The sequence below is a fragment of the Camelus ferus genome, chromosome 9 (genome assembly GCF_009834535.1).
Source record: "Camelus ferus isolate YT-003-E chromosome 9, BCGSAC_Cfer_1.0, whole genome shotgun sequence".
Lineage (NCBI taxonomy): Eukaryota > Metazoa > Chordata > Mammalia > Artiodactyla > Camelidae > Camelus > Camelus ferus.
The window spans coordinates 77,892,619-78,030,974 of record NC_045704.1 but is presented as its reverse complement, the minus strand read 5'-3'; the positions used below and the strand labels follow the sequence as shown (position 1 = coordinate 78,030,974).

Genomic DNA, 138,356 nt, shown 5'->3' with positions numbered 1-138,356 from the left:
AGAGCAGAAAATTATTATATGTTAAATATTTATTCATTTGTTGGTGAGTTTCTTACTCATCTTCCTCACTGAAGTGTAAGCTCCAGGAGGACAGGGGTTTTTGTTTGTTTTGTTCACTGCTACATCTTAGTACGTGGAACGCTGCCTGGCACACGATACGTGAATAAATGAATAGCTGAGAGTCTAAAGCAAATTTACAAATAGCACTTGTATACAATGGCTCTTCAAGCCCCTTTGCAAATGAACATTCTCATTTTACAGAAGAACAAGCCTAGGCTCGGAGCAGCTGAAGGACTTGCCCAGACAGGCTGCTGCAGGCAGGGGAACACAGACCAGATCCCACACTCCTCTTACCGTGTCTTGAGGACACTCCACAGAGAAGACAAACCTAGGCCCTCTCTTGGCTTTCTCTGGCTTGAGGAGGGAGATGAGAGGAAGACTGAGGGGAAAAAAGAAATGAGAGGAAGAAGCTTTGATGGGGAAGGAGGAGGAACCTTGAGGAGCCAGAAGGGTGGGGCAGCCTGCCTTGTGTGGGAAGCCAGCACCCTGCAATCTCGCCTGGAAAGGGCACCTTGGATCCTGACAGCCCACTTATACCTCCAGGGGATAAGCAGGGACTTGTCTCAGGAGAGGATGCCCTTGCAAATGAAGCCCTGACCCTGTGTGGCCGCCCTCCCACCCCCTCCCCTCAGGCTTCTGGGAATTCCCCACTTCCTGGTAGGAACTGTGGAGCCTGGGGGCGGGGGGGGGGGTTCTCAGCCCAGGAATTCAGGACATTGTCCAACTTTTACCGTAACCTCTTCACCCTCAGCATGCCACCCCCTACCTCCCCACAACTGAGGTTAGAGGAGAAGATGAGAGTCTCCTGCAAACCTCTGCACCTGCCCTCTAGAGCAGACACTTCCTTCCCACATCTCCTCAGAGTCCCTTGTTGAGTCATTTTGGGGCCACACTTAGGGAACAGGTCCCCTCTGTCCTCTCCATAAGGTGGGTGACTCGACGGCTGACACCACAACTGCTGAACACACAGCCCCCCAGACCAAGATGGGCCCCCCCCCACAGGGGCGGGGAGTGGGGGAGATTCTGCCTCTCCATGGTTCCAGTCAGTCACTCCAGCCCAGTCCCCGTAGATCCTGCCCCTGCCCCTGCCCCTGGCTAGAAGGGTCCTTCCCTGAGCCTGACCATGTGCAGGAGAGAGTGGCTCTGGGGGGGATGAATGGTGCTGGGAGGTCTCCGTTAGTCAGCCAGCCTCGGGGAGCCCCACTGGGATGAACACTGACATGTGGGTGTCTGGGTCCAGACAGCAGTCTTGTGAATCGTGAGCACTTGTCTGGGCTGAGAGACACACCATGCCAGCTATTTACTCACAGGTCCCCAGAGCACCTGCTATTTCCAAGCTACTCTTTCTCTTAATTCATTTCAGCCAACGGCGACTCTGCCAGGCCCAGTGCAAGGCATTGGCTGGGAGAAGCACGGAAGAATGAAGGAGACACAGCTCCTGCTTTCTGGAAGCCTGAGGTTCATCCTAACAAATCACACAGGGTGGTTTTATGACCTGCCAGGCTCTGGACAAGGGAGTGGGGACTTAGAGATAAACAAAACATCTCTCTGAGCTCAAGGAACTTATGTTCTAGCTGGGGAGACAGACATAAACCAGTAATTCCACTACATGGTGGAATTATCGGTCCTTCGCCTATCTCAGCCGGCGCCACGAAGCTTTGTCATTGCCTGTCAACTGGCCAAGCACTGCAGCAACCCCACCAGAACATGAGCACCTAGAAGGCAGGACCAGTCTTCTCTCTTTGTATCCTCACTGTCTCATACAGCTACTTGTATTTGCAGAGTATCACAATAACAACTTCTAAACAGCTTACTGTATTACAAAACTGAAAATGCATGCTAAATAGAGATGCTGGTGCAGCCTCCTGGCTTTGTCGTGAGGAGGGGCTGATTAATTCTGAATAATGAGGATCAGATAAGGCGCTAGGAAGAAGGTATGATTACATTTAAGCTGTACAGGATTCAGGTGGAGAAGAGGAAAAGGGACATCCCAGGCTGAGGGGACAGCAGATTCAAAGTCCCAGAGTCAGGAAAAAACAAGGCTTATTTCAGCTAATGTAAAACAACCCAGAGAGGTTGGCACAGAGCACGTGGATGGAGGAACAGGAGACGTGAGTGGCAAGGAACATGGGTCAAGAGGAGTCTTAAATCCTATGCTAAGGTGTTTGATCTTTGTTCTGTAGACACAGAGATCCCCTGAGAAATTTTGAGGATGGGATTCCTCAAATTGCTTATTTATGTTGCTTCACATAAATAAGCATCGTTTTAGGAGGATGATACTGATGGCTGAGTAAAGGGTCTATTTGCAGAATGCATTGCTTAGAAGCATCCTGTCCCCTGGCCTTGGCCTCTTGGAAAGGGGTAGAAGCTGGGGGAAATTGGGGGGATGTTGCGGTAGGAGGGAAGCAGGGAAATCATGTAAGAAGCAATTGTAATGTTAGGAGACAGATGACAACAATATGAAGCAGAGCAGGGGCAGTGGGAATAGAAAGAGGCAGATTTAATGACCAATTAGATACGGAAGTGAGACTGAATTTTTGAGCCAGAGTGGCCAAAAGAACACAAGAGAAGGGGCAGGCTCTGGGGACTGGGGGAAAAAAGATGAGACATACCACTCTGGGGACATACCACTCTGGGTTATCAGCAGTATAATGATTCCTTGGGCTTCCAGAGTAACACTGAGAAGAGAAAGAATCTTAGAGATTTCCTCAGTCCTGCTGCATCTTGATGGCAGGCTGTGGATGCCTTGAGCCTAGAAGACTGAAAGGAATCCATTTTGTTCCCAGCTTACCTCCAAATCCCTTTCTACTATGGAAACATTTCACAGTCCCCTCCCAGTTTGAGCCACTACCACCTCCCCTCTCCCCGCCCACCACCATAGCAACCCTTGTGGCCTGACAAACAGGGAGGCGTTGTCAGGAGAGGTAAGACATGTGGAGGACCCAGGGAGGCCCTGCCATCACCATAGATGACTTCAGGGTCCATGGGAGTGACCCAGCCCACACCCTAGCCTCTTAGCTGGTTGGTTTCTCCATCTCTGACAGCCTTCTGTCCCACTGCCTTGGCTGCCCACTCCCATCACCACGCCCCACACTAAGTCACTACCCAGAACCTCCCCCCACTACCTCTGAAATGACTAATTCTGACATCCCTCTAGCCTCTCAGCTTCTTCACTCAATCACTTAGCCTACACCTGACCTTGGGCCCCACCAGGAGCACCTGTTCCTGGACCCCTCCCCAAATTCTCCCTACCCAGCACCCCCTTCTTCCTCCACTCCCTCTCTCATGCCTTAGCTTGGACAGCTCAGAATTTTATTCACTCTTGCCTTTAACATAAACCCCCACCCTTGTCACACCTCCCGGCAAAAACCCACCTGTGGATGAACAAGCTCTCCTTTACCTCCGGAACTGAGCCTATGTGGTGGGTGGTTTCTGCCGGAGAAGAATCACCACACCGGCAAGCGGACTGGCCCCGCCCCCATGGTGGTCACCAGGCTTGACTGGGTCCTCAGCACCGCCCACTATGTTTTCCCTGGTCTACATCTCTTCAACTCCTTGTACCACCACCTTGTAAAACCTTACCCCCTGGCCTCTAACCTTCAACTTCTTTTACTTCATCTTAATTCTCAGCAAATGATATCACCTCTCCCTTCAAAGATAAAATAGGAACACTGAGGCAGAAAATCTTTCAACATGCTGCCCTCCCTCCCACCCATCTGCCTGTATCCTCCCTCTCCACTTTGTCTCCTGGTTTGATGGAAGATGTTTATCCTTCTATCTAATCTCGCTACTTATGTTCTGGATTCCAGTCCTTGCCGCCATCTCACCTTGTGTGTCCCCTCTTTTCCTTCTTCAACTTCTCTCTCTCTATTCATGGCTTCCCATCAATGCTTAAACAAGTTCAAGTCTCTAATGTCAAATCAAGGCAGCCCTTGATCCTCCTTCTTCCTCCAGCTACCTCCTTCTCCTTCATAGGAAGACGTCTCAGACCCTCTCATCTACTCCTCAACTCACTGTGATGTAGTTTTCCACCATCACAAAGCAAAGATAAACTGCTGTCACCAAGGCCGCTAATGACTTCTCCATCCATCCAGTGAAAGCTTTTAACCCTTGTGTGTTTGATTTTTCTGCTGTGGGTCATTTCTTCTTTCTACTGCCCTCAGCTTCTGTGACACTCCCCTGTTTTCCCTTCTCCCTTCTCCTCTACCCAAATCCTAAACTGATTAGAATTAATCAGACTCTGTCTTGAGTCTTGTCTCCTAAGCTACCTCATACACTTCTGATGCTTCCAGTGCTGATCTATGCTGACAGCTGTCAAGCCTACACTTCTGTCTAGACCTCTCTCTTGTGCTTCAGGTCTGTGTACACAATTGCCTGTAGAGTTATCAGATTTAGCAAATAAAAATACAGGGTACCCAGTTACATTTGAATTGCAGATAAACAATGAAAAAAGATTGGTATGAGTATGTCCCATGTAATACACAGGACAGATTTCTACTAAAAAATTATTTGTTGTTTATCTGAAATTCAAATTTAGGGGGGAAGGATATAGCTCAATTGGTAAAGCACATGCTTAGCACACACAAGGTCCTGAGTTCAATCCCCACTACCTCCTCCAAGAATAAATAAATAAATAAACCTAATTACCTCCCCATCAAAAAAACAAAAAATAAAATAAAATAAAGCTAAAAAACAACAACCAAAAAAACCCCAAAAACACCCAAATTTAACTTGGCATTCTTATTGTATCTGGCAAAGCCTGTATGACTTGACATCTTTATTTGAGGCCCCAGATGTATCTCCACTCCATGTATCTAAAAACAATCTTCCTATGGCATGGACTCAACTGGGTACTGGGTTATACAAGTGAAAAAAGCAAAATTGTCCTCAACTTCTCTGTTCCTCTTTAGCCCCTGAATCTTCCTATATACCCCTGAAATCTGACCACTCCTCTCCAGAGATAGCCATCATCACCCTAGCCTAGGCCACCACCACCTTTTACCACCGACAGTGTCCTCCGTGGGCCCTAGGATATGATTGCCACACAGCAGCTCGAAATATCTTATATAAATGCACATTCCATCATGGCTTTCACTGATTTAAATTCCAAAGCCTGAAATCCTTACCACAGCCTGGGCCCAACTCTCCCTCCTCTTTATGGGCAACTTTCTCAATACTCTACAGCTACTCTGGGCTGCTTTCAGGTCCTCTGAAGTGCTGAGCCCACCTTGCCTTGGGCCTCCCCACATGCTGTTGCCTCTACCTGGAACCATAGCCTCTCCCTCTTCTCCTCTTTGCCCTTAATAACCCTTTAGGTCTCAGCCCCTGTCCTTCTCTCCCTGTCAATCCCATGCTTCTCTTTTGGGGCACTCATCACTGTCTAATCGCCTGCTCGGTGCCCCGTTCTCTGTTAGGCTGTGAGCTCCCGAGAGCAGGACCTTGTCTGTCTTCTCCATTAGATCCTGAGCCCCTTACACAGTCCCTGGCCCAGAGGAGGAGCTCAATTAATATTTCAGGGATGAATGAGAAAGTAATCTTTCTCCCATTCAGTTTGGGAGATTGCCTCTTATTTTCCTGTGAGCTCACAGCGCAGACCACTCTACAGAACTGATGGTTTCCAGATGAATTCAGAATGAACCCTCCACCATGTTCCCCAGTGGAGGGGTTCTCAGTCTTCCAGGTCTAACATCAGTGACTCAGACCCTGTCAGAGTTGTTTCGATCCTATGGGCAGGGGAAAGCAGAAGCCAGAGGGACCAGAGGTAAGAGGGAGGGCAGGCAGCTTCCTGCAGGATGATGGTGGATCTAGTGCTGGTGACCTGAGGTCAAGACCCAGCCCCCAGGGCAGCCTTATCTCCAGATTTGGCTCCTGAACTTCGGCCTCCAGCATGGCTCTCCGAAGTCCCATGGAAGCCCCCCAACAGTGGATGTGTTGAGCCTGGGGATTGTGGAGGGTTTCCAAGTGCCCTTATCCGTCAGACTCTTACAAATAAGGACCTAGAATTGAAGGGGTGATCAGAGCTGTAGGGTCACCAACAAATAAGTTGACCATCCAAGATGCACAAGTGGAAAGAGACCCCCAGGGAGACCAGGGGGATGACCCAGGAGAAGAGACCAATGGCAGAACTGGGGGACACCTGGCTTAAGGGATTCAGGAAGAAGAGTAAACTGTGTAAGAAGTGGAGAAAGAGGAACTAGAGCCGCAGAGGGAGAACCATGAAGGTGCAAAGGCCGGAAGCCCAGGGGATAAAGTTTAAAGGAGCAAGGATTGAGCAACTGTCAGCTGCCCTGAGAGGGTGAACTCTGAAAAGTGGAAGCTGGGGTTGGAAAATAAGACGTCAGTGGTGACCTTTGCTGAGAAAAATTTTCTCTCTGGGCCCAGGCCCTTCTACCTTCACTCTCATGGCTCCTCCATGGGCAAGGAGAATGCTATCCCCTCCCGGCCCATTTTCCTAACTGTTCATGACTTGGGGACTGATCAGGAAAAAGGAGAAAGTCAACCCTGGTTGAACAAGGTCATGGCTGTGTGTCCAATCTCCAGAGTCTGGGACTCTGCACTGAGGAAGGTGGGGGTAAGGTCCCCACTGTCCAGGCTGACAGTCTGCCAGTGTGACAGTCTGCTGCTCAGCTCTGCCCCTTCTCAGGCCGGGGGCTTCCTGGCTGATCCCCTTTTATCTCTGCACCCTTCCTCACCACCACCCACTCTTTTGCCTGGCCACGTGCTCCTTCTCAGACCCCAGAATCTGCCTGCAGAAAGGGCCACAGTCTCCCCAGTTTCCACTTCATTCTACCCGCCCCCCCCCCCAACATACTTCTTTACTTATATCCACTTCAAAGAAACAAACAGCAAAACAAGCGCCAGTCCACCCCGGCTTGGGAGTTAGGTTTGACAACTCTCCAAAGCTCTTACAGCTGTGAGTGGTTCCTGGTCTCTGCCCCGGATCCCTCCAGGAGCCTCCATGGGTCTTGACCTCAAGGCTTTGTTTCTAAGGGTAAAGCCTCCTCCTTCTCTCCACCCTGATTCATTTAGGCAGACGCCCCTTCCCGTGCCCGCCTCATCTGCAGTGGGTACTGTATTCCTAGGAGCCCTTGTGTCCAAGGAACTCTATTCCACACCGCTTCAGACGCATTCTGGATTGTCCCAATGGGAGGCATCCTCTCCCAGAAGGACATGGGACAGATTAATTTTTCATAATAATATTCTATAAATAACATTTCATCATAATACTCCCACACTCAAAAGCCTTCAGTGGCTCCCTGTGGCCTGGGAGCTGACAGGAAATCCTTCACTGGTGCCCAGTGAGCCACGCAGACTCCGGGGGGAGAAAGTGCATTCCTTTGGGAGGAGAGAGGTAAGAGGAAGTCAGCTGGTTTCTCTCCGCAGAGGCCCCGCTGAACCTGGGCGTGGCCGCCTCCCCAACATGGCCCCTCCATGGGCTTCTGGCACATGAGGAATGGGAGTTTGGGCAAGGAGGAGAGAAGGTGGGCTGGAGAAAACAAGGAGCTCAGAAGACCTTTGCCTTGGACTTCTATGTGGCCAACTCCAGATTTGTACGGAATTAGGTACAAACTCAGCAGCTGAGCTTCCAAGGCCCTTCTGAGTATCTAGCCCCAAACCTGTGGCCCAGAGGTCAGGAGGCTTGAGCGCCAATTCCTCCGCCAATAACTCCCACAGACCGGGAGCAAGTACTCTTTCCTCTAGCCTTAGACTCTGTAAGTGAAAATGAGGGAAGCATTCCAGCTGTGCCGTCCTGCGACTCCACGACTCTGCCTTTCCTCCCACTCCTCCATACACAAGTGTCCTGCCCTAGCCCGATCCACCCTGGGCCAGAAAGGGCCAGTGTGCTTATTCCCACTTTAACCAGCTGGTGATGGCTGCATGCAGAAGGAGCCCTTATTCCGAGCTAGTGGAAACAGTGCTACAATTAACCGCGTCTTCCATGGACAAGCGATAGCAGAGAGTGGTGTCCCGTGTGCCATCTATTTGCCAGACTTTATCTACACTCTTCTACCCTTTAGCTCGAGCGATTCCCTCTTCCTGGAATTCCCTCCTTTCTCCTCTACTTGTCCAAATTCTTTCCAGACCCAGAGTCTTCAAGAAACTGGGGGAATCTTCCAGCCCTCAGAACCCTTTTTCTCCTCTGAACTTTTTACAGGGGAGTGATTTGTGTGGGGTGGGGGGGGACATTTGGTTTGATTCTAGAGATAGCCCATAGAGTTGCTATTAATTAATTAATTAATTATTTTAAAAAACCAAACTGAGAAAATGTGATAACTCTTCTGCTCATTTGACATTGAACCCAGGCTGCCTTGCAAGGTTAAGTTCATTCTGGTGGGTTGATATGTTCTCACCCTAACGAGACTGTGAGCTCCTGGGCAGCAAGGCCTAGCTTGTCCCATTTTTCTCTTGCTGGTGTAGCCCAGAGCCTGGTATGGAGCAGGTGCTCAGGAGAGATTAATGAGTGAGAAACTTGCTTATACATAAGACAGACCCAGCCGTCAGTCTGACAGTTGGGTGCCTGACAGTTGGGTACCTGAGCTGAATACAGAGTGGTGGCAGATGCAGTGGCCTGAGTCAGACGTGAGACCTGGGGACTGTTTCCCTAGAAGTCGGTTTCAAAATAGGGGAGGGACTTGTTGGGTGAGAGGAGGTGGGGAAGTTCCAGCTGTGGGGAAAGTGTGAAGGTTCAGAAGTGGGAACCAAAGAATATGCTCTGGGAAAGCTCACTGCACAGAACAATGCTAATCCATTCCCTTCCTCGTACATGAGGCCATTTGTACTCTGCCAAGTTGCTCTGTGTTTTTTTCTGCCTGTGTGCCATCTTTCCCCAAAGCATGTGTGCTGGCTGCCCCCACGCTGATAATCAGTCCATCAATCAGTAAATTTGAGATGTTGGTGATGCCCTGGGGTTAGTGGCCAGCAGTGTGGGTGCCCAGAGAGCTGTAAATTCAGGATTGAAGCTGGGATGTTGCCAGGGCCTCATAGAGTTGTGATTTACAGGAAGTTATTCTCTAGTCTCCACTGCTGGCCCTGTTATATAGGGACGCTGCGAGTGTGTGTGCATGTGTGTGCGTGAGTGTGTGTGTGTGTGTAGGGGGGATGGTAGAAGGAAAGAAAGGAAATAAAAGACCAGATGCTTGATGTTTAGGAGCAGTGGGGAGGACCCTCCCCCCTCTGCCTCCTATTGTATTTGGTCACCCATGGTTTGCTATTTAACCATTCTAATCATGATCTGATTTGTGTGTGTTTGTTTGCTCTCCCCAATGATTTCACAGGCCCCTCGAAGGCAGACACTGGCTTCTATGTCTGGTGTCTGCCTCCCCACTCCACCCAGCCTCCTAGCACCCTGCTGGGCTCATGGGAAAGCTAGATACACACCAGTTACTGGGCAGATTGACTAGCTGGGTGGAGAGCAGCAGGGGTTCATTAATCCTAGAAGGAATAACTTCCAGAAAAGTCCCACTGCCCGTTCCCCAAGGGCCCACAAACCTCCCCCTCGCACCATCTACCAGCCCAGTGTCTCCTGTGCCTGATCCTGCCTCTGCGGGCTCCACCTGGCTTGTCCCCTTTGGCCTCTCCGGGGAGATGTCACTGGCTTTCAGTTCTGAGTATTCAAACTGGTTCTGTGAGCAGGGCCTGCTCCAAGGCCAATCTGAATAAATGTGGCCACCTCCCTATTTTACAAGTCCCGTTCCTACAACCATCTCCCTGCCTTCCTGCGAGACTCATTGCTCTGCTCCCTCCAAGGGAAAAAGCCTGATGTCCTTATTCTGTTTCTCCTCCAGGCCCTCACACAACCCCTTTCTCATTGAGCAAGGACTTGCTGGGCCCTGACTCTGGGCATGAGTGGCACAGGGACCTGGGCAGCAGGCAGGAAAGCAAGGAGGGCCCCTGCCCTCCTGCAGCTCCAAGTCCAAAGAGGTGACCAGAACACAGGGCTCATTGTGGAAACCCTGTGAGGCAGCGCTTGCTTGGTAAGCACTACATGTGTACAGAGAGTGCTCATCCCAGACCAACCTGGGTGCTCCTGGGCAGGCAGGGGTCTGAGAGGGACCTGTACAAAAAAATAGGAAGGGGATTCTTCCAAAAGCGTGGAGAGCCAACCGGTTCAGCTACTCCCCAGCTGTGTGACTTTGAGCAAGTCACCTAACCTCTCTGGATTCGAGTTCTTTATCCACACAATGAGGCTCCCTGATACTCCAGGATTCCGACAGTGCATGGCCCAGAGCTGCAGCCAAGTTGCTAGACAAAGAGAAGGGCTTTGAGAACTTGCTGGATGGAGGTGGAGGCCCAGACCAGTAGAGATGGGTGTGGGGCCTGTGACCCTAAACACGACTTCCCCTGACCACTAGGTACGGGGGGTGGGTCACACCTGAGAGGCCGTAGAGGCCACAGCTGCATCCTCTTCTGGGGACCAGGTGCCTCTGGCCTGGGCCCCACCTCTCCCCTGTCCCCCCAACCCCAGTTCCAAGGCTGCAGTGGGCAAGGAAAGGAGAACCCTAGCTGGCTGCAGGATAGGGGGTTGCAGGAGCCTCACCAGCACCAACCAGGACAAAGATGAGCTGATCCCCCCCGCCACCAAGAGTGAGGTGGTTTGATTGCAAACAACAGTGTTTGCGCTGGCCACTGTTCTCTGGCCTCCCAGGCCAACAGAGGCTGTCTGTGTGCCTTGCCCTGCCCCCTTCCCAGGCTCTGTCTCTGGCCTCCACCGGGGCTCACTGCATGTACAAATACCCTGGCTCTTTGCAGCGGCTCCCCACAGATGGAGTCTGAGCAGGCTCTGCTTCAGACCAATGGAGTGGTCAGTGGCAGTTTAGGAAGGAGTGCAGAAGGGGGACACCCAGCTTTGAGGGTAGCCAGCAGCATGTTAGGTGGGGAAGGTGTTTGTCTTGTCGCATCCCAGCTGCCTGTCCCTGACTACGCTCAGCATCTCTATCAACTTCCCAAATCTCAGAGACAGCCCCTGTCATCGTCCATCAGTGCTGGGAATTTAGGGCTCTGAATTGGCCTTCTGAGATCCTGAAGCCCTCAGTCCAGGAGATCCAATCTGCCTGAAATTTTGGCAAAGTTGGGGTAGGCTCTGGACGAAGTACCCTGCGTGAGGTCAGACAGCCCCACTCTAGCTGTTCCATCCTTTGGGATAAGCACCTTCTAGGGCTCATCAAATAGGCATCTACCTTTGGGAGGGGTGCCACAACAGCCCCAGTAACTGAACAGAAATATGTTTTCTCCTCTGATGGGAGGAACAGGTCTAAGGTACTGGGTAGGGTCTAGGGGCCTGGCCAGCGGGGAGACACTCAGGGCAAGTGAGAAAGGAGACTCAGCAGTGGGGCCAGTAGAGACATCTGGTCTCCCCCTTGCTGAAAGTGAGCCCTGAAAGATGGGTGCCTTGCTTTGGAGCAGAGACTTGGCCGTGAGATGGGGAGAGAATAGGTCTCAGGATATCAAAGGGGATGGAGCCCCAGAAACACCTCCTGAGGAGAGAGATGCCCTTTCCTTGCCTACATGCCCCATCCTTGTCTGCTCTCTGTCCCAAAGGACAGGGAAGTCAGAAAAATTCCGAAGACGTGTCAGCACAAACCCTCCTCCTTCCCATTCCCAAGGCTTAGGCCATCCCTGCAGGCTTACACCCATTCAGGGCTGGCTGGGAGTCTCCAGAGAGGGCACGGACTCTGGCAAGAAAGCCAGATTGATCCAGAACTGCTCCTCAGCAGACCCGCAGGCCCAGACAGGAAGGGGGTTTGAGAGGGTCTGAGGTATGGGTGCTAGAGATATTAAAGACCTTGGGCCTTTAGAGCTTTGAAGTCACTCAGCTGAGAGGACAATCAAGGACCCCAGCTGTGTGGCCTCTCTTGACCTCTCTGAGCTTCAGTTTTGTTCAAGTGAGGATGATCCCTACTCCACAGATAGAAGAACTAAAGCAGGTAATATATACGTGTGTGTGTGTGTAAGCCCCTGGCATGGGGTAAGCACTTACTCATGTCTAAAGCCTCCCTGGTGACTTGGGCAGGCAGCAGAATTTTATATCCAACTTCTTAGCACAACTTCAGCAAGGAACCCAGAATCCTTCCAGGAATCCCTAGCCTGGGGTCCTTGCAAAGCTGGATCTTAACAGCCTCATGCTGAACCTTTTGCACAGGGCCAGGTCCTAGATGGGCAGAGCTCTGCTCTGATGTGTAGGAGAAGCCCCTCTGGGTCTTTCTTGAATTCACCCTTGAAAGGGGGTCCAGGGTGTGTGAGTGGTGGTGTGCTGACCCCTAGACTCACACTGGGCTGGTCGATTTCCACTCATCCAATCCCTCCTCCCTAGACACGTGTGCACGCTCACACACACACGCACGCACGCACACACGCACTGCTCCCATATCTGAGTGAGATCAAGGTCAGCCGTCTGAGTCCACGAATTTTGCCTGTAAACTGAATCTGGTGATCCAGAAGGGCAGAGAAATCATAAGGGTGGAAAAGCTCCCCTCCAGTGAGGGCTATGATGGTGGGAGGGATGTTTCAGAGCTGACTGTGTTTACAAGAATCCCAGATTTTTATTGCGACAGCTGCTGAGTCCCCCTGTACTCTCTCCCACCTGTCGCCTCCCTGACTCATGGCCCACTTGTCAGCCCAAGGCCTCTGAGGAAGTTCCCAAACATCCTAGTTTGGTCCACCCCCTCTATACACACACACTACTTAATTTCAGATATCCAAATAAAGAGTTTAAAGTGTGTCCAAAAGAAGTCCCCAGCATCTAAAAAATATTAGGCCTTGGCAGCTCTGTAGCTTTGAGCCGGCTTGATGTAGGGGGAAGAGGGAGAGAAGTGCAAGGCCAGCAAGGTCAGGGGAGGCAAGGGAACTGGTGTCCTGGGGACAGGATATGCACATCCGCCAAAACTGAATGGTCAGACTAGCCTGGGGCATCCAGGATCTGCCACCTACTTACTGAGTGACCTTGGTCAGTTAGGTACCCTCTTGGGCTGAAGAGACTAATTCCTACTTCATGGGGTGGTGAGGACTGATCTGGACCAGAGTGCAAAGTGGATGACCCAGGACTTGGCCTGGAGTAGGTGGTCAGTAGCTATAATAACAGGCATGAGCTCAGTTAATGGCAACTCCATCCTTCCAGGTGCTCAGGCCAAAAACTGCAGAGTCCTCCTTGGCTCCTCTTTCTCTCACATCCTCCACTATCAGCAAATCCTGTTATCTCTCCCTTTATCTGGCGCCCCCACCTCTTCTCATCACTTCCTTTCACTGCGTCCACATCCAAGCTGCCATGACCCCGCCCTTGTTTAATTGCATTGGCTTCCCATCATGTCTCTCAGTGGCCCCTTTGGTCTTTTCTCAACACAGTAGCTAGAGGGATCAAACCATCCACGGCTCCCTGTTTCACTCACCCAAGTCTGTACAGTGGCCAGCAAGGCAGCTCATGATTTGCCCATCCTCTCACCTCTCTGACCTCTGCTCCCACCACTCTCGCTCTCACTTCCCCTGCCCCAGCCTCACTGACCAAATCCTGTTCCTCAGTACTCAGGACACAGTCTCCCCATACCTGGGGTACACATTCCCTGACACCCCTGCAACTCAATCTTCCCTTCCCTATGTAGCCTGCCTTGACCACTTCAGTTGGCATTGCCACCCACCCAAATTTAGCACCCCATCACCCCTTACCCTGCTCCCACAGTACTTAACACTGTCTAGCACACCATGTAATTCATTGATTTCTTGTTTAATGTCTGTATTTGTCTTCTCCCATAAGAAAATAATCTGCATGAGGGTGAAGATCTTTGTTTTGTTCCCTGATGTACCCCAGGAACCTAGAACTCAATAAATATTTGTCATTTGAATGATGGAATCTCACAACAACTTTATGAAGTGATTAGGGCAACCAACTTCTCTCTCTCTTTTTTTTTTTAACTTTAAAAAAATTGAAGTATAATTGATTTACAATGTTGTATTAGTTTCTGGTGTATAGCATAGTGATTCAGTTATATAGATTCTTTTTCATATTCTTTTTCATTACAGGGCAAGCAACTTCTTTTAATGACAGGAAAACTCAGGTTCTATAGTTAAGTTCTGACCTCTGCAGGTGCCTGGGGTCAGGATGGGGGTGACATTGAAAAATGGGTCCTTTGTCTCCTCGGCCCCTCCCCTTCATGATTTTCTTGCCTTAGGGTGCTGCCCCTGTCAACACTCTGGCTCAAGCACAAATACAAACCCATTCTTTGGGCTTCCCTCTGCACAGCTGATGTCAACTGGAACTTTCTTGAGTTTTTGCCATTTCCCACCATGGGAGAAAATCAGAGAAATTAACACAAAAAACACAAGAATTATAAAAATGGTCCAGTTTACAAAATGCAGGATTCTGATTAGAGTGTGTAGGTTCTGTCTTGTTTCCAGTTCCTTCTGAGACGTCTGTGTTCTTGTCTCAGGTGCCTGGCCTGGCTTCCCTCCCTCTGGGATCCCAGCCTCCACCCTCTAATGCCTCCCTCCTTCCCTCTCCTGCCCCTGAAGCTAGAAACCTAACCTGTTATATCCCAGCCAGGACCTCAAGAAGGTCACGTCTCAGGGACAGTTTCCTCTTCTGTAAAATGGGAAGGATCATGCCTCGGCCCTCAAGTCCTGTTGAGAGGCACAGATGAAATAACGGTGTGATGAGCTTTGAGAACTTTTGAACCTTACACAAACCTGTGATAGATGAGAAGTGTGCAGATGGAGTCAGGGCCTGCTCCAGAGCCAGGATGACAAAGGAGCCTGAAATAAGGGGCAGTGGGTGCTGTTGACACAGCTGGTGTCTGCAAAAGTCACCCTTGCCAGGTCAGGTCATCCTTGCCAAGAGACTTGCATTCTGATCACAGACAAAGGAGATTTAATTTCAATCAAACAATGACCCTTTAGTCTCCTGACTACCTGGCTGTACATGAGGCTGAGAGTTGGGGAGCTGGAGCCCAGAGAAACTGAGGCTCAAAGTGAGGCCACGCTGAGGTCCCATCAAATCTGGTACAAGATCCCAGGGGTGCTCCTGTCCTGGGAGGGGCACCTTTAGGGGCAGGATCCCTATACCTCCTTGGGAAACTTTGCTTGACATAATGAAATCCATAAAGTACCTACTATGTATCACGCACCGTGCTCGGTATTGGGGATTCAGCAGCGAAGACAATAGACAGGGCTCTTGCCCTCAAGGGGCATGCTGTCTGTCGGTGAGACAGACAGCGAGCAAATACAAAAATAGTTATTAACCACAGAGGCAAGGGCTCGGAAGGAGAGGTGTAGGGTATCATGAAAGTGTATAATAGCGAAACTTGATTTTGTACAAGTGATGGGGAAGTAGGGGGGATGTCGGTGTCAGGAAGGCTTCACTGAAAGTGCTGTTTGGGCTGAAAACTAGTTGCAAGACACAGTTCCATTATGTCAAGCAAGTCAAAACTGGGCTCTCCACATGTCCCTGCAGGCCCCAGGAAGCTGGACAGAGACTGTGGCTGAGACCCTGTGTGGAGGTCAGGCCTCGGGATAGGGGATGACTGGGCAGAGATGGTGCAGGGAGGTCCTAAGGGGTGCAGCCTGGGCTCTGCCTCTCAGTCCTTCAGGACCCCACCCGTCCCCCGGTGCATGGAGCCAGCACCGACTGCAAGATCCAGGCTGCCCTGCCACCAATGGATGGACGCAGCGGGGCAGGGCTCCATGACCTCACTGTAATGGTGTCCTACAGCCCTGCCAGCAGGAGGAGAAAACAAACACTGAAAAGTCCCCCAGCGCTCCCAGATGCCTGCCCAGGAAGACTTGGGCTCCAGGCTGTGGGCAGCGTGCCCAGCTCAGGAGGCCAGAATGGAATTCGAAAGTGCTTGTTTCTTGCTGAAAAATTCCAAAGATTGCTCAACATTCCTTTGACCCCAGGAGCCGGTGTTTGGCAGGAGATGCTGAGAGCTGAGGACCCAGAGCCTGTGGGCCTGCCCTGTGGCTCAGGACTGTCAGGGAATCACCCTTCTGTCCTGCTCCCTGGAGGGCAGGGGGAGGGGCGTGGGAGAGGGCCGTGGATGCACCTCCTCTCGCCCATACACAAGGACACCGATGGTGGAGTGGACATTGTGGGTCTGGAAAGAGGATGGGAAAACCAGCAAGCTTTAGCAGAAGGGAGAGGACATTCTTGTCCCCTGATGAGAACTGCCACGTTCCCAAGAGGCCCTGAGACAGAGCCCAGATTCTCGGGCTCTGGTGTAAAGGCCACTAGAGTAACTCACTGAGGTCAGCAATCTGTGGCCACCGGGAAGGTCAGCTCCCTCTTCCCAGCTCTCTGTCTCTACTTGGCTCAAATTCCCCCTCCTCTAGGCTGCCTGCTCCCTGCCTGGATTTGAATCCTCTCATCTGATAAGGCACTTATCATTCTGTCTCACATCGTAGTTGTTTGTGTCTGCTCTCTTGTACTAAGGAGGAAATGCTCCGGAAGACAGGCACCGTTTTGGTTTACATCTGTGTCATTCTGCAGAACCCAGCTGGCACAGAGATGTAGGTACCAAGATGTTCACCGCAGCATTGCTTACAGTAGTGGAAAATGGCCAATTCTCTAAGTCCTCAAGAATGGGGTTTGATTAAATAAGTTGGAGTGGACTCAGATGGTAGAATGCTAAACAGCCATTGGCAATTACATTTTTAAAAAATTATTTAAACACATGGGAGTATGTTAAAATCAACAAACTTCCATCCTGCAGAGCTAACCACTATTAACATTTAGGTATGTTTCCATCACATTTTTTTTTCTACTGTAGGTATTAAAATGCATTAAAATCCTACCAAAATGTGATGATGTGTGGGGATAAAAGTTAAATTGTAAGTGTGGGGTGTTTTACTGTGAAAGTAATGGGAGATAGCAATTGGGGGAGGAGTCTATATTGTCACAGAACGTACGACACAAAGATGTTGACAATTAAACTGCACTCAGAATTCTGTACACTGAACTAGAAAAGCCGCAAATGACCTTGAGGCTGTCACTTCCTAACCGCACCCACCCCGTTCTCAGAAGGGAACGGTGGTGGGCGGTGGTTTGAGAATGAGGGTGGAAAGAATGAAAGCCTGTTGATTATATACAATTTTGCATAATCACTGAATTTGACATATATTCTTAATGGCATTAGAATCATACTGTACATAAATATGTTTCATATCATTTCTTACTTAACATTGTATCTTAACCAACACTCCATCTTATTAAACACCATTTTAAAGTGTTATTATTGTAAATATTCTTGTTTTTAAAAAAGTGGCTCTGTTCTTATCTTTTACTGCCCCTTCCCCCTTATTCGTAGGATGCAATTGCTGGATCAAAAGGTAGAAATATTTTTAAGACCATTGAAATATATTTCCAAATTCCCCTCCAAAAAGTTTTGCTAAATTACACTCAGCAGCAAATGAGAGCCTTGCCTGCATCCTTGTCAATAGCTGGATTAATCATGGCTCAAGTGAGTAGCTGGATCTGAGCAATACCTTCCAAAGGTAGAATTGGTGGGATTTGATGGCTGCTGGGATGTTGGGGGGTGGGGGGTGAAATCATGAGAAGAAGTGATGATACTGAGGTCCTTGGCTTGGGTGTTTATAAAGATAGGGGAGCCTTTAGCAGAGCAAGGGAAAAAGGAAAGAGGATTGGGATTGGGAGAATAGAAATTGCGTTTGGGAATACTGCATATTTAAAAGAAACCAACAAAAAACCACATAAGACCCAGAAGATAGATAAACAAAAACATTTCCCCAAAGAAAACATGCAAATAGAGAATAACAGCGTCAATCTCATCATTCTATTAACTAAGACTCATTCAATTGAAAATAGTTGGAATTTAAGTTTTACTTAAGGGGAGAATTAAGGGAAGATTCACAAAAGACCAAAGGAGCAGAGATACTGCTAGGACCAGATCCTTCTCACAGATTGACAGGATTCTCTCTCTTATCTTTGTTTTTCTCTGCACATCAACCTTATTCTCTCTGAGCCTGGCATTGTCTACATGGCTTTGGAAAGTGCCTATGGCTCATGGCTCACGAGAGCCATTTCATATTAATCCTTTGCCTCCAGAGAGCTACTAGGACTTCCTGGTCTCAAGATCAAAAATCTCAAGGAAGGGTTTTTATTCACCTAACATGGTTCCTCAACCATGGCCTAGGGTGAGTTGTTATGACTGGTCATTTTAGCTTAATTACTGTTCCTTGGGCTCATAAACAGTGTCTGGGGCAGGATTTAGAAGAGGATGGAGCATGCATGTGGACCAAAGTGTTGGACAGGACAGAATACTTTTCAGAAGAAGAGGGATGCTCTCCTGGGTGTGCAAAACAATGGCTATTCGCTGGATTCCCAGCGTATCCACATGATTTTCTCTACATACAAATAATACCCCTGAGTGTCCTCTCTTACCATAATACAACCATCCTCTTCCCAGTGGGGGGTCACTCAAAGTCATTCAGCTACTGTTTCTCATTCCAAACCCAGAATCTACTAGACTGAAAATCTCTTTTTCCTCTGGTAGTTTTTAAGATTTCCTTGTTTACTCTTGATGTTCTACAGATTTAGACCAGCATATACAGATGTGGATTTATTATTTATTCTACTCAGCATTCAGTGGGTGCTTTCTGTCAGAGGATTCTGGAGACTTTTCACCATTATCTTTTCAGTCGTCTCTACCATTTGCTCTAATCCTATCTTTCTTTTTTCTTTTTTTTTTTTTAAATTGAAATCTAGTCAGTTACAATGTGTCAGTTGCTGGTGTACAGCATAATGTCCCAATAAAGTGTGTGTGTGTGTGTGTGTGTGTATTCATTTTCATATTAATCCTTTCTCTTGAATCTCCTCTTGGATGGAGCCTCTCAAACTCTTTTCCAAGCTTCATAATCACCCTTTCATCATTTTCAGTTTTTATATATTTTTTTATCTATTGTGCTGAGTTCTTGGTGAATTCCTCAGCTCCATCTTCCAAAACACTAATTATTTATTCAACTATATTTGGTCCAGAGCTTCCCCCATCTGTTCAGTTTTTATTTCAAGTAATGGATTTTTTTTCCTTTCCAGGGTTTCTAATTGTTCCTCTTTCATATCCACTTATTCTTGTTCATTTCTTCCTTCATCTTTCGGGGATTCTCAGCTTGTTTATTTTACAATCATTTTCATCTTGCTCTACTATTTTCTTTTCCTCTGAAGGGAGTTTTTCTCCTGCTGATTGCTTGTGCTGGCAGCCTTTCTTCACAATAGTCTTCTTATTTCTTTTCTGTTTCCTATCCATGTTTATCTTCTTTTGAAATGTGACTGTTTCCTTTTATTTCCCTCTCTCTGATATGTTTCTCTTTCACTGGAGAGGCAGCGAAGACTGATGTGAAGAGCTCAGGTTCTGGAGACTGCCTGTTTTCAGATCTTGGCTCCATGACTTAATAGCCATACAATTTGGGGCGGGAGTCTTAACTCCCATTTGTAAACTGAGAGGTAATAATAATAGCACCTACCTAATAGGGTTTTGGGGAGGCTTGAGTGAGCTAAGCTGATGTACATAAAGCATTTAAGCAGTGCCTAGAACATAGTGTTTAAACATGTTAGATATTGTTTCTACATATTTAGAGAAAATGAGTGAGTCCGGATGTGGATAGAAGTGGTGCTCAAAGGATTAATTTAGCGGGCCACTTGAGAGCAAGTCCAAGTCCAGGATTCCTGAGTGTGTCTGTTCCTCCTGGTCAAGTCTTCTCATGGCTCTCCAGGATCTTGCCTTCATTTGGCTTTACTACAACCACCCACCACCTCCAACGCAGCTCGTGTACAATGCCGGTGGGAAACAGGGTAACTGTTATAAATGCAACTGTTGAAAATGGGTGAAAAGGAGGCAGCACACCGTGGTCACTGATCTAGCATTTAAATCACATGCAGCTGGACAGGGATGGTGAGGTCAGGGCTGTGGCTAGTGATTATCATCTCATCTTGGCAGAGAGTGAGTTCTCTGGTCGCCAGCCTAGCTCTCCAGGTTTTGCCTTTTGGAAGCATTGCCCTTGCCCACATCCACAAGATTCCACATGAGCAGGTGATAGAGAGGTTTCCTCCACTCAGGGCTGTACTGCCTTACAAAACACTTCCTGTTGGTCTAGCTACCTGGAAATTACCTCATGATAAAGTTTTCCAGCTCTGTTGGATAATAGAAATTTCCCCGGGGAATTTGGTGAAAATTCTCGATCACATCCCAGATCCACTGACTCTCCAGGGGGAGCAGCTTGGGAATCTCTGTTTTTAACAGATGCCCCAGGTGATTCTTATTGTCAGAAAAGTTTGAAAAATAACTATTTAGTGGTTGAGCAATCACACACCTCAGTTTGGCAGACTTGGGCTTTCTTAGCACTTCAGCCTTGAAAACCAGAATCATTTGACTGTGAGTTTCACTTGGGGGTTCTCTGTTTGCCAATAACTAACCCTAGAAAGTTGTAAGGCCTGAGGGGTGTATTGACCTCTGCTCACATGCCTCCAGCCTCTTTCTATAGCTCTGGAGGCTCTGCCCTTCTCCTGGGACTCAGCGGGAAACTGGAGCGAAAAGGCATGGCTGTCCTGCCCTCACTGTCATCCCTGCATCACACAGGGTGGGGTGGCGAGAGGCTGGCAATTCCTCATGAGGCAGGGAGGCAATCCAGGATAATCTCCCTCTCCCAAGATTAGCTGATTAGCAACCATAATACCCCTTTGCCATGTAAAGTAACCTCTGCATAAATTCCAGGGATTAAACAAGGATCTATGCGGGGCAGAGCAGTATTCTCCCACCACACCTAGCAAAACAGCAGTGAGTAGATCCTCTCAAATCCTTCTGGTAAACATGTAAATTTGCATAAAATTTCTGGAAAATAACCTGGTCATTTGGTAAAACAGATCATAAATTATTCATATTTGTTCATTCAGTAATTCTAATCATCTGTCCTAAAACATGCTAAATATGTGTGTATGCGGTGGGGGTGGAATTTATGCAGCAAAATGTTCATCCCTACTTTACTTACACCACCAAAAAATTGGAAACAACCCTAATGTCCAGTGGTGGTAAGGCTAAGTAAACCATATTATGTCCATATAAGAAAGATACATGTTGATAGTAAAAAGTGTTGTTCCTGAGAAGCTTTTAATGAAATGAAAATATGTGTATGACCTAATGTGAAGTAAAAAGAGAAGGATGTCTGTACATTCTGCTCAATTTTGCTGTGAACATAAAACTGCTTTTAAAAATTGTCTATTGTTTAAAAAAAAAAAAAAGGAGGAGGTTCCAAAAAATAATGGTTACAATATAACGTCAAAAAAAAAATGTACAAACAGGCCTAGGAAAGAAAATGTTAGTGTTTTCCCTGTGGGTGGTGAGATTATTTGCAGGTGATTTTTTTCCTCTAAATACACATTTTAATGTATTTTTTAAATTGGCCCTTAGGTGCACAGAATTGGGTTAACCATAATCCTTCTTTCAGGACATACACTTATCATTATTCTAGTCATGGCCATTCTATTTGTTTATTTGGTTAGTTTGCTACTTATTTTGATAATGGATTAAGTAACCACAAACCTAACTCAAAACAAAGGCATCCCTAACCATAGCTCCCAACACACCCTCCCTGCAACTCTCCCTATTCAAGATAAACATGATCCCCAATCTCATGTTTATATTTTCATTGCTTTCCTTTTTATATAGTTTCATTGCATCTATTATGGGATTGCCACTCCCTCACGATGTCTTCCTCTTTCACTGTTTCCTGAGAGTCTTGCAAGGTAAGAGGATTCTTTTTATTCCTAGACAAAAGAAATTCTTCTATACTCAAGTAGGGACTGTTGACATAATAGTAACTGGCGAAATGCCATTTTAACTATTTATCCTTCAAGCCGTCCCTGGTCATTCCAATAATACCCACAGTCAATTCAGAAGTTGCAGTTCAACACCTAAATGTATGGTGGTCAAATCCCACACTCCTGGTGAAGGGCGGTGTTGAGGTGCCTTTGAGCTTCATTGGGACCCAGACCTTCTTCAGGGGAGGACACACTTTCTCTGGTCTCATTCTCTGGTCTGTCCCAAGATGGCCATTTCTGCTTCATGGGACACAGTTGACCCACCTGGAGTCCAGGTGGATAAGTTGGAGGCCTCTGGCCCAAGTTTCCTCAAGGTCCTATTAATCCCAGGGCCCCTAGGCTGGTTTCTGAGTTCAGGGATTTCATTTTTATCTCTCAAGCACCTGGTAAATATCTCACCAAGAGATCTCTCACCAGCATCAACTATGTCTTCAGATCAGTAGATCTTAACCAAGGACCCCTATCAGAATCACCTGAGAAGCTTTTAAAAAAACACAGATTCCTAGGATCGATCCCATCCCAAGAGATTCTGTAAGTCTGCTCTCAGGAATGTTAAAGCATTCCCCCAGAGGCTGGAAGTTCACTCTTGGTTAAGAACCACAGCGTCAGACAACGCCTGGACAAACTGCGTGCCTGCCTTTGTCTTCACCAAATTCTTCTGGTTAATTCCAACTCCCCAGTTACCTGGCTCTTGGCCCTAGGCTTCAGGAGGCAGATGTTTACTTTTTGTTTTCCTCATGCCTCCCAGCAAATCAACAGCCACATTCTGACTCCCAGGAAAAGGGCCACCTGTCTTTGTGAGATGCTGGCATCGACTGTTCTTCATGTTTTGGCTACTGTGGTTTCCTGCAGACATTTTAGATCCCTTTCACTCTCTCCGGTTTCACTCTGCCCATTGCTCTGCCTCTTTTTCCTCACTCTGTCCCTCCCCATCTCTCATTTCAGTTTACTCTGCAGTTCAGCTTTGTTCTTTTCCCCATGGAATAGGCACCTGCAGACTTCCATTCTCCACTTCTGGCCCAAGAGGCAAAAGAATTTCTTTCTCTAGGACTAGTTTGAAATGTCCTGCAGAAAGATCATGTTTGAGAGGCAATTCCAGTAACGGCTAAAAGCATGGACTCCGGGGCCAGAGTTCAAATCCTGGTTGTGTGAACAGACACAAACTACTTAGCCTCTTTATGACTCAGTTTCCTCATTGGTAAAATAAAGATGATAATTGCACCTAGTCCACTGGGATGTTGAGATGATTCAGTGGGCTAATGATGCTCTCAGAACAGTGCCTGGTACATGGTAAGTACTCTCTAAGCAGGATGACCATGTGTCCCGCAGATGACCCAAGAATGTTTAATTTGCTTTAGAAACACAACTCTCTGAAAGTAGAAGAAATAAGATGAGCTCTCTTGTTGGACCTAATTCTAAAACACATGTCACTATTGGTGTAGAAGTGAATGGACCTTGGAAGAAATAAATCCCTTCATCATGGAGCCCTTTATGGTACCAAAGGGACTTGTGCTCATAGGACATGTTTAGTCATGTTTACTTCATTTAGAGAAAGCAGATTTCAACAAGCTGGGAAATTTGCATGAGTCAGAAACTTTAAAGGAGACTATGGCTAAAGAAGAACAGAAATCTCCAAGGACTACAGTCCTCATTATACAATCAAGAGTAACCAAGGAAGCACGCTGGCCCCTCCCTGTGTTTCATCTCCTTCGAAGAACTGTCCATTTTACATGCTCACTTTGTCTTATCTTTCTCCGCATTCCCTCATCACCCACTCTCATTCAGGCTACCTTTATTTTTTGGCTGGGCTGCAGCATCAGTCTCCAACTCTGGCCCCTTCCAGAGTTCCAATGCATTCTCCACTCTCCACATTGTAGTCAGAGTGATTGTTTTGAAACACAAATCTGATGGTATTTCCCCCTGTCCCTATCCCACCTCCACACCCCTGAAACCACTCAATGGTTTCCCGGTGCTTTTAGAATAAGGAAAAACAGCTTTAACAGCCTACCAGGCCCTGTAGAGTCTGGACCTCACCTGTCTCTCCAGTTCCATTAGTTCTATCTCATTTACTCCACCTGCAATGGCTTTCCTTCAGTCCTGAGCAATCACCAAGCTTCCCTATGCCACAGGGCCTTTATATGTGCTAGTTTCTTCCTGGAAGGCTTTTTCTCCCCAGCACCCCCTCCCTTTAAAAGAAAAACCAATAGGCTTTATTTTTTGGATGACTTTTAGGTTCACAGCAAAATTGAGCAGCAAGTACAGAGAATTCCCATATACCCTGTTTCCATGCTCCCCACATCCCAACATACACACACAACCTCCTCCACCAGCAACATCCCACACCAGCATGTGCACTTGTTATAATCCATGAGCCAACACCGACACATCATTATGACCACAGTCCATAGTTTACAATATGGTTCACTGTACATTCTATAGGCTTAGGCAAATGTACATTGACAGATATTTAAACTTACAGTATCATACAAAATATTTTAACTGCCCTAAAAATCCCTTCTGCTCCACCTATTCATCCCTTCTTCCCCCAAGCCCCTGGCAACTACTAATTTTTTCTTATAGTCTTAATAGTTTTGCCTTTTCCAGCATGTCATAAAGTTGGAATCATACAGTGTATGGCTCTCCAATTGGCTTACTTTACCTACCAATATGCTTTTATAAGCTTTCTCCATTTCTTTTCATGGCTTGATAGCTCATTTCCTTTTTGTGCTGAATAATATTCCATTGTTTAGATGGACCACAGTTTATGTTTCCACTCACCTACTGAAGGATATCTTGGTTGCTTCCAAGTTTTAGCAATAATGAATAAAGCTACTCTAAATATTTTTGTGTGTGTGGGCATAGTCTTCAACGCATTAAGTATCAAGGAGTATGATTGCTGGATTCTATGGTAAGAGTACGTTTTGTTTTGTAAGAAACCACCAAAGTGTCTTCCAAAGTAGCTGGACCATTTTGTGTTCCCACCAGCGATGTGTGAGAGCTCAATGTCCTCGCCAGCATTCGGCATTGTCAGTGCTTTGGATTTTGGCCATTCATACATAATTATGTGTGTGTGTGTATAGCAGGGTATTTCATTGTTGTTTTAATTTGCAATCTCTTAATGACTATGACATTGAGCATCTTTTCAGATGCTACTTACCATCTGTATAGTACCTTCTTCAATTAGATGTCTGTTCAGATCTTTTGCCCATTTTTAAATTGGGCTGTCTCCTTCTCCCTTTTTTGACTTCAGTAAATCCTTCCAGTTCATCTTTTGGATCTTAACCCAGTAATCCCTTCCTTGCATTTTTGATTTGATTTTTTTTTTAAACCCTCAAATTCCTAGAGCACTAGGCACCTCTTCTTCTTCACAGTTCTCATAGTTGCCGTATGCTATTTATCTGTTTAATTCTGGGAGGAACATCTATAAGAGCAGGCACCACATTTGGTTTCATCCCCTCCTCTGTCCAGGTGCCCAGCGCCGTGCCTCACCCACGATGGGTGCTGCACAAATATGTGTAGAGTGTGGACTAAACGAATAACCTCCATGAGAAAGAAGGTGGAGCAGGGAGGAGGGGTCATGTCAAGAAACCACTGCAAAAACAGAGTGAGTCCAGAATTTCAAAAAGCAAGTAGAACAATGGAAGGGAGCAGAGGGCCAAAACCAAACGCCAAAAAGCACAAACCTGTAAGACTGGTGTGGGGAATACTAACGTGTAAAATGAGCTGAGGCTTAAACAGATGACCGAGACCACAGAAGGACTGTTTTAGAAAATTATCTGGAGCAAGAAAAATAACCAGGAAGAGCCAGACCCCACAGTTTGTGGAGGCAGAATGGCACATAATTTTAATGCATAATGTTTCTCTCCCTCAAGAAGAGTAATTCTCAAGCCAGAAAGTTGTAAAACGCAAATTCCAAGAAGCTCAAGCCCAGGGTCAGTGAAGAGTTGTGGGAGCCACTGGTCATGTTGTGTGAGCTCCGGTTTTGAGTAAAACTTGTCAGAACTTGGAGATATGGCTGCAGAGTCACTGTCTGTGAGTTTTGAGAAACTTCGGAAAGCAGCCAATAGCCAGGGAAATGTGAAATATTTCTCAGTTTTCCAAAAGGGAAAGAATGTTCATCCGGGTAAGTTGATTGACTGACTTCCAAACTTGACATTGATTCATGGCACAAGTATGTACTAGGTTGGTATGGGATACCTAGAAAGTAGAATTTTATATTTTCCTACCTCAATAAGTCACCATTTCAAAGTTACCAGCCAGCAAGGTGGAGGCAGCGAATCACCTCAGAGGAAGACTTTGTTCCTAGAAAAATCTCACGATTGTTAACTTTCGTTGTGTAACTGTAGGCTAGCTAGGCACCCACTGTCCTGAGAATGGGCTGTAACTGGACATTTTCCCAAATGCACAGCTTGACAAAGGCTGTTCCTCTCCATATTTTTGGTATGAATAGCTGGGTGGCTAGAAGCAATAGGGCAGATTTACACAGGTACAGGGAGCTTTCTGGAAGGAAAAGGCTCAGGATTGTTCCCTTCTCATTTTTTTTTAACATTTTTTATTGATTTATAATCATTTTACAACGCTGTGTCAAATTCCAGTGTTCAGCACAATTTTTCAGTCATTCATGGACATATACACACTCATTGTCACATTTTTTTCTCTGTGAGTTATCATAACATTTTGTGTATATTTCCTTGTGCTATACAGTGTAATCTTGTTTATCTATTCTACAATTTTGAAATCCCAGTCTATCCCTTCCCACCCTCCACCCCCCTGGCAACCACAAGTCTGTATTCTCTGTCTGTGAGTCTATTTCTGTCCTGTATTTACGCTTTGTTTTTGTTTGTTTGTTTGTTTGTGTTTGTTTTTGTTTTTTAGATTCCACATATGAGCGATCTCATATGGTATTTTTCTTTCTCTTTCTGGCTTACTTCACTTTGAATGACATTCTCCAGGAGCATCCATGTTGCTGCAAATGGCATTATGTTGTCGGTTTTTATGGCTGAGTAGTATTCCATTGTATAAATATACCACATCTTCTTTATCCAGTCACCTGTTGATGGACATTTAGGCTGTTTCCATGTTTTGGCTATTGTAAATAGTGCTGCTATGAACATTGGGGTGCAGGTGTCATCCTGTAGTAGATTTCCTTCTGGATACAAGCCCAGGAGTGGGATTCCTGGGTCATATGGTAAGTCTATTCCTAGTCTTTTGAGGAATCTCCACACTGTTTTCCATAGTGGCTGTTCCCTTCTCATTTGAAGCTAAATACTATTAGAGCTTCTCTGATGGACTGAAATGGTCACACCTGAATAGATGACCAAGCGCCTCCCCCGCAAGGGGGAAAACTAACGGGGGGGGGGGGAGTGTGAAATGGTGACTCAGTTGTCCTCCAGCACTATGTGTGGCCGGGGCCAAAGCACCCTCCCTGCCCTGCAGCCCTCACAGAGAGGGTTTGTAGTAAAGGGCCCAAGTGTGGTGCATTGAGGTGTAAGTTTGATGCCAGGGAAGACTCACCATGGCCTGCATAGAGACCTGGGCTGTCGGCATCCATCCACAGGAGCTGGGTGGGTCTTTGTGCTCTCAGCAATCGTACAGATGGCAGCAGAGGAGAGAGCTGGGTCCCTTTGGCCCAAGCCCTGCACAAACTGTACTACAACCATGCGGGGAGCAGGCAGACAGAGATATTTGCTTATTTGTTGTCCTGGGCGAACAGTGTCCCTTCCACTCCACAAATCCACATCCACCTGAAACCTCAGAATGTGACCTTATTTGGATTAGAATGTAATGCAGATGTAATTAGTTAAGATGAAGTCACACTGGATTAGGGCGGGCTCTAAATCTAATAAGACTGATATCCTTGTAAGTAGGGAGGAGGACACATAAAGACCCCCAGGGAGGGGGTCCCATGTGACCACAGAGACAGACACTAGTGATGCAGCTCCAAGCCGATGACTGCCAAGGATTGCCCGGAGACACAGGAATCTAGGAGAGAGGCAGGGAACGGATTCTTCTGGATTTCAGACTTTTGGCCTCCTGAGCTAAGGGAGATTAAATTTTTATTGTTGTAAGCCACCATGTTTGTGGTACTTGGTTACAGCAGCCCTAGAAACAAATAGATTCTGCCATGTGAGGATTCAAAAATAAGAAATGTTGTGAATCTTACTTGAATCCCAATCTGGTAAAGCAAGTTACACTGATGACAGCTTATTAAACAGCTGTCTTATCTGTTTTGATAATCAAGTAAATACAGAAATGACAACATCTTATAATATTTTTATGGGTAAACTAGAGAAAGGTAGGTTACATGATAATACAAGTATGAGGGCTGTCAGCCAGCTTAACACTTTTTTGGATTGATTGATTGATGCTGACTCACAGAAGATTGCACGCCTCTGTGCTTTTACAGTGACTCGGGTAAGACTTTACATGTGTTCTGATCGAACTATGTAAGCAGTACAAAGTTGGTAGGGATAAAATGATAGATGACAGGTCCCACATTCAAACTAATCAGGATAGTTAGAATGATGAACCAAAGATCCCAAGATGACCTTTTTGGGGAGAAAATGTAAAGTTAAATCTTTAGTTTCCAAAAGTCAACTGCAAGAATGAACTGCAGGAGACCTGGATTGAGAAAAACTCATGGGGACATTTCTGGAGATTTCTAGTTGATGCTGGTTTAAAAGGAGACAGCAGTGTGACTTGGTGACTCAAAAAGATAACAATTTTAGGTCGCATCGATACAGATGTACTAATAACAACAAATTCATGGATCAACTTCCTTACCGATGGATTAAAATAATTTTAATATAGGCCATCAAAGTGTTTCCTGGGAAGACCAGATGGTTAATGACTAGCTTTGATACACACGGTAATGAGTGAATGTATTTACAGTGAGGGGAGGAAGGCAGTGTCCGAACAAAGGCTTAGTACATATTAAATGTGACTCAAGCAGCCTCAAGATTCCAAACTGTTCTTTCCCAGTGCTGTCTTTCCACGCCGAGGAGTCAGAGGAGCTGAAGCAGGTCAGGCAGGAGCTGTGGACGTGGCCACTGCCCTTCGCCGTCCAGATGAACTGGCAGATGAGCAGCGCAGCGGGACTGCAAGAGTGCCCCAGGCCTGCAGGACCTCCACGCTCCCCTCACTTCCGCCTTCTCCTGCAAATGTCTCTCGTGGGCCATGCGCACTGCGACGTATGCAGAGAAGGAAATTCTGGGAACTGTAGCTCCAGCTTAGCTAGACTGATACCATGCAAATCCCATACAACATCTGAAAGGTGATCTTTAAATTTATCATTTAGAAATAACACTAGACTTACCAAAACAACAGCAAAAAATTGCCCAAAGAGTTCCTGTATACCCCAACTTTCCCAAATGTTAACATCTGACCCAAGCACAGGACAACGATCAAAACCAGAAGGTTCACAGTGATCCTATTAACTCATTGGCAGATCCTATTCAAATTAAGCCAATCGTCCCCCTAATCTCCATTTTCTGTTCCAGAACCTGATCCAGGCTCCCACATAGCAGTTAGCTGTCATGTCTCCTTCATCTCCTTCAATCTGGGACAGTTCTTCAGTCTCCTGAAAGAAATTTTGAGGGTAAATTTGACAAACCAGACAATTTCTAGAATGGTGAAGGAATGGAAAGCAGGAAGCCCGAGGGACCGTTGGCAGGACTGGAGCTGTCAACTTACACAGACGAAGTCTTAAGGGAACATACTAGTTGTCTTTAAAGTTCTTGTCAAACTCAGAAGGACTCTCATGCAGAAGATGGAGTAGATTTATTCAGTATTGCCCCAAGGAATGGAAACAGAACCAGGAGGTGGTGTTACCAATAGGAAGATTTCAGCTTGGTACTGTGCAGAACATTCCATGAGTTAGAACTAACCAACCGTACCCTGGGTCTTGGCAGCACTGAGCTGGATCCGGGCAGACAGATGGACTTGGGTAACAGGAAGCCAGGCTGAGGCAGGTCATGGGTGGGTGGCAGAGCAGGAATAGCTGTGGGGCGGCTGGCCAGTGCCCTCATGACTTAGGGACGTCAGCGCAGGGGAGAGAGCAGAGCAGACAGAGGCTTGGTTGGCAGGCCCCGCAGAGAAGGCTGGCAAGAAGACATATCAGAGAACACCTCCTCTACCGGGTTTGCTGCCAAAGTCCACTATTAATAGGCAACCTGAGGCATTGCCCACAACCCTACCAGCAGGCCTTCTGCCCCGTCTGTCTAGTCTGTCCACTCTTACAAGCTCTCTGACCTCTCAGGAGAGGGAGGGTCCCTGGATGGGCAGAAATTGTGTTCTTTGATCAGGGAGTTCCGAGTTGGGAGCAAAAGAGGAACAAGGACAGCTCTCAGGAGGACTGAGGTGATCTGGGGGCTGAAAAGGTGCCAAATCCCTGGCAGGGACTTCAGTCTGGGCAGTTCCTGTAGCTGGAGGTTTGGCCAGGATTCTTCAAAGGGATGGGAATCATATCTATGTGAAATGCGTATCATTGCTGAAAAACAAAGCCAACTAAATGGCAACAGGGAAAACCAAATAATGCTTAAGTAAAGGTCTTACATTTCTATCAGTTGTTGAGATTTTCTGCCACGTTAGCTCAGCAAACATTTAGTTCACCAACATTCTCATGAGAAAGTACTAACCACTGCATCACCATGAAACTCTGTCATGCTTTGGCTGTGTCCCTCTATCTGGTCAGAGATCTTGGGTCTGTCTTGCCATTCATCCGTCTATCATCTGTCCCTCCACCCATCCATTTATACCTTCATCCATCAAGCCAACATTTGTCTAACTTCCACTGCATGCCAGGTTCTGTGTTGGACCCGGGGGGCATAATAATGAGAAACATCATCTTTCCTGCTCTCAAGTTGCTTATGGTTTAGCCAAGGTGGGAGGATGGAGATAACAAAACAATGACACTGTCACTGGGTGAAATGCAGACTTCAGCTAAGGAAGTTTAGGTTTCCATTTAAAACTCACCCAACTGAGCAACTTCTAAGATGATTCAAAGTCATCTGTAAGGAGTAAGGAGTAAGGATTAAGGAAAGTTATTTGAATTTCCACAGACAATTTCAGATTTTATGTGAGAAATTCTTGGGATTGGAATCAGATTCAGTGAAATTCAATGTAATAAATAGGTATTGCGTGCCAACGAGGAGGAGAAGAATCAATACCCCCAATCTCTCCCCTTTTCAGACTCAGGATTATGAGAACCTTTCTGATGAGCTGATATGGTCCCACCGGAAGACCACTGGTGAGAAAGGCCACCAAGAGCTGCCATCAGGAGGGAAGGGGCCTGTGAAGAGGTGACTTGACTTTTACCTTTGGACTCAGCTGCCCTAGAAAGGTGTATAGGAGCTCAAGTATGAAGCTTTCTTGGCCAAACATGACACTGAGAGCACTGGAGTGTCCTCCCTTGAAAAACCACCATGGCCTGTGAGGGGATCTGAATTGTTGGCACAATTGTAGCCATGAACTGGGTGGGACTGTCTGGTCAGTAGCCAAAGCTCATGGTCATCAAAGGACCTGAGTTCCAGGCACTCCTTTACCACTCACTGGCCATCTGAGTAGGCTCAATCCCCAGCTGTAAACTAGGGACATTATAATTCCATTCTCCATGGAGTTGTTTTGAGGTTCAAAAACTAAATTGAGAGACTACGTGGGAAGGCTTTCTGTTACTAGAACAAGAGTGTGATTCATGAACCAGCTCTGGCCAGCATTTTCACACCCTTAGATGGGTAACCAAGCATCACCTCCTACTAATTTTCACTTTGCCCTTGGGTGAGAGAAATTGTTGACAGAACATTAAATCATTCATTGTTTTGCCCTACTTTAGATAGTAGCATTCTTTGTTTTTTGGTTTTTTGTTTTTTCTTTAAAACCAACATTTCTAAGTGTAACCTTGCTATAAAATGGGATAACACAATGTACCTTATGGGGTAATTGTAACAATTAAACAAGGTATCAAGTGTCTACCACAAGGCAGGGCCTGGCACCAGCTCTGCATGTGAAATCAATCCCTGCTCCCCTCCCACCTTGCTCAATCTTCAGCTTTAGTGAGTACACGCAGAGTAGTACTCAAAACCGGTAACAGCTAACATTAATTGAGCACTTACTTGACAAGGACTTAATTTCCAGAATATAAAAACAACCTTTAAAACACAATAACAAAAAAACCAAACAACCCAATCAAAAAAATGGGCAGACGTACAATGGCCAATAGGCACATCAAAAAAATGTTCAATATTGCTAATTATCAGAAAAATGCAAATCAAAACTACAATGAGGTATCATCTCACACCAGTCAGAACAGCCATCATTGAAAAGTCCCCGAATGATGAATGCTGGAGAGGGTGTGGAGACAAGGGAACCCTCCTACACTGTTGATGGGAATGTAGTTTGGTGCAGGCACTGTGGAAAATAGTATGGAGATTACTTAAAAAACTGAAAATAGACTTACCCCATGATTCAGCAATCCCACTCCTGGGCATATATCTGGAGGAAAGTCTAATTCGAAAGTATACTTGCACCCCAATGTTCACAGCAGCTCTATTTACAATAGCCAAGACATAGAAACAACCTAAATGTCCATCAACAGATGACTGGATAAAGAAGATGTAGTCTAGACATACAATGAAATACTACTCAGTCATAAAAAAAAATAATGCCTTTTCCCGCAACATGGACCTGGAGATTGTCATACTAAGAGAAGTAAGCCAGAAAGAGAAAGAAAAAGACCCTGTGATATCACTTATATGTGGAATCTAAAAAAATGACACAAATGAACTTATTTACAAAACAGAAACAGACTCACAGACACAGAAAACAAACTTATAGTTCCGAGGGGAGAAAGGTGGGTGGAGGATAAATTGGGAGTTTGGGATTTGCAGCTGCTAACTACTATATACAAAATAAACAACAAGGTCTTACTGTAAATCACAGAGAACTATATACAGTATCTTGTAATAGCCTATAATGAAAAAGAATATGAAAAGGAATATATATGTATGTATAACTGAATCACTATCCTGTACACCAGAAATTAACATAACATTATAAACCTACTATACATCAATAAAAAAAAAATTGAGCACTTACTATAAGCAGACCCATATTATGTGCCTTTTCTGTGTTACTTCATTTAATTCTCACAATAGCACCTTGGAATGTATGCAATTACTATCCCCATTTTACAGAAAGGAACTAGGCTCACAGAGAAAAGTTAAGCAACTTGGTCAAGAACACACAGCTGGTAAATAATAGAGCCAGTGTATGAGCCCACACCTCCCATTCCCAGAGCCCTTGCTCCGGAGTACTGTACTCTGCTCCCTTGTTACTGTGTTGGAGACACAAGTTCAGTTTTAACTCAGCTTGAAAGTGACTGATAATCATGAAATGTAGGTTACTTCTAATTTGTGCTAAACCTTAACCAAATGTGGCTTAGTTCCACTTGCTTTTCCCTGCCTTTCTAACTCATCTCAATGATGCGTTTCAGTCTACATGTCTCCCTTAATTTGTTTACACTGCTCACCTTAAGTCAGGAATAATTTGACCTTTTATACTTTAATAGTGCTAAATGATTCACATGCCTGAAAGACAGAGGGAGAGAAAGAAACAAGATTGACATAAATAGTAGTCTGGGTTCAGCTGGACATAGAAAATAGAGGGTAAAAAACAGAGGATTCTCTTTTAAGTAACAAATTTAGAAACTTAACATTTTGCCCCTGAGAGACAGTGCAAAATAAGAATTTCCCGTCTCAAAGGAGCCTGGGAATGATACAGACTGTGGCCCCAGATATGACAAGTATGATTCAGAAGAAGAAGTCTGATATAGTCAGTACTGAGGTGGAAGATGCAAGGAAGGAAGGACATAGATGCAGCCAGGAAACTGGGGTCACCATGGGAACCCACGGTGCTGGGAGATGCAACTCAGAGCATGAAGGGAGGCAGAGCCCAGGCCATGGTTGTGGGTGGGCAGGATTTACTTGAAGGGAGCTCTGCCTGGCTCTTTGCCCTGGTGTTGGAGGTGAAAGTATCCCGGTTTTCATTAAAACTGGGGTGAACTATCTTGTATTTCTGCTTTGGGCATTGATCATGCATCTGCCCCGTGGTGAGGGCACGGGATGCAAAGATGAACCAAAGGTCACACCTGGCCTCAGGAAGTTTACCGTCTACTGGGACAGACAGACTGGCAGGCATGTCGTGGCCAGGCTGTGTAATGGGTGCTTTTACGGACTTGGGAAAAGAGAGTAAAAAAGAGGCAGGAAGATGATATCTGGGCTGCGACTTGGAGAATAACATGGTATTTTCCAGGTGGGTGGCACTGAATGTCATCGCTCCTGGCAGGGGAAACTTCATCGGCAGAGATACTGGAATCTGAGCTCGTTTGGTGTGTTTAGGAAAGCATGTTGTTGGTATGATTGGAGCAGAAGGTCTGTGTGGGAACACAGTGAGAGGTGGGGCTGGAGGGCTACGCAGAAGCCAGATCACAGATTATGGCTTTCTGTTTATCCTGAAGGTGCCACTCATTGCTGATGGTTTGCTGAGAGCCCTGAACAGGGCAGACTTTGCCTGCCTGGGTGCTACTGTGCTCAGGGGCAGTACTTTTTAGTATTTTTCAAACTATAGGTCACAACCCACTAGTTTCTTTTTTTTAATTTAATTTTTAAAAATTGTTTGGTCTATCTGGTTTTTTTCCCTTTTTGGGGGGGGAGAGGTGGAGAGGTAATTAGGTTTATTCATTATTTTTAATGGAGGTGCTGGGGATTGACCCCAGAATCTCAGGCATGCTGGGCACACACTCTACCACTGAGCTATCCGCTCCCCCCAGTGAATTTGTTTTTAAATAGTGAAATAGACTAAAGCAGTGCCTTTTGCATGGACAATCTGCTTTTTTTTTTTTAATTCCAATCTGTCATGGACTGATACTTTTGTAAAACACAATAAGATAATATAAATTAATTCCTAGAAAAAGGACCGTGCTCTTGGATGTCACAGCAATGTCAAATTGCTAAAAAAAAAAAAAAAAAAAAAAGTGTTAAAAACACCAACTTTACTAGCAACTTTATTGAGATATAATTCACATACTGTACAGTTCACTCATTTAAACTGTACAATCAGTGGTTTTCAGTATATTCACTGAGTTGTGCAACCATCACCATAACCAATTTCAAAACATTGTTATCACTCTTGAAAGAAATCTTCTACCCATTAGCAGTTAATCCTCTTTTTCCTCCAGACCCCCTCCTCCCAGCCCTAGGCAATCACTAACCTACTTTCGATCTTTATTGACTTGCTTATTCTGGTCATTACACATAAATGGAATCATACAATAATGCGGTCTTTTGTGACTGGCCTCTTTCTCTAGCATAGTTTTTAAAAGGTACATTCATGTTGCAGCATGTATCAGGACTTCATTTCTCTTTATTGCCAAATAGAATTCCATCGTTTGAACATACCAAGTCTTGTTATCCGTTCATCAGTTGACAAACATATGCGTTGTTTCCAATCTGTTGGCTATTTTGCATAATGCTGCTAGGAACATTCACGTACAAGGTTTTGTGTGTATGTTTTGATACACACCTAGGAATGGAATTGCTGGGTCCTATAACTCTATGTTTATCTTTTTAGGGGACCCCCATACTGTTTTCCACAGCAGCCACACCATTTTACCTTCTCAACCGCAGTGTATGGGGGTTCCAATTTCTCCATAGTCTCATCCACATGTATTGTTACAGCCATTTTAGTGGATGTAAAATGATATCTCATTGTGGTTTGTGTTTACATTTCCCTGATAGCTAATGATGCTAAATATCTTTTCATGTGCTGTACACTTACTCTTAATTTCTGCACTTATCTCCTCCCTGGCTGGCGATAAGCAGTTCACAGGACACACTTCAAGTAGCACTGGACTGGGAAATATGAGTGCACTACATGGAGTGAGATTAAGGGTCAAGGACTGTTTCAGAAAACTTCTGTTTCAGTTAGACACATGTGTTTATGTGTTCAGGATTGAGATAATAAAATGCATTTGTACTTCTTACTGTTTGAAAACCTCCCTGACATCCATATTCATCTAGAGTGGCACAGGCCATTCCTGAAGAGGGCCATTGTCCTTCCAAACACACCTCCTAGTCAAGTGCCCCCACCAGAGTCGTGAGAAAATCCGACTGGCAGCTTCATGATATGAAGGTAATAAAAAAGGGTTTAAGTTCCAGACCAATTTAATGACTAAAATAGACCCACTGTTTTGAACTCAGTGAAACAGTTTTTTAAAAATTTAAAGACTATTTCGGTTGTGGGTTTTTTTCATTCTTATTTTTATTGAAGTGTATTTGATTTACAATGTTAGTTTCAGGGGTATACCAAAGTGATTCATTTATACATGTATCCATATATTTTTTTTTCAGATTCTTTTCCATTATAACTTATGACAAGAAACTAAATATAGTAGGTCCTTGTTGTTTATCTATGTTGTGTTTTAATGCTCTATTAATTTGATGACAGTTTTTAAAAATTTGACTTTATTTCATTAAAATGTGATTGCTTAAAAGAGTTGATTTGCTCTGAGGTATAACCAAAGGCAGGCTATGCCTGGGTCTGCCCTCGGTGGAGGCATAGGCATACCCCATTCGCTTGTATGTATGTTCATGTGTTCATGTACACGTGTGCACAGTGCTAATATCTGTGCTTTAACAGAGTCTGCGGCTCACCCATGTTCCTTGCAGTATCATTCACAACAGCCAAGCGCTGGAAGCAACCCAAGTGTCCACTGAAGGATAAATGAATTTTCAAATATGATATATACATACAATGGAAGGTTATTCAGCCTTAAAAAATACAGAAACCCTGCCACATACTACAATATGGATAAAGCTTGCAAACATTCTGCCCAGTGAAATAAGCCAGTGACAAAAAGACAAATACTGTGTGGCTCCACTTATATGTGGTACCAAGAGTGGTCAAACTCACAGAGACAGAAAGCAGGATGATGATGGCCAGGGGCTGAGGGGAGGGGAAAATGGGGTGTTGTTATTCAATGGGTACAGAGTCAGTTTTGCAGAAGTTCTAAAAGTTCTAAAGATCTATTGCACAACAAGATGAAAATACTGGCTACTATTGAACTGTACACTTAAAGATTAAAATGGTAAGTTTTAGGTCATGTATTTTTTGTTTTAGGTCATGTATTTTTTTTTAACCACAATATGAAATTTTAAAAATGTAAAAATGATGCTCCTTGGGAGCCACACCACTTAACAGAAGTTGGGTGCTGAATTGACAAATCTGGATTTAAATCCCCACTCTGACTCTTTGGAGCTGTGTGACTTGGGTGAGCAATGGTAGCCCTGGATGCTTGAGAGCTTTCAACAGTAAAATAGCTAGTTCTTAGTGCCATCAGGAGGGTTAGCTGGGAGTAAAGTGCCTGGCAGAAACTGAGGGGAATCCAAAGAGCTGTGCCTTCCATGAGCAATATGCAACCTACAGCCCCCTCGCATCACACTCCTGTCTGTCTGTCTGTCCTCTGGTCTATGGGAGCCTGTTTGCAGAGCCATAGTGCCATCACAGTGAGCCTCTCTCTGGGGACAGCCTCTGGCTGGCCACCTAAGCCTAAGTTATATACCCTCTGAAAACAAGACTTTCTGCTCCTTGGGAATTTCTCCAAAGCTCCGAGGAGCCCAGCCTTTGGGGTTCCTCATGAGTCTTTAACTGGAGGCAGCCAGACATGAGTTGTGGGATTTTCGGTATGTTCCAAGAGAAGCAGTGGGGACTTTCTGTACCCGGGAGAACTCCCCAGCCAGTCCAGGCCACATCCCTTGGCACATTCCTAAGATCATACTAATAGTCGTCCAATTAAATAACTTGACAGTTTCCTAGGAGTTTTCACACACGGGCTATCCAGCCAAACTTGCTGTACGGTTGGCTTATCATCTCTGCTTTTACTGATGAAAATTTTAATGAGCACCTACTTTAGATCAGGCCATTTTCTAAGGCTCTTTCTCCCAAGTTAATGTCCTCTGTTTTGTAAGTGGCCCAGGGAGGACTCAGAGCCAGGCCTTCCATCATGGTGCTTTGGGACCATCAGGCTCCTCTCAGAGAGCAGGTTTTACCCAGGCAAAGCACACAGCAGGAAGGTACTGGAGTGCAGACAGGGGTGGCGAGATAAAGGGCTGTAGAAATGGGGAACTCAGGATGATCGTGGTCTCAACTCTGGACCAGCCTGTCCTGCCCGAGTTTCCCAGGCTCTCTCAGTCTCAGTCTCTCTCCTCAGACCTCTCCTCCCCACCCCACGCCCATCTCCTCCCCTGCCATAGAGGGCAAGGTCACTGGCTTGGGAGGTAGACAGGCCCTGCTCAAGTCTGCTAAGCCCCGGCCTCCCCATCAATACAATGGGGATACAGGTGGCTCTGAGGGCCCAGAGAAATGATGTAGGTGAATTTCTCAGCACCATCCCCGGCACATGGTAAGAACTCAGTAAATGCTGCCTTGGCCTGCCCTCGGTGGACTCCTACATCTAGTCCCACTGCACGTCTCTCTTTTCTCACCCAGTCTTGCTCCAGCCAAACCCCACCCTTGAAGAAGCCGTAGGGAATTGCATAAGAAACAGAGGGACAGCTGGGATGGGAGAGGAGTGAGGCACCGACAGATACCCCCTACCATCTCCCCTTATTCCCGGAGGACAGGCTGACCCTCAGGTCTGGCCTCGGGGACTAAATCCAAACTCCCTCCTTCCTGCTTACTCTGTCAGCATCCTGGCATTTCACTTGGCCCAGGTGAGAGAAGCCGTGGGTTCAGCCTCAGGAGTGGCAAAGACCCTGGGCTGAGCAAGCCGCTGGGCCAGGTCTCCCAGTGGGGCCGTGCCTCCAGCAGACAGGCTCAGAGCCGAGCAGATGGAGAGTGGGGGGCAGGCCTTCCTGGGCTCACACCATCCAGGGACCATTCACCCTCCTGCTGGTGCTGCTAGTGACACCCCGGAGGAAGTCACCAGGCCTCAGAAGCCCTGCTCCTCTTCCTCTTCCAGAGTCCCTCCACTTTGGATTTTCTCATCCTGTGGGGGAGAGTCCCACCACCGTGACTGCCTTGTTTTGTGGCAAGATGCGTAACTCACCACCCCCCCAACATTAAGTCTCTTCAGCGAGACTGAAAAGCAGGGGTCTTACTATGGAGGTAGCGGAACACAACAAGAAGACCTTGGGCTTTGCAGCCACTAGGCTGGTGTTCGATCCCCAGCCACGCTACTTACTCAAAGTTCTTCAACCCCTGGGAACCTCAGTCACATCTGTAGTGACCGTAAGAATACTGACTCCATATGGTTACTGTAGAGATCAAATCCGATGACATGTGGTTGTACCCAACACACTGGGTACCGATAAATATTGATTCCTCCCACTTCCTCCAGAGGAGGCGTCACAGGCCATGGCTTAGTCTATCAGCCAGTTAGCAGCCTGTTCCTTTCAGGGTGTTGTTCGGTGCTGTAGAAACAATTAGAGGAGGGGGAGATGCTGTCCCAGCCCTGGAGAAACTCCCTAATGCGTGAGGGAAACCATAATATGGGCACTCTACTAGCAACCCAAGATGGTGCCACCGATGCCTCGCCTGGGTCCTGAGACATTGGGAGGTCGCCACGGCTGCTCTCAGGGGGCCCGGCCAGCACAGCTGCGAGGCATTGCTTTCCGACAGAAGTGGAGGCTGCAATTCTCATTTAGGGCACTCTGTCCTTTTGTTCCAGAGGAGCTCCCCAGATGGGCCTGTTAACTACCAGAAGCCTTCTCCTGAAATGGGGCTACAATTTCGAGAAGATTCTGGTTACGTCTATCAAAGGCAGAGTTGCAACTTGGCAAACCAGGCTCTGTGCACAAATGTGTCCTCACTAAGGAAGGGACGAGGCCGATTGAAGGGCTGTGGCAGTTTTCCTCTCCGTTTGATTCCTGGTGTGAGTGGCAGGAGGGCCGGAAGCTGATGACTATTTTGTGAGAGGCTGCGTGAGACTCTGGGCACAAGCACAGCTGCTATGGGACACAGGTGACAAGGCGAGGCACCAGAGTGGGAAATGCCAGCATCTCTGATGGCTGTTATGTCTGTGTCTTGCCCTCATGTATTTTGCGTGAAGTGATTGCTGGTCCACAGGAAAGATGTTAATGGCAGAGGAGCCAAGACAGCAGACACGGGGACCAGACCGCGTGGGTGTGGGGCAAGCCACTGAGCGCCTCTGCCTTAGTGTCCTTCTCTATAAAATGAGGACAGTGGTCCCTCGTCCCAGACAACGCATGTGGAGCACTTAGAACGGGGCCTGGTACAGGGTGTGTTCTATGTAAGGATCAACTGTTACTTTTTAGGCACCTAAAATATTGGCCTTTCTGTGAATTCTCTCAGGTTTTTGCGATTGTACTGTCGGTTGAATAATGAAAAACTGGCCAGTTCTCTTTTTCTTGTTCTGCTTTTTATTTCTATGTCCTGCCTTATCTCACTGGCTATCACGTAGGCCCTTTTGGGAGTGGTGTAAGCCATGCTGAATTTTCAAGGAGCTCTGGGAAGAATGGACATGAGAGGATTGTGGCCAGAAGCAGAGTGACAGCTAGGAAGTTGTAGTAACTTAGGTGTGATGGGAAGATGGCTTGGCTGTGGATGACACCCTAGAAAACAGTAAGGGGGCGCCAGCCAAGAGACATCCTTAGAAGTAAGAGTCAACTGGATTTGATGGCGATACTGATTACAAAAATAAATGACTAAAACTGGCCATCAAAGCAATTCTATTAAAATTTATTCATCTGAAAAGGAGAGAAAGAAGGGGGAAAGTTCATAATCTCACTTTATGATTAGTTTTGAGACAATGGATTTGGGAGAAGTTTGCAAAAACTTTTTATTTTCTACCTTATCTCCATGATTTGTCACAAGTTAGCTATTTCCAAAACACTTTACAATTCATTAATATTTGCAAATGTGTTTCTAGTTTACGAAGCAAATCTACACATTTGGCCTTATTTTGCCTTCACAAAATTCTATGGCAAATATTATGGAAGAAGCATCGGCTGTGAGGCACTGTAACGTAGTGGTCAAAAACATGGCTCTTGAGTTTGAAACCTAGCTTCCTAGCAGTGTGACCTTTGGTAAGTCGCTTAACCTCTCTGTGCCTCAGTTCTGCATCTGTATGGAGGCAATAATATGATCCCTGTCATGATGTTACTTAGTAATATGCTAAGTACCTGTTACAATATAGGAACCTGAGGGCTTGCAAAGCTCTCTTCCTTTCTGACCTGACCTTCTTTGATGCTCACACAATTGTCACACATTCCCTTGCAATTTATACCGCAGTTAAACCATTGCCTGTCCTGTGACTGTGTACCTCATGACTCTGCCTCAATTTTGAAACCTTGGAGAGTGATGTTCCCTTGGGTGTGTGAGGCCGAAGGCTCAGCGTGGTCTTCGAGAGGGGAGAGGTGTGAACCTGCTAAGCCCCGGAGGTTTGGCAGGGGCTCAGTTCCCTCACCCTGGGCCCCATGGCAGCCGCTCTGATTAAATAATTAGCCCAGGGCAACAGGCCTGAGCTAGATCTGCCCTGGGCAACCAGGATGTGTGAGGAAATCTCTTTCTCCCCACACCGGAGTCGGTCTCAGGCCTCAGCCTGACGCTGGCCCTCTGCCCTATCACACACGGCACACACAGAGCTCCACTGCAGGCTCTGCCCGGGGGCTGTTCTTCCCGGTTGCACCACAGAGGCCTGCACAGAGGAAGGAGAAACGACGAAGGAACGGAAGCCAGGGATCGCGAGGCACGTGCGGGCGCAGCTGCCAGAGCTCCAGGGCAGATAAGGGGCCCGCGGGGCGGCTGCAGAGGAAGGGGAGGCCCTCCCGGAGTTGGAGGTTTCGGGGAACAACCTGAAGGGGTGTCTGAGGAGGGACAGGGTGTGGCAGGGAAGAGAAACAATGGTGTCTGTGCAGGGAGACCCAGAAATGGGTTAGGCCCACGCAGGGCTGGGAGCAGCTATTTAGCTACAGTGGAAAATCCCGACCAGAGATTTTCATTCAACAAATATTTATGGCACCTACTCAGTGCAAAGAAGAGGGCCAGGCTGAGTCACTGGGCACAGCTGTGTCCTGGCCCCACGGCGTGGCTGACAGAGGGACCTCGAGGGCCACAGGAGCAGATGAGGGGCTTAGAGAGGATGCAGGAGCCAAACTGGGCCCCAAGCAACACCTCAGCCTTGGGGGAACCTGAGCTCAGTAGTCAGCTGGGACCCCACCCGCTGGCAAAGAAGTGTTGAGTCACAGACCACCGGTGATACTGCCCAGACAGAGGCAGGGTGACCCTGGAGGGTCGGGGGAACCAAAGCTGCTGTCTGAATAGTGTAGCTGGAGAACAGGCAGCAACAGCACTCAAGCTAAAAGGCCTTTGCCTCCCTCCGCTCCAGTCTCCCCTCCAGAGGCAGCCCCAAAGCTGAGGACGCTGAGACTAGGGATGCTGGTGGGGGGACGAGGGAGGGTCAGGATCCCAGCCTGCCTCACTCGTCTGTTTCTCACTCTATCCTTTCCTTCACATCCTCGTGGTCCCGCTGTGTCTCCGGGCCACTCCTCACTCACCTGCTGCCCTAATGCCCTGTTTTGCCACAGGGTCCCTGTCCTGCTGTGTGCACTGGCCCTACCCTCTCGTGCCTCCCTGTCTCATGGCCCGAAGACCAGAAGTAGCACCAGAATGTCCTCCAGTCCTAGATTCGGGCTTCGGCCCTCAAGACCCAGGCAGGCAGCAGCTGACTGCAAACAAAGTGACCCCACATTGGGTACAGTAAAAGTCAAAATCATCATCCTCTGCCTGAACGCTAACTGCCTGAGTAATAGCAGCGTTCTGTGGCCATTCCTCAGGAAATGTCACCCCAAAAGGTCAATGCAGAAGTGAGCTACTCCTGAGGTGCTATCCCAAGGACGCCTCGGGTTTGCAGAACTGTTTACAGCTTGCAAAGCACTGTCACAGCTGATCTTTACAGAAACCCCAGCGTCCCAGTGATCCCATTGTACAGATGAAGAAACTGAGGCTCAGAGATGGGAAGTGCTCAGCCCAGGCCTGGCAGTTAAGTGGTAGAACCTGGACTTGAAGCCAGGCCAGTCACATTCTGGGCCCCACGCTCTTTATATTAGGCCAAGATCCTCTCTCACTCTTCACCCAACATCAAGTCCAGATGATGGGTTGGTGATTCCCTCCCTGTCTAAGGCCATCACCCCCGCTTACTTAATGACCTCACATCCACCACGCCGCAGGTACTTCCTCCCCATGCCTCCTTTCATTACTCCCTGGGGGGTCCCTGCCCTTTGCCTAGAAGGTCCTTTCTCAGCTGCTCCTCGAAGCCAGTTGCTGATCTTTCTTCAAGAAATGCCACCTCCTCTGTGAAGCCCTCCCTGTCATGACCCAGCAGAGCCGACCCCTCCCTCTGGGCCCCCATGTCTGTCTGCTCCAGGACCTCTGCACACTAGGATGTAACCCACCATGTGAGAATTAACAGTCTGAGTATCTGCGCCCTCCACACCCCAACCAGCACAGGGCTGGTTGTGGAAGGAAGGAAGCAAGGAAGGAAGGAAAGAAGGAAGGAGGGAAGAAGTGAGGGAGAGAAGGAAGGAAGTCCATCAAGGGAGTCTGGTCTTGTGTCATTAAGAAGGAGCTTACATCAGGAAGGCACCCTGTCATCTTGAGAGAATGGAGAAGCCAAGGCCAGGAGAAAGAGTGACTTCACTGACCCTTGAGCCGCCCAAAGGTCACATGTCCTCCTTATTTCTGGCCTTCCCCTGTGAGGACATTACTCAGCAACCCCTCAGCTCCACCCACTCCTCGTGGCTCTATTCAGGAAGGGACAGCCAGTGGAGTCATCCTTCCTGCCTCGGTCCTTTTTTTCCACTGTCCAGGGAATCTGTAAAGCCACCTTCCTCCTCACCCTTGTCCCTGTCCCTTGCCCCCAGAGAGGCCAACTGGGTTCTCCCTTAGACCTCTCTTCACCCTCAGATGGAGCCAGGGGTGTGGCCAAGCCTGAACCAGTGCCTCGCTCCCACCTTTGGGGCCCTGTGTTTAATGAGGACAACAGCACAATGGTCCTGCTGCCCCCCTTCCTCGAGCCAAGGGCTGACACCCCAGCCCTCCCTCTGTGGAACCAGCCCACTCCCATGTGGAGCCCATGGAACACCGCTCAGGGAGCCCCAAGGGAAGGCTACCCCAGCTTGTTGTCCAGCCCTGTTGGGTGGCAGACCATCATGCTCCCCACCTCCCACCTCAGGGGCAGCAGGATGCTTGACATCCTACCATTAGAATCCATTCCTCTATCTCTTTGAGGAGCCAGTTGGCAGAGATGGAGCCTACTGGAAAAGGCAGATCTTGGGGTGGGCACTGGCTCCTGGGCATGGCATAAGGATCAAGGGTGACCCTTGGATTCTCAGGCTGGGAGAGCTGGAAGCCAATGATATGTTAACCTGAGAGAGAAAGGAAAAGAAAGCTTGACTTTCCATTCCTGCCTTGGGGCACCCCTGGAGGCTAGGGCCCGAGGGAGAGGGCAGAGCATGACATAGTTGGCCCCAGAGGGGTTAATCTTGGCTGCCCAGCCTCTGTGCAGAAAGAGGCTCCTCACCTGTGCCTTCTGGGTAGAAGGGGAGGTGGAACCAACGCTGGCCTGGGGCAGCTCAAGCCACAGACTCCTCCAGGAAGCCTCCCGCCCCAACTCCCTCACATCTCCACCCTTCCTTGAATCCTATTCCGGATCCCAGGAAGCCACCTGTGCTGGCACGGGGTACAGGCCACTGACTCATCCACAAGAACAGTGGCCTCCCCGATCACGCTCGCACCAGCCACATCTGTTCTCTGCACCTGCTCAACTCTCCAGCCAAAATGGCGCTCTCCAGCTCAGGAGAAGACAACCCATCTGGCCCAGGCCAGGGCTGCTGCACCACTAGTCCCCGCTGCTCAGGGCACACATCATAGAATTCTTCCATGAGGTGTGTGACACTGTGCTCCAACTGACATTCTTAAACTGCTCTCCCCACGCCACTCCACGGCCACACTCAGCCTGAGTCCCCAGGCTGTGGGGATGATGTGGATATACAGGAGTCCCTCCCCCTGCACTAGACAATGGCTTTGAGGAACTCAAATGGCCATGGAATACTTTGGCCTTTGCAACTAAGACCATGAGACATCAAGCCATCATGGCCTTGGCAGCCCCAAACCACCCACGGGCCTGGCTTTACCTGCAGGAAGGAAGTGAGGCATGTCCATCACCCTGACCTCTCTGTGCTCAGAACCAGCTGAAATGGATCTGCTGTCCCTGCCTAAAGGGACAGAACAGCAGGGGACCCTGTGCCCTGACGGAGGTCACAGGGTGAGGACAACACTGGGAGCTCTTGTCCCCAAAGGCAGGCCCAAGAAGATACAATCTTTTAATTACATGCTCAGGCTTCCTAGGCTGCCGGCCAGGGTACATTTAGCCCTCAGCCTCCTCTACAGACCAGCAGAAACACTGCTTCCCTCTGCCCTGATCCTCTCTGGGAAAAGAGGGATCCAGGGACCCCAGGACAGAGGAAAGGAGGCAGCAGACCCACTGGGGCTGGACTTGGAGCTCTGGTCTCTGGGGAGTGGGTGAGGGGTAGGAGTGGGGCGCAGATCAATTCAGCACTCCCTTTGCAGCACGCCCACTCGGGCTGTGCCAAGACCTGGTTGGGGCTGGGGATGGAAGCAGCATCAATCCTGCCTCCCTGGAACGCCTAAACCCTCTGGTCCGGATTCTCTGAAGGCCATCTCATCGGCCTGCTCTACCCAGGCAGTTACAGAGTGTATGAAGCAGCCCTGCTTAAGACAACGAGGAGATGGGCTCTATGGGGAGAGACCTGAAGAGGGGGGCCCATCCTCTCCTGCCCGAGGGACTCAAGATTTTTACGCACTACTTTTGCTGGGCCAAAAAATAGCATCAGTCCTGTCCAGTTTGTGACCCTTTCACCTGGTTTCCTTTCATCTCCCAAGGATCCCAGCCCCGATGCCACCAGCTCCTCTGAATCCAGGTGAGCAGGAGCAGGACGCTGGCAGGTCCTGCGGGGTGGGGCTCCACCCTTCGGAGGAGCTTCCTTGTGCAGTGTCTCTTTAAGTCAGGTGACAACTGCAGAACATGAGCGTTAGATTTTGTTGTTTAGGGCTTGCTGTCTCTCTCAAGAAGCTCAGGAAACCAACTTGGATTTGTAGAGCAGTTATGCGCTTATGAAGGGCTTTCCCGTATCAAAGCACGTCTAATCCTTTTAGCTTACAGAGGGGAAGTCTGGGATGCAGAGGGAGTAATGCCTCATCTCAAACCTGGGAGAACCGGGGCTGGAGGTCAGGTCTCCTCACCCAAGTTCTAGGCTCTTTCGTCCAACCAGCCAGGCTGGCCCTGCACTGATGCAGCCGGTGTGGACACTGGTTCTCTTCACCCTCCGGCTCAAGGTCATGGCCTTCGCAAAGCCCCCGGGCAGGAAGAGAAGATGGATGGCACCAAGGGAGAGAGCATGCTGGGCACTGGCCTCTACAGGCCACTGCAGCCCTGACCATGAGAAAGCTGGATGGCTCCCCTGCCAGTGAGGCCTAAGTCTCAGCCTAGGGCCTGCCCAAGACAGCTCACTTTGCACAAAGAAAAGGCCTGGGCCACTAGCGAGCTTAGCCTCCCCACCCCTGCTTCAGCCAGCAACATATTGTAGGAGGTGAGAGTACATATCCTGGAGCTCTTCACCCTGGGTTCAAATCCCAGCTCAGCTCCCTGATAGCTGTGTGACCTTGGGCAAGTTCTTAACCTCTCTGTGCCTCAGTTTTCTCATTTGTAAAATGAGGACAATAGTATTAGTACTTACCCCATAGGACAGTCACGAGAAGTATATGAGTTAATACATGCGAGGTGCTTAATATAGTGCCTGACACATTGTAAGAGCTACATCAGTAGTTGATGTATTATTACTGTTATTGTTATTATTACTTTATGACCCAAGAGAGACTAGGGATACCACAGCAGGCCAAAACATAAGGCTCTTGGGGAGATTCTATGGAAAAAGGACCTGTTATGCAAGGGACTGTCATCCCCCATGGGCGAGTGGCTCACCACGGGGGTTACATCAAGTGGAAACTGCCATTAATAGTAGTTCCCCCTTGGGTCCAGTCACAAACCCACAGAGCACGAGGGGGTGAGAAATTTTACTATTGTTGGAGTGAAAAATGTCACTACTGGGCAGAAATCCATTTTTAGAACCTGAGAAGTTATTTTGAGCAGAGGGTTGATGTTATTTTTTTTTTTAACAACCTCTGCACTCTAACAATACAGGCACAGGGGCTCTGAGGAGAAACCAGGGCACAGTGGGGAGCCTTGCTACTCTTCTGTGGTTGCTAGGCAACGCCTCTGGCCTCCCACCCTGGGGAGGCCCAGTGGAGAGCAAAGGATGGGCTCCACGGACCCCCAATGATCCCTCGTCACAAGTGCCAGGGTTCGTTACATGTCCCCGAGACTCTCTCAAGGGTGTCTGGAGAAAGCAACTTCCTTTTCTTTTCAGCGGGGACAATGTCTAATTAGGCAGGCAGATCAGCAGGGGAGAGCATTTTGCACAGCCTCAGGCATGCCTCACTTTCTAAAGCTATATGAGTTTCCTATGGCAGCTGGAACAAATCGTCATGAACTTGGTGGCTTAGCACAACACAAATGTATTCTCTCATAATCCTAGAGGTCAGAAGTCCAAAAGCAGTATCACTAGGCCCAAATCAAGGTATCTGTAGGGTTATGCTCCCTCCAGAGACTTTAAGGGAGAATCTGTTCCCTGCCCCTTGCAGCGTCCCATGGCTGCCGGCATCCCTTGGCTTGTGGCTGCATCCTTCCAGCCTCTGCCTCTGTGGTCACATTGCCTTCTCCTCTTCTATCTGTGCCAAATCTCCCTCTGCCTGTCCCTTGTGGGGACACTTGTGATTGCATTTAGGACCTACCTTGATAAACCCAAAGCATCCCTCTATCTCAGAATTCTTAACTTAGTCTTACATCTGCTAAGAACTTTTTTCCATATAAGGTAACATTTATAGATTCCAGGGAGGAGGATCTGATATCTTTGAGGATCATTATTCATCCTGTATTATCCAAGCCAATGTCTTTGTCCAACAAAATCAGACAGCAGGTCACCACTCAGTCCCTGCGTGCTGCCACTCTCCCTCTGGCATCATACACCAGGGTATGAACAACCGAGCACACAGCACTGACCTGAGGTCCTGCCCATCCTGGAGGTGGCTTGTATGGACCCGCAAAAAGGCCAGTCTTGGAGCTTCTGGGAGGAGTTGGGGGGTTGGACTGCACACTCAGGCAATGACAGCTCCTTTGAGGCCTCCAGTTACCGCCACAAAAGGAAACAGGGAACTATCGACCAGATCCCAGGACTATTAAAAATTCGATGAAGAAATGGAAAAAAATAGCAGATGCTAATTCTTCAGAATCCCAGCCTCCAGAGATAATAAAACATTTGTTGTATAAGGGGATCTTCCTTCTAGACCTTTTTCTCCTCAGATAGAACCATATACTTATAATTTTTAAAAGCAAAAGTGAAATTAGACTACTTACGCTGTTCTTCAACCTTTTTTTTTTTTTCAATAAATTGTATCTCTTGGTGCTTTTCAGGGCACTACATGTAGCATTTCCTCCATCTTTCTAAAGGCCACTGAGGAGGGACCATGAGCAGTTCCTTACTGATGGGCATTTAGATTGTTTCTGATTTTTCAGCTGAAACAAACATGGTGAGATAATTCAGTGAGGTACTAATATCTGGCTTGCTCGCTTTGCTACAGGAGGCTCACGAAGATGGGGAGGCATTTTTCTCTTCCCTTCACACACCACCCCAACTCATACCAAAGCAATCAAGCCTTGGGTGAAAAAAGTCAAGGCTTCCCTAGCTCCCAGGAAGACTTAATAATAGGTCTTTGTTTTCCAAGGCTGAACCTCACAGAAACAAGGAAATGGATTGTCAGAGAGGGGGAGGGGTTCTGTGTTTGTGAGGAGCTTCCACTGCAAACTCACAAACATCTCCTCTCCTACTGGCTTAGACAATAGAGAGAATGTATTGTCTCCTGCATCAGAAAAGCCCAGGCGCTGAGTGGAATTTAGGTGTGGTTTGATCCAGAGGTTCACGATATCATCAGGCTCTGGTTTTGTTTTTCTGAGGTTCTTTTGGCTCAGTCCTGCTCTGTGGGTTAGCTCTGTCCACAGAATCATTTTTCTCCTTGCAGTGAACAGACCTAGAGCAGTTCAGGGCCCATATTCATTCATGACACTATCCACAGAAAAAGAAAAATCTCTGTGCTAGACTCTTCCCAGGAAAACTCCTGAGATGCACCCTGATTGGACCAGTTTAGGTCACGTGTCCACCACTGAACTAATCACTGTGGTGGGGAGATGGACTGTCATGACAGATTTAATCTAGATCATGTGCCCTGTCACCCCAGGGTTTCCAGAGGGTTTAACCCTCTGGGGTCAGAAGAGCTGATGGCTTTTCCAAAGTCGGGGGATTTTTCCAATAAAAATTAGGAGGTTGGGAAAGGGGAAGTAGTGAGGAGTGGGAACTGAGGACATAGCCAATGGGTGTTCACAAGCATCTTTAAGGGTGGAGGGGCTCAAAGTGGCCCTGCTTAGGGATAAACAAGTGGGTTTTCTGGGCTGTGTAAATGCTACATCCTGATGCCTATAGAATCCTGAGTGGGTAGAGCCCAAGCACAAGTGTGTGAGGAGCAAATTCACGCCGACTCCCCACGTGTGAGCATGTACCCAGATGCCAGGACAAATTTCTAGAACTAGAGCTGTTGGGTCAAAGGGCAAAGTCAAACTTTAATAGGTATTGCTAAGTTACCCTCCAAAAAGGTTTTTGCCCATTTCTCCTTCCAACAATACAGGCTCTTAAAAGGCCCATTAACCCACCTCTTGTCAGTAAGTACCAAAAATTACCCATCTTTCTAAAGTGTCCCATCTCAATAGAGTTAATTTGATTTTTAAAATGATAATATCTTTGAACATACTTACTAATTATAATTCCTCTTCCATGGATTACCTGCTAGTGGCCTTTGTTCATTTTTCTATTGAGTTGTCTTTTTGTTATTGACTTGTGAAAGCTCTTTGTAGATTAGGGCTATAAACCCTTTGTTTAATCTGTTGCAAACATTTTCCCCAGCTTGTCCTTTGCGTTTTGACTTTGTACGTAGAGCTTTTGTTGTCAGAACTTTACAAATTGTACGTGGTTCCATGTATCAGGCTTTTCTGGTTTTCTGCCTAAAAAGGTCTTACCCTAAAATAACAAAAAATGGTCACCCGAGGTTTTTTCATGACTTCTGTGGTTTGTTTTTGCATTTAAATATTTCACTTATCTGGAATTTTTTATAATTGTATTTGATACGTGCGGCAGGGATGAATTTTCTTTTTTTCAAAGAGTTGGAAGAACTGTGTGCGATTCCAGAACCTCTGCAACTTTCTTGCTGTTCTGATTTTTGTTAACATCTCATTTCCATGGAGCAATGAGAAGGGATTAGCAGGAACATGGATGGAGCTTGTCTTCACAGTCAGGGACAGCCAGGAAAGGGGGATGAAGTGAGACTGGGATGCAGTCTTCAGACATGTTGGGAGGATGCGGTGTGGTGCCCAGAGGAGGCAAGAAGAGTCACGTTCCTCTTGAAAAGAGTTCAGGGAGCAAGGGACAGACCCCCGCAGTGCTGACCGCACCCCACGCCCCATAGCAGATCGCCTTCTGCGCTTCTGCCACCTCTTTCCAGTCCTTCCGCCCAGAGGTCCAGGCTCATTCGCGGTGTTCCTTCCACAGGTGCTGACTGACCGCCTACTCTAGCCCAAGAGAAAAATCACATCTGGTCTGGTGATAACGGAAGTTTGTAAAAATAACCGCGAGACAGCAAGAGGAATGCTTGTGGGGACACGGCCCGGCTGCAGGAGGCAGGAAATCATTTTAGGATTTCCTTCAGACACAGCATTTAAAATTTCGTCCTTCAGTGAAAAAGTCTTTCACTGACTGTTGGAAAAATGAAAATGCCTTTGTTATTAACAGTTGTGCCCACCCGTGCCTTTCCTGAAAGGGCTTTTCTGGCTGTGTTGCCTGCCCCTTTTGGGAGAGGTCAGAGGTCAGAACACCCTACGGGAAGGGCACCACTGTTAGCAGCCATCCTGGAGGGTGGCTGGAGGGGCTGGAGGTCGAGGGCTGCAAGCAGCTTCCACACTATGGTGTATGCATCTGACCGTACACATCCGCATTGCCCTGGGACCACCTTTCAGGTGGCCTTCCTCATTGGAAGGCGCAGATTTTGCATCTTGGTGTGGCACGTGCTCCATGAATGGCTGAATCAGTGAATGAGTCAGTGATGGTGGAGGGCGGGCTAGGGCGCTGAGGCCGCAGGGCTGTCCGAGGGCCAGGCCCAGCTGAGGACCACGTGGGGGCAGAGCCCACAAGGGAGACCCGAGTGCAGTCTGTTGGGGGAACATGGCCCCTTACCTCTGCTTCCTTGCACCCAGGGTTATCTGAGAAATGGCCATCACCACCGAGTCCCGGGCCTGTCACCCTCTCTCCCCTGGGCAAGTAACCTCCAGTGGGCAGCTCCTTGCACGATGAATGGCAGCCGATCCTCCCTCAGAAGCTTTAGCAACTGCCTCCGCACTGGTCACCCACCCGCATTCCCGGAGCCCTTTCCTGCTGACTCACTGCAGGCCCCTTCGGTCCAAGCTTCCTGCCAGAAGCCCAGGAGGCTAGAGGGAGGAGGCCACGGACACTGCCTCAGGAGCCAGGAATGCTCTGCTGGGCGGGAAGCAGAGCCGACTAACTTCCCAGTTCCTGCTGCTCTGAAGGGATGACCAGGAAGTGGACAGTCTAGGGGCTGAGTGTACGCCTCTGTCCCTGACGCAGTCACCACCAGGCCCTCACTCACCCCCACCCACTCGCATTTCAGAGAACAAGGCTCCCCCAGCCCCCTGCCCCTGCTGCTCGTGTCAAAGCACTATTCAGGGTCTGCCCTGTTACTCCATGTCCCGTGGGATTGCCTGTGACGGCGTGTGGTTGTTCACAGTTGCCTGCGACTGTGTGTTCTCGTGTGCCAAGGAGTGTGGTTGAATGTGGCTGGTGGTTGGGTAGGGTGGTATGAGTCTGTGCGTGGCCGTGTGTGATTCAGAATCCCCATCACAGTGCAGTTGTGTGCGATTACACGCAGATGAACGGTGTGAGTGTGAATGGATGTGGTTAAGTCCCACCGTGCACGGTGTGGGTGGTTTCATGTGCTTGTATGTTACGGCCTGTGAGGGCCTGCTCGCCTGTGGTTATGTGTGACTACGTGGCTGTGTGCTGCTGATGGCCGCGGTGTGTGATGGAGTGTGTTTGTGGGTGGCTGTGTGTGACTGGGTGGGCTTCGTGTGATTCTTCAGGACCATGTGTGTTCCATGGCACAGGCCCAGGGAGGTGAGGGGTCTGCAGCCCATATTCCTGGTAGGGGAGGGACAGGGGTGTAGGGGTGTGTGTATGTGTGTGTGTGTCTGTTGTATGCTTTCTCCTTTCCTAGTTGCCTCCCCTGGGCAGCCTGTAACTTTTGAAAGGAAGTAAAATTAGTTTTTAGGATGTTCTTCCCCTGGGTCACTGATCAGTTTCAGAGAGTTTTCTTGGAACAGGCCTGACTTCGAGTAATGCCAGCCCATCTGAGCCCTCGCAGCAGCTCCCAGTGCTAACAAAGTCCCAGCACAGCCCTGGCTCAGGCCCAGGTGGCCTCCCGTCTGCAGGACACAGCTAGTTTCTCTTGGCCCCAGCCCTCAGCCCTCCCCATGCCTAATCTGTGCAAAAGGGACACAGATGCCCAGCTCTCCTTCCTTTTCCACCCTCAAGTCATGCTTTTGAAGGGGCTCATCACCCACTCCTTCAGACAAAGCAGAAGGGATAACAAAGCATCCCACATGAAGGACTTAGGAATGTTTCAGACTTTCACAGGCCCTTACAGTCCTGGCCCCTGAGCTACTGCCTCTGGGCTTCTGGCCTCCACTTTTCTACCTGAGGAAGGTGAGGGACCGTCCCTCACCACCATCACCACCCCTCCCACAGCTGAGATGAGCCTTCTGCCTCTCTGAGAGACTCCAGCCCTCAGGGCCTTGGCTCTGCCCAGAGATGACAGAAATGATTCCTCTGGTTTGTCTTCTACAGATCAGAGTTGGGCATCAGCTGCCCAGATGTGTGACCCTCAAACTGATTCTGCCCCTGCTGGCAAAGAGTATCTATGCTTAGGGTCTGGATGGGCTGTGTGATCAGTTCTGTGCCAGGCTGAGGATGAGCAAGGTGGTGCCGAGTCAACAGGATGCTGGAGAAAGTGCTGGAAGCAGGAGTAGGGGGAAGGCAGAATGGAGGGTGGGGAGACAGCGCTCTGTAGAGAGAACTGGGCTAGGGCCAAGTGTGCCCCAGCAACACCAGGGGGCCCATGGACCCTGGAGGGTGAGGCGTCATCCAAAGAAGACCCTGGACCAGCAGCTCAGGATACCTAGGCTCTGTTCTAACTCTGCCACCCAGCAGCTGTGTGACCAGAGGAAGCCTCTTTCCCTCTCTGGGCTTTAATTTATCTACTCTGAAGACTGAAATGACAGAGGAAATGAAATATGGAAGAAGTAGGCGCTCGATAGACTTGAGCCCTCATCCCGCATCCTAAAAATAGTTGTTCACTCCTTCCCAGGGATCTAAGGCTCTTCCCAGCCCAGATGGTCTACGTCTCTGAAGGAATCCATCTTTTCTTCCTCCATTAAAACTGGCAGGGCTCACCACACCCAGATCCCAAGGAGACCCTGCTTGGAGTGGGCAGGGGTGGTGAGGTGGGGTGGAGTTGAACACTAAGAAGGGAAGAAGGTCTGGGGTGGAGGAAGGTGGGCAAACATGGGGAGATTCCCAGAGCAGGACCTGACACAGGTATCTACTTATCCTTCCTGACTTGTCCATCCAGCTGGCTCCTGTTCCCTCCCTCCCCACCAGCCACAACCTGCCCTCTGGGGCAATGGTGCTGGACCCAAATCATTCTGGTTACTTTTGTGGCTCAACACTTGAGAAGCATTCACACCAAATTCCACATCCCAAGCCCAACAAGCTAAGCACCAGAGGCTAGAAAAAATTAGTAGGATACAGAGCTTATCTTCTAAGAACTTTTTTTTTTAATTGAAGTATGGTCGATTTACAATGTTGTGTTAATTTCTGGTGTGCATCATAGTAATTCAGTTATATATGTTCCTTTTCATATTCTTTTTCATTATAGGCCATTATAAGATATTGAATATAGTTCTCTGTGCTATACAGTAGGACATTTTTTTTTAATCTATTTTATATATAGTAGTTAGTCTCTACAACTAGTTAGCATCTACAAACTTTTAACTACAATAGTAAGGACAACTATTGATTGAACTAGTTAATACCACATGGAAAATTCAACTGCCTTCAAGATCCAGACAGATGATATAAATGGCTGAAGCAGCCTGGTGGAAGCAATAGGGCATGGTGGGGTCTGGAGACCAACTGTGGACCAACATTTCCCATTTCAAAGTGGGCCAAAGAAGAGACAGCTGCTCCTAGCTGCCTTTTATGGCATTGGCTGAGTTCTCACTAAGTGCCAGGCACTGTGTGGAGTGCTTCTGTGCTTTCTTTCACTTAACTCTCTCGAGAATTCTATGAGATACAGACTAGTATTGTAGAAGAGAGATTCTAAGGTGACCCCCATGACCCGTACATCCTCGTGTTCATGCCTCTGTATAATCCCCTCCCACTAGGGTATGACAGGACCTAAGACTTGTTTCTAACCAATGGAATAACCAGTATGTCAGTATCTAACCAGTAATGGCAAAGGTGGTGGGATGTCCCTTCCCTGATCACAACATGTTATAAAGACACAGTCTTGCCAGCAAACTGGTGCTAGGGACTCCCTCTCTCGCTGACTTTGAAGATGGAAGACCTCATGTTGTGAAAGGGCCTGTGGCAAGGAACTGTGGGTGGCCTCTAGAGACCAAGAGCAGCCCCAGCTGACAACCAGCAAGATCTCAACCCTTTAACCACAAGGAGATGAATTCTGCCAATGACCTGTGTGAGACTATTAGTGAACTCATCCCCATTAGAGCCTCCAGATGAGATGCCAGCTTAGCTGTGCCCAGACTCCTGACCCACGGACACTGTGAATAACAAATATGTGGTGTTTTAAGTTTTTACGTTTATGATCATTTGTATGAAGCAGTGGAAACACTAATGATAGTATTATCCCCGTCTCACAGATGAGAAACCTGAAGCTCAGAGACTGATCAGAGTCCCCAAATTAGTAGAAGGCCCAGCAGGGACCAGAGCCCAGCCTCCAGCCTCCTCAGGCTGATATTCTATCCAGGATCCAGCCTGCCATGCTGGTCATTGTTGTCTCAGTGACCACCTAGTTACAAGAGAGGTAATCTGCACGGTATTGATTGAAATATCACTTCTCCATTTCAATTCAATAATTTGCTGAACCCCTACCATGTGGCCTGCGCCGTGCCAGGTGTTGGTGTTACAGCGGTCAGCAGCACAGACACAGGACCTGCTTTTACTAAGAGGATGGAGAGGTGAAGTATGTGGACAAAGGACGAGGGATGTCGGTGTGACAAGGGTTATAAAACCAGGAGGGATGAGATGAGCTGGGAGCATGTAGTGGGAGAGCCAGCCTCGGCCAAGGGCCAGGGTCAGTCTCCTTGAGGAAGTGACACACAGGTCCCTCGGGGGCGGGCCTGGTAGGGAGTCAGCCTGTCTGTGTTGTGAGTGAGTGAGTGGGTGGGTGAGTGGGTGAGTGGGTGAGCGTTCCTGGTCGAAGGTCCCCAGGGAAGGGGCTTCTTCCAGCAATGTGAAATCATCCTGTTTCCCTGCACTGGCTTCCAAGATGCCTTGTCCCAAGGACTCAGGGTCTGACTGGTCTGTGATGCTGAAGACCTGGAGCATCACTTCCTGGATGCATCACGTGTGGACGGGGTAGGGGTGAAAGTTGCTTAGCTGTTACTCTCATCCCTTGAACGTCCCCAGACATCTGGCGGGGAAGAATGGCAGGTGGGGGTTGGAGGCAAAGCAGGCAGATAGGGGAGGGGTGACGGTATGAGCAGAGGCAGAGAGAAGAGCAGGAATTAAGCCCCCAGACTCCACCCCCTGCCCCCCCCACCACCAAGGGCCCAGCTGCAACTTGTGATGACTCAGCAGATCCGGGGGCCTTGCTGATAAGCTGGCAGGATGGTGTGGATCAGGCAGAGTCCCAGCAGGAAGCAGGCAACATACTCCAATTGGACCATTTGAGGAGCATGCAATGAAGAGATTCTTTGCAAAGGTAAGGCCAGGGTGTAGGAAAGGACCGCAAGAACCTGGACCAACAGCTGCTGTCTCTTCCACTGCTAGGCCTGGGGAGGTGACCAGAGGTGCTCTGAGAGGAAAGGCTGATTGAACAGATCTGCGGCCTCAGTTGAGGGGTGCAGCCAGACTGTGGCGAACCCACGGGGGGCCTCAGGGGGAATAAGTGCCTCCTCACTCTCCTTTCTGCCTCCCATACGCTGGCGGTGGTCCCCTGCTGGTCAAGGCAGAGAGTGAGGGTACCCATCAAAGCAATCCCACAGGTCAGCCTCTGGGGCACAGAGTAGGGTGGAGAAGCAGGGGAGCAGACCTGAAAGAGAGAAGAGACTCAGTCCCAACGCCCCCCTTTCCCAGCTAGGGACTCTGGACCAGCCGCTCAGCATTCCTGGGCCTCAGATTCTGTCTCTGTGAAAAAGAACAGTGAGCATGCTTACATTGTTCTGAATTTGAAATTTGATGATGAAGGATGCCAGCTTGGAGCCCCGTGTGCATTGTGCATTGGCCAGCTGCCCATGCACTTGGTTTCCAAGGGTCAGCAACGAGAACACAAAATTGGGGCCACTAAGGAGCCAGACACCCTGGACATCTGAACAATGCACTGATGAGAGGCTTGCTTAGCTGGTCTTGGAGGCCCTGCCAGGACTGGAACCCAGAAACTGCAGGGGCCCAAGGGGCGTGTTTGAGTGCGCACATGTGTGGCCTATAGACGTGGGAAGGGCAGTTCCTGGCCTCTGAGACCCTCTGGAGAGAAGCAGCAGCAGGCCTGTCGCAGCACAGGGTCCGCACTCAGGATAGCCGAGGTGGGTGGAGGAGCAGACCACCCCCCCTGGAATCACGCACCCAGTGAGAAGGGGACATGGCAGCACTGGTCCACTTCACCCTGTGCAAGTCCTCCCAGGCACCCCAGACACGTGTCATTTAGGTGGGACCCTGGCACCAACAGGGAGGGATGCACCACCTCACAGGGCAACCAGGGCAGCTGGGCAGCTACCTGTCCCTGGGTGTCCGGGCCCTGCAGGGGACAGCCCTCAGACCCTTAAGGACAGACTCCAGGCCCTCACCCCACCTCTTCCTGCCTGTGACATTGCTTCCGTGCCCAGAACAAAGGCCCCTGGTAAAACCCACAGGCTGCTACCCTTTATTTATCACCTGCATCTGAAGTTCACAGGAAGAGGGTTTTTCAAAGCATCAAAGTCAGGATGGCACTGTGGTCAGTTTTTCAAAAGAAAGGAAACCATAAACGATCAAAGAACTGCAGGTGCAGCAGATTAAGGCCCTGCCGGGTTGGGATGGGGCCGAGGGAAAAGAAGGGTGCACATGCCTGGAGTGGGGGCTGCCGCGTTCCCAGCTCTCGGGGCAGGAGCTGAAGGAGCAGAGAAGGAAACAACTGAGGGAAGGAGAGACGGGGCTGCCCCTACTGCTTTTCAGGTCGAGAGATGACAGCGCGCATGGCCATGGCCGGGGTCCTTGCCAGCTCTTGCCCGCACCTGTAATCACCTCCTAACTGTTCACCCACCACGGTTTGCTGCCTCCAACTCCAGCCTCCGCGCCACAGTGGCAAATTTCCTTCTTCTGAGCAACACCGTTTTTTTGTGCTTCTCCATCTCAGGTGCATCCCAGAGCTCCAAATGGAAAACATTAAGTTTCCACCTCTCCGATGAGACTGTGGCGGAACTTACCGAGTTGCTTATAAAAAGTGTGGGCTCTAAAGTGGTTCATTTACTGCCTGTATTTTCCTTTTGCTTCATTTTTCTCATTTCTTTTTCATTTATCTTGCTGCCTTGAATGAGAAAAAACTTTTTTTTTCTGAAGTTGTGAAATGTTTCAAAAATTTGGAAAAAGCACAGGGAATTATATAGCGAACACCCCGTACTCACCTACCAGCTTTATCAATTCTTAACTGATGGCCAGAATTTTTTTTTCTTCTTGTTGCGATAAAATATACTAACACAAAACTTACCTTTTTAACCATTTCAATATGACATCTCTCCTATGCCCTGCCCTTCTCTAGAGGTAATCACTATTCTGAATTTGATTCTCCTATAAAAGTGATATATATGTGTTATAAAACAATCCATATAGTGGAGAAGAATATAAAGCAAAAACTAAAAATCTTCCCACCATCCTCAGCCTGAAACTCACTCCCCCTAAAGTAATCATTGTTAAAGCTTTCTGTGAATCTTTCCAGGTATTTTTAAGATACATATGAACTATACTGGCTTGTTTTCTTTCTTTATACATCTGAACTTACACTCTGCATCATGTTCTCCAGTGTGCCTTTTGCTCCCAGTGATCGCTGTTTCTTGGACCTTTTTCCATGTTAGTACTGCTAAATCTGCTGTGTTCTTTTTAACAGCTGCATGAGATTCTACTTTATTTAATAGTTTCCCATGCATGGGTATTTAGGTGGTTTCCAGCTCCTGAGCTATTCTAAACAAGCCTCCACTGAACATCCTTGACATATAGTTTTGCTCCTTTGTAGGCATACTGTGTATCTATAGAAGAGAGACCTAAAAATAGAGTTTCTAGGTTAAAAAGTATTGAGCATTTGACACCTTGAAAGATATTGCCAAACCCCCCCTCTAAAAAATGATCAACTCAAACATCAACAAACAGCATGTGAGAGTTTCTGTTTCCCTACATCCTCAAGAACACGTCTTTTCATCCCCCTGTTGGCCTTTTGTTTATTTTCTTCTGTAAGCTGCCTGCTCTTATCCCTTTTGAACCCTAGCGTTTCATGGGCTTTTTTTTTTTTAACATTTGAATCTTTACTCCATCTGGAATTAAGTTTAGATGCAGAGTGAGATAGACATTCTTTTTGATTAACAATTATTGATGTCCCTACTCTATGAATAGACCAAATTAAGTACCAAGATAAAGAGAAAAGTGGATTTCTCTCCATTCCTAACCAGCCATAAGCTATCTGATTTTGCCCCCTCACTTAGAACAAGCTGACATCGAGGCTCTAGGTGAAGAAATGGAACGTCCATAATGGATGAGTGGACACAGAGGCTCTGCAAACATCCAATCAATCATCTGTTAGTTGTTCAACAAACAGGCAGTTGAGGATTCAGTCAATGGAAGCTCAGTTTTTCCCTGAGATCTGTGTTGCGTTTGGGAAGAGGAAGAGGGGTACACACATTCTTGGTGGCCAGAGGAGTTGACCGTGGCAGACTGAAAACGGTCCACCCAAATCCATTCTCCCTCTTCCTTTACAACGGACTTGAAGCTGGGCACGTAGTGTCTGACTAGGGACAGCGTTTCCCAGCCCTGTGCGCTTAGAAGGGGCCGTGTGACTACATTCTCACCAGGGGAATGTGAGTGAAACTGGCATTAGCCTCTCCAGCTATAAGGGTTTTAAAATATGACAAATTCTTCAACTCTCTCCCTGCCAAGTGTTAGGTGTCTATGACCCCTTCTCTTCTATTGGGCTGTCTTCAAACAAGAGGAAAGTGAGAAGTAATGTGACTTCTGAGGCTCGGGCATAGAAGGCTGCGTGGCTTCTACCTTGTTCTCTGGGAACATTCGCTCTTGGAGCCCTGAGCCTCCAGATAAGAAGTCCAGCTCCCCTGAGGCCACCAAGTTGGGGAGGCCACATGTTGGCACCCTGGAACAGGTCCTGCTGAGCCCAGTCCTCTAGTGAAGCACCGGGTGAGTAAAGATGCCTCTAGGCTATTCAGTCCCCAACCATTTGAGTCACCCCCAGTCATCTGAGTCTTCCCAGCTGAGGCCTCAGATGTTGTAGAGCAGAGACAAGACATCCTCCCTCAGTTCTGTCCAAAATTCTCAGCACTCCTCATGGACCCACAGAATCTGTGAGGACAATGAAATGTTGATAGGTGACAGCACTCCATTTTGGAGTGGTTTGTCATTCAGTAATAGATAACTGGAACCAAACCAAGACCTAGAAAGCTCTTCCCCCTTCCTGCTGCAATGACTCAGCCTCAACTATACAGATGACAAATCCTAGGAATGACAGAGCCACAGGATGGAAGGAACCTGGGTCCCCAAAGGACCGTGTGGCGCACTGCTGCCCACTGATTAAAAACACTCACCTTGAATGTTGTATATGAGAGAGGAAGCAATGTCTTTATTCCTTAAGCCAAACAAAGGGAACAAAGATAAAGCAATGAGCAAGGCACACCTGGTCTGGCGGGGAGGGTGGGGGGAGGGGTCACAACCATGGATCAACTGTCCCCTAAATATACAGTTGGTTGTTTAATGACAGTTGTAATCAGTTCTTAGCAGAGATGTACAGAGAGCTGTAAAAACAATTCACAGGGCCTCCCACTCAGTCTGGGTGGACGTGGAAGGCCTGAGGAAGTGATGCAGCTTTGAGACCAAAAGGGTGAGTAGAAATTAAGTAGAATAATAGGGAGGGAGGAGAGGAAGAATGTTCTGGCACCGAAAGTGGGTAGAGCATATGCAAAGGCTCTGAGTCAGGAAGGAGATGGTGAGTTTGAGAAACTGGAAAAAAAAAAAGCCAATGTGAACCTTGTGGGTCAGGCTGAGGATTTCAAATATGACCTCTCAGGAATAAGAATCCATGGGATAATTCCAGAAGGAGAGCGACTTGATCAGGTCAGCCTCTGGAAGCTGTGTGGGGACAGACTGGGGGCAGGGAGACCACCCGGAAGCTGATGGAAACTCTGTCTATGGGGGGGGGGGGTGCTGTGGAGAGAAGTGATTGTGTCTGAGAGATACTTAGGAGGTGGCTGACAGGATTTAAGGGGTCAGGGGAGCTTGTTAAGAGAGCAAGAGAGGAGTCAGGGATGAAATACCAGTGAGATGATGTGTGGTCTATGATTAAGTTATGATGTCACGGCCAGAGGAAACCTGGACATGCCCAAGTTCAAAGGCAGCTCAGAGCAGGAGAATGGGGATTGGATTTGTTGGTAGGTGCCTTTGAGCAAGTCACTTTTCACATCTTTATATCTTTGTCTATAATATAGAAACAATCTTCTACACAGGACAGCTTTACCTTTAACATTTTTTATTGATTTATAATCATTTTACAATGTTGTGTCAAATTCCAGTGTAGAGCACAATTTTTCAGTTATACATGAACATATATATATTCATTGTCACTTTTTTTCTCTGTGAGCTACCATAAGATCTTGTGTATATTTCCCTGTGCTATACAGTATAATCTCGTTCATCTATTCTACAATTCTGAAATCCCATCTATCCCGTCCCACCCTCCACCCCCTTGGCAACCACAAGTTTGTATTCTATGTCTATGAGTCTATTTCTGTTTTGTATTTATGCTTTGTTTGTGTTTTGTTTTGTTTTGTTTTTTAGATTCCACATATGAGCGATCTCATATGGTATTTTTCTTTCTCTTTCTGGCTTACTTCACTTAGAATGACATTCTCCAGGAGCATCCATGTTGTTGCAAATGGCGTTATGTTGTCAGGTTTTTATGGCTGAGTAGTATTCCATTGTATAAATATACCACATCTTCTTTATCCAGTCATCTGTTGATGGACATTTAGGCTGTTTCCATGTCTTGGCTATTGTAAATAGTGCTCCTATGAACATTGGGGTGCGGGTGTCATCCTGAAGTAGGGTTCCTTCTGGATATAAGCCCAGGAGTGGGATTCCTGGGTCATATGGTAAGTCTATTCCTAGTCTTTTGAGGAATCTCCATACTGTTTTCCACAGTGGCTGCACCAAACTGCATTCCCACCAGCAGTGTAGGAGGGTTCCCTTTTCTCCACAGCCTCTCCAGCATTTGTCATTTGTGGACTTTTGAATGATGGCCATTCTGACTGGTGTGAGGTGATACCTCATTGTAGTTTTGATTTGCATTTCTCTGGTAATTAGTGATATTGAGCATTTTTTCATGTGTCTATTGATCATTTGTATGTCTTCCTTGGAGAATTGCTTGTTTAGGTCTTCTGCCCATTTTTGGATTGGGTTGTTTATTTTTTTCTTATTGAGTCGTATGAGCTGCTTAAATATTCTGGAGATCAAGCCTTTGTCAGTTTCATTTGCAAAAATTTTTTCCCATTCTGTAGGTTGTCGTTTTGTTTTACTTATGGTTTCCTTTGCTTACACAGGACAGCTTTACATATAAGGACAATGGCTGCCTTTATTCACCCAAAAACATTTAGTGAGTGGTGCCCACGACGTGCAGTAAACAAGATAAATGCATAAAGTACATGGTGTGTTAGTGAAAGTGCTAAGGGGAACAAATCAAGTAGGGAAAGGAGACAGAAGGAAGAGGCACATTTTTCAATAGGATGTTTAAGGTGTACACTCATGAACAGGGTGATCCAGTTTCTGTAGATTCAGAGGGAGGCTCTCCTTTTTTAAAAAAATATTATTTATTTTGCTTTTGTTGGGGGGTGGGTAGTTAAGTTTATTTATTTTAATGGAGATACTGGGGATTGAACAGAGGACCTCATGCATGCTAAGCATGCATTTTACCACTGAGCTATACCCTCCCCTGGGAGTCTCTCCTTTAGAAAATAAATATGAAAATATCTTATTTTTTCCAATTTCACAAAAATATGTGGCCATATGAACAGATTTCTAAGGACTTGAAAGGGGCAGGTATGAGTGAGGGGGGCCCAGAGCGTAAGCATCAAGAGTTTTGCAGCAAATCCACCTCTGCTCATGAGTAACAGAGCTGTGGGGAGAGAGGCATGTGACTGTGGGTGTCACTGAAAGAACCTATTTTTGGTGACTTACAGTAAGTCATTCAGTTACTCTAACCCTCAGTTTCCTGATCTGTAAATAGAGATAACAGTATCAGGTCCTTACAAGGTTTTAAGGAGTAAATAATGGCATATAAATCATGTTTCTGGCTCACAGTAATGAGTGGTAGCTATTATTTTAATTTTTATTCCTATCCGACACAGACAGAAAACCACAGACTCAGCCTGAGGGAGGGACCGAAATAAAAAGGGGATTGTGAGCCCTATGGGCAGGCGGGCCATGAATTCACTGCCTGTGAATGCTGGGGTCAGTGGCTCTGGGATGCACACACTGTGTGTGTGGCATTTGACCTATGGAATTGGTGTGTGGCAATGGCCTTCATGTGCTACACTCTTGAGCACAGCCTTGTGGAGATCGCACATCCAGGGAGAGGCTAGCTGCCCCTATGGACCTGGATGTGTGAACAGGATGAGCAGAAAGAGAGGAGGCCGGGCATGCAGCTGACATTGTCTTCTTTTCATGACTATTACAACTGTGCCCAGAGCCTTCTCTCTCTCTGCACAATGGCAACTCTTAAGGAAAAACTGATTGCACCGGTTGCAGAAGAAGAGGCAACAGTCTCAGACAATAAAATCATTGTAGTGGGTACTGGACACGTTGGTATGGCACATGCCATCAGTGTTCTGGAAAACTCCTTGGTGTGGAACATGCCCTTGTGGGTGTTTTGGAAGTTAAACTCAAAGTAGAAATGATGCATCTGCATCCTGGGAGCTTATTTCTTCAGACACCTAAACTGTGGCAGAGAAAGATTACTCAGTGATTGCAATTCTGAGATTGTGATGGTAACTGCAGCAGTCTGCCAGCTGAGTGGGAGACAGTCATCTCAGCCTGGTGCAGAGGAATGTTGTCTCTGAATTCACTATTCCTCAGATCATCAAGTACAGCTCCGATTGCATCATAATTGTGGTTTCCAACCCAGTGGATGTTCTCACATATGTTACCTGGAATATAAGTGGATTACTCCAGCATCACATGATTGGAAGTGGGTATAAAATGTGGATTCTGTTAGATGTCACTATTTTACGGATGAAATCTTGGCATTTGTGCCAGCAGCTGCCATGGATGGATTTGTGGAGAACATGGTGACTCAGGTGTGGCTGTTTGGAGTGGAATATATGTGGCAGGTGTTTCTCTCCCGGGAGCTGGATCCAGAAATAGGAAAGAACAACAATAGTGAAAATTGGAAAGAAGTGTGTAATTTGGTGGTTGAAAAGTGCCTATGAAACCATCAAGCTAAAAGTTTACATCAACTGGTCTATTGGATGAAATGTGCCTGATCTCATTGAATGCTTGTTGAAAATTCTATCCAGGATTCATCCAGTGTTGATGGTGGGGAAGGGGAGGCGTGGCATTGAGAACAAAGTCCTCCTGAGCCTTCTGTGTATCCTGAAGGCTCAGGGATTACCCAGGGTTATCAACCAGAAGCTGAAGGCTGATGAGATTGCTCAACTCAAGAAAAGTGCAGATACCCTGGGGGACATCCAGAAGGAGTGAAAAGACCTGTGACTTCTGGGTTCTAGGCTGTAGAAATTTAAGAACTGCAATGGGATTAACCGTGAGACTTCAGTTTGCATCCATGTATATGGATCACAGTTTGCTTTTATCTCCCTAGATCTGTGAATTTGGGCTCTCAGACTCAAAGCCTGTGCTTTGTTTAATGCTTGCAATATAAGCCTTTGAACAAATAAAAATAACTGTTGTAAAAAAGAAAGAGGAGGAGGGAGGGAGAGAGGGAGGAAGGGAGGGAGGAAGGCAGGAAAGAAAGGGTGGAGGCTGGGGGCTTGGGCAGTTCTGGTCCTGCCTCTGTCTCTGCCAACCTTCACCCAGTTGAGCTGCCACTTAGGGCCAGACGGTCCTAACTGCGCTGCACAAGGGGGTTGGGAGGACATAAGGTGCAGGCACGCACAGAACGGGAGGTTCCTGCACCTGCCTTCCTCCTCTTCCCAGTCAGACCCACACTCTGGCCCCTGTACCAAGGAGGAGACGGGGTTGTGACGGCCTTGGGCACCTGGTGACCAAAAGTTCTCCCAGGCCTTGGGCGTGTGGCTGCCACAGCAAAAGCTCTCAGGCATATAACAAAGCAGGCTTGGCTCGTGGTGGGTGCTGGTGACGTTCAATGACCTAAAACAATGAAACCCATAATCAGAGGGCGCTCTGACTTGGCTGCTGTGGGTTTCATTGCCCACGCACGAGTCACAGTCATCTTGCTCGGAGTGTGCATCGGCCGTTAGCCCTCAAGTTCTGTTGCTAAGAGATTATGAACCAAACGATGTTTCCAAAAAATAACCACTACAGGATGTTTCAGGACAGAACCATAATAACAGCCCAAACGGAATGGGTGTGTTGTTATCGATAAATCCTTGTGAAGAGCTGAGAAACGGGCTGACTGGGGGTAGGCTGGCCATACACAGCCTATGAAAATTACTTGGTTTGAATATAACAAAATAGACTCTGATAAAACTGGAAGGGACATAATATAATGTTTTCATGATTCTGAAAGTTCTTCAATCAACCGAGATGTGTTTGTCAGGGACCTATTATTTGCCGATTCCATGCGTGTTTGTGACCGTCTCAGCCACACTGAGTTGCAGGCAATGACTAAATCTAACATAGCTGTAACTGCCCCTGTTGGGAACAGTGCCTGCGTGCCACAGCTGATTAAGCCATTTAACAGCCTTTCGCAGCCACCTCCACTATTGCTCTGTTGCTGGGGCAACAGGAACCAGTCAACTAACAGAAGCCCACGTTAGAGCAGGACAGAGGTTCCATCAACAGGGAAGTCAGTGAACAGGGCACTTGCAAGGAACGGACTGTCACCTGGCGCCTGGAAGAGTTCTGCCCATGAGATCCTCCTGGGAAGATGCAGCCACTCTGCTGTGGGTCCTCACCAAAGGCTCCTGGCTGATCGCCAGGTGATCTCTTTGAGGAAGATGAATTAGTGCAAAGTAGCTGTCATCTGTTAAGAAAGCAGATCCTGATCTCTGCCTGTCTCCTTCCCTGACCAGGGAGTGAAACAGTGTGATGTCAGCCCCACCCACCTCCTCCCCTCTTGACATCCCACCAGCCCCCTCTACTTGCTAGCGCCCCTGGCTACAGTGGCCTTCTGGTCTACATTTCATCTCACCGGCCAAGTAATGGAGGGCAAGTTGTTGTGTTCTTCTCTCTCATTTTACAGGTGAGGGAGCCAAGGTCAGAGGGACAGAGTGAGGTGTCAAAGTCACACAGCTAGTAAACCAAGGGCAGGCTCGAGCTGTCCAGCCCCAAATCCCAAGATCCTCCCTGAGCACCGGACCCCAGGCACCCATGATGCTTTGCACAGGAAACCACCGAGTGTTGCAACGGCTCCCAGAAAGGGGTCAGTGTTTCCACGGGCCAACCCAGGTGACCCCCATGTGTGACACCCAAGGGAGGGGGACAGAGCCACACGTAATCTGCCTTCCTCTTTTCCCCCAGGGGCAGAGGAAGAGGGTCAGAAATCTAACAAGTCACTAAGATCACAGGCTCAGAAGCTGGTTCTGCCACTTGCTACCTGGGTGACCTCAGGCAAGTTACTTGATCTTCTTCAAAGCAGTTTCCTTTCTAAAAATTAGGAGAAGATTAGTACCTACCTACTTCATTGGGTATTTATGAGGAGTGCATGGGATTAAACAGGTAAAAGTGGTTAGCAGGGTTTGGGGGAAATACTTGATGACTGTTAACAGCAGCAGCAGCAGGAGCTATAACAGCGTCACCGTCTTCACCACCACCATTATCCACTTCCGCTCAGGACCTGGCGTGCAAGTCGGCAGAGGGATGGCGCCAACTGGGTGCCGTTATAGTCCCCAGTGGTGACTGGCCTGTGCCATGAGGGCCTCTGGTGACAAAAGGACACATTTACCAGGGTTCCTGGTAATAGATTCTCAGTTTTTCAGAAGCTGGGCTCAAGGAATGGAGAAGCAGCTTTGTGGGTTTCTGTGCCTATCTAAACACATGTGCTTCCAATTGGCTCTCCTGGGCTGGAATTCCCCGGTGCCTGGCCCAGGCCAGCTCCCTCCACTGCCCAGTGCCCCGACCCTGAATCATGCTGGGCTCTTGCCCTTGGCCAGCCCCAGGCGCCTCAAGGGCAGGCTGCTTCTTCCTCACCATTTCTCAATTCCATCCCTTGGGTGGGAAGTGCTGGCCAGGCCAGCCCAGGGCCCCCTCCCAAGAGAGAGTTGTTACTCTAAGAGTCTTAAAACCCCAGCCCAGAGAAGGGCAGCTAAAGGAGGGCTGTGGGGAGGGTGGAGATGAAGGCTGAGGTAGAGGGGTCATGAATTCAGCAGCTCTGCCACTTGGCACCCACCCTCAAAGCAGCGGCCCAGTTATCCTGTGGGGTCAGGATGCTGTTTCTGCCGAGTCATCCTTTCTTGCCCAGAGGGATCCTGGCCCAAAGCCACATTCCTAGTGGGGTCTGCATGCCACAGAGTACGGAAACTTCCTTTCTCACCAGCCCCCTGTCTCACCAGCCCTGCAAACAGGCTGGTCTCTCAGCAGCCTCTGCCGGCAGCAAACACCCTCCTCCAAGTCTATGTGTGTCATTCCCCCCACCCCGACCAGAGCTCCAGCCCACCCTAGACCCTGAGCTCCGGGAGCAAAGAGCATCCCACAGGGAGGGAGGCCATGCCTGTGCCCAGAGGGGGACTGAGGAATTGTTAAAATCTTTGCCTGCCCAGTTGGTGGGCCCTCCTGCGGGGCACCCATTGAGAAGGAGCCTGCTGCCCCAGGACATGCCTGGACAGGGACCAAATCTCAAGCCAAAGAAGTGATGAGACCATCTAAGCTTCAGCTCTGGGCCCAAGCTGTCCCCCACCCAGCAAGCCCAGCATCCCCCACTGGTGTGAAACTTCAGTGTCACCAGACGAGCAAGCCAGCCACACCTTCTGCAGAGCTCAGGTTTCAGGAACACCTTTGAGCACCTACTGTGTGCCAGGCACTGTACTAGGCACTGGCCTCACCGCAGTGGACAAGGCAGATGTGGCCAAATCCCAGTGTCTCTCCAGGCCCACTGCCCTTGCCTTCACTCATGTTTTCATCACAGACTGCTTGGATTACACTCTTGGTTCCCCTCTCCCAGCTGTGTGATCTTGAGCAAGTTTCCTTACCTCTCTGGGCCTCCATTGCTTCACCTATAAAATGGGGGCAAGCTAATACCTACTCTATTGGGATATTAAGAGAGGTAAATGAGTTCAGGTATATAAAATGTTTAAGACAGTTCCTGGCACAAAGAATTCAATGTGTGTGTGTGTGTGTGTGTGTGTGTGTGTGTGTGTGTGTCCCTGACTCCTGACTCTGTTTGCTCAGGCTGTCCTCTACCTGGAATGCCTTTCCCTTTTTCTGCAGAAACCTGTAATTTCAGACTTGGTAGTTTCTGCAAGGGAGACCAACAAGGAGCAGGCGTAGGTATTAGTGAGGACCACCAACACCTGCGGGGCATTTGCCTGTTTGACGAGGGTTTTACACAACCCTGTGAGGCAGATTAGGGGAGAGGGCTCAGGGAGGTAAGACACCTGCCCAAGATCGAAGCTCTAGTCAGTGTAAGAACTGAGCGTGGAGCCTGGGTCTTCTGACATCAGGTAGCACTGTGCCTGCCCCTCCGCTCAGTGTGGTCCCTGGGAAACTTCACATACCCCAAGGCTATCTCCAGGATCTCAAAGCTCCTCCAAGGCTCAGTGTCCAGAGGACAGGGTCCTCCTGTCCCTTCAGAGACACTGGAGTCAGTAGGCTTTGTCCTTCGAGCCAGAGGGGGCCAAGGAAGGCCTCAGGACCGGAGATGCCAGCTTCAGGACAGGGGGTGCTGGCCTGGCAGAGCCCTAAAGAGGGCCCTGCAGGAAGAGCTCAGCCCAGGAAACTCTGAGCAACGCAGGCAGACCACAGGGCCCCCAGGCTTCCTGCCCTCTCCACACAGGCTGTCCTGTCAACGTCAACGGGTTTGTGAAACTCTGCCGGGCGGGCAGTGGGAACTCAAGGGGCCCCAGGGTTCACTGGCTGTGGTCACCCTGTTCCTTTGCAGCCCAGGAAAAGGTGGCTTTCTAAAGACGGCCGTCCACGCTGTAATGGGATCCAGCTGCTGTGGGAGACAGGCACCTGACAGTGGCCCCATCATGTTAGGCCCTGGGCCTCCAGACCTCAGGGCTCCTCCCTGCAGGCCCAGATCTCCTGGGCCCCCGCAGATTCAGGGAACCCCTGGACATATCTGTAGGGTGGGATCTGTGGTTGAAGGACTTTGGAGCGAGAGATAATGTGGGTTACAAGCCCAATTCATAGCTTTGCTAGCTGTGTGACTTCAGGCAAGTTGGTTAACCTCTCTGTGCCTCAGTTTCCTCACATGCAAAATGGTGATAAAAAAAGTACCTACCTTGTCAATCAATCAATCAATATAAAGGACTCTCTGGTCAACTGGAAAAAAAGCACCTACCTATTTTGAATATTAAATAGAACCATGTATGTAGAAGTTTTGGCACAGTGTCTGGCCCATAGTAAGCTCTTGAAAGATAGAAGTTGTTGTTTTAGTAACCACTACGAGTGGCAACAGAAAATTGAGGTGCAAATACTATTGCATTTCTTTGATTTGGGAATTTTAATTAAAACCATCCAGACCCAAACTGCTATACTTGAAGGAAGTCTATTCCTTCCTCTTGAAGCTTCCTCTCACTTTGAAATGCCCCAGAATCCCAAGTCTTGCCTGCTCCAAAGGGGGAGGTGGAGGGTCCAGCTCCCCAAAGAGGGGCAGAAGAGCTGTGACTCTGATCAGTCCCTCTGCCTGGCGACATTATTCCCACGTGGTCAGGAGGAGAAGTTGGTCCTGTGCCACCTAGATCCCTGCAGGGCCACATAGATCTTCCGGGGGGGGTGACTCCAGGTACGGCCCAGGGTGCCCTCAGTCCTGCTCCCAGAATTACTACCGACACTCTTGCTGTTCACATCCACATGTGGCCATTCCTAGTGCTGAGTCCGTGGGGCTCCTGGCTCCACTCCCCGCACACCAGATTGGAGTTTAGTTCCTTTCCCTTCCTTAGGATCCCCAGTGGGGCTGGGGCTGCTTTTCCTTTCCAGACGCTAAAACATAAACTATCTCATTACTCCTCTGTGTCTGCACACCTCGGCCACCCTCCACGGTTAGCCTCAGTGCTGATTCACCTGCCCGCAGACCACCAAGGTAACCCTCCAACAGAACAGAGAGAAAGTGTTCTCCCTGGGGCATCCTGCCAGATCACTCCTCTTCTCGGTGACTAGACAGCAGGGAGAAGCCAAAGTTGAGGCCAGGGCAGCAATGGAGCCCTTTTCTCTTTATGCTCCAGGAGCACCAGATGTGAGCGCCTGAAACAGGACAAGAGGGCTGCGATCTGGTGTCCCCTCGGCATCTGGCTCCAGAGCCTGAGCTCTTGCCAGTATGTCCATGAGTGCTTGTTGACTGACTGACTGACCAACTGAGAGCCAAAAGACCTATCTGAAGGAGGGGGATGAAGCAGAGATGCTGGGTTGGACAGAGGAGGGGAAAATGGACCAGGGAAACCAGGGCAATGGGGAAGTGGATGGGTCTGCACAGGGAGGTGGGCAACCTTGTGGGAGCAGAGGAAAGAGGATGCGTTTCTCAGGCAGCCTAAGAGTGAAGGGCAGTCAGGGTGGCCCCAGGTTTACTGAAAGGCCCAGGAGGCATCTCTGGGAGATCCCTGGACTCCTCCAGGGGTGTAGTGGGGTTGGGGAGCCTGATGGCAGCACCTAGTGGAGGCAGCAACCCCAGAAGGGGAGGTGTGTGTGAACTACTCCCAGGCAAACATCAAAATTATAACTCCTCTCTCTGAGAGGACCGTTGGGCGCGGTTCAAACTGTGACTCAGCAACGAGCATAGTGCCCCTGACAGTGTCTGGAGCTCAGGCTGTTCAAGAGAGGGGCTACCACTGCCCAGAGGCCACTCCAACATGCTCTGGGTCCGCTCCGTACCCTGTGCTAAGATGCAGGCCTCCCGAGGCCTCTGGGCCTTGAGCAGCCTGGAGCTGAGCTGGGGTCCCCCAGAAGCAGCAGACACAGGGAGCATCTGAGGGGAGCAGGAGCAACAGCCAGGGCCCACTGGACCACTGGAGTCACAGCCTTTAGAGCCCAATAACCTGGGTCCAGAAGCCAGCTCTGCCACCTACCAGCCGTGCGATGCGGTACTCTCTCTGAGCCTCAGTCGTGCATGGTATCAACAGCATGGACCTCATGGAGCTCTCTGTGAGGATTTAGCACAAAGTCTAGCCCAGGGCACATTGGATGATGGTGCCCTCACTTGGTAGGGTGCTGGTACAGGTAAGGGGGATGGGGACTTCTCCCAGCCTCATGCCTTTCTAAGAACCTACTTGGCATCTCTCCCTCCACCAGTTGGGGCTCCAGGCCCAACTGGAGGAGGCTGGGCCTTGGCCCAGGAGCACGGGAGGTTTCTCACCGTGGCAGGGAAATTGCTGGGTTGGGGGTGTGGGCAGCCACAGTGACCGGCTCTGTGCAGGACGGATGCGGCTTTGCTGACAGAGAGTCTGCGGCCTGGACATGCCAGCGGTGCAGGTTTGAGGTCAGCAGTGGGGAGCCGGCTTTGCCGCTCCCGCCAGGGCCCCACCAGGTCAAGGCATCTGCTTTCAATCAACTGCCCCTTGGCCCAGGGAGGGGGCAGGGGGCTGAGAGCTCTTCCCCAGGCCCAGTTTCTCACCACACACAATGGACACTGAGGGCAAAGGCAGGGAGAAGCTCCAGGGACCCAGGACAAGGAGAAAGGATGGGAGATGAGGTTTAGCGTTAGGTTACTTTAACAAAATGCTTCGCTAGCTCCTTTTTGCAAGGCGGTGCCTAATCCAGCCTGTTGGTACCCCCCCCACCCCTCCCCCTCCCCCTCCCCTTGCCCTGTTGCAGCCCTTTGGCTCCTTCCCTACTCCAGGGCTTTGCACTCACGTCCTATACCTGAGGGCCCTTCCCTGCCTGTATACGGCTGACACCCTCATACTTCAGCTTAAATCCCATTTCCTTAGGAAAACCTCTCTGACCCCCCACCCCGTTTGGTCCCTATTACACAGTCTCGCAGGACACAATCCATTTTGTACATATGTATTTATCTGTGTGGCTGCTTCACACCCACCTCCCTCTAGACTGTGAGCCCCATGCAGGTCGGCACTGTGCCTGTCTTCCTTGGGACTGTATCCTAAAATCCAGTGCATGGCCTGGCCCAGAGTAGGTGCCAATAAATACTTGTTGAATGAATGAAGGAATCATGCCTGGTAACTTTTCTAGCTATTTCCTTCTTTAGTTTTCAATTTTTGATCTCTTCTAAGTCCCTGCAGGATAGTCAGTTGTTATGCCCATTTTATAGGCCCAGAGTCAAGGTCACAGGTGAGTTACTGGACCGTGGCTCCTAATCCAGTGCTCAGCCCTCGTCTAGGAGGAGAAGGTGGGGGAGGGGGAGTGCCATGGACTCAGAGACGGGAGAGAGGGCTGGGTGAGGGCCTGAGGAGGGTGGGGGCACTGTTGGACCCCTCCAGCAGCCAGGTTCTCCCACAAATAATGCATCAGTTGACCTGAAGCACTCCTCATTTCCAGAGGGAGTCCAGGTAGGTGCCACCAGGGCATGTGTCTCAGCAGCCTCCCAGCTCTCACACCCCACCCCCCTGAAATGACCACACCATAAGGAGGAGCAGGGGGAGGGGAATGGCCACCTCCACCACCACCTCAGACTGGCCCTCAGCCGACCCCCAAGCCCCCAAGGCCTCAACTCCATGAAGAAAGTGGGCTTTGCAGTTCAACCACCCTGGGGTCAAAACTAAGTTCTAAAAGATGCAGTGAGAAACTCCAGAGGAGAAGGGGGCTTACGACCAGAATCGGGGCACAATCCAGAAAAGACCCTGCATTGGAGGCCCCGTGGAGGGCAGAGGACTGGCCCAGGGCTGGAAGGGTAGCCCCAGGGCCCACAGAGCCAGGAAAGGATGCCTGGGAGGGAACTGGAAAGTTAGCTGGACCTCAGCCAGGAGGTGGGAGATGGAGGCGGAAGGAGGCTTAGGAACTGGGAAAAAAAGACACAAGCGTGCAACTTTGAAGGCCGGAGCCCTCAGGGTGCCTGTAGGGCTCTCAACTAGGACGGAGCCCCACCTCTGGGTGTCCTCTTAGCAGCAGCGCCCAGAACACAGCCTGCTTGGAACATGTGTCCAATCAACATTCAGCAAATGAATGAATAAAGAAGAGGGAGATTTTTCTATCAGCTTCTTAGTGTCTCTGCTTCCCTGCACCCTGCCTTCCTTACAGCCATCTCCAAAATGCCACCACAGTGGGCAGGCTCTGACCTGTCACGCCCACTCGGAACCGGCAGCCCCCACCCCCACGCCGCAGACAGGCATTGTACCCCCATGGCCCCTGAGCCAAATCAGGATCACAAACCTTTCCTGTTTTTGTTTTGTTATGTGTTAAATTTGAATTATGGCTAACATCTAAAAATAAAAGTGTCCACATAAAAATCTGGGTTTCTAGCTTCTCTGAAGACTTAGTTGGGTGGCATATCAGCTGGGTCTGCTGGCCCACCGGGGGGAGAAGTCCTGCCCTCCGCAGAACAACCTCTTGCCCCGGCGTCTTCACACCCTCCCCTCCCACCCTGGCCCTGCAGACGGCTGAGTGTGCGTGACCCCTGCCATAAGCTAAAATCCAAACTCCTCATGCCAGGCCCCTGAGAACTCGGTGATGTGACCCTCAAGATGAGCATCTCCATCTGTCTGTCCCCGCTGTCTTTGTCCCCAGGATCTGGCTGCAGTATGCTACCTCTAGCCCTCTGGCAGCCCAGGCTCTTTCACACCCCTGGCACAAGTGGGACCTCAGGCCACGGTGCCTGTTGCCCATCCCCACCGCGGGGACCGACCGCGCTGATGCCCATCCGGTCTTCAGTGCAGGCCCAAGGCCACTTTGGTAGTAGCACCTCCTGCTGCCCATCCCAGGCAGAGCAAGCAGCCCCCCTGTGCCACCACAGCCAGAGTACCCAAGCTATCCCAGCACGAGTCCCTGTTCTCTGCGTCGCACCACTGGCTGCGGGCTCAGGGGCCGTAGGAATCACATCTTATTCTCCCTTTATCTCTGGGCTCCACAGGGCCAGCCTCTGACCTAGAGTATGTCTCCAGGGCCCAGCTTGCTACACTTCTTGAGGAAATGAATTAAATAGAAGTCCTTGAGTTCAGAAGTGGCAGGGGCATAAAAAGATCCCACAGAAATTGGGAGGCCTTTGTCGTGGCCTTATCAAGAGCTGCATTTTATCACATCTACCCTAATGTACACACGCTGCCCTGGCAGTGCCGGAACAGACCCTGCCCCAATCAGGCCCACTCTAGAAAAACAAGAAAATGGGACAAATGTAATTTTTAAAGACAGATACACACAAACACACACACACACACACACACACATACACACGTGCACACACGTGCACACACATCCATGTCAACTACCCGCCAGCACCTCCTCTCTCACCGCCAGCTGAGGGCTCCATGTTCTAAGCCTTTCCTGACACCCCAAAGGACCCACCTTTCTTCCCCCAAGAATGGCTGTGTCCTGAGCTTCTCAGCCTAGGCCAACTCCTTGGACCCAGCCTGCTAAACTGATCATGGAGTTGGACAGCCCAGGCGGGGAGCTAGTGGTAGACACAAGTATGAGGCTTGAGAACTGAAAGGAACTTCAAGACAAGCCCATGTTCTGGATGAGACCAGCCAACCTACGGTCAGACTCAGAGGGGCCTGGTGGGCAGGGCCTGGCTGAGAGAGAGAGCTCACCCCCCAGCCCTCCGCTGAGCACTGCACACCGGGAGATGGAGCGGGGCATCCTGCCCGGCCCCACTGGCAGGTGTGAACCCATCCCCACAAAGCCAGCCCTGTGAGGCAAGCCTGGCTCCTCATCTGTCTGGTTCTGGCTCTGAAGCTGCCATCTTCACCACCATGTTCCCAGGGTCACTGGTACCTGAAAACTGGATTCGCCTCTTGGTAGGTGTCAAACCAAAAGACACAACCAAGCCAAAGATTGGGAGAAGGAAGGATTTATTACAACTTGCCGTAAGCAAGGAGAACACCAGGGGTCTGCCCCCAACGCAGTGCTTCCCCAAGAGCAAAATCGAGGAGGTTTTAAGCTAATGCTACATGCATATTCACAAAGGGGCCTCAGCACAGGAGAATTCAGCATAGCACTGGGGCAAAGGTCGACAGGGTCCACACCTGAGCTGATTGAAGTCAGGAGAGTCACCAATCATCCTTCCATCCTCCACCTGCGCGAGGGCCTTAGTCCCTGCAGATCTCAAAAATTTGCATCAGGTTGTCATGTGTATCCTTGAGGAGGAACTGGGACTCTGTATTATTACTGAACTACTGTTTCTTGATGGCTTTTCCTTTGTTCCTGCTGTCCCTTAATTCCCTGAGGAGCATTCATTACTAAGACCTGTTCAAGGGCAAGGATTGCAGCCAAGCTTAGGTCACAAAATGGCTTAGGTCAAAAATGGCTTCCCTGTGTCAAGAAAGCCATGCCTGGTTCTCTTCCTTTGGGGACCCCTGTCTTGTAAGCTGACGTCATCCCTGGCTGTGACAGGCATGACAGGGAACCAGAAGCTCACACACCTACCGAGCTGTGCTGTGCACGGGAGCAGCATTCTAACTTGTCGTCATGGCAGTTTTGTGTATTTATTCAGTGAGATAATCTTCTGCAGATCAAAGTAAACTGTGTGGAAGAAGGGGCGGGGCTTTCCCACTGCCTCCTCAGAGACTCCATGGGGGCCCAGGCCTCATTGGCCAAGACAGCCCACGAGATAAGGAGGTTTAAGGAGAGTGGAGCCAGGCACTATCTGTAAGCCACCTCCTGGTCCTGTTTTCAAGAGGAAGCTGAGGCTACAAGGGGTGAGTCACATGCCCCAGGCGCATTTCCAGGACAGAACCGGGGTAGGCCTGGCTCTGGCCTTGCCCTGGCTCTGTCCCCTCCCAGTCCTGGGTCTGCTCGCCAGACAGACAGCAGGGCCAAGCCCTCATGCCCTGGCAGAGGCAGGGGAACTTCTCCTCCACCTTGGTGCAGATCTCCGGGGCTGGGTGCTGGCTTCCTCAGAAATGCCCGTCCCCCCAAGGCACTGGGAATCTGGGGCTTTGGGGTGTCAACTCCGTTCTCCTTGGCTTCCTCAGCCTCTGTCTCCTACCGCTCCCGCTACCATAGCCAACCCCATTAATCACCTTCCCTCGCCAGTCCCCCAGGAATGTGGCGGTCTCATTAAAGTCAGCCCTGGGTTAAACAAACTAACCAATCTGGAGGCTTCTAAGTCAGCTGCAAGGCTCCACCAGGTCTCTCCTCCTCTGCTCTGCCTGCAGCCCCCTCCCCTCTCCCTGCACTCAGCTCCCATTGGGATCTCAGAGCCACCCTCCCACACACACCCCAGGACTAGGAGGGAACAGTGTCACCCAGTAAAACCACCTTGAGATTGGAGGGTGGGTGAAGCCTGAAAACCATGTCCCCCTGCCCAGAGCCTCCCCTCCCCACCCCAACCTGTGTCCCCGGCTCCTCCACAGGGCACACCGGTCCATATGTGGTGTCTAGCACCCCACTCCCCAATCTTAGGCTGTGCAAACCACCTCTCATTCTGCCCAGGGCTCTACACCCACCCTCAAGGAAGCAGGACGTGGCTTTGGGGAGATTTCCTAAAGGAAGCAAAGAGGCCAGAGGGGGTGGGCCAGCTGGAAGCCTCTTCCTGCCCTCCTCCATCTCCTCCTCCATCCCCAGGACTCAGCAACAGTAAACGTTCCGTTGGGTCTGGCCTGGGGCAGGCTCAGTCCCACCTCAGGGACCTTCTGCTGAAGGGAAGAGGGACCCACACCCCTAAGTGCTGATAAACAAAGGGGAAAATATGCAAACACTCAGCCTACTCATCAGAACAGAAGAATCCACAGCTGGACCGAGGGAGGCGCACAGGTGCAGACCACACTGCTGCTAAGGGGGCTGCAGCTCCCACGCCAGGGTCCCAGATCCTAGGGTTCCTCAGGCCACTAAAATGTTTCAGGAAGCCAACCATTTAGCTGCAGTGAGGCTTCTGGGATTAACAAAAAGTCTAAGGCTTTGCTTTTGGCTGGAATTACATTAACTCAATGCAGACCCTGCTGATAAACATTCTGAGGGTCTGTATACCAGAATTAGATTGAGAAAATGGAGAAAAAACTAATAACAAACATTCTTTAACACGTTTTTTCCAAACATGGAGTTTATAGCAGAGGAGATAATAAAATGGATCTTAGATGCTTTTTCCTTAATATACAAATAGCTTCTAAAAATCAATGACAAAAAGATGAATAGCCCTCCCTCAAAATGGTCAAAGGCCAATAACATAGGATTCACAAAGAGAGAAGAAAGAAATTCAAATAGCCAACAAATACAGTAAAATATGCTCAACCTCACTCTTAAAGACATTTCAAAATTTTTAATGAGATATCATTTTCACCTGTCAAATCAGCAGAGATTTAAAGGTTTGATAATACCTGTGTTGGTGCTGATGCAAGAAAATGGGCATTCTCGTACACTGTTGGTGGAACCGTAAATTGTTACAGTGGTTTTAGAAGGCAATTTGGGAACGTATATTCAAATTTTAATCGGCTGGCAATTAATCTTCAAATACAGTTGTTCATCTCAGCACTGTTCGTAATAGTAAAAACTGAAAGCAGCTTAAATGTCCAAAAAAGGAACTGGTTACTCAAGTCTTTACAAAGGACTTTGCAGTCATTGCAAAGAATGGGTAGGTCTATGGATGTCGACATGAAAAAGATGCCTGAGATATGACATTAAATGGGGAAAAAAAGTAAGCTGAAAAACAATATGGCTATGATATGATTCATTTGTATTTTTTAAAAAACCATATATAGTTATGTGTAGCTATATATGCTTGTCTATAAGGAACATATCTTAGGGATAAATAAGAAATTAAGAGTGGTTCCCTGGGGAATAGGAGGGGGCAAGGAGGAAGGGTGAATAGAATGCTGTTAATTTTTATATGCCTTCCTCTGATCTGATTTATCATAAATTTTATAATTTTACAAAGTATAAATTTTATGAAGTATAATTGACATATAACAAATTAGTTTCAGGTATACAACATAATGATTCCATATACATATATAAATTGATTTTTTCAAGGGGCCTCTGGCAAGAAAAAGACAAGAGAGACCCCAGTTTAGAAGCCCTGGGGGATTACAAAGGAGGGGTCATGGGAGGATGTGAGGGCAGCTGTCCTGAGGCCCAGAGCGGAGCCCTGTAGGAGCAGACCTCTCTTTCATCTGGCAGAGGAGGGAGGTCTGTGGACGGAAGTCTGCCCTCTCAGCACCTCCATGCCACTTAGGCAGGGGAGACAGAGGCAGCCTGGGGAGAGAAGCCAGCTCTCAGGCAGCAGTATGAACCTCGTGGGGGCAGGCTGACTTGCCCTGGGGTCTGGCCCAGCCCCTGCTCCTATCACTCCACCCCAGGGCTCCTCCTTTATTTTCTATCTGACCAAGGCCTGGACAAAATCTCTGACCCACCAGAACAGAATTTGCATAAGAACTTTTCTGAAAGAGAAAGTGGAAAGGCCAACAAATTGTTGGTTGTTTGAGAACAGATCTCTGCCCGGAAGATCTCACAGCCTGGCCAGAGACGCTGGGGCAAGACGGTGGGGTCCTCTGGGGGAGGAGGACTTTCCTGGTCTTTGTGGGATTCCTCTGACCCACCCACCCCCAACTCCAGTCCTGTGGGGGCAGGGTGGGTCACGTGGTCCTTGACTGGGATGTCACCTTGCTTCCTTGACCCTCAGTCTCTTCATCTGTGAAGTGGGGATCATAGCACCTTGAGGATTGATGTGAGAATTAGAAACATAATATAAATAAATATTATAACACAATGATTGCCATACAAGAAACACACAGTTAACTAACCTTATTGTGGTAATCATTTTTCGATATATCCATATACCAATTCATTATGTCATACATCTTAAATTTACATAGTGTTAAGTAGCAATTATATCTCAGTAAGGCTGGGGAGGTGGGGAGCATATGTAACCATATCTGTTCATCAGTATTCTCTAAACACAGCCTTACCTCTTGTGCCTTTGCTCTGCTGGTTCCCCCATCCCAGATGTCCCCCCCCTTTTCTCCATCTGGCAAAATCTTGCTCGTGTTTCAAGGCTTAGCTCCAGTATCACCTCCCTCATCAAAACTTCTGCAGTCCTTGCTGAGCAGAAGCACCCTCTCCTCCTCAGGGCTTCTGGGCACTTTGTTCCTAGCCCCTCAGCCTTCACCCACTAAGTCATGGGAGCCTTTGGCCCCATGCCCTGGGGGCTCTGGGCTGCGATGCTACCTTGCCTTTGTGTCCCTGTCTTTGACACGAGGCCACTGGATAAATCTTTGTCAAATGCCCATGCGAATGACTTCTGCTAATCCTGACCACCTTCTCTGGTCCTTTTTAGGGAAGGGAGTGAGCAGAGGAATGGGACTTCTTTCTTCCTCATTGCTTCTCTGGATTTGTTTGATTCCAAAGGAGCTGGGCTGCCCTGAAGAGCTCAGTGCAGGGACCTCATGATGCTGGGACTCCCTCACTGGGAGGGAAGGGCCAGGGAAACCAAGGGGCACAGCCGGGAGCTGGACTGGGCTGGGACATATGCCCAGGAAATGTGGGTGCCTAATCCAGGGCTGTCCCGTCAGGTCACCAGACCTAGCAGCTTCAGTGGCCACACACTGGCCTTTTGAGGAAAGGAGCCCGCCTCCCTCTGTCACCCCCACCACGCACACCACACGCACATACACAGAGCTGTGCACAGCTGGGCTGTTCCTTCTGGGCCTGCTGCTCCTCCCTACTCCCAGGAGGGCCAGAACTGTGCTAAGGAAAAGTTGTGGGTTGGTCCTGCCCCCTGCTGGCCTCAGAGGGAATGGCTCCTCAACTGACAGCCAGGAGGAAGTGCCCAGGGCTGCACAGCCACCCCACGTGATATTGTTCCGGAAAACAAAGACCACCCCAGCCTCGGGTCCTTCCCATTGTCCTGTGGGTCTCACCATACGTCCCTACTGTTCAACTCCGAACCCCCTTGGCCCGGCAAGGTCCTTCAGGACCCTTCCAAAGGTCCTGATGTCCCTTTCCAAACTGATTTCCAACCAGACCCTCCCAAAACCCTGGCCCCAGGTAAAGCATCTATTCTTTGTCCCTAGAACACACTTGCCAGTGTGTCCTGATCCCCAGCCTCGACACAGGACTATCCCCTTCTCCATCAAAGCTCTTACCTTTTCTCTCTGCTTCAAGATCAAGTTCAAGTCTGCTGACTGCCTCAGCTCCCGGCACCCTCACTCTGCCGAATTTGTCCTCTAGTGCTCAGCTGGAGCTCATTCCTGTCCCCTGCGGCTTGTGCTTGCCTTAGTCTCATCTGCAACTAGACCAAAGGATGGTCACATTGGAACGTGCACAAGCTCAGGCGTTCAGCAAAGGGCCTTGCACACAGTTGGCGCATAATCAGTGCTGGGTGGGGAAGGTGATCAATCCAGTACCTCATGCTTCCTCCTACCAGCCCCAAGGGCTTTGGGGAGGCTGGCAGGGTCCCTTGGGAAGGAGAAGGTTGGTCTCAGTTTAATGTGTAGGTCCCTGATCATTTTTCAAGTCCGTTGCCCTCACAGAACTAGTGTCCCGGCGACACCAGCTGTCGGGAAGATAGGAAAGAGGGGGAGGCCCCCTCATATGCAGCTGAACGTGGGAGAAATTTGTGTCCAAGGGGCGCCTTCATTCATTCACTCATTCATTCACTCAGTGATCCTCTATTAGATGTGTTGTGGGTATTACACAGAAAAGACACAAAATCCTGTCCTCAAGCATTTCATCATCTAGTGGGAGGGAAAATCAAGATGTTCACCAATACCTTGCATTAAGGTTTCTGACAGAGATATAAGACAAGGCATGTCTTCTCAGATCACAAACCCTGAACCAGCTGAGAGGCAAGGAGAATCCAGGGAGCCTTCCAGGAGGAGGGCATGTTGAAGGTGAGACAGGGAGGAGGGGTAGGTGTGAGGTAAGAAAGGAGGGGAGGCAGAAGGTACAGCAATGTCTGGAGCTCAGGGTACTTCTTTGCAGATGGGTTTGGGGTGGGAAGAGTATGAACTGGAGAGAAGGCAAATCTCAAAGCTAAGGAGTTTGATCTTTTTCCTTAAAGCAATGGGAGTAACCGATGGATTTATAGGCAGGGAAGTGAGGTGTATAGATCTGAATTTTAGAAAGATCTGTTGGGCAAAGGTGGGGAAGCGTCAGAATCCCTGAAGAGGAGACATCGTGTGAGAAGTGGGGGAGGCTGTGGTGGAATAAGGGGTGGAGGGGGAGGATATCTGAATTAAGGCAGTAACAGCAGGATTGGAAGACCATGAGCAGATTCTGGAGATTTAAAGAAACCACAGGACTCAGTGCCTGGATGTGGGGAGTGTATGGTGGGAGCACAGACGGAGATGAGGACACAGCAGGAGGAGCAGGTGGGGGCTGTGGAGAGAGCGAGCTCAGTTTGGAGCATGGTGAACTCAAAATGTTTGGGGACACTGGCCAAAGCTGACCAAGAGATGGACATCTAGCTGGGGCAAAGGTGCAGAGAGACCAGAGTCTGAGCCATCGATGGAGGTATCTCCCAGACTGGGAGTGGCTGCACTCGCCCAGGGACAGTGGGTTAAGAGAGAAGAGGTGGAGATGGGAGGTCCCGCTCATTTTAGAGGTTCTTTAGATAATCACTGAGGGACAGGGACAAGAACAAACTAGAGGCAGTGCGGTTAGTGGAAAGGCATTCACATCAGAGGACATGGATTCATATTCCAGCTCTTCCAGTTACGTGACCATTCCCTTATGTCTCCAAGCCTCCGTTTCCCCTATCATGAAATAGTCTTAATTATACTTGCTTTGTAGGGTTATTGAAAGAACAAAATAATAATACCCATAAAGCACATCACACAGCTCTTGGCACTAACAGAAAGCTAAATGTTCTGCTTTGAATGGGACATGTTTGTTTTCGTCAACAGGAGTGGCAAGAGGATGAATGAAGGAATCCCTTTTTTTTTTAACTGTGTTCCTATAAGGGAGATGTCTGCCTTCTGGATGAAGGCATGCGATTGGCCATTTACCATAGTGTCCTTTAAAAAGATGTGTTCAATAAATGGAAGCCACTATCATGAAAGGCAAACACAGAGGAGCTGCAAAGCTTCCAGAATCTTCCAAGTCGGCTAGTCCTCCTGACCGGAAGCCCCTTTGGACCTCTACCTGCCAATTTTGTTACCAGGTGGATAAGCAAATCCAGGCAGGACATCTGTGTCTCTGAAGCTCCCACCTGTGTCCCTGAGGGGACAAGCTGGGACACCCAGCCCTGTGGGGCCTCTGTCCTCCCCTGGGGGTGGGGGGTGGGTTCTGGATGAACACCACAGCCCGCCACTCTTGACCCTTGCCTTGCCCTTCAGGATCTTCCCTGGAACTGCAGCTTGCTGGTGGAAGGGCACAGCAGGGGCCTCAGTCTCTGCCCTGGGTCTGATTCCAAGTCATCACCTTTCCTGTCTGCAATTCACCTTCTTGCCAGCAGAAGGAGCCCGCACCTCTTCCCAGCCAGCCTGGAGCCAGGACCCTGGAGGAGGCTGAGTCAGGAGACACTACATCAGGCTGTGCAGGGCATGTGACATTTTAGTGCAGTGCCTGGCCAGGGAAAGCGTTCCATAAGAAGTAGCCGTGGTTGTCTCCATTTTGCAGATGAGGAAACTGAGGTTCCAAGAGTTAAACTTGAAACCAGGTGTTCAGGTGTTGATAACTACCTAGACAGCTCCAGGAGGGCACGATTCTGGCTCTTAATCTGTGACAAGCTTGCCTTAAAAGAGGGGGCACACTGGGTGGATGTTCCAGGAATGCAGGCCTGATGCTGGCCTGGGGAAGAATGTTCTAACGGTCAGGGCTGGCTGGAACAGGGACTGCCTTGACTGTCTGAGGGAGTGTTCCAGGGAGTCAGGAATTAAGGGTGGTGGGTCTTTCTAAGGCCTCCTCCAGCCCAGGGGACCACATTCTGAGAGGACTGAAGGGCAACGCGCAGTGGGTGCCTGCCTGGAATCACAGAGGCCACTGTCGTCCTGGGGGCTCAGCTCCCCCGGGACCTTGCAGCTGTCCACACTGTCCCTGGGACGTGGTCGGCCTCAGGGCAGGAGAGGCCCCGTATCTTCTCTGCAGGCCTCTGGATCCCAATCACAGGCCAAAGGGCAGCCCCCCACTGCCTGTTCCACAGCTGGCCCCTCCCTCTGAGGCTCATTCTGGAATCCAGGGCAGGGTCTTTGGTGACCTGAGTTCTGCGCTCTGTTCACAGGGCTACAACCCCGCCTGCTGGGGAGGGCAGCGGAGCCACAGATCATGCCCATCAGGCTCATTCTGGGAGCCCTGCGGGGCTGTCTGCTCAGGCCTCTCTGTGGACAAATATTCTGGGTCAGAGTTGGGGAGGCAGGGGCTCCTGGCTCCAGAGTAGAGCACAGCAGGACACTCCTCTGGAAGGACATGCCTGCCTGGGCACAAGCACACCAGCGGACTGAGTGGGGAGGGCGGGAGGCAGCCTGAGGGACAGCCTCTCAGGTCCAAGCCGGCAGGGCGGCAGCCTAGCACTGGTCTCTTCTGGGTGACACGCTGAAGGCAGGACGTTGCCAGCTGGAGGGCGGTGGAGCACTGGCTCCCATCAGAACCCCTGGGGAGACTGTAAAAATTTGGATTCTGGGACTCATTCCTGGACTCCCCATGGATGGATCTAGGGCTTTGCATGTTCAACCAGGCTTCCCAGGAATCCCTGTGGAGCGGGCATTTGAGACACAGCTCTGGAGAGACCAAGATGGCAGCCTGCCTGGCACCGCGCTATCCTGGGATGGCTGAGGGAGCTGGAGAAGGCCCGCTGGGGGAGAGATGCTGTGGAGCTCTCAGGTCTACTTTGAGTGGCTCCGCAGGGAGAGCTGGGAGCGCAGGAAGGACTTACAGGGAGCTGATGATGGGGAACACACTGACGGAGCCCTCCCCTGCTCCAGACGCGTGACCTGTGTTGTCCTGAGTAACCCTTATGGTCATTGTCAGCGCTTTTGACATGCAGTGAACCTGAACGAGAACTCGGGTTCCAAGGGCACACAGCTGAGAGCCAGAGCTAGGGCTCAAACTGAGTGTTTCGACTCTGAGGCCCTTGCTCTGTCCTGTGTAGGGTCCCACACGGCTGCATTACTGGGGAGGTAACGAGGGCCTGGTCACTGAGGGTCCCAGTAGTGTCCGGGTGCTAGAGAAAGGAACCTTGCTTCGCGTGGAGGAACAGCGTGGGGTGGGCACATGTGACAGGCTTTGAGGGTCAAGAAACCAAGGAGAGGCCTCCAGACTCCTGGGCTGGCTCTGTGTTCCCCTCCACCCCACCCCCTCACACCCCTTCCCAAGGCTCAGGAAGGACCGCACAACGTGTCCCGCACCTCTCAGAGCCAACCAGGGTGTGCCCTGGCCCCAGCCCAAATGCTGGGTGGCCTCCTTGGGGGAGGCCCAAGATTCCTCAGCGGCACAGCCCAAGGCCTCTGGACCCTCAGCGGCCACGTGGCACAGAGGGCAGGCTGAGCCCTCCCGCTGGCCTTCCCAGTGAGGGGGGCGAGGGGGCCAGGCCACCGATCTCACCCTCCAGCAACCACCCCTGAGCAGGACTGAGTCCCAGGGCTGCAGGAGGCATACTTTCCTGGGATGTTTTGATCTTGTTTTGTTACTTTAAAAGTTGCCATTTATTTTGCATGGGGTGGAGAGGGAATGGAGACGCACTGATTACAAAAGTAACATGATCTGTGGGGAAAAGTTGGAAAACAGAGAAAAGCACGAAGAAGAAACCACACAGAACCCTCCCCCGCAAGAGCCCTAGAGATAACGGGCATCACTTCTTTTCATTTCTTTTCTTCAAAACAAGCTGCTAGTTTCAAAAGGCACTCCTGCCGCTTACTGGCCGCGTGACCTAGGATAAATTACCTCTCACGTCGTTGTGCCTCAGTTTCTTCATATGTAACTTGGAGATGAAAATAACAGGACCTACTTTAAAGGGTTGTTGCGAACGTTCGACAGGTGTCTGTCACAGAACACATCCTGAGCAAATGTTTAGATTCACATGGTGACTTTTTTTCTATGTTTAGATTTTCGTGATGACAATTTTATTCTATTTTATTTTTTTTTACAAAATTGAGCATTACCATTTGTAACAAGCCTTTTCCACCTACCACCACATCATGACTATTTTCTAGGTTTATAAAGAGTTACATGATTGCAATGTTTTCTGTTTCGATTCATGTGATCACAAGTTTTGTTTATTTTTTTTCTGTTTTCACTTACATGATTTCAATTTATGTATTTTTTTGTTTGTTTATTTTACAGAACTAGGATCTCACAGGACCTACATTTTGTAGCCTGCAATTTCCATCTAATGCTGTGCCGTGAACTTTCCCACACATCACTGAATAGACTTACACACAGTTTGAATGGCTGCATTGTGGTCACCTTGGGCAGTGGATTAAAGTAGAAACAGGAGCAGAGGGGCATGATGGAGGCCCTGATGGGGTTGGGCCACCTCCCCTGCACACCCATGGCAGTTGCTAGGCCAGGCCCAGAGGGACAGTGAGCTGGGCCTATGTCAGGACCCTCCCTTGAGACCACCAAAGGCAGGCCCTTGTTAAGAGGCTGCCCCAGCCTGGCCAATGGCTCCTCTCCACCTTGGCTTTTCTGGAAGCCTGCTCTGAACCACGGTCCGAGGTCTGGGCCTCTGGCAAAGGGCTTTCCAGACATTCCTGAGGGCCTCTCCTCCAGGGCTGTCTAGGGAGGGGAGGCTGGGTGAATCTGGGCCCCTGGGACCACCGACCTCCCTGGATGAGCGGTGGGATGCAGAGAGGAGGGGAGGAAGGAGGAGGCCTGTGTGAGAGTCGCCCAACGGATCCAAGGCTGGGCGGAGGCAGAACCAAGTGCCTGGAAGTGGGAGGAGGGACACTGAGAATGTCCTCTACAGGGACATCCTGCTGCCAGTGACAGTTAGGAGGAGGTAGGAGAAATAAGGCTCTGAATTTAGGAGACTGTGGGACTCGGGACGAGCTAGGCAAGGTGGGGCAGGCCTGAGATTCTAACCCCAGTCTCCCAGTCCCTGGATGGGGCGGTTTCCAGGAGCACCTAAGGCCCAGCCTTCTCTCCTGAAAACTCAAGCCTCCGACACCACACTGGCCCCAGAGAATTGACCGTATGTCCCCACATCACCCGCTCCCAGCCTCCTCCTGCTGCCGGACACTTTCCTTCCCCTGCCCGTATGGGGAGGGGGGACTGGGGGTACAGTGGAGTCACCCCAGGGAACGAGGCCAGAGGCGGTATGTGCAGGAGCCCCAGCTGGCTTCTGCCCTTCTCTCAGGGAGGCCAGCCCCTCCGTCTACACCCAGGACCCCACTCTGTATCTGTCTGCTTCTCCTGCCTCTGGAATGTAAGCTCCAAGTGCAAGGACGTCACCACTTTTGTTTACTCCTCTGGCCCGCAGAAGCACCCCGCGCTGGGTGCCAGGACCGGGGGCAGCAGGGGTGGGGTCTGTTTCTGTGACTCCCCAGCAGCCCTGGTGCCAGGCATCAGACCCTGGCCACGGCCACCGTGACTCAGGCCCCAGCCCTGAATCTGAGATGGAGGCCGTGGCCCATCCGTGCAAAGTACCAGCAAGAGCTCGCGCTGGACCTGCTCCTGGCACACATCCCCAGTGCTCCTAGCGGGCACCTCGCCCCTGGTGGCCTTTCAGCCACAAGCAGGCCTCTCTCCCCAAATACCAGAGCCCTGCCCTGCCTCCCCCACTGCCCTTCATGAAAGCGGAGCTCTCTTTTCTCAGAGCCCTTCAGAGTGTCCCCAACACTGACCTGGGCCTGTTCTAGAGTTTCCAAGAGGCCTGGGCCTGCTTCTGGGGCCAAGCCAGGGTAGCCTAGAGGGGCTTCAGCCTGAAACCTGTGCATCTCGGTCCACGCCTACACCCCATTCCTCAGCGGCCTCTCCCTGTGCTCTGAGAACCAGCAAGTGGCAGGCCGTCCCAGGAGGCAGGCACCGGCAACACCTTTGTCACAGCTTTGTGCAAAGTCATTCAGTGACTCCACTTAGAACCAAATGATAAAGATACATGTATCCTCTGTCCCCTGCCACCACCTTTCCCCCACACTGACACACACACAGGGTTCGTGCTCTGTCCATACCCAATTTCTCACCACACCGTTTCACCCACCATCCAGCAGGACTGCTACTCTCTCCACCTGGCATTCCCTTCCTGTGTCATCTTTGGGCCAGATTCCTACATGATTTTTAAGGGCTGGCCTCAGCATCCCTTCCTCTGGGAAGTCTTCCCTGATGCCCCCGGAGTATGGTCCTTTGTGCCTGGACTGCCTTGGGGCATGTATTTATCCTTAGGTCCTTCTCTCCCCTAGATTGTGGCAAAACACTATCCTGGGGCCTCAGGGAGCCTAGTCTGATGGGGACAGTCCCCTCAATGTGATACACACAGTAGTGGAGGGATGTGTGGACAAGGTGTCTGGGAGCCAGGGGTCAGAGTCCCCACAGTCCCGGGCGGTGGGAAGGCTTCCAGAGGAAGCAGAGCTTCCGGGTAGACACGGAGGAGAGGAGGCGTTTCCCACGGGCAGAGAGAATGGCAGGTAGCCAGGCACCCAGGCATGACACGTCAAGGACTCACAAATCGTTCTCTGAGCTGAGTGTAAAGTACAAGGGGCAGGGAGTTGGGGGAGATAAGGCTGGACTCAGAGGCAGAGGCCTCAAATTCCTGGGGCTCCTACTCCTTTAAGCAGGAAATATGGCGCGACTTACTACGTTCGGGTAAGAGTGAGTACGCATCTCCCATCTAGCCACGATTTCATACGATGCTGCTGACTAATTCATCAAGGCAATGGTTCCGGGGCAAAATGATGCTCAAAGTGATCCAAGTCCCAGTTAAACAAAGAATGTAATATTGAAAGCTTTTAGAAGGAATTCTTTCTAAATCCTTTGAAATCGAATTCCTGGGACTTCTAGGGTTCCTAGAGTTAACAAGAATTTATCCAATAAATTGTTAAATATCTTCAAAGTTTTAATAAATTTATGCATCTTTTTTAACTGCCAGGATAAGGCATTTGGATTTGGTCCTGAAAGCAGCGGGGAGTTAGTGACGGGTTTTCGACAGAGGAGTGGGTGTTCAAATTTCCAGTTAAGGAAGTTGCCCTCTCTGCAAGGAAGACAGAGGACTAAAAAGAACAAGACTGGAGGCAGGGAGGGTTAGAAGACTGCTGCGCAGTTACAGGTGGACAGTTTGACAAAGGGCTGAGTCCAGGCTGTAGCATTGGGCTGGCAGACGGGTCTGTAAGAACTTGCTAAGGAGGCAGGTCTGACAGGATGGGTGATGGGCCAGGTGTAGGGGCTGAGGGAGGACTTGGGATGGCCCCAGTGCCCTGCTTGGATGCTTGGCTGGTGTTGGTGCCTTTGCTGAGCTGGGAACACGGGAGGAGGGGCTGGGTGGTTTGGAGCGGGATACTGAACTCAAGCTGAGTTCCAAGGTGTCTCCCAGCATCTAGCACAGTGCCTGGCAGACAGGAAGCCCTCAGTATACAGCTATGGGGTGGATGAATAAGTGAGTAAGTGAATAAATGAATGAATGAATGAATGAGGTCCCACAGCCTTCACAGCCTTGTAATTCAAGAAGATGCCTTTTGAGTCCCTACTTCCTTCCCCTCCCACCTGTGTCCTGGCTCCCTGTGCTCCAGCCAGGACTACTTTGCCAAAGAATTGTTTTGACACCTGGAGCTTTCTTTGTGCAGAAGGATCAGTTACGGTCCCCTAATCCCCAGGGGTGAGTGGCCTGGCCTTTCCTCTTCCCTGGGGTGGCTCACAATGCCTGGCACTGAGGAAGCCCCAGCCCCAGCCCAAGCCAAGCTGCAAAGGGCCCCTGTCTGAGGAGACCACATTGCTCCCAAGGGCACTCCTGCAGGGCCCTGCAGATACAGGATGCTAAGGAGGAAGGCGCTGCTCCTTGTTTCTCTGCCTGAAGATTTCACACAGGTCTCTGCAGTGCGCTGTGCCCCTCCCCCAGCCCCTGCCCAAGTCCTCCATCAAAGTGCCCACTGTGCTTGCCCTGGCTCGGGGAGAGGCCTGTGGGGAGGACAGGGCCCGGCCTGAGCTGGGCAGGGACATGGTATTGGCTGGGCACCCGGGCCAGAGATGGGGCTGGAATGTGGCTACAGCTTTGATGAAGTTGGGGCTGGGATTGGGGAGGTAACAAAGGGATAGGCTGTCCTATCCTGAAAGAAGCTAATAGACCAAGAAACTGAGACCCAGGGAACAGAGCATCCTGGGAGGTCAGGAAGGCTGTATCCATGAGGCCATGGCTGGGGGCTGGCCCAGCGGGCACCTGATCCCTGGGCCTCTAAAGCTGGCTGCCCACTGGACTCTCTCAGGTGGGGAAGGCCCCTGGCCAGAATCCCACCCCTGGACTCCAGACGTTCCAGGCAGTGTGGTCTGGGGTAGGGGCAGGGGAGTAAGATGAGATCACCTGGGATGGCTCCAAGGAAGCCAAGGGTGAGGGTGCAGAACATAGGCTCCCCACCCCAGACCGCAGGACTCTCCATCACAGATCCTAACACGTATGGGGCCCGAGCCTCTGCCACCAGATCACTACCACACCCGCACTTCCCTCCCACCTCTCCCCTCCTGCCTTGCTCTCTTGGTTTCTGTTTATGTCCTACCTCCCTTGTTAGACTATGAGCTCCCAGAGGGCAGGCAAACTGGGTACCAAGGGAGGTTTTTAAGTAAATTGAAGCACAAAAAATGGGTAGGTTCATGAACAGGGACAGAGGCAGGCCTGAGTTTCCCATCTTTGCTGAAGCCAGCCAGGTTCAACCAGAGGTCTGAGAGCATGGGGCAGGGTGCAGAAGGAAAGAGTGGAAGAGCAAGGATGGTGGGGGAGAGGGGTCCCCGCAGGGCGGGAGGGGACAAAAGAAAGGGCAGAATGAGGTGGCCCGTGTCAGGGAGAAATTTCTGCCCTCCACCTAATGCCCACTGGGGTCCCAGTTACCAGCGCCCATCTACTCTTACAAGATCTAAGTCCTGCTCATAGGCACCACCTGGGCACACACAATCATGCACCTACATGCACACATGCACATACAGGTACACGCCAGCCCACCAAGCCACATCCAGCCACCTGTACCCTGACCACAGAAGCCAAACTGTCCCGAGGTGAGCCGTGGGTGTCTCTCCTTCTAGTCCCAGCCCTAGGGCCTGAAGCTGACCTGGGGCCTCCGAGGAGGTACCCTAAAGGCAGAGGGAGAGGGGGCCACACACTAATGCCAGAGGCCAGCAGAGGAGGAAGCTGGAAAGCGGAGGTCCCTGGCAAGGTTTGGGACGCCCATTGGCGCAGGCACTGCCATGGGTCCAGGCTTTAGTGCTGGGCAGGTGGTGGCCCAGGAGCCCTCCCCACCCACCAGAGTCCAAAGAGCACAGGTGTGGCTGCCTCATGGCCTCATCTCCATAAGGCCTGCCTGCTCTGTCGGGGCCTCTGCTGTGGCCGCGCCACTAGCAGAGAAGCCACTGCCTTCCCACCGCCAGCACCGGACCACCAGCTCAAACACTTGCCCCTTCGGGGAACCAGCCACTGGAACCCAGGTAAGGGCCTGGCCCTCGGGCAGATCAGGGCCCAGCCGAGCCGCGGGGGATCGCAGGGCAGTGGGGGCAATTCAGTTGCTTCCTGGCCAGGGTCTCTGGCCCATTCTCAGATGTCGCCAGGAGGAGAAAGCCCACGGAGGGCTTGAGACTCAGCTGCCGGCTAGCTGGTAGGAAGCGGGGCAGGGGGAGGCCGGGTTCCAGCTGCATCTCTGGGCTGCTTCTCCCAGGGTCCGTGATGTAGACACGGATGCCTTCCCTGCTCTAGGCCCCAAAATTTGGGGACAAATTGGGTAACTGGGCTGTCACAGACACCCCCTCAGGGGAAAGACAGGTCAAAGCCAGGCCCCGCTCCTCCAACTCCCAATCCTTCATCCCCCCCACCCCCACCCCCACCTTGAGGATTCCCTCCCCTCTCCCCCCCTACTCTCCACCGGATTGTTGGGATCTTGAGCAGCAGGTGTTTCCCTGGACCTGCCCACAGAGACCTGCAGGGACCATCCTGAGGTAGGGGCTGGTGCATGGGGAGGGGTGCTCATTTTCCCTTCTTTGTCTTCCGGATGGAGAAGCAGGAAGTGTTGCAGCCTGAGGGGTGGAGCTGGGGAGAGGGAACAGGCTCTTAGTACCCCTTACCCTTGCAGGGGAAAGGGGTCCTCCCAAACAAGGAAAATAGAGACCCAGCTGCCTCCCTTAACTGTTTACTAGCAACTCATTTCCCCAACACTGAGTCATCTTATCAGATCCTCTGCTATTTTCGTAACAGTACTAATAACAGGGGTGTGGGCTTCTCTCTGACACTTTGCCCGGGATATTCCAGGGTTTCTGTACAACTCAGATGCACCACGCAGAGGCAAGGACACCCATGAAACTGACACCCTATTCATGATGCATACGCCCCTCATTAAAATGACACATACACTTGACCCGCACGCTCAGCCAAGTCCTGCCGCACCCTGCACATACGCACACGCTGCATTTACCTCCATTCGGTTTCAACATAGATGTATTTTAGACCCCCTCTGTGCCAGGAAGGCACGGGGTGGGGGACAGCGGTGGTAAGATAAGTCTGCCTCAGGAGGCACAGCCCAGTGACAGAGACACACAATTAAACCGCTGAAGCATGGAGTTTGCAGTCAGACACAGCTGGGTTCATTCTCTGTCAAATACTTGAGACGTCAGTCCTGTTACCCTCTTTGAACCTCAGCTTCCTCATCTGGTAAATGGAACATAACAGCAGCCACCCAACAAGGTCGTTTTGAGGATTAAATGAATTGGTGGAGGTCAAGTCTGTAGAACAGTGCTGAGCACACAGAGATAAAGAAGTATAAGCAATGGTAGGTGCAAATTAAACTCTATAATGTTTATAAGGGGCCTGGCACCAGGCTCACAGCACTAACCAGGGTAGTTGTTGTTAGAGACGAAGGTACAAGATTTGGCCTGGCACTGGGGGAGCGGGCAGGGTAGAGTGGGGTAATCAAGGAGAGCTTCACTGAGGCAGTGATCCTTGGGCTGGAATCTGTTTATTTAGATTCATTTGCTACTGAGGTAACCTTGGTTTATAACATTATGTGAGTTTAATGTGTCTACGTTTCTATTTCTGTATACCCTCCAGCGTGCTCGCCACCAAAAGTTTATAGTTTCCATCCGTCACCATATAGTTGATCCCTTTTACCCATTTTGCCCTTCCTTTCTGGTAACCACTACTTTGTTCTCTGTATCTACGTTTTTATGTGATTTGGTTTGTTCATTTATTTTAGTTTTTTGTTTGTTTTTTATATTCCACATATGAGCAGAATCATACAATATTTGTCCTTCTCTGCCTGGCTTATTTCATTTAGCATAATACCTGCACGGTCCATCCATGTTGTCAAAAATGGCAAGATTTCATCTTTTTTTTATGGCTGACTGGTATTCTATTGAATATACCACATCTTCCTTATCCATCCAACTTGGGTTGTTTCCATATTTTGGTAATTGTAAATAATGCCAAGATGAGCGTAGGGGTGGATATATCTTTCCCAATTAGTGTTTTCATATTCTTTGGACAAATAACCAAACATGGGATCGCTGGATCATATGATAGTTCAATTCTTAACTTTCTGAGGAATCTCCATACTGTTTCCCACAGTAGCGGCACCAATTTACATTCCCATCAACAGTGCACAAGGGTTCCCTTTTCTTTACGTCCTCACCAAAACTTGTTATTTCTTAACTTTTTGATGAAAGCCATTCTGACAGCTGTGAAGTGATACCTCATTGTAATTTTGACTTGCCACTTTTTTTTATTATTGAAGTATAGTCAGTTATAATGTGTCACTCTCTGATATACAGCATAATGTCCCAGTCATACATATACATACATATATTTGTTTCCATATTCTTTTCTATTAAAGGTTATTACAAGACATTGAATATAGTTTCCCGTGATAGTCAGAAAAAAATTTTTAATCTGTTTTTATACATAATGACTTGCTACTCTTGCCCTAGTAATTAGTGATGTTAAACATCTTCTTACATGCCTGTTGGCCATCTGCATGTCTTCTTTGGGAAAATGTCTGTTACTTTGAGCTGGAATTTAAAGGGTTGGGTGGGAAGGGACTCTGGGCTGAAGGTTCAGAGTATGGAAAGGGAAAGAGAGAGAAGATTTGGTAAGACATTTGGGGGAGGGCAGATCACTCACACATCCTACAGAGCCCCATCATAAATATGAATACACAAATGTGTGCAGGTGCACACACATACATCCCCTCTGAGCAGGTTCCCAGCACAAGAGCCAACATTGGCCACTTCTCAATTTGCAGAATTGAAACAGGCTTGGACAAGAGGCTTGCTTCATCAGGGAAGGCTGCCGAACTTAATACCTTCCCTCTAAAAGCTCAGCACACCCATCTGGCATCTTTTACACTCAGGCCCAGGACAGGATCTGGTCCCAGTGCCTGTCCACACAGCTTCCCCAGGCCCATCGGAATGAGCTTTATTGGCCAAATAATGGGAGGCTGGGAGCCTGCCTGGGGCTCTCCCAGGCCCAGCCAAGATGGAGGGCTTCTCAGCGGAGGGCACAGCTGGAGATGGATCCAGAAAGACCCGTGGAGCCAGGAGCTTTGGGAGTGGTCTTGGAGGCCCCAGGTCAGCACCTGGTCCAAGCCTAGGCCGGAGTCAGGGGCAGGCTGTGATCACAGCTCTCCAGCCCGGCTCTGCCCTGGCATCCCTTGCCCCAGCCCTGACGACTCTCTCTCCCATTCAGTCTGGGCTCTAGGGAGACATCTCAGCAGCGTCAGCATGTCCCGGCCCAGCAGCAGAGCCATTTACCGTAAGCTCTCCCTCCAGTGCCCTCTCCCCTTCCCTCCCACTGAGCTCCCGAACCCCCTGCCCTCCGATCTCCCTCCCCATGCCAACCACCCCCTACAGTTGCTTATGTCTCACCTCGTCCTTTGGCCCCCACCCGCTTGCTCTGTGCCATGGCAGTGCACCGGAAGGAGTACTTACAGAGCCTCGCCTTGGAGCCCACCTATCTGCAGCACAGAGTGGAGGTGAGTAACCCTGAGGTCCCAGACCGTTTCCTGGTTCAACCCAAGTTCTCCCATGTGCCCACCGCCCTGACAAAAAAAACAGATGTCTTAGACAAGACTGCCACTGGAGCCAACGGCCTGACCCAAGCTAGATCAGGTGAGCTTGGGCCCCATGAGTCTAACTGAGCATCTGCTAAGTGCAGGGAGGTGTGGGTGCGGCCGGTAGGAAGACAAGGCAACTGGGCATTGGCAGAGGCCAGCCTAGAGGTTCAGCCGGGGAATGTCCTATCCCCAGACAGAGACAAGTAGCTGAGGGATGGGTCCAGAGGCACCTGCCACCACCCCCGCCTATCTCCAGGCCCACCCCCTGCCCCAGGAACTGCTCTTTGCCCAGGATCTGGCACAGCTGTAGGAAGGAATGTGTGAGGTCAGCGGTCCCTGCGAGAACTTGAAAGGACTGCTGTCTGAGAGGGGAGGTGTCTGGGCCTAAGCTCCCAGGGCAGGCTTGAGCAGCTTGGAGGCTGGAATGGAGGCTCTGGCCCTGCCTAGGAGGACAACACTGGCACTGCCAGATCGAGTTGCCTGAAGAGATGTTGACACCACGGTGAAAGCTCAGACTGGGTGTGGCAGGAAAGAGCAGTCACATGGTCAGGCTGAAGATCTTGGGTAGAAGCCACTCCTGGGCAGCAGCAGATTTAGGGCTCTCGTGGAGAAGCCAGGAGGGATGCTGGAGCAATGGTCTGGAGGCCCCAGAGAACAGCAGAGTCAGACTCCACCAGCCAGCTGGGTTGGGGCCAGGAGCACTAGGCTTCCTGGAGGAGGTGGGGGTTGGGAATCGACTTCATTTATGTCCAGCAGGCAAGAGCAAGAGCTGGCATCTTCAGGATGCCAGGTCATTTGCTCAGGATGTCAGGGGCCCCTGAACATGCCAGTTGTGTGAACTGGGAGCTTTGCAGAGGGCAGGGTGGTGGGATCAAGGGGCATGACGCAGACCACATCCTCCCAACAAGGGCCTGGAGGGGAGGGCGAGGGGCAAAACTGCGACTTGTGAAGGCAGCATTTGGATGGGAGAAGGGAAGGGTCTCCTGCAGGAGGGAGAATAGCAGCAAAACCTGCTGGAATGATCAGACTAGCAGGGGACAAGGGCCTCTAGCAGGCGACAAGGGCCTGCGTGGAGACTGAGGTCAGTATGGACCTCTCCGGGCAAGAATCAGGGAGGGGAGGGGGCTTGACTTCTTCCTGAGGGGCTGGGAGGTGATCGATTAGCAGAAGTGGGAAACGCATTCCGGGCATGGGGAACAGCATGAGCAAAGGCACGGAGACTAGAACGTAAGATTAGTGAGGACCAGGCTGGAATGGTGATTCCCAAAGAGGGCCAAGGAATCGGGGGACAGAATTTGAGCATCCTATATCCCACCCAGTTCAGACTTCATTGGTTGGGTAACTGAATCCCACATCTACCACCATGTAGCCTTCAACTGGCCTGGACTGTTAAAGACCATGACTGTCCTCCCTCCAGAGTCCTAAACCCCCTCCTGTTACAGCCCATCAGCCTCTGACTTGGAGGCCCCATCCTAGCCTGACCATCTCTGGCCCTCACATTGGCCCTAGAAGCCTGCTTTATGGGGATTGCCTGTGACCTTCCCCACAAGGGTACCAGGGACATGTCTTCCTCCTCTGCTGCCTTTCCCCCACCCCCACCTGTGATGCCCCCTTTCCAAACCTTCTCTCAGTCCTGGGTCTCCTCCTCTCCCCTCAGCACCTGATGACGTGTAAGCTGGGGACTCAGAGAGTCCAGGAACCCAAGGATGCCCTGCAGAAGCTGCAAGAGTTGGATGCTCAGGGCCGGGTGTGGAGTCAGGACTTGCTTCTGCAGGTCAGAGATGGCTGGCTTCAGCTGCTGGACATCGAGACAAAGGTCAGCCTCCCAACATTTCCCACAAAGGGTCATAGCTAACCTAGCCTGTACACCGGGCATGAATGCCATCCCCCCATGCCCCACCTGGAAGCCACCCCTCCCCATAGACAATACCCACCCCACATACCCAGGACTAAGAAGAAACCGAAACAAGGATCGGGGAGATGACACCTCACCCTGGGCCACTAGAAGGATGGGGCAACCCAGGTCAGGAGCCACCCTGGCTCTCAGTGACCTCACAGCCAAACTCTCTGCCTGGTCCAGGAGGACCTGGAGTCTTACCGCCTGGATAGCATCCAGGTCATGGACGTGGCACTCAACACCTGCTCCTACAACTCTGTCCTGTCCATCACCGTGCAGGATTCAGGCCTGCGAGGCACGAGCACTCTGCTCTTCCAGTGCCAGGAAGTGGGGGTGAGTAGCCAAGGCTGGGGCTGGGTAGAGAGTGGGTGTGGGATCCAACGACCATCACCTCACCCCCACCGCCTCCCTGATAACTGTTTCCTCCAGGCAGAGCGACTGCAGACCAGCCTGCAGAAGGCTCTGGAGGAGGAACTAGAGCAAAGGTAGGCAGCCTCTGCCTAGCCCACCCGCAGGACCTCAGAGCTCAGGCCTGGATGGGCCAGACCCTGTCCCACATCTAGGGGAGTACCAGGGCCTGTGGTCCAATAATGTAGGCATTGACCTGGGGAGGGGCCAGGCTGGAGCCAGAGCACAGATGGGCGTGGGGAAGGGCTAGGGCTGGGGCTAGGCCCAAGCAACACTGGAAACTGTCCCCAGAGACTGACATGGGACCAATGGGTCCCAGAAAGCAGTAGGTGAGACAGGGGAGAGTCAGAGAAGGGTTCAGATGGAGATCAGGGAGCAGGGCTGGTGGGGCTCCTGGGTCCTGAGTCAGAAGTGTGGGCAGAGCCTCTGTTCCAAGAACTTTATCAAGGCTGTATCCCCATCATGTGCTCAGCAGACCACAATTTGGAGCCCTTCGCCCAGGCCAGGCCAGATGGAGGGAGCCTCCTCTGGAAAGGCCACTCCCTAAGGAGCAGGTACCCACTCCAGAGCAGGTGCCCCTTCCAGAACGGCCCTACTGGATGACCCCAGAGCACAGTAAGTTTGGGCGTGGGAGCCGGTGGGAGGAGAGGGTTCTAATCAAAGAGCAAAGAGGCTCTGAGCCATGGTCCCGTTCCACTGCAGGCATCCCGCCATCCCCAAAGCCCCTGCCACACCGCTCCAGCGGCAGAGAGCTCAGCGCCTTCACTCTGCCTCCTCTGAAGCGGTCCTCATCCCCCGAGGACCCAGAATCGGATAAGGTAACTATAGATTGTCTTGGGCTTGCTGAGGCCTGGCTGAAGGACACTAGTCGTCCCTCACAGCCCAAGAAACCGGGTCCCAGGACAGCCAAGGCAGGCCCCAGGCTGAGGAGGGACACAGAAGCTTGGTCAGACCCTGAGCTGGGTCTGAAGCTCAGGCCTGTGGTTGGGAGGGGCAGGGTGGGGTTGTGAGTTCCAGGGTGGGCATAACTGCCCACTCAGGCCATGGGTTGTTGGGGTCCAGGAGGTGCTGGACCATCTCCTAAGGGATATCGAGCTATTTGTGGGAAAGCTGAAGGAGGCCCAGTCAAAGACCAGTCGTAAGAAGAGACTGGGGAAAAAAAAGAAGAAGAATCAGGCAGGTGAGTGCTGAGGGCAGGGGAGGGGTGGGGGAGAGTCTTGGGATGATCTGTGACCCACCACCTTCTCTCTTTTCTCTGTAGGGATAACAGAGGCACATTACATCGACTGCTTCCAGAAGATCAAGTACAGCTTCAACCTCCTGGTATGTGGCTTCCCAGCCCCTTTGCCTGCTCTCCCCACTTCCCAACCCTGCTCCCCGTCCCCCTCCCTCTCCCAGCAGGCCCCTCCTCTCTGGTCTCATGGACATCCCAAGCTTCTCTAGTTTCTTCCCCTGGAACCCTCCCTCCCCACTCTTGGGACTTTTTGGAGAATATTAGGCTCCCAACCAGGGCCCAGAACAATTTTGGGACCCTGGGGTCCTGGTGAAGGTTGGGTGGGAGGAAGGGTGGTGACAGGGTTCACCCTGTGTCCCTAGGGGAATCTGGCCATCAGGCTGCAGGAGACAAGTGCCCCTGAGTTCGTGCACATCCTCTTCCAAATTCTGAATTCCGTGAGTTGGGCAAGGCCAGGGTGGGAAAGAGGGACATGCTGAAACTAAGATGGGACAGAGGCTGGGGGGTAGGCAGGGGGCAGAGGGAGGCTATGGGTCTGCCCTTTGCTCACCCGAATACACACTGGTTTTTGACCCCAAGACACCGTATCCACTGTGCATAGCACCCCTTCAGCAGACTAGACAGGCCAGGGTTGGAGCCAAGGGCACCAGTGGGGAGGAGGTGTACGTGGTAACATGGCATTGCAAACATGGGAAGCCAGGGACCCTTGGCCCTTTCCTACTCCTGTTTGGCCCTGCGGGAGCCTAGGCTTCCAGACACCTTCCATCCCTCCCCTAGATCCTGGCCCAGTGCCCTGAACCTAACTTAGCAACCCAAGTGATCTCGCCGCTCCTCACCACCAAAGCCATTGATCTGCTGCAGTCTTGTCTAAGCCCACCTGAGAGGAACCTCTGGAAGGGGCTGGGAGTGGCCTGGACCACCAGCCGGTGAGTGACGACAAGGCCTGAATGAATCGGGGGCAAGCGGCAGAGGGGCATAGGTCAGGACATCAGAGGTGGCAGGCTCTACATTGTATCGCAACACAAACAGAAATTCTGTACCCATTAAACAGCCAAACAAAACTCAGCCCATTCCTCCCTCTCCCCAGCCCCTGGTAACTTCTAGTCTACGAAATATCTCAAAACAAGTTGGGGGACTCCACCTGGAGTTCCCAACTTTATATTAAGCTAAGTATAAACAATTTAATTCCCACCACCGAAGGAAAGCATTATCTCAGAAAAAAGAGCAATCCATCCCAAGAGGGGAGAGTTGGCAACCTTCTACTAAAATATTTTCTCATTTTGTCAAGGACAAAGTGAAAACTTTGTCTCAGTCCAGTTCAGATTTTAAGAATTACTGACGTAAGAGATGCTGCAAATATAACATCAATAAAGAGTCACAACCAACCAGCCGAGGAGCTGAGAGAGAAAGAGATATTGTTCCACGTGGGTATAACCGTGAGATGGGCAGCCGGGCAGCGAGCCCCACTGATGGGAGCTGTGGCGGGTGGAGGGGGATGAAACCAACTTGGATGTGCTGAGCTGAGACGTCAGCAGAACATTCCACAAAGACAGATAGCCTGGCCTTCAGGGGAGAGGTCCGACCTGGCTACATGGGTTTGAGAACAGTCAGTAGAGAGGTGACAGCTGGGGCCACCTGGAGGTAAGCACTGCAGTGGGAGCCCCAGAGCTCACTTTAACAAGCACACTCTGCTCTCCCCATGAGACGGGCCTGGGGAAACTTCTGCATGTAGGTGGCGAAAGGAAAAGGGGTGAAGGAGGCAAAGAGAAATTCCAGAGTTAAAAGGAGAAGAAAAAAGCAGAAGCATGAAATCCAAAAAAGGGTTTTAGAAAGAGAAATCAACTGGGAAATAAGTCACTAGTTCTAGAAGTTTTTTTTACCTAATGATTTTTTTTTTCCATGCAGCCCCATTAAAGGATTTTTATGTCCAATCCACCTAAAGATATGAATTATAATTTAATGTAATCTATTTCTCTTACTGTGGTAGAATATACGTAGGATAAAATTGACCATTCTAACCACTTTTAAGTGTATAATTCAATGACATTAAATACATTAACAAGGTTGTGCAACTATTACCACTGTTCATTTCCAGAACTTCTCAGCATCCTAAATAGAAACTCTATATCCATTAAAAAATTAACCAAAACTCTGTCCCCATTCCTCTCTTTTCCCAGCCCCTGGTCACCTCTATTCTATTTTCTGTCTCTATTTATTATTTTAAATACAAAATTAAGTCTGATGTACCCTAAGATGTTTTCTAATTTCTTAAAATAACCAAAAAATGAATGAATGAAAAGAAAGACAGAAACAGGAAATAAAATAACTAAAGAGATGGAAAAAACCTCGAGAGTTGAATTTCAGGCAAATTAAATTCAGGTGATGATTTTAGGCAAATTGACCCAAGGCTACAAATAACACTAAATTCTGTGGTAATCCAGAGGCGTGTAGACCATACAAGGCCATTGGGTTTGGCAATCAGGAGATTATATCAGAACTTTGTGTTTTTTTCAGTGGAGGTACTGGGACTGAATCCAGGACCTCACGCAGGCATACACACTGGGCACACGCTCTATTACTGACCTATACTCCCCCCTGCCCCAATTAGGACTTCAGAAGAACTAGTTTCAATAGAGAAACGGCAGAGGTAAAAATCAGGTTGCAAGGCATAATGAAAGAACTAGAATTAAGAAAATATAGGCAGGGCATATGGACATATTCTCAAAAAATCTGACAGAGAAGGTAACAAAACAACAGCTTCAAAGGAGTAGTAACAAGGTCAAGGGGAGACTTGAGCACGTTTTTAGGGCAAAGAAAAGGAGCCAATTAAAAAGATTCAGAAGGGGGAATAATTTCTTTGTCCCCACTGCTACATGCTTATTAGCTGCCTCCTCTGTACCATGCACTGTAGTCAGGATACAGCGCTCAAGGAGTTCAACAGAGTAAGAAACGCAGACGTGTGAGAATCACGTGAGAAGAGCAGTAATCCAGGGTGTCTGGAGATCAGCAGCCAGGCGGGGAGGGGACTTCCTCAAGGAGGGGAGTTGGTGTTCCCCAGGCTGGAAGGGCAGGATAACCCAAGCAGAACAGGGAGGCCACAAATAGCACCACTCCTCCTGGGTCCTGGGCAATGAGGAGGCAGGGAGGCTGAGAGGCAAGAAACAGCCTGCACGCTAGAGGCAGCCAGAGCGCTCTGCTGTGATCACAAGGCAGAGTTCCCCACACTAGCTGGCTAGAAAGAGATCTGCTGCTGGGAAACTAAAAACAAGTTTAGAAAAATACCGCACGGGACCCCAGGGTGGGGTCTTTCAGTCCTACCACTCTGTGGTTCTACCGCTTTAATTCAAACCGCCTGGCTCAGTGAGATCCAGTACCCAGCGTGTTTTTATGGTGTTGATATATCTGCACTCTCACGGGCAGAAGTGAGGCTGGCCCACAGGTCCCTGCACCATGGGATTTGTTCATGCTTGGCTCTTCGCTCCTATGTGGGTGTCCCGGAGCCTTTCCTTTGTGCAGGGGGGCCATGTCCTCCATTCTCTAGAAGACCCCTGGGGCTAAGCCCCATCATCTCCCTCTCCACAGCCTGGCACAGAGTGGACTCAGTTTTGTTCTCTCCCCAGGGCCAACTGGACAGGCAGTGAGCCCCTGCCCTACAAACCCACATTCTATGATGGTTGGCAGCTTCCAGAACCTTCCTACCAGGTAAGGGGAGCTTAGCACAGAGCCCTATTCAAAACCCTAGTCTCTGGCTAGTTTCTGCCCTCTCAGTCCGAACCATAGTCACATGACAACTACGTGGTAGGTGGGTATGTGCGGTGGGCAGACAGGAGAGGGGATATGAGGCAGCCATGTGCAAGTGGGTCTGGGGTCTCACACCTCACCTCCCGATCACCACGCTGGCTGACATCCTGCTCTTCCTCTATTTTGCCCCTGCAGGCACATTCGAGATACCAGGACCCTGATTCCCTCCGGTATGCCCTGGCTTATTCAGGACTGTGTGGTTCTGGGCAGGGAGGGACAGGGCTGATCCTGTGGATCTGTGGATTTGACATCTCACTGCCCCCCGGGCTCTCTTTCGATCCAACACATACATATACAAGTACATCCCTCCCCTACTTTGGATGAAAAGGCAGTTTTTTTACCTTCCCAGGCTCCAATCCCTTCTTCTCTCAATACTCCCCATACACACCTCTGATTTCCCAGAGTTTGGGTATAAAATGCTCAAATGTGAACTCAGATACAGAAAATCCCACTCCCGGAAGAGTCTTCAGAAATCCACATTATTTCAGATCCCTTCTGCCTATAGAAACTCACACTCCAAGCCCAACTAACAATGACCTTCCATTAAACTCTGTGGAATCCCAAAGTCATCGCCAGACTCCGGGTGGAAGATAGCTGGGGCTCTGGGGCTGAGGCCCCACTCTCCAGCCATCCTGACTCTGACTCTGGGGGTGGCGGGATGGGAAGCCCTAGGTTAGGGAGCACCTCACACTTTGCTCAAGAGGAGACAAACAACCATGGCCCCGACCTTGTGCCATCCAGACCCGGATCTGTCAAGCCAACCCTGAAAATGCAGGTCCTATATGAGTTTGAAGCTAGGAACCCACAGGAATTGACTGTGGTCCAGGGAGAGGTGCTTGAGGTGAGGCTGGGGCTTGAGCCGAGAAAAGGACATGGTGGTTGGTGGGAGCTACCGGGAGCCTGGGGTGGGTGCCCGGGTATGGGGCTGCTGGGGTGGGTGGCCTAGAGGGGGAAAAGGACTACAGGGAAGGGCCAGGAGGGAGAAAGCCTGGTGGGGGAGGGGGAAGGCTGACTGGACAGAGGCTCAGGTGACTGATGTAGTGACTCTCGGCAGATTCTGGACCAGAGCAAGCGGTGGTGGCTGGTGAAGAATGAGATGGGGCAGAGTGGCTACATCCCCAGCAATATCCTGGAGCCCCTACAATCGGGGACCCCCAGGAGCCAGAGCGAGTCACCCCTTCAGGTACTACCCGGCAGAGACTATTCAGAAGCTACAAGGCCCAAGTCAAAATTAGGGGCAGGGAGGATTCAGTGACAAGTGGAGGAGATGGTCCTTAGTTCAATTTAATCAGTATTATCGCATGCTTACTGTTTGCCAAGCTTATCATGGGGCCAGGGCAGAGAAAAAGCCTGCCAGACAAGCAAACCATGGAGTGAGAAAAGGGATTTGATGGAAGCCCAGAGAAGGGACCCAGATGACAGGGGGTTGTGGGTGGCTCTGAGATGAGATGGCCTCTGACCCCCAGTTCCCCTGATTCTAGGCTCCAGTGCTTCGACTTAACTCAAGGCCTGAGGAGGTCACTGCCTGGCTGCAGGCAGAGAACTTCTCCACTGTGTGAGTGCCTAGACCCACGGGGTGCAACGGGAGAACCTCTGTAAAGGGCTCAGATAATGGCCCAGGAACCCCGGAGACCCAGAACATACAACCTGGTCTACACGGTGCAAGAAAGACCCACAGGTGCTACCGTGTGGCAATGCTACCTCGGCTGAGTTAAAGAGAGTAGAAGAGGGGACGATCCATGCCTCCATCAGTGCACTAAATTAGGAGCCCAAGCTGTGGGGAAGGGAGCAGGGTTGGAGCCAACCCCAGCTGCCAACCACTCTTCCCCACCACAAGAGTCTCTTCCAGGGCACCTATGTCTTCAACCCTAGGAGTTCTGAAATTGGTTTAAGCCAATTTGTGTATCTTACTCCCTCACCTCCAAATACCCTATTCCACGAATTCTCCTATAACCCCAGCCCCAAGCCCAAACAGCCCCTTCTCCACCCAGATACCCAGGCCTGGGTCCTCCTACCCTACCACTGACAGTTTCTGCTGGGTTTTTGCCCCCAGCACGGTGAAGACCCTCGGGTCCCTGATGGGGAGCCAGCTGCTTCACATGAGACCCGGGGAGCTACAGATGCTGTGTCCACAGGAGGCCCCACGGGTCCTGGCACGGTTGGAGGCTGTCAGAAGGACGCTGGGGGTGAGGACACCCTGGGGTCCTGACCCCCCACTGGAAATGTGGGGTACTCTCTGAATGAGAGTGCCAGGCACACAAGCCAGCAGGCCCAACCCTGGGGTGGCACTCAGTGTGGCAGGTCTGGGCACAGGAAAGTCCCCCAGAGGCTTGACTTCATGTGCTCAGGCACACCTTGAAGCTCACAGCTGATTGTTAGCATGAGCTCTGGGGTCCCTCAACCGGCACCAGCCTCATCCCAATCCTTTTCTTTCCTCAGATGAGCCCTTAAGCACCACCTCAGGCACCTCAAAGACCAAGGCTCTCTCACAAGCAAGATGGTGGATCTGATACTCTTTAGAGCTCTACGAATTCCTCTTTCAGGTCCCCAGGTTGCAGCAAACCCCATACTCCAGCTCATACAGCAAAGAGGATGAGAGCCTAGATGTTGAGACAAATGGTGCCCCTTCTCATTGTTGAGAGCTCTCTCCAGTTACCACCTATTTATTGCAACTTTTTTCTGAGCCTGGAGCACTTATGCCTAGATTTGTCAGGATTCTGTTTAGTCCCTCTCCTCCCCAATAAAAGTATCTTCAAGTTTGTCGTGTGCTTCTCTTGCAGCCTCTTCTGGCCCTAATGGAGGCCAGAGGCAGGGAGTCAGGAGGAGCTGGGACATTGGGCATGAAGAGCAGCAGTCCCACATCCACCACTGGGCCAGAATGTTTGAATGTGAGTGGGAATTCACTGGAGCTGAGAGTCAGAATCTGAGAATTATGGCCCAAACACTCCAGACTTTCTAAACTTCAACATAAGGCTATACTCCACATCTTTATCCTCCTTTGTACGTGTCTCCCAGTATATTCCATGGCACCCACCACAGCTGAAGGCACCACCCTTCACAGGAGCAAAGAGTACTGGGACTGACAGTGGTCAATTTTGATCAGCTGTACCGGCTAATGATCCACAGAAGCACTAAAAAGCACAACATGTGGTCCAAGATCTACTTGCCAACTTTCTCTTTTAATCCTTTTGTCCCCTCCTATTAGGTGAGCTAACTTTGAGCCCTTTCCCCATCTTGTCTCTTTAGTGGCAGAGCATAGAAAATATTGGACTGAAAGTTGACCGTCCACCAATCTGACAAGCTGTTTCACTCTCCGGGTCCGTTTTTTCAGAGGTTAAGTGACAAGTGTGGACTGTCTGTGGCTTCAAATATTTGGCATACATAGCCTTCTTTAACCTCATAACTGTCAGGAGACTCCCCTCCCCACATAACAGAGACTACTTTCATTGATTTAATCTATAGATAAGGCTTAATGTACCTATGGATTGAGGGCCTCTTGAGGATTCTCAAGATGTTCCCCTAAGTCTCTCTTAGCTGAATTTGTCCATGACCGTAACACTGTCATGGGCCCTAGAATATCCTATTTTTCCACTACCTATCATTCCCTCAAGTTCCTGCTCTCAGAAAAATCACCTCTCCTAGCTGGTAACACTAAACAGGAAAGTAAACATTTTTCCTTACAAAACAGAACAAAGGTGAGACCCTTAGCATCTGACTGTCAAGGGCAAAAATTAACCAGAAAAGTTAATTTGGGGGGATGGAGAGAAGAGATATAGACATATTGCCTTCTGGGGCTTCATGGAGGTGAAGCAGTCCTAGAAACAGGGAAACCTTCCAGGACCAGAAAAACAAAATGTTTTAGCCACGTGCTTGCTCCTCAGGGTTCCCAGTAAAGACTGAGATGATATGAGGCTGCCTGGATATCCAAGTGCAGGGGAACCAGCACAAATTGTGCCATTAGACAGACCTAGGTTTGAATCCTAGACCACCCATGGGAACTTGAGATTAGAAAGACAACTCACCCAACCTCCTGACAGGCTTCGCTAATCCTCTATAAAATAGGCATAAAGCCTACTTCACAAAGTTGTTGTTAAGCTTAAATTGGAATAAACTTGCTAACATATATGAAATACCTAGACTAATTGCCCAGTATACTGCTTATATATCAGAGTTGTTCAGTAAGTGTTAGTCTCATATTCCAAGTTAACTCATGACTGGACTGTTGTTATCTTGGGAGAAATCCAGGCATTATAGATTCACTTGTCCTTATGGGTTTGTACTTTTTTCCCCTTTCTTCTCTACATGAAAAGTCCTTTTAAAAAGTTTCATCTTTGCTCCAGCCAAACTAAAGGGGAAATGTAATTTCCCAAATCTAGGAGAGGGGGCCTAGGGGCTCCGTGTCCTAAATGGCCATGCTGTGGAGGCCAGGCCAGAAATCTACCAAGTACTGCAGACTCCTCCCCCATCCACCCTCCGCACACACGCCGAAGATAGAGATTCCCTGGTGGTCAGTCTCAGTAGATCCCAGTGCTTGTTCACCTCCCCCAAATCCCCTCACCCACGATCCATAAATACATATGCCTGAATCCCACTTTTCTCACCACCTGGGCTGTTAGCGCTCACCCTACCCTAATTGGCACTATTAACAAACAGTGCGGCTTCACGTGTGGAGAATGCAAAGCCCCAGACGCAGGCCTTAGGCTCACCAGCCTCTCTCCTCCCGCCTCGGGATCGCCCATCCCAACCCCAGGGCCTACAGAAGTCGCGCCCGTACCTGCCAGGGCGGACACGCAGAAGGAGCCACGAGGACGTGGGGGCGGAGTCAGGAGCATACGTTGTCCCCGCCTACTTACGTTGGTTATAAAGCTCTGCCCGTGGGGGTTCTACTGCCAGTTCTCGCCGGGACCCAAGCGACCTAGGCATGTCGTCGTGCAAGTCGGCTGTGGTTTTGGGTTACTGGGATATTCGCGGGGTGAGTGAGGTCCCAACCGTTGAGCCGCCTGTCGGGAGACGGCCGCGGAGGTGGTCGAGGCCTATGGTCAGCGGTCTCAGAGAAGCGGCGCCACTCGGGAGCCAAGCCTCTTTCGCCGCGATGCGCTACGCTGTGCGGCCGGCCCCAACCAAGTTAGCTCCCGAGAGACGGAGGCCGACCCCTGCCCCGCCTCTGGGATCGCAGGGCCCGCGGGCAGCAAGCCGCCGGTCGGTCTCGGGGGGGCCGCTTAACGACCGCTTAGATGGGCAAGATGCAGCCCTGGGCCGGAGGGGGGCGGGGACGTTGGCGGCCGGGCGTTGTGGGGACGGTAGGAGCCGCGCTGGCGCTGACGAGGGGCGGGGGCTTTTCTCCCCAAGCTGGCTCATGCCATCCGCATGCTCCTGGAGTTCACGGATACATCTTATGAAGAGAAACGTTACACGTGCGGGGAAGGTAATGCCGCTCTGGCTGCCCGTGCGACGCCAAGCTAAGCCAGGCAGGCCCTCCAACTGACCCTATCTTTTGTGCCCTGAGGGTGGCGTCACCCTGGTCTGGTGGGACTTTTGCCACAGTCACCTGGGAGCTCACTGCTGTGTCCTGTGTGTCAGCATCCTTTATCTGGATATGGGGAGTCTCCGTCTGCCGTAGCCCAACCCTGTCTTAATACTTAATGGATAATGGTTAAGCTTTTAGGGCCTGGGTATGTGAGGTATTGGAATTAGGTTGTGTCTTCATATCTTTTCACTCTCCTCAGGTGGGATATTGAGGTTGGACCTCATTTCATTCTTTCTTACAGCTCCTGACTATGATAAAAGCCAGTGGCTGGATGTGAAATTCAAACTAGACCTGGACTTTCCTAACGTAAGTGGCTTTAGGAGAAGAGGGGGTGGAAGGGAAGGCCTTCAAGTATATCCTTGCTTCTTTTCTCTCTACTCTTGGTGGAAATCTAGAAAAGGGGCTCTTAACCTGAGTAGAATAGATAGAATTCAGGAGTCCTTGAACTTGGATGGAGAAAAAAGTGACATTTTCATTTCCACCAACTGCTAACTAAAAGTTAACGGTTCCTTCTGCTGTGAATATAGTCAGTAAGTGACATTGATTATTAGCCATACCTATGACTTTGTCACTAGTAGAAATTGGATATTTTCCTATTGTATTACATGTGTTGCAGATACTATAAATGTTATTTACATTTATCATACTTTGAAATTATGGCAGTTATTACATCTTGTTATTTAATGTATTCATAGTCATTTATTATGCTTAAAATTTTGTTCCTTTAATGTTTTATAGGTTGTGTAAAGATATGTAACTTGCTTTATGCATTTAGAAACTTTATGCTGAGAAAGAGTCCTTAGCATGCACATACCCATACACACGCGCAGATTAAGCACCCCTGTCTAGAATTAATGGGGATTCAGTTGCTACCTTCTGCTTATTTTCTTCTTTCTCCTAACACAGCATCTTTTCTCTACTGTTCACTTCCCTACAAGTCTTGTCTTCCCCTGGAGAGAGAGGCAGGGAGGCAAGAGAGAGCCAGGTGGTTTTCTCTCCTTTTCTTGTCCTTTTCCTTCCAGCTGCCCTATCTCATGGATGGAAAGAACAAGATCACCCAGAGCAATGCCATCTTGCGCTACATTGCTCGCAAGCACAATATGTGTGAGTGGGGGTCGGGCTGGTGAGGTGAGGGCTGCTCACCTGGGTGTGGGTAATGCCAAGGGTGATTTCTTGTCCTTTGGCCTATAGGTGGTGACACTGAAGAAGAAAAGATTCGAGTGGACATCATGGAGAACCAAATAATGGATTTTCGCATGCAACTGGCACGAATCTGCTACAGCCCTGACCATGTCAGTTTCCTTAGCAGGAAGGCATCAAGAAAAAGGAACATTTAGGGACCTATTAATTCTGCTCCATTTTGCTGCTGCTCCCTTCCCACCAAGTGTGTCAGAATAGGAAACAAAACTCTTATTTGGGGGGGGGGGGGATTTGTTTGTCATATAACCTTGGTGTTAGCCCCTTTTCCTTTCCAAACCCCTCCTTTCCATCCTGCCACCCCTACCTGAATCAGTGAGAGGAAAGCACCTAGAGAAGGGGCCACTAAGTGTCTATCACTAACTCATGCCCTGATTCACGTGTAGATGCTGGCAGCTGTTCTCACTTTCTCTTTTACCTCTCTCCCAGGAAAAACTGAAGCCTTCATACTTGGAACAGCTTCCTGGACAACTGAAACAATTCTCCTTGTTCCTGGGGAAATACTCATGGTTTGCAGGGGAAAAGGTAGGAAGAAAGGGAAGGGAGGGGAATCCCTTTTTATCTCTGCAGGTGTTAATGAACTCCCCCCACCTAACCATCTTCTTGTCCCTCTAGCTCACCTTTGTGGATTTCCTCACCTATGATGTCTTAGATCAGAACCGTATCTTTGAGCCCAGGTGCCTGGATGAATTTCCAAATCTGAAGGCTTTCATGTGTCGTTTTGAGGTGATGCTCCCTGCACCTTGGTCTTACAAAAGGGGACCCCATTGTGGTAGATTCTTGCCCAATACTAGCTTTTGCCTAAAGGGATCAATAATTGGGCACCTCTAAACCTTGACGTCCTGGGAAGGTCCTGGCTTCTATACCCTGAAGGCACTGTCTACAAGAAATGGCGAAGATGGGGGATATGGAGGGGGAGTCAGGCAGCATGTGAGTGTGGCTGTTTTGTAATGGGTCTGTTAGACTGGGTTAGAGTCTTTGTATGGTTTGGTGTGCTTTCCCTTCAGGCTTTGGAAAAAATAGCTGCCTACATGCAGTCTGACCGCTTCCTCAAGATGCCCATCAACAACAAGATGGCCCAGTGGGGCAACAAGAGAATATGCTGAGCAGGAGGCCGACTTGCACTGCTTGTTTTTGTTCCATCCTGTCCCTAGGGGACCTGTACTCTCTCCTCTGCTCTTTTCAATAAATAGCACTTAGGCTACTGGTGTCCAGCTGGATTTCTGTTGGGAGTAAAGGCTAAAGGAGAATAAGGACATATGAATTCAATCACTGCAGTACTGATATTTCCCCATCCCACAGCTGGGTTCAAGGGTTAGAGGTTCTCGCCCAGACCTGGAGAGTGAGCACTAGAAGTAGAGGTGAGATTGCACAGCTGTAGAGAACGGGTGTGTTAAATGAGACTGGAGCCCCTGTGAAGACCTGGTGAAGATAAGCAAGTGAAACAGGTGTGGTACTGTGGACGTAGCAGAACTGGAGTTCAGAAACAGATTCTTACGTATGTGGGAATTTAGTGTGGTAACGATGACATTTCAAACTGGTGGACTAACAGTAAACAGGATTGGGATAATTACTTAGCAATTAAAAATACATCCCTACCTCATACCATTCGTTGAAATTAGTTCATCTAGAGTTTAAGGCCCAATTTTTTTGTTTTTTGTTTTTTCATCTTTTTTTAATTGAAGTATATTTGATTTATAACATTGTGTTAGTTTCAGGTGTACAGCAAAGTAATTCATTTATATACTTTTTCAAATTCTTTTCCATTATAATTACCAGATATTGAATATAATTCCATGTGTTATACAGTAGGTCCTTGTTCATTTTATTAAGGCCCAATGTTAAACACAAAGCCGTATAAGTATTAGTGAAAATGTAAGACTGTAATCGTAAGGTAGGAAAAGTTTCAGACATTTTAAAAAGCTATAAAAGGAAAGATTTATAAATTGAACTATCAAATTCTAAAAATGTTATATGACAAGGGACAATTAAGCAAAATTAAGTATCAAGTGTGATAAAGGACCAGTACAGAGACTATATAAAGAACACTTGTAAACTATTAAGGCAATTCAGTTTTTTTTTTTTAATGGACAAAAAAACCTATGAACGAATGATTTTTGGAAGTAGAAATATTGATGGTCAAAAGAAAAAAAAAAGATGTTTATAATCCAAAAAAATGCAAATTATACCATAATTTGCTGCAGTAAGAAGTCATTTTTCCATATATCAGACGAACAAATTTAAAGTTTATGAAGTGTTGGCAAAGCTTGGGAAAGTGATAAGGGTTTCTTGATGGTGAACTTATAAATTGGTATAGCTACTTTGAAGGACGATTTGTTAACATTGTCTAAAATTCAAATTACATCTTGCGACCCAGCAATGATGAGCTTGCTTCCTCGAACCCCGTGAGGGAGAGAGTCTTCTGGAAAGAAGGACACTATAGTCCTATGTAATATAATCATGGAAATGACATCCCATCCTCTTTGCTGTATTTTGACAGCAGCAAATCACAAGTCCTGCCCACACTCAAGGCAAGAGGATTTCACAAGAGCGTGAGTACCAGAAGGTGGGATTATGGGGGCCATTTTAGAGTCTGTTCACCTCAGGGAAGAGGCAAGGAAATGGGAAATAGGCCCTGCAGTCCTCTGCAAAAAGAATCCGGGGATAGACAGATGACACCATGGCAACTGGAAGGAAGAGGTTTAAAAAGCATAGGTCTGTATTTCACATGAATTCCAGATAGATTATAGAAAAATCATGTTCCAACTTTTTCTATTATGTTTGTTAGAGAAAATCCATACAGCAGTTAACCTAAAACCAAGAAAGCAGTGAAGGCCACTGAGGAACAGATCAATTCCATAGGAGATGTGGCTCCCCGGGTCCCAACTGCCCCTAACTCTAAGATGGGTGGAAGAGAATGTTGACACAAGGGCTACCTTCAAGCAAAGGAGGGACGTGGATGCCCTATCATCCCAGAGACACAAAGGCTTCACAGATGTTGAGAAACTAGTATACTAGATGGGTTTGGGCGAGTAACATCAGTAAGATGCTAACAAAAAATCTGTGATAGGTGCATTAAATTTGGTGGAGCAGTTCCCCAAAAAGTATTAGGGAAACTCAACTGCATTCATTGTTGAAGGCTGAACAACTGGATTAAGGCATTTCTGCGTCAGAAGGTTCAGAACTTCCGTGATTCAAGAAAAATACGTTGTAGAGTTATTTCATTGATGGGATGGGTGAAGTAGGGGACCCTGATGTGTTTAGGATATGGATCTGCCTTTAAAACCAGTTTAAGGGCTTATGAAACACGTGGGTCATACAGAGAGTTCACATTCCTTATCCTTCCACAATGAGCCACACGGATACTGAAGGATTTAGGGAGTTCAGTTGGATGGTAGGGGAGAGGGAAGGAAGTGACATTTAGCCAGTGATTTATCTACTGTTTAAGTTTGTTCATGTCGCTCCCCTGCTTAAATATGATAAATGGCTTCTTAGACCTCAAGAGAAAGACAATCTCCTCCAAATCCTTCATAATCTGACCTCCATTTCCTTTCCAGCTGCATCTCTTGACAGGTTCCCCACCCCCTGCCAACCCTTGCCCTGGAGCATTGGGTTCCAGCCTTTCTGAATTCCCTACTCTAGAGTCAGGCTGCTTAGTGAATGATCCTGGCTCTGCCACAGTCAGCTCCGTCCTTCTGTGCCTCCGTGCCTTCTCTGACAAATGAACACCCTCTCACTGCGACCTCATGAGGAGTAAGCCAGTATTTCTCCAGCACTTTAAACAGACCAATGTTATATAAATTTATAAGCATAAATTATCGAAAAGCACCATGTTCTCTTTTACCTTCATGCTTTCGGACTTTCTGTTTCCTCTCCTGGAATGCTTTTGCCTCAACCAGCTAAGCTGCCTAATGCATGCTCATCTCCTCAGGTAAGCTGAGCTGTCCCTACCTGCAGATGGTCGCAACAGATAACCCCTGTGGAAACTGTCAGTGATGCTCACCAAAGCTTTCTGATTGTTTTCCTTTTGGGAAAGCTTCACTACCCTTGTGAACTTACATGTAGCCTTCTGACTTGCTTTGGCCAATTAATGCAACTAGAAATTACACATGTTTTCCAAACAGAAGCTTTAAGAACCAGTGTGGGAGTAGCCATATCCACTTTGGACCGCTGTCATGACACAGAGCGGGTGCCAAGTGGAAGTCTGCATCAGACCACGAAAACCAGGGCCTGTTGACCACGGCAGACATGAAGCACGAGTAAGAAATAAATGTGCATTAAGCCACTGAGGTTTGGTTTATCCCAACAGACATTCCTCCACCTCCCCCTTGCTAATTGAAATGCACTGATTTTAAACCTTTGTTCCTATAGGATTCCATGTTTTCCTCCATCAGCACTTACAACACTGAACTCTAATTACTTGTTTAAATGTCTGTCTCTGCCACTAAACTATACATTGCCTGAGAGCAGGGACTGTCTTAAACCAATGTTTATATTTAGAGCTTGTTTGTGTACGTCTGAATTTCCAGTAAATAGGTGCTGCTGTGGAAAGGACACTTGGAAGCAGACGGCCAATGTGAGGTTACTGTCATTAGAGGGGGTGTTTACAGTGGTGCAGAGGGATGGGAAAAGAACAAACAGGATAATGTTCATGGTGTGAGAGGAGTTTGAAGGAAAATTAGAATAGGTCTGTATTTTATCCTCTGTGGTGTAGTGTTTCCAATTGTACTAGCAGATAATCTTTTTGTACTGTGATTGAAACCCTATCTGCTTCCTTCCAAAATTGTGTTTCACATGGGAAGAGAAGTAGAATATGTAGGAAATGCAGAGTGGCTGTTGGGCCTTTTGGACAGGACTATGCTTTACCTGGGGACTGGGGGGCTACCCGACCAAGCAGAGTCTGTTGGGAAAAGCCAGATCTGATTAAGTAGGAACATGACAGTGGGCATGTTCAGGAAGACTTGTTCTGGAATCTACCAGGACTGGACCCTCTTCTCTGCTTTCAAGTCTTGAGTTACCATATAGGGCAGGCTGGTCTCTGTGTGTCTGTCATCAATCAAGTGGTAGGCTAACAAAGTGGGATAACAGTGAACCTGAGAGTAGGGTCACTAGAGACGTGGAGACAAGAAGCGATCCAGGGAGTAACTTTAGTTACTAGGTATCAATGTTTGTAGATATCAATGTTTAGTATAAAAGCCTTATTATGCAGGACCTCTTTAGAATCCTCTGACCAAAGAAGGAAATCCTGTAAGCATTGTAGATAAATGTAAAATAGCTTATGTGCAAATCTGAGTGCAGGCTGTTTTCTATTACATTTTAGAGCTCACCTAATTTTCCCCCTTTTCCACCTCCCATTCCCTTACTATTTCACGTAGGGTAAATTGGGAGTCCCTGATGTTATGCTTTTTGTCTGTCATTTTCAAAATATTAATCTGAATGTTACCCAGAGATGCCAAACTTGGAACTAGATGCAGTAGTTGATGACACTTTGGGTTGTTCCTGTTTTGGAAGAAAGAAGGTAGATGTGTTTTTGTTTGTACAGGGATAGTTGCATTATGTTAGGCAGGAGCTTCTTGTGGTGGCGGCTGTAGTGATGACTGTTTGGAAATGCACACATGGAAAAGAGTATGTATCTGTTATACATCTATACTCTGCATCTTTTTTTTTAAACAGTTTCGGTATTCATTTTTTTTTCTGTGACATAAATTTAAAAACAATTTTTTTACTTGAAGTATGGTTGATTTACATATCCTCTGCATCTTTTTAAATAGCCTTCTTATACATGAGGAATTTCTCACATTATGAGCCCCACCTCCCCAAAGTAGAAGAGTTGACTCTCAATATCCATCTCCCCTGTTATCACAGAATCTCCACTTCTGCTAGGCATGTTACTTCCCAGTCAAAAGATGTCATTTCAAAAACAATTTCCGTTCTAGCAATGAAATATAAATAGAAGTGTTATATGTTACTTACAGGAAGTTTCTGTAAGAGGGAAAGAGCAATCCTCATTCTTCTTTCTCCCTCCTGTTGTTTACCAGGGCCTGTTTTGTGGCCTAATGTAATCTATCCTGGAGAATGTTCCCTGTGCACTGGAGAAGAATGTGTATTCTGCTGCTTTGGGATAGAATGCTCTATATTTGTCAATTAAATCCATTTAGTAATATGTTACTTAAAGCCTGTGTTTCCTTACTGAGTCTCTATCTGGATGATCTGTCCATTGATGTAAGTTGGGTGTTAAAGTCCCATACTGTAATTGTTTCTCCCTTTATTTCTGTTAATATTTGCCTTATATATTGAGGCACTCCTATGTTGGGTACATAAATATTTACAATTGTTACAGCTTCTCCTTGGATTGATCCCTTGATTATTATGTTGTGTCCTTCTTTGTCTCTTCTAACAGTCTTTATTTTAAAAGTCTTCTTTGTCTGATATAAGTATTGCTACTCCAGCTTCCTTTTAATTTCCATTTGCATGGAATAACTTTTTCCATCCCCTCACTTTCAGTCTGTATGTGTCTCTAGATTGAAGTGAGACTCTTGAAGGCAAAATATATACAGGTCTTGTGTTTGTACCCATTCAGCTATCCTGTGTCTTTTGGTTGGAGCATTGAGTCCATTTACATTTAAGACAATTATTGACATGTATGTACTTATTGCCATTTTGTTAATTGACACGGTTGGGTTTGGGGTCTGGGGTGCCCTGAAGGTTGCATTGGCCTGCTGGTCCTGCTGGGCAGGACCAGGGCTCAGCTGGCCCCAGGGTAGGGATTGTCCTGCTCTTGGTGGACTTGGTGTGCAGGCTGCAGGATCAGTTTTCTTCCTTTTAGTGTCTGTCCCCTGGCGGGTGAGGTTAACGGAGACTTCCTGGTAGGAAGGGTCAGTACCTGCCCACTGGGTGGGGCTGGAACTTGGCCCTCTGGAGGGCAGAGCTGTATTTATGGGCATGTCTAGAAGTGGCTATGGGTTCAAGAAGTCTTTAGGCAGCTGTCTGCTGATGGGTGGGGCTGTGACCCACCAAGTTAGTTATTTGACCTGAGGCATCTCAGCACTGGTACCTACAGGCTGTTGGGTGGGGCCAGATCTTGGCACTAATAAGCCACAATGGCAGCCACCAGCAGAAGTGTTAATTCAGTTGAATGTTTCCAAATAGGTCTGTCACTACTGTCTATGTCCCCAGAGGGAGCCACAGCCACTCCCCAGTCTCCAGGTGGCTCACCAAGACCAGCAGGTAGGTATGGCCAAGGATCTTATCATATTACTGTTTTTCCCCTGGTTCCGGGTGTGCATGAGATTTTGTGTACGCCCTTTAAGAGTGAAATCTCTATTTCCCCCAGTCTTGTGGGGCTGCTGCAATTAAACCCCACTGGCCTTCAAAGCCAGATGCTCTGGGGGCTCATGTTCTTGGTGCCAGACCCCAGGCTGGGGCACCTGACGTGGGGCTCAGAACTCTCACTCCTGTGGGAGAATGTCTGCAGTATAGTAACTCTTCAGTTTGTGGTCACACACCAGGAGGTTATAGGATTTCATTATATTGCAAGTCTGCCCTCCTATCCATCTCACTGTGGTTCCTTCTTTTTTTTTTTTTTTTACATTTTTTATTGATTTATAATCATTTTACAATGTTGTGTCAAATTCCAGTGTTCAGCACAATTTTTCAGTTATTCATGGACATATACACACTCATTGTCACATTTTTTTCTCTGTGAGTTATCATAACATTTTGTGTATATTTCCTTGTGCTATGCAGTGTAGTGTATTCTACAATTTTGAAATCCCAGTCTATCCCTTCCCACCCTCCACCCCCCTGGTAACCACAAGTCTGTATTCTCTGTCTGTGAGTCTATTTCTGTCCTTTATTTACGCTTTGTTTTTGTTTGTTTGTTTTTGTTTTTGTTTTTTAGGTTCCACATATGAGCGATCTCATATGGTATTTTTCTTTCTCTTTCTGGCTTACTTCACTTAGAATGACATTCTCCAGGAGCATCCATGTTGCTGCTAATGGCATTATGTTGTCGGTTTTTATGGCTGAGTAGTATTCCATTGTATAAATATACCACACCTTCTTTATCCAGTCATCTGTTGATGGACATTTAGGCTGTTTCCATGTTTTGGCTATTGTAAATAGTGCTGCTATGAACACTGGGGTGCAGGTGTCATCCTGAAGTAGATTTCCTTCTGGATACAAGCCCAGGAGTGGGATTCCTGGGTCATATGGTAAGTCTATTCCTAGTCTTTTGAGGAATCTCCACACTGTTTTCCATAGTGGCTGCACCAAACTGCATTCCCACCAGCAGTGTAGGAGGGTTCCCCTTTCTCCACAGCCTCTCCAGCATTTGTCATTTGTGGATTTTTGAATGACAGCCATTCTGACTGGTGTGAGGTGATACCTCATTGTAGTTTTGATTTGCATTTCTCTGATAATTAGTGATATTGAGCATTTTTTCATGTGCTTTTTGATCATTTGTATGTCTTCCTTGGAGAATTGCTTGTTTAGGTCTTCTGCCCATTTGTGGATTGGGTTGTTTATTTTTTTCTTATTGAGTCGTATGAGCTGCTTATATATTCTGGAGATCAAGCCTTTGTCGGTTTCACTTGCAAAAATTTTCTCCCATTCCGTAGGTTTTCTTCTTGTTTTACTTCTGGTTTCCTTTGCTGTGCAGAAGCTTGTAAGTTTCATTAGGTCCCTTTTTTTTATTCTTGCTTTTATTTCTTCTAGGAGAAAATTTTTGAGATGTATGTCAGATAATGTTTTGCCTATGTTTTCCTCTAGGAGGTTTATTGTATCTTCTCTTATGTTTAAATCTTTAATCCATTTTGAGTTGATTTTTGTATATGGTTATATACAAATATATATATTTGTGGAGTGTTCTAGCTTCATTGTTTTACATGCTGCTGTCCAGTTTTCCCAACACCATTTGCTGAAGAGACTGTCTTTATTCCATTGTATATTCTTGCCTCCTTTGTCGAAGATGAGTTGACCAAAAGTTTGTGGGTTCATTTCTGGGCTCTCTATTCTGTTCCATTGGTCTATATGTCTGTTTTGGTACCAATACCATGCTGTCTTGATGACTGTAGCTCTATAGTATTGTCTGAAGTCTGGGAGAGTTATTCCTCCAGCCTCTTTCTTTCTCTTCAGTAATGCTTTAGCAATTCTAGGTCTTTGATGGTTCCATATGAATTTTATTATGATTTTTTCTAGTTCTGTGAAATATGTCCTGGGTAGTTGGATAGGGATTGCATTAAATCTGTAGATTGCCTTGGGCAGTGTTACCATTTTAACAATATTGATTCTTCCAATCCAAGAGCATGGGATATCTTTCCATTTTTTAAAGTCTTCTTTAATTTCCTTCATCAATGGTTTATAGTTTTCTGTGTATAATTCTTTCACCTCCTTGGTTAGATTTATTCCCAGATATTTTATTACTTTGGGTGCTATTTTAAAGGGGATTGTTTCTTTACTTTCTTCTTCTGTTGATTTATCGTTAGTGTAAAGAAATGCAACTGATTTTTGAACGTTAATTTTGTAACCTGCTACCTTGCTGAATTCTTCAATCAGCTCTAGTAGCTTTTGTGTGGACCTTTTAGGGTTTTCTATATATACTAACATGTCATCAGCATATAATGACACTTTTACCTCTTCTTTTCCAATTTGGATCCCTTTTATTTCTTTCTCTTGCCTGACTGCTGTGGCTAGGACTTCCAGGACTATGTTGAATAGGAGTGGTGATAGTGGGCATCCTTGTCTTGTCCCAGATTTTAGTGGGAAGCTTTTGAGTTTTTCACCGTTGAGTACTATGCTGGCTGTAGGTTTGTCATATATAGCTTTTATTATGTTGAGATATGTTCCCTCTATACCCACTTTGGTGAGAGTTTTTATCATAAATGGGTGTTGAATTTTATCAAATGCTTTTTCTGCATCGATTGAGATGATCATGTGGTTTTTGTCCTTTCTCTTGTTGATGTGATGTATTACACTGATTGATTTGCATATGTTGAACCAGCCTTGTGTCCCTGGGATGAACCCCACTTGGTCATGATGTATAATCTTTTTTATGTGTTGTTGGATTCTATTTGCTAAAATTTGGTGAGGATTTTGGCGTCTATGTTCATCAGTGATATTGGCCTATAATTCTCTTTTTTTGTAGTGTCTTTGTCTGGTTTTGGTATCAGGGTGATGGTGGCTTCATAGAATGAGTTTGGGAGTATTCTCTCCTTTTCAATCGTCTGGAAGAGTTTGAGAAGGACTGGTATGAGTTCTTCTTTGTATGTTTGGTAGAATTCCCCGGTGAAGCCGTCCAGTCCTGGACTTTTATTTGTAGGGAGGTTTTTAATTGCTATTTCTATTTCCTTTCTAGTGATCGGATTGTTCAAGCGTTCAGATTCTTCTTGATTCAGTTTTGGTGGACAGTATGTTTCCAGAAACTTGTCCATCTCCTCTAGGTTATCCAGTTTGGTTCCATATAGTTTTTCATAATATTCTCGTATGATATTCTGTATTTCTATTTTGTTTGTTGTAATTTCTCCATTTTCCTTTCTTATTTTGCTAACTTGTGCTCTCTCTTTTTTCTTCTTTGTGAGTTTGGCCAGAGGTTTGTCGATTTTATTTACTTTTTCAAAAAACTAGCTTTTGGTTTGGTTGATTTTTTCTATGGTCTTGTTAATCTCTATTGTATTTAATTCCTCTCTGATCTTTATTATTTCCTTCCTTCTGCTGCTTTTTGTTCTTCTTTTTCTAATTCATTCAGGTGGTGGGTTAAATTATTTATTTGAGATTGTTCTTCTTTTTTGAGGAAGGCCTGTATCGCTATAAACTTCCCTCTTAGCACTGCCTTTGCTGTGTCCCATAGGTCTTGAGTGGTTGTGCTTTCATTATCATTTGTCTCAAGGTATTTTTTAATTTCAGCTTTGATTTCCTCATTGATCCATTGTTTTTTCAATAACATATTGTTTAATCTCCATGCTTTCCTTTTTTTCTCCTTTGTTTCTCTGTTGTTGATTTCCAGTTTCATGGCATTGTGGTCAGTAAAGATGCTTGAGATAATTTCTATCTTCTTAAAATTGTTGAGGTTTCTTTTGTGCCCAAGTACATGATCAATCCTGGAAAATGTTCCATGTGCACTTGAAAAGAATGTATATCCTATTTTTGGGGGGTGTAATGCTCTGAAAATATCCACCAAATCTAGTTTTTCTATTGTAGTATTTAATTTCTCTGTTGCCTTGTTTATTTTCTGTCTGGAAGATCTGTCTAGTGATGTTAATGCAGTGTTAAAATCTCCAACTATGATTGTATTCCCATCAATATCCCCCTTTATCTCTGTTAGTAATTCTTGTATGTACTTAGGTGCTCCTATATTGGGTGCATATATATTAAGGAGAGTGTAATATCCTCATCTTGTATCACTCCTTTAATCATTATAAAATGTCCTTCTTTATCTTTCTTTATGGCCTTTGTTTTAAAGTCTATTTTGTCTGAAATCAGTACTGCAACACCTGCTTTTTTGGCTTTTCCATTTGCATGGAATATCCTTTTCCATCCTTTCACTCTCAATCTATATGTGTCCTTCTCCCTAAAGTGGGTCTCTTGTATGCAGCATATTGAAGGTTCTTGCTTTATTATCCAGTCTGCCACTCTATGTCTTTTGACTGGAGCATTTAGTCCATTAACATTTACAGTAATTAATGATAGATGTGTGTTTATTGCCATTTTGAACTTATCTTTGCAGTTGAATTGGTATATCCTCTTTGTTCCTTTCTTCTTCCTTTTGTGGTTTGGTAATTTTCCTTTGTATTATCATGGATTTTATTTAACTTTTGTGACTCCTTTGTAAATTTTTGGCTTGTGGTTACCCTTTTTTGTAAATCTATCAACCCATTGCTATAACTGTTTTTATTAAACTGATAGTAACATGATCTCAAACCCATCCTACTGTTAAAAAATTTTTTAAAAAGAAAGAAAAAAAATTCTATATTTCCCTGCCTCCCTCTCCCACTCTCAGTGATTTGTATGTCTTCTTTTATAATTTCATGTTTACTTTATTTGTAATTCATGAGTTATCACCTTTCCAGTTGTGTGTTTCTCATTTCTGTAGCATCCTGCTGCTTTTCTATTTAGAATAGCCCTTTCAATATTTCTTTTAGCATGGGTTTAGTGTTGCTAAACTCCTGCAGGTTTTTTTGTCTGTGAAACTCTTTATTTCCCCTTCTATCCTCAAGGATGGCCTTGCTGGATAAAGGATCCTAGGCTGCATCTTTTTTTCATTCAGGGCTTTGAATGTATCTTGCCACTCCCTTCTGGCCTGTAGTGTTTGTGTAGAGAAATCAGCTGAGAGCCTTATGGGGGTTCCCTTGTAACTTACTCTTTGCCTTTCTCTTGCTGCCTTTAGAATCATTTCTTTATCCTTGACTCTGGCCATCTTGATTATGGTATGTCTTGGTGTGGGTCTATTTGGGTTCTTCCTATTTGGGACCCTCTGAGCTTCCTGTACTTGGATATCTGATTCCTTCTTTAAGTTTGGGAAGTTTTCAGTCATGATTTCTTCAAAAACCTTTTCAATCCTCTTTGATCTTTCTTCTCCTTCTGGGACCCCTATTATGCGAAGATTGGGACGCTTTATATTATCCCATAGGTCCCTTATGCTATTTTCATTATTTTTTATTTGCTTCTCTTGTAGTTCTTCTGAATGGGTACTTTCTGTTGCCCTGTCTTCTAGATCACTAATTCGTTCCTCTGCAATATCTAGTTGGCTTTGCACAGCTATTAGATCATTCCTCATCTCTGTCAATGAGTTTACCCATTCTACTTGGCTCTTCTTTATAGCTTCAATTTCATTTTTGACATATCTTATATCTCTAAACACTATCTCTTTTAATTCCTTCAGCAATTCGATCACTCCTTTTTTGAAATCTTGATCTAGTAGGCTATCGATGTCTATTTTGTTGATCTTTCTTTCAGGGGATTTCTCTTGTTCTTTTAATTGGGAAAGGTTTTTCTGCTTCTTCATCTTGCTCATACCTCTTTGGCACTGTGGTTTATGGAGTATCAGTTGTTTATTTTGGTCCTTCAGGATTTTATCTATCTGATGCCTATTTAGGAATAAAACTTAGGAAAAAAAGAAAAAAAATAAGAGAGAGAGAGAAAGAATTTTAAAAGAAGGGAGAAAGAGGGTTTGAAAACAGTGTATAATGAATAATAGAAGAGTGAGTTGAAGCAGAGTATTAATCGGGTTGAGACGTCCTTTTAAAACCTTTACCAAAAAAGGGGGGGAGATGAATAGATATATTTGAAACCTGTGTCTAATCAATAGCAGGACATCAAAACCCAAGAGAAATAGAAATGAATTAAGAAGTAAAGATTAAGAGAGTAATAGAAAATAGAACAGGTAAAAACATTTTTAAAAAAAAGGGGGGGGGGCGGTTTGTCTGTGTTCTCCTGGAGTCTGTGTGCTTTTAATGTGAAGTCTATCTGTCTTCGTTCTGTTTTGGAAGCTCAGCTTGCTGTATTCAGAGGCCCTCTGTTGGCGCCCTCTTCTGTGCTGCTCCCAGCACCTGTCGGCAAGCAGATCGCGCCTCCTCCTAACACTGGGTCAGGTGCAGCTCTCTGCTGTGGGCGGGCAGGTCGCTGCCCCTCCGGATGCCGCAGTCAGATGTTGCAGACTGGCCGGGTAGGAGGGCGGGTCGTGCCCCCTCCCAGCATCTTGGTCAGGGGCTGTGTTCCTGCCCAAAAGGCGGGGGGCTGCTCTCGCTCTACCTGCGCCGCCGGTAGCTCCGCTGCTCTGTGCGGCTGCGCGCTCCGCCCTGGTCGGCGCTCCGCGGGTGGGCTCGGGGAAGACCGAGGGACAGCCCTGTCCCTGCTCCGAGCCAAAACCCAGCTCCTTGTTTGTCTTTGTGGAGCAAGTTCTCTGAGGGACCAGGATGGAAGGATCCTATCTGCCCCGGGCTGCAGGCCAGTCTCAGTCTGGCCTTTGAGGCTGCTAAGCCCTTCGGTGTGGATGCAGGTTTCGCCCCCGCCCCCGCCCGAGTGCTCAGCGCGGAGGATATGGCGGCTGTGCCTGAGCCCCGCCTCTCTTCCCCCGAAAACTTTCCGCGGGTTTTCAGAGATGGGGGTGTGCACCCTCCCCCCGAGAGCACATCAACCTTGCTGTTTTATGGAGGGCCCAGGTTGTTCTGCCCTGTGCACCCACAGCCACGGCGCGCAGCCCCTTGCGTTCCCCCGGGGCTGCCTCCGTGCAGCCACTTCCGCCCTCCGCCCGGCTTGTGCAGCCTGGCCCTGCCCGCCGCTGCCGGCCTGCATCTCAGGCTGGGTGTCGGGGGGATGCTCTGTGCCCGTTTAACTTCTGTTAGTCAGGGGCTGCTCTGTACAGATCCGAGCCTCGGAGGCTCCCCCTCCGTCCCGCTGGCCTCTCAGTTGGAGAGGGGAGACCCAGCGAGCGAGCGCCAGTCCTCCTTTGCCGCTCCCTCCCCGCGGGACCCATCCAGCGCTGCTTTGCCTTTTATTCTTTCTTTTTTCCTTTTCTCCTACCAGATTTTTGGCGTCTTTATCTTTTGAAGAGGGCGATGTTCTGTCAGAGTTCCTCAGGTGCTCTGGTTGGCTGAGTGGGTCTGTAGATGTGGGTCTTGGTGTATTTGTGGGAGAGGGTGACCTACGAGCGTCCTTCTACTCTGCCATCTTCTCCGTCCTCCCTCTGTGGTTCCTTCTTTATGTCTTTAGTTGTAGAAGATCTTCTATGGTAGGTTCCAGTCTTTTTCATCAATGGTTTTGCTGCAGATGGATGTGATTTTGTGTGCTTGTGAGAGGGGCTGAGCTCAGGGTCTTTGTACTCTGCCAGCTTGGCTGCTCCCCTAAGGATTTCATCTTACCAATTTTATCTTTTTAAAATAATCATTTATTTTGTAAAGACCTTTAACATTATTCCTACTGTTCCCTTTTTATTTAGTAACTGCAAGAAATGGCCATCTGGACAAATGCCCAAAAGGACTCTTCTCTAAAGTTTCTCCCTGTTTTAAGACTCAAGGCCGTGCCTTAAGGAGGCTCAACACCACTATCCGGCCACTATTTAAGTGACCTGCTAATCAGATGGCATTCTGAAGAGTGCTACAATTTGCAGGTATTCTAATATAAAATTACAGATAGAGTGTGCAGCCAGGCTACACTTTGGCCCAGCAGACTAGGCCCGCCCATTTCAGATCAAGTTATCCAGTGGCCTGCTACAGCCTACTAAATGCTTAAGTTAGAGGGAGCTAATGGCTTTCCCCCATAGCTGTAGACTTAAGTCTTCTGAACCTTGTTCTGTATCTCCAATGGCTGAGATAACTATATCCAGAGCACTTCATATAATGGCTGTAGTCCACCAGGAGCCCACACTAGCAGAGAACTCCTTGCTCACCCCTTTCGCCAGCACCCAAGAGCCCCCGGAACCATGACACAGAGTACTACAAGCCTACAGGAGGTGTCACATGATGCTGAATTAAGGAAGGAACCAGACATAGAAGCCCCCTCACCCAACCTTCTGGAGAGACCCATGCTAAGGAACAGAGGTACATGAAGCAAAGACAGAAATGAGCAGGAAACATTATAATCCTCTGTCCCCTGTCCCCACCACACATGCATCCCCACCCATGGGGCCCATGAAATGGACAACAGAAGGAAAAATGGACATGCACACACACCCAACACAGTCAGTCATGAGTCCAGAAAGCCAGGAAGGAATAAAAAGACACAGAAAATATGAATAAGGCTTTACTGGGGTCAGACAGGGCTGGGCAGGAACTACACTGGGAAGCAGGCCCTGCACACAGGCCACTACTGGTCCTCAGGGCAGTGCCGGGAGCTGAGAGCAGGGCTCCATGGGCCTGGGGTCTGCTTGGGCTTCTCATACCAGAAACCACCGTGGAAGGGGAGGATCACGGGTTGGCTTTAGTGCAGGAGGGATAACGTGGGGGAGGGGAGGAATTTGCTGAAGAAAAGTTGGGAGCTGAAACTTTAAAGGATGGATGGAAGGGGATTGGGAGGGACATAAGGGGGCCAATAAGGCATCTAGAGTGAATAGAAGAAGAAAAAGACACCTGGTGCCGGGGATGCAGGGAGTCCAGCTGTTCTCCAGGGCACTGGCACCGCAAACACAACGCTGGCTCCGCACACACAACACTGGCTCCGCACTCCAGCTCCTGCTCTTCCAGGGCACTACTTGTTGCCCCACACAGCAGTCTTTAGAAACATAGGGCTTGGGAGGAAGCAGCTGGACTTCATGTAGGCAGAGATCTTCTTCAGCCCCTAAAGGAGGGAAAAGGAAGGCCAGACCTCAGGTCTGCTGCCCCTACTGGGGCTCAAGGAGCTCTACCCAATTTGAGACCCTAGTCCAACCCTTCCACGTGGGGCCAAGTGTCGAACAGAAGACAGTCTTCTAGGGTTCCCCAGCTCTGGAAAGTCAACTCTTCTAATTTTCTGTAAGTCATGTGATAGCTTAATAAGACTGAACACATATGGAGAACCTACACACGGCTTGTTGCTGTGTATTCACTCAAGACTATGATGTAGGTTTAGAATCTCTACTTGACTACCCGACAAGAGAGGTAGTACTGTCACCATTCATCAGAAGGGAAACAGGCACACAGAGGTTAAGCACCTCCCTCCTGCTCACACTGCTCATAAGTAATACGGCTAGAATGCGGCCTGGCTCTCTCTCTCCATCTTCAGCTCTTTCAGCTGCACTCCCTTCCTGACAGCTGTCAGCAAAAAGAACAGAGAGGCTCAGTCATCGTCCAGTTATACAGAGGGTTCAGTGACAACCCAGGGCAGTTGCCCACAAACATTGTGCCCTGAGGGGAATTCAGGATGGGAAAAAAACACCAAGATGAAGCATTCTATGTTTTGGATGCAGGGCCCCTAGACAGTTAAGATACGTATCTAAGGAAGAATTCCAGTGACCCCAGATTCGTGCATCTCTCCATACATAGAAAAGCACTAAAATCATTAACTTGAGACATCTCTTTTTTGATGACTAGCAATCTTTTACCAAGACATTTACTTGACTACTCCTTTTTCACAGATCTCCACCCTTACCTCTTCAGAGCAGTTCCTCAGAGCTCTCTGAGAGGCTGTCTCCTGAGGTATAGTCTCAAGTAAGGTCCCCAGATAAAACTGAAACTCACTCCTCTGACATTGTGTGGGGTTTTTTTCCAGTTGGCAGCTTTGGCAACCAGGAGGGGACACAGAGCAGACTTCTCTTCTTCTCTTCCTCACCTGAACGTTACAAGGATGTGGAGCCTTGATGCGAGCAAGGCCCCTTGTGCTCATTCACTTCTTCAGCAAGTCTGACAAATTTGGGTGAGTCTCTCCCGATCTTAATTCTCCCATCTTGGTTGATGATGCTGAGTTTTTCTTCAATGGTGGATAAAAATTGTACCTGACTCAGCTGAGAGATACTGAGAAAGTGCCCATCTGAGAGAAACTGAGAAATTTTTGCCCAGTTGAAGACACTGGGAAGGTTGGGAGTGGTTGATTAGGAAATGGCTGTTGGCATATTTCCTTGAATTAACTACTTTAACAGAGTTTGTTGGAATAAAAGTATAGATATCTTTGGAGCTAAGAGCTCTCATATGGTAAGGAACATAGCTCTACCTGGTCAAGTATGACCTTCTCAGGCAACTGAGAAACCTGTGGGAATGGTGGAGTGCAGAGCTAGAGACACATGCAGGCTGAAAGTAAGGGAATGAAAAAAGATATTCCATGCAAACAGAAACCAAAAAAAAAAAAAAAGCTGGCATAGCAATACTTATATCAGACAAAATAGATCTTAAAATAAAGACTGTTACAAGAGACAAAGAAGGACACTACATAATGCTTAAGGGATCAGTCCAGGAAAAGGATATAACAATTGTAAATATATATGTACCCAACATAGGAGCACCTCAATATATAAGGCAATTTTTAACAGACATAAAAGGAGAAATCAACAATAACACGGTAACACCCCACTTACATCATTGGGCAGATCATCCAGACAGAAAATCAATAAGGAAATACAGGCCCTAAATAGCACATTAGACCAGAGGGACTTAATTGATATCTATAGAGCATTCCATCTGAAAGCAACAGAATACACGTTCTTCTCAAATACACATGGAACATTCTCCAGAATCGACCACATGCTGGCCCACAAAGCTAGCCTCAGCAAATTTAAGAAAATTGAAATTGTACCAAGCATCTTTTCCGACCACAATACTATAAGGTTAGAAATCAACTACAAGAAGAAAACTGCAAAAACTGCAAACACGTGGAGGATAAACAATATGCTACTAAACAACCAATGGATCACTGAAGAAATCAAAGAGGAAATCAAAAAAATACTTTGAGACAAATGAAAATGAAAACAATGATATACAATCTCTGGGATGCAGCAAAAGCAGTTCTCAGAGGGAAATTTATAGTGATACAAGCCTACCTCAGGAAACTAGAAACATCTCAAGTAAACAACCTAACCTTACACCTAAAGCAGCTAGAGAAAGAACAAATAAACCCCAAAGTTAGTAGAAGAAAAGAAATCATAAAGATTAGAGCAGGAATAAATGAAATAGAGACTAAAAAAAAACAATAGAAAAGATCAATGAAACTAAAAGCTGGTTCTTTGAAAAGATAAACAAAATTGATAAACCTGTAGTCGGACTCATCAAGAAAAAAAAGGGAGAGGGCCCAAATTAATAAAATCATAAATGAAAAAGAAGTTGCAGCCAACACCACAGAAATACAAGGGATCATAAGAGGCTACTATGAGCAACTACACACCAACGAAAAGAACAACCTAGAAGAAATGGATAATTTCTCCTAAAGGTACAATCTGCCAGGACCGAACCAAGAAGAAATAGACAATATGAACAGATCAATTACCAGTGCTGAAATTGAATCAGTCATTTAAAAACTCCCAACAAACAAAAGTCCAGGACAGAGGTCTTCACAGGAGAATTCTACCGAACATTTAGAGAAGAGTTAACACCTATCCCTCTGAAACTATCCCAAAAAATTGCAGAGGAAGGAACATTTCCAGACTCATTCTATGAGGCCATCATAACCCTGATACCAAAACCAGACAAAGATATCAAAAAAAAAAAAAGAAAATTACAGGCCAGTATCACTTATGAACATAGACACAAAAGTCCTCAACAAAATACTAGCAAATCGACTCCAGCAGTGCATTAAAAGGATCATACCTCATGATCAAGTGGGATTTATCCCAGAGATGCAAGGATTTTTCAATATCTGCAAATCAATCAATGTGACACATCACATTAACAAACTGAAGAATAAAAACCATGTGATCATCTCAATAGATGCAGAAAAAGCTTTTGATAAAATTCAATACCCATTTATGATAAAAGCTCTCCAGAAAGTGGGCATAGATGGAACATACATCAACATAATAAAGGCCATATTTGACAGACCCACAGAAAACATCATACTCAATGGTGAAAAGCTGAAAACCTTCCTACTAAGATCAGGAACAAGACAAGGATGCTCAGCCTCATCATTTTTATTCAACATAGTTTTGGAAGTCCTACCCACAGCAATCAGAGAAGAAAAAGAAATAAAAGGAATACAAATTGGAAAGGAAGAGATAAAACTGTCACTGTTGGCAGATACACAGGAAATCCTAAAGACACCACCAGAGAACTACTAGAGCTCATCAATAAATTTAGTGAATTTGTAGGATACAAAATTAATATACAGAAACCTGTTGCATTTCAATACACTAAAAATGAAATAACAGAAAGAGAAATTAAGGAAACGATCCCATTTACCATAAAAAATAAGATACGTAGGAATAAACCTACCCAAGGAGGGAAAAGACTTATACTCCAAAAACTATAAGACACTTTTGAAAGAAACTGAAGATGACACAAACAAGTAGAAAGGTATACTGTATTCTTGGACTGGAAGAATCAATATTGTTAAGGTGGCCATACTACCCAAAGCAATCTATAGATTCACTGCAATCCTATCAAATTACCAATGACACTTTTCACAGAGCTGGAACAAGAAATGTTAAAATTTGTATGGAAACACAAAAGGCCCCAAATAGCCAAAACAATCTTGAGAAAGAATGGTGCCGGAGGAACCAGGTTCCCTATCTTCAGACTATACTACAAAGCTATGGTAATCATAACAGTATAGTACTGGCACAAACACAGACACATATTTCAATAGAACAGGGTAGAAAGCGAAATAAACCCACATACTAATGGCCAATTAATCTACAACAAAAGAGGCAATAACATGCAATGGAGAAAAGACAGTCTCTTCAATAAGTGGTGCTAGGAAAACTGGACAGCTGCATGTAAAAGAATATTAGCACATTCTCTAACATTATGTACAAAAATAAACTCAAAATGTATTAAAGACCTAAATATAAAGTCTGGATACTATAAAACTAGAGGAAAACACAGGCAGAATATTCTTTGACATAAGTTGCAGCCATATTTTTCTAGCTCTTCCACTAGAGTAATGGAAACAAAAGCTAACATAAACAAACGGGACCTAACCGAACTTAAAACCTTTTGCACAACAAAGGAAATCATAAACAAAATTAAAAGACAACCTACAAAATGGGAGAAAATAATTGCAAACAATGCGACTGACAAGGGATTAATTTCCAGAATATACAAATGGCTCATATAGCTCAAAATCAAAATACAAACAACCCAATCAAAAAATAGGCAGAAAATCTAAATAGATATTTCTCTAAAGAAGACATACAGATGGCCAACAAGCACATGAAAAGATACTCAACATCACTAATTATTAGAGAAATGCAGATTAAAAACTACAATGAGGTATCACTTCAAACCAGTCAGAATGGGCATCGTCAAAAAATCTACAAATAATAAATGCGGAGAGGGTGTGGATAAAAGGGAAACCACCTACACTTTTGGTCGGACTGTAAATGGTGCAGTCACTATGGAGAACAGTATGAAGGTTCCTTAAAAATCTAAAAATAGACTTACCATATGATCTGTCAATTCCACTGCTGTGATATATATCCACAAAAGACAAAAACTCTAATTTGAAAAGATACATGCACCCCAGTGTTCACAGCAGCACTATTTACAATAGCCAAGACATGGAAGCAACTTAAGGGTACATCTACAGATGAATGGATGAAGATGTTTATATATTACTCAGTCATAAAAAAAAATGAGATAACGTCATTTGCAGCAACATGGATGATTTGGAGATTTTCATACAAAGTGAGGTAAGTCAGACAGGGAGAGACAAATATCATATGACATCACATATGTGGAATCTAAAAAAATGATACAAATGAACTTATTTACAAAATAGAAATAGACTCAGACATAGAAAACAACTGGTTACCAAAGGAGAAAGGGCAGAGGGGGGATAAATTAGGAATTTGAGATTAACAGATACACATTACTATACAGAAAACAACTAAAGAACAAGGACCTACTACATAGCACAGGGAACTATATTCAATATTGTCTAATAAACTATAATGGAAAAAATCAGAAAAAGAATATATATGTGTATATATATGTATGCATAACTGAATCAGAACGCTACACACCTGAAATGTAAATCAACTATACTTCAGTTTAAAAAAATGAAAGCATATTTTGTTACGGAAAAAGATCATGCTTTTGTTCCAGAGCTGGGTATTTCTAAATGGAAAGGAAAATAAGGGACAAAGTAATATGAATATAGAAAGCTGTAAAAGGTTTGTGAGAAAAAAGGAAACTTTTGAAAGTAATTCTACGTGTGGTCTGTACTGGCTAAGATTAGAATGAATGTAATTCAGCAAGTAAATTTCAACATTAAATGTGAGGTGGAGCAAAACTAGAATTTAATTTTCTCTCTGTTAAGAGAACAAAGTTTTCTTGAAATATTGATCTGCTTTTGGGAACGAAGTATAAAAAGTTTCTTTACCTTTTAAGTGATCTACTATGTATTTTGACTTCAAAATCTTTTATTGTCTCTTTGGTTAAGTGAAAACATATTGTTTCACTGGGACCTATGATCCTACTTGACAAACTGCTTTGAAAACTTTTGATATCTTTGACAAACTTTCCTAAGTCAAATTCTAAATGAAATTCTTTTGATCTCTAGCCAGCTTTGGAATGCTTCAGAGGACCCCTGAAACATCTCAAAGAGAGTTACTAAAATAATTATACTTCTTTGGCATGTTAAATTACATGAGAAATGTTGATAAGTGAGTTATAATAAACCCTCTTAGGTTATATTATATGGATAGTTATTATTATATAAAATTTGAAATGTCCTAGTATGTTATCACTCATATTTCTAGTTATTATCTTAGGTGTTGTATGGCACAGAAATAACCAAATTTCATTGACAATTATATTGTAATCCGATCTTCAACCATGCCATTTTAAGTCTTTTGCCATTTATGGAAAGTTACTGTTTTACTCTGATGCTTTTTTGAAATACAGATCTTCAAGAAGATTCATAAAAAGGACTTTTTGACAAATATGTTTCAGATGATTCCACTGAACTGGGTGAGATTATGAAACTCTAATGGAAAACCTGATGGCTTAATAAAACTACTAACAAAAAAGTCAAAGTCAACAAGAATTAATTACATGGGACTGAATGAATTGGTAAATATGACTTACAATGTTATGGCTGTTTGCCTGAAATATTACTGGCTTTCAATCTTTGTTTCCAAGATATGAGGAAACCTTTTCTCTCATGCCAACTATGATTTGCACAAGTTGATAAAGTATACCTTTGTAAACAAAGATGAAACATTTATCTTTTGCTCTCTACCTGATCCCTTCCCTCTGGACGTGGTGGCTTACTGTGATCTGCATTACAACCAGTCATACTAATCATTGTCATCATTTGTTCTCTCTTTGTTGTTTTCAAACTATTTATGCTTTATCTCCCTCATTGATGAACTATGACCTTAAAAATACTACTACCTATATTATTTATATCCTGACTATTTTATAAGATTGTTGTTTCTTGCATTACCCTCTGTGCAGCCAGTTCAATAACAAAGTGAATGATGGCTAAACCTCTTGGGGCAATCAATCACATATATAGCTCTATATTAAATTCAGTGGAATGATGCGACTCTAGATGTGGGTGGAAGCAATAAGGGAAAAAGATTTCTTGGATCATTATAAACTACGTAGTAAGACATACGACCCAGAGAATTTTTTGGTTATTAACAGAGCCTAATTCAGATACAGCACAGGAATGACCTACCAGTGAAATCCTCTCCTTAAGGAGGAATGAGCCTTCCTATAACCATGAGACAAATTAGTCATCAAGTGCCTCCAAAACTTTGGTTAAATTTATGACCAAAAAGCAGGAAGCTGTAAACAAAAAGAACAGTCTCCTTCATTATCCCATTATAGAAAGGGTTAAAGTGCAACCCCCTGCAGTCACCCACTGACAGTGCCCCTGAGGGGAATTCAGGATAAAGAAAACCAGGATAAAATATTCTGGGTTTGGATATAAAGGCCCCTTAGAAACTCAGGATCGATATCTTAGAATCTCATTGACCCCAGATTCATGTTTTAGAAAAGCACCAAAATCATTAAATCAGGTATTTGTTTCCTGATGATTAGCAGTAATCTTTCACCAAAATACATGCTTAACTATATGTATTTGCCTGTCAAAAAATTCAGAATCCACTGTCTCCTTCCCTGCTTCTTCAGAGCATTCCTCAGAGCTATTTAAAAGGCTGTCTCCAAGGCTGTATTTCTCAGTGAAGTCCCCAAATAAAACGGAAACTTAATTGCAATTGAGTAGTGTGGGTTTTTTTCCAGTCGACATCTCCCCACAGAAAGACTTGTTTTTCTTATTCTGCAAAAACATCCTCTTTCAGAGGGTGGCTCTGGGCTTCCCAGGCTTTGGCCACAGAATGACCTCTAGCACAATAAAGGGGCTCAGAAAGTGCCTGAGAAGCTTGCAGAACAGACTAGATCTCACCCTATGACTCAGCAAAACTTGGATGAAAGGTGATAGGAGGGTAGGAACCAGCAAGGCCAGGCCAGGCTCTAATTACTCCACTTAAAGCACAGAGTTGACTTGCCTGGCCTGACAACTCAGCCGACTCACTGGGCCGCATCCTACCCTATCCCCAGTCCTGCTGCAGCCAACTTGGAAGTATGACACTCAGGTGTATCTGTGCACCATCTTCCCAAGACAGAAAGTGTCCAGTAAGTTATAAGATGCAAAGAACATGGGACTGCGTGTACGCAGCAGCTCAGGTCCCAACAGACCACACACTGCAGCTCACAGCTGTCCCCACCCTCCCCGTCAGGCAGTGATGCCAGCTCTTGCAAAATCAGAAATGCTGATCAGCCTGGACCAGATCCAGAGATGATGAGAAGTAGCTGAGAAAGCAGATTTCGTGGTGGGAAGTGGGAAGGGGAAACAGACTGTAGGCTGAAAAAACCTATTGGACTAATGGCCCAAATTCCTAAATCTGTCATAGAGCAGACTTTGTTGTTCTCCAGTGGTTGACTGAGGGTGACCGATGATGAGCTGTGAGGTGAGGTCAGGCTGTCCTCCTCCAGCACCAAGATGGTACCACACACACCACACAGCTCGGTATTCCTATAGTTCTCCAACCACACTGAGCCCCAGAGGGTGGGCGCCAGGCCTGTGTTACATCTACATCCCCCTGTGCCTGACACAGTGCCTCACAGAGAGGAGAAGATCAGATCAGTGAACATGACTCAAAATAAATGTACTATCCCATCTTCCAGGCAGAAGAAAGGAAGAAGGGAAGCGAGACAGGGAGGGAAAGAAGTGCCCACCATAAGAGATGTCAGGATAAAATCCTTCCACAGGACACCTGCATACATACTCAAATCCCAGCACCGACTACAGTCCTGGGAATGTCAGTACAACCCCAGACAGGATCCCATTGCTGCAGAGCCCTCTGGAGATGGGGAGTAAGTATTGTCTGTGTCTCTGGTACTTAATATCCATCCTACCGTGTCTCAACTCAACTCTACTAATTCCAACTACATACAAACTCCTGAAGGTTCTGCTTCATCCACACTGACAAGAGCTGTGGAACCAACTGGTAGAAGGACCAGAGCTTTTCCTTTCAGTGCAGGAAGGGAGAATCAGTGACTGCTCCCCATAGACACCAGGTGCTCTGACTGGGAGCCCAGCACAGCCTGTATTGGCTCTGTGACCTTCAGAAATTACCCTTTCAGCTTATTCCTTATCTGCAAAATGGAGTTGATACTTCTGTCATGAGGAATGTTAGAAAGGTAGAATTGGACATAATACATAAGTACTGAGCACAGACAATGCCATAAACCGAGTCCTCAATAAATGGTAGGTAGTCTCCATTTTAGCTCCAGGACAAGAAGCATCAGAGAGAAGAGGGAAGCGAAAAGATACAAATATTAGGAGGATCAGGGGAATCACCTCAAAGCGGCTCATGAAGTCTTTCAGGTTTGGGAATTCATCCAGGCACTTGGGCTCAAATATGCGGTGCCAGTCAAGAGTGTCATAAGCCAAGAAATCCACAAAGGTGAGCTGCAGGAAGACAAAGGAGGAATGGGAACCGAACTCTGAACCTGGAAAAAATGACAACTCCCTGTCCCTCAAAGCCGACCCCCTTACCTTGTCTCCAGCAAACCAAGTCCTCTTCCCCAGAAACTCTGAGAAGAGCTTCATCTTTTCAGGGATCTCTTTCAAGAAACCTGGCTTAAGCTTCTCCTAAGGCACAAAACAGCTGTTACGAGTCTCAGACACAGACTTCCTGGGCAGAGAGCAGGGGTCCCGGCGCTGTACCTGACCCCATATGCCAGGTGAGCAGCCATGTCCCCCGACAGCACTCATCTCCAAACACTGCCCATGGGTCAGAGCAGCAGTGCTGGGAGACCTGGCAGAGCTCAGGATTCAGACCTCAGGCAGATGTAATAGTACAATGACCCAGGAAAGACACTGAAAGTTCTAGAAAGTGGGTGATAAAAATGGTGTGGACACCTGAGTGGTTTCTGGACAGCTGAAGACAATTTGAGAGGTTGAAAGGAAGGAGGGAGGAGAACAAAGTCTGATCCCAAAATACCTACTAGGCAAATGTGTGCCTGAGATGCCAAGGACAAGGTGCTGGTCTAACACGAAAAACACCCTGTCTAGGAACTGAATTTTCACCCTGGGGAGTCTACCCTATAACTGAGTCAGAATTTTCATTTCATACACAGGGGGTTATGAGGGTCACTCTGGGGACTTTATAGGGACCAGCTTGGTGGATCAATAGCTCTAAGGAGTTCAAATGGCAAAAAAGAAAAAACAGTGTAGATGGGACCATGTCCACCCTTTCGAACCCTGTCCAGCCCACCAGTCCAGTGGGAGGGGACTCACAAAGTCAGGGTGGTAGCAGAGCTCGCCCAAACTCAAGCGCACATCCATAGCCTGGTTCTCCAATATGTCCACACGAATCTTCTCCTCCTCTGTCTCCCCACCTGTGTCCACACAACAGAGGCTCACCCTCAGCATCCCACCCTAGCAAGCCCAGGAGCATGGTCACCTGTTCCCTGCCCCAACCCCTAGCCCCACTCACACATGTTGTGCTTGCGAGCAATGTAGCGAACGATGGCGTTGCTCTGGGTGAGCCTGTGAGCCCCATCAATTAGGTAGGGCAGCTGCAAGAACAACAGGGCAGGTTGCTTGGGCCACCAGGCTCCCCTGCACCCCCTTCCTTGAGCAAAGGCAGAGATGAAATCTGGTACTCACAGGGCCTGTCCCATGGGAGGCACTAAACAATATACTGTACTATAACTAAATGAGCTGGGACATAGAGCATCACTGAAAGGCAGCGAGAGAACCAGGGAGCTGAGGGGCTGAGCAGAAGGCACCAGATCCTGAAACCTCTAAGCTGGGAAAGGAGACAGAGCAGTAGCACCGTCCACTTTCCCCGAGAGCACCCCCATCCCCAGCACCTACATTGGGGAAGTCCAGGCCCAGCTTGAATTTTTCATTCAGCCACTGGCTTCTGTCATAGTCAGGAGCTGTGGTTAAAAAAAAAATGCAGTGAACCAAACCTGTCCAGAGTCTGACCCTCTTTCCTGGGGAGACCTACTAAGGAGTCAGAGGCCAGTCCCCTAGACTGGTAGATCTGGAATCTGAACTCTAAGTCTCACATTCCAGCTTTATGGGGAAAGCACACTTACAAGGTGGGACCTACATGATTAAGGCTTGCATAGTGTTTGGACAAGCCCTAAGGCAACCCATGCCAATGGCTGATATAGGTGCCAATAATCAGCTCTCATGTCCTGCCTTGGAGACCAGCTGCACCCTTAAATGGTTTGGGAAGGGGCAGGCCTCTGATCCAACTGGTGGAGTGCCGCAGAGCCAAACAGCAGCAGCCAGGACAGGGGATGCTTAGCATGAAATTAGCATGAGTTGGGCAGAAGTCAGAACACACAAGGATGCCATTACCGTCCCCCATCCTGTAAGTTTTCTCCTCATAGACTGAGTCTGTGTACTCCAGGAGCAGGCGGATGGCGTGACCCAGCTGGGAGAGATGGCCAAGGCAGAGGTCAGATGTTAAGTCCTGACTGCCTGACTTTCTCTGTTGCGGTACACATCCCACACCCCCCAAACCCCCCCACCCCCACCCCAAGCAGTCCGCCCCTCACCCCCTCACACACAGCCAGTAAGAAGGTCCAGCTGAGGGATGGGGTTCTGCTCCAGCAAGCCCTGTAAAGTTTCTGGTTAAACAGATCCTCAGCTGTGCAGCATTCCCCTGCTTAGCAGCCTCCATCCCACCTGCCCTAGTGAACCCCTCGCTTACCCCGCGGATGTCCCAGTAACCCAGAATCATAGGCATGGTGTCAGTTACGACACACTGAGTTGAGAGACTTCAGGGAACTGGGCTTGAAATTTATCCTCTGACCTGGGGGTGAAGGCGGGGCCGGAAGCATCCGCCCCTCTTCTCGGCCCCGCCCCCAGTGCCCTCGGGTCACACCATTACCCTTGTCAGTTGGTGCCCCAGGTGGGCGGGGTGAGAGCTATTTCAGTCTCCTAGCAGCAGCGACTCCGGAGCCAAGCTCCTACAGGACGAGGGCCACCTGGGTCGGGCTTGCCTGCTTCGCGCCCCAAGGCAGACGTCAGCTAAGTTGGGGGAGTTGGCAGCACACTCGCACTTGGGGAAACAAGCTTGAATCTTAACAAGAGCAAGGCTCCTCCCCCTCCCCTTGCCTCTGAAGTGCCTCTCAAATTTAACCCCCTCGCTGCTCAATCCCGTGGACTCAAGAAGGCTCTGACTGCCAAGTTAAGACCAAGAGTGGGGCCCCTCAAATCGAGAGGTTAGTCAAAACCTGTCACAGGAAGAAAAATAATCCTGACAGCAGCAAGTCTTCCAGACAGGCAATCAAGGAATAAGAAAAAACACTCAGACAAGGGGCAGGGAAAGAAAATGTGGTCTTGGTGTTTTCCTTTCAGGGGCTGAGGAGGACCCAGCCCTCCAGTCACGTGCCTACCAGTGTTAAGGACCAAATGTAAAATAATCCAGTAAGTGTATGGCCTCACTGCTGAATCCAAATCCAGACCAGGCCCAGCGGAGAGGATATCCAGGTACAGTTCAGAGATGCCCTGACAGCCAAGTTTCATGGACCTCATCTTGACTGGGACAGTGACAGGGAGTGTGGTGGTCACAGGGAGAATATGACTGAGGGGGAAGAGCTGTCCTCGGAGCAGTCAGGTGGCTCGGCTGCTGGAGAGGGTGGCCAGAGCAGTGTGACCAGCCATGAGCCTGGAGGACTGCCCTCAGGACCATAATCAGAGGGGCCCAGCACACCTTTGGTTGCCCAAGTCGTTGGATTCCAGCCCTGATCCTGGCTCCTGACCCCTGTGTGATTTTGTGTTGGAGAGGGTAGCTCAGGTGTCCTTTGAAGTCACTCTGTAACCTGTGACCTGTGGTACAGCCTGCACCAGAGCAATGTCCTACCTGCCAACCTTCTACTCTGAAGGCTGAAGATTATTTCAAAATTAAGGGAATAGCACATAAGTTGGCATGTGGTAGCCTTCCTTTCTTTAAAGGATATTACAGAATACTGGATATGTAACAACAGTTACAAGGACATTTTTTTAAATGGACTTTACAAGTTGAAACACAGAGTTATTACACTTCCAAAAAATAAGTTTAAAATTAGATAACACTTTGTTAGGGTAGAAAGTTATGAACCCAGTATTAAACACAGGTTTCAAATACCCAAAATAGAGTATGAAGTTGGGGTTGAGGAGGGTAAACAGACTTCCTCTAATGCCTGTGAAATCACAGTCACAGGTCTGCACTTCTGCTAAGCTGGGGAGCTGGGAGGGTGTGTCGCCAGAGACCAGCAGAGCTCTGGCCCTGTGGCAGATGTTCCCCAGACATTCAGACCTTGTCAGGCCTCTGGGCTCCAGGTCTGGGTCCAGGCTCAGGATGCAGCTCAGGGTCAGGCAGATGCCCTTGCTGGTTTATCTACAGGGAGGCCACGGTGGCCACGCACACACAAACCTGCTGCCCCTCTTAATACTTAGAATTTTCATCATATGAAGGAGCTGTCATTATGAGTTTTATACAGCTTCAAGTTGTAACAGATACATGACTAGATTCCCACTGAGAAAATGGCTTTTTTAAAATAACATTAAACAGCATAAGAACATTTAAACTACTTAGAACATATTCTGTTCTGTGAGCATTCATGCATCCAGCCATTCTATTTTTATAAAACAATCATTGAGATGCTGTCATCTGGCAGGAACCGTGAGTAAGACAAGTAACAAGTGCTAGCAATCAGCGGGGAAATACAGGGAGAGATTTTTAAAATATAGAACAGATTTTAAGTGTTCAAACTCTGAGAGGCAGTGAGAGAGAGGGACGTTGAATGCAGGAGAAAGAGGCCATGTCTGGTAGGACAAGGAACTTTGGAGACAGGGATGGGTCCAGAGCACAGGTGGCCCCACCAGAAGGAAGAGGACAGTTGTGCAGAAGGAGGAGCGGGACTGGCCCAGCAGACTCTCAAACAGTCTCACAGATGCAGAGGACCAGACTGCGTGTGCAGCGGGTCTGGGAAGAGC

General features: G+C 48.2%; 3 protein-coding genes, 2 long non-coding RNA genes and 1 pseudogene across 10 annotated transcripts; 4 read left to right on the top strand and 2 right to left on the bottom strand.

The window, feature by feature from the left end:
* Positions 1-62,632: 62,632 nt before the first annotated feature.
* On the top strand, positions 62,633-64,440 carry LOC102518908 (annotated as a pseudogene).
* Positions 64,441-77,368: 12,928 nt separating this feature from the next.
* LOC116665922 lies at positions 77,369-106,906 on the bottom strand. The gene is made up of 3 exons (XR_004322760.1): positions 106,417-106,906; positions 80,205-80,350; positions 77,369-78,774 (listed from the first exon to the last, which is right to left on the bottom strand). It is a non-coding gene; the product is annotated as an uncharacterized LOC116665922 (long non-coding RNA).
* Positions 87,734-104,397, top strand: EPS8L3 (EPS8 like 3). Of its 4 annotated transcripts, none has more exons than XM_032487275.1 (19): positions 87,734-87,798; positions 93,857-93,922; positions 94,078-94,142; positions 95,881-96,039; positions 96,304-96,453; positions 96,550-96,605; positions 97,001-97,143; positions 97,231-97,346; positions 97,591-97,708; positions 97,790-97,851; positions 98,125-98,199; positions 98,540-98,688; positions 101,383-101,464; positions 101,699-101,733; positions 102,230-102,404; positions 102,618-102,746; positions 103,045-103,118; positions 103,617-103,749; positions 104,003-104,397. In XM_032487275.1, the coding sequence occupies exons 2-19, from the start codon at positions 93,892-93,894 to the stop codon at positions 104,012-104,014; spliced, it is 1,764 nt and encodes a 587-aa protein (XP_032343166.1). In that variant the 5' UTR covers positions 87,734-87,798; positions 93,857-93,891; the 3' UTR covers positions 104,015-104,397. The 4 variants fall into 4 exon arrangements, with proteins under 4 accessions (XP_032343166.1, XP_032343165.1, XP_032343164.1 ...); XM_032487274.1 differs by lacking the exon at positions 87,734-87,798 and adding an exon at positions 90,232-90,615; XM_032487273.1 differs by lacking the exon at positions 87,734-87,798 and having other exon boundaries at positions 93,105-93,922; positions 97,004-97,143.
* GSTM3 (glutathione S-transferase mu 3) lies at positions 106,378-109,491 on the top strand. The gene is made up of 8 exons (XM_006194773.3): positions 106,378-106,535; positions 106,913-106,988; positions 107,332-107,396; positions 108,113-108,194; positions 108,282-108,382; positions 108,717-108,812; positions 108,903-109,013; positions 109,295-109,491. The coding sequence occupies exons 1-8, from the start codon at positions 106,485-106,487 to the stop codon at positions 109,391-109,393; spliced, it is 681 nt and encodes a 226-aa protein (XP_006194835.1). The 5' UTR covers positions 106,378-106,484; the 3' UTR covers positions 109,394-109,491.
* Positions 109,492-109,999: 508 nt separating this feature from the next.
* Positions 110,000-132,066, top strand: LOC106729028. 2 transcript variants are annotated; one of them, XR_004322758.1, is made up of 5 exons: positions 110,000-110,839; positions 115,437-115,514; positions 123,220-123,390; positions 125,466-125,609; positions 130,745-132,066. It is a non-coding gene; the product is annotated as an uncharacterized LOC106729028 (long non-coding RNA). The 2 variants fall into 2 exon arrangements; XR_004322757.1 differs by lacking the exon at positions 110,000-110,839 and having other exon boundaries at positions 114,690-115,514.
* On the bottom strand, positions 124,010-136,403 carry LOC102508758 (glutathione S-transferase Mu 1). 2 transcript variants are annotated; one of them, XM_032487280.1, is made up of 8 exons: positions 136,267-136,403; positions 135,732-135,807; positions 135,237-135,301; positions 134,854-134,935; positions 134,655-134,755; positions 133,911-134,006; positions 133,713-133,823; positions 124,010-124,556 (listed from the first exon to the last, which is right to left on the bottom strand). In XM_032487280.1, exons 2-8 carry the CDS (start codon positions 135,739-135,741, stop codon positions 124,467-124,469), a joined length of 555 nt encoding a protein of 184 aa, XP_032343171.1. In that variant the 5' UTR covers positions 135,742-135,807; positions 136,267-136,403; the 3' UTR covers positions 124,010-124,466. The 2 variants fall into 2 exon arrangements, with proteins under 2 accessions (XP_032343171.1, XP_032343169.1); XM_032487278.1 differs by lacking the exon at positions 136,267-136,403 and adding an exon at positions 136,087-136,231.
* Positions 136,404-138,356: the final 1,953 nt, after the last annotated feature.

Coding starts and splice junctions, on each gene's coding strand:
- LOC102508758 (XM_032487278.1), bottom strand. CDS start 136,122: ATGCCTATGATTCTGGGTTACTGGGACATCCGCGGG. Junction 134,007..134,654: donor TCTGCTACCACCCTGACTTT/GTGAGTCCCCTC, acceptor TTTGTGCCTTAG/GAGAAGCTTAAGCCAGGTTT. Junction 124,557..133,712: donor ACTTCATGAGCCGCTTTGAG/GTGATTCCCCTG, acceptor TCCCTCCTTTAG/GGGCTGAAGAAGATCTCTGC.
- EPS8L3 (XM_032487272.1), top strand. CDS start 93,319: ATGAATACACAAATGTGTGCAGGTGCACACACATACATCCCCTCTGAG. Junction 96,040..96,303: donor TGCTGGACATCGAGACAAAG/GTCAGCCTCCCA, acceptor TGCCTGGTCCAG/GAGGACCTGGAGTCTTACCG. Junction 102,405..102,617: donor TCCAGGGAGAGGTGCTTGAG/GTGAGGCTGGGG, acceptor GACTCTCGGCAG/ATTCTGGACCAGAGCAAGCG.
- GSTM3 (XM_006194773.3), top strand. CDS start 106,485: ATGTCGTCGTGCAAGTCGGCTGTGGTTTTGGGTTACTGGGATATTCGC. Junction 106,536..106,912: donor GTTACTGGGATATTCGCGGG/GTGAGTGAGGTC, acceptor TTTCTCCCCAAG/CTGGCTCATGCCATCCGCAT. Junction 108,383..108,716: donor TCTGCTACAGCCCTGACCAT/GTCAGTTTCCTT, acceptor CCTCTCTCCCAG/GAAAAACTGAAGCCTTCATA.